Source organism: Magnolia sinica, chromosome 5, assembly GCF_029962835.1.
Source record: "Magnolia sinica isolate HGM2019 chromosome 5, MsV1, whole genome shotgun sequence".
Classification (NCBI taxonomy): domain Eukaryota; kingdom Viridiplantae; phylum Streptophyta; class Magnoliopsida; order Magnoliales; family Magnoliaceae; genus Magnolia; species Magnolia sinica.
In genome coordinates, this window is record NC_080577.1 from 67,515,770 (window position 1) to 67,659,948 (window position 144,179).

General features: G+C 40.9%; 2 long non-coding RNA genes across 2 annotated transcripts; both read left to right on the plus strand.

The window, feature by feature from the left end:
* Positions 1-39,616: 39,616 nt before the first annotated feature.
* Positions 39,617-106,987, plus strand: LOC131246108 (uncharacterized). Its single transcript, XR_009171171.1, has 3 exons — positions 39,617-39,826; positions 43,155-43,190; positions 106,786-106,987. It is a non-coding gene; the product is annotated as an uncharacterized LOC131246108 (long non-coding RNA).
* Positions 106,988-107,452: 465 nt separating this feature from the next.
* LOC131246109 (uncharacterized) lies at positions 107,453-109,718 on the plus strand. The gene is made up of 3 exons (XR_009171172.1): positions 107,453-107,487; positions 108,823-108,867; positions 109,599-109,718. It is a non-coding gene; the product is annotated as an uncharacterized LOC131246109 (long non-coding RNA).
* Positions 109,719-144,179: the final 34,461 nt, after the last annotated feature.

A 144,179-nucleotide genomic window follows, 5' to 3' on the forward strand; every position in this document is an offset into this window, starting at 1 on the left:
TCAATCCTAAGTACTCTTGTTAATGCAAGGATGAATGCAATATGCTGCATGCCCTCACGCGTACACCGTCAGCGTCTTCATCTTACGTTACGCATGACATCGCCTCAAAGTGCGCCACATCTACAAAGCACATGCAAATGCGGTGCATGGATATGATTACCAAGTTGTTATTAGTCCATTTCACACAGCAGGATTGAGAAGCTAAGATACCTTCCTCATGTCACCATCCAAACGGTGATCCATGCTAGGGTCGTCAATCCTAGACATCTCATACGATCATATGTTTAAGGTCGTAGCAAAGGGCTCGTCACCAATCAATGCACGCCTTTCATGCCTTTACTACCACAATTTGGCTCGTCACCTCCTTGCGGTATCCAGGTATGCTCGAGGTCACTACAGAGGGCTCGTCACCAATCAATGTAGGCCGACAGCACGAATATAGTGTCCCATACCACCATAATCGGCTCACGAGTTTAGTTGCTCATTGGTCACTACGGGGAGGCTCATCACCCCAGCGTAGGCCGACAGCTCGACCACAGTGTCCCATACCACCATGTCCGGCTCATGAGTCTTAGCGGATCAAGTACCATAGTTAATAGGATTTCACTGGTAAGTTCGGTACCCTAGATTCAAGCAGTAACGTCCATACATGGTGAACATACATCGGACAATCGGGTTACTTGACGAACTCGACTAGCACGAGCGCACGTTGAATTGAACGACATAGAGTGCGCAAACACTTCGTGTGGCCAAACCACTGCCGCCAACTCTAATACGGCTCGGGTTCGTCTAATACGTCCTACGTGGTGAAAGCAATCTCAACCACGAATATAGGGTCAATTACCGATCTCCTGGACTAAGGCATAGTCCCAAACATCCTACACTACTACAAATATTCATATGGAATGTAAAACAGTAATGGAACAGCAACTCAAATCATGGTACATACGCATCTGAAGAATATCAACTTAACATAAATGTAAGCATAGAAGATGCTTGAATTTAAATGACTTGGAATGTAACTGCATAAAGGAAATCATGCACATCAATAGGAGTATTGAGAATCACCTCTCAACGCCCATAATTAGTGTAATAAATTACACTTTAGATCATTCATGCATTTCTACAAACACTTAGCATACATGGAACAACGTACATGACGTATGTTGAAATACAGGCACTTAGACAATTCCTTTTACCAAGGAGTCGTCATACATGCATCTAGCATACATGACAAATAATCATGGCAAACATAAGTGCATATTTTATACGTATACGGTACTTTATAAATACACACAGAATACACAAATCTCAATATAGCACATGCATATCAGGAAAGCAATGTAAACGCAACATTTGGCATGTGAAATCTCATCCATAACAAGAATAAATCACTAACTGGGATTGAAATCCTTGAAAACCATAACCTATACACTTAAAGTCCGCAACTTAAGTGAAGAAAGAACCACCGAACTGATTTAGACGAGTTGTCTTCGTCAATGACGCTAGAATACCCTAAAATAAGGATAGAAATGAGATACAACAACTCTAAAACTAATTTAAGCTCTAACACAGGTTAGGGTTAGGTTAACTTACCCCAAAAGGAACTCAGAACCGTCAGAAGAACGATTCAAAGTGAAGGTTCAAAGATGAAGAAGAATAAGGAAGAAACCAAGATGATTCACCAACTTATCTCTCTCACTTTCTCTCTCTTTTCCACTCTCTTTCCAAGCTAGGGTTAGAGAAAATCGTATGGAAAAGAGGGCTAGGGTTTAAGGACTATAAATAGGCCTATTCTTGATGAAAATAACCCCAGGGACAAGGTATACTTAGGTTATAACCAAAGTAAGCCTTACTCGATCCAACGAAGCACTTCTGGTGGGCCTATAACTACGAAAGGTCGGACTTAAGCTCACTGACCATGGATCTAGGTCAGGCTGAGTTTTCGTACTGACCGGCTCTTCAGATCAGCCGTGGTGGACCACACTCAATTCAACGGTCACGGAATCTCGATCAGGTCCACAAGCACTAGAATATGCCTGGGCCAACTATCCTAATCAGAGGGTGAAATTGGGTCAGAATCCAACGGTCAGAATGCTTAAAATCGTCGCGTAAGCGACACGACTCAGATTTCATAAAAAGCTTAATAAATTCCAACCGTTCTCACACTCTTCACTCCGAGCTCAATCAAATCGATCCAGAACATCACATGGACTTGATTTTCGAGGTGATAGTCAAGCCCAACTCGGTGACCGCAACAGCCTAAGATCATCGCTATCGGACTTTCGACGCGCGGTTCAGGTCCGATCCAGATCTTCCAAAAATTCCCCAGAATAACTGGATTTAGCGATGGATCCCAGATTTCAGAGTAACGTAGCGCTCACTAATCTACACGTTTAGAGCCATGCAGATACAATTTAAAGTGATTGATGCGAATTTCACAAGCAATCGAGTAAAGCGCTAATTACCCCAAAACAACTACTTAAGGAAAGATTAACACAAAAATTCCAAGGTCGTTACAATCCACTCCCCTTAAAGAAAATTTCGTCCTCGAAATTCATACCTTCATATAATCCTCGAGGATCAGAGGGTAGGTCTTCCTGACCTCAGCTTCAGATTCCCAAGTAGCCTCTTCCACACCATGATGCGTCCATAGCACCTTCACAAGAGGGATAACCTTGCTACGCAATACCTGCTCCTTCCTGTCGAGAATACGCGTCGGTCGCAGTACATAAGTGGCATCCTCACTCAACTGCACTTGCTCCCAACTGATAATATGCGAAGGATCAGGAACGTACTTCTTCAGCATAGAAACATGAAATACGTTATGCACGCCCGCAAGAGGTGTGGGCAAAGCAAGGCGGTATGCTACCGCTCCCACTCGATCCAGAACTTGAAATGGACCAATAAATCTCGGCGTCAGCTTCCCCTTCTTACCGAACCGTAGAACTCCCTTCATAGGAGAGACCTTCAGAAAAACATGGTCTCCCACTACAAACTCAAGCGGTCGACGCCTCGAATCAGCATAACTCTTCTGCCTACTCTGCGCTGTCAAAAGTCGACGTCGAATGATGTCAACCTTCTCAGAAGTCACCTGCACCAACTCTGGGCCAAGCAAACTACGCTCACCAATTTCTGCCCAACAATGTGGTGCTCTGCACGGGCGACCATACAACGCCTCATAGGGAGCCATACCGATACTCGCCTGGAAACTATTATTATACGCGAACTCTGCATACTGAAGACAATCATCCCAACTGTCTTTGAAATCCAAAACACAAGCTCGCAACATATCCTCCAGGACTTGATTCACGCGCTCCGTCTGCCCATCAGTTTGCGGATGAAACGCGGTGCTGAACTTCAGTTTCACACCCATTGCTTCCTGGATACGAGTCCAGAAGATAGATGTAAAACGCGTGTCTCTATCAGACACAATTTCCAGGGGAACTCCATACAGACGCACTATCTCCTTGATATACAACCTAGCCAACTCGTCTGCAGAGTGACTCTAATCGGTAAGAAATGCGCCGACTTTGTTAATCGATCGACGATCACCCAAATAGAGTCAAATCCCTTTCTCGTCCTCGGTAACCCAGAAATAAAATCCATAGAGATGAAATCCCACTTCCATTCAGCTATGGGCATGGGCTGCAACAACCCAGGAGGTCGGCGATGCTCTGCCTTGACCTGCTGGCACGTGAGACAACGAGAAACAAATTCAGCAATCTGGACCTTCATATTGTCCCACCAATAAGACCTCTTCATATCCTGATACATCTTCGTGCTACCTAGATGCATCGCAAGTTTAGAACTATGGGCTAACTCGAGAACCTCACGTCTCAAGTCAGGGATGTCAGGAACACATAACCGGCCACGAAAACGTAGGCCCCCATCAGAACTAATACTCCAGTCGGAGTTCTCATCTGTACCAACCCGCTGCCTCATCTTCACCAAAAACTCATCATCTGCCTGAGCTGCAACGATCCTCTCGTCGATAACGGGCTGTACACGAATGTGTGCGATAACCTCATACGGCTCAACCACCGTAAGCTTCTACTCAAAATTGCGCACGAACTCCAACATATCCCACTCTGCTATCATCAGCGGAGCCGTAAACTCAATAGCCTTCTTGCGACTCAACGCATCTGCCACAAGGTTCGCCTTACCAGGATGGGAAGAAACATCGAATTTGAAGTCCTTCAATGTTTCCATCCATCTGCGCTGCCTCATATTCAAATCACGCTGCGTGAAAATATACTTAAGGCTCTTGTGGTCGCAAAAGAGCTCGAACTCCTCACCATAGAGGTAATGTCTCCAAAGCTTTAATGCGAAGATGATAGCTGCCAATTCCAGGTCGTGCGTAGGGTAATTCTCTTCGTGTTTCCTCAACTGATGCGAAGTATAAGCAATCACCCTATCCTTCTGCATAAGGACACAACCCAGACCAACGCGAGAGACGTCAGTATATATAATATACTTAACCCCTTGCTCTGGCAATACTAGCACAGGGGCGGACGTCAACTTGTCCTTCAGCTCCTGAAAAGCTAACTCCGCCTGTCACTCCAAGCAAACTTCAAATCCTTCTGTGTCAGCTGCGACAATGGTCTGGAAATCTTCAAGAAGTCCTGAATAAAGCGTCGATAATAGCCTGTAAGACCCAGAAAACTCCTCACCTCAGTAACTGAACCAGGCTGCTTCCAGTCCTGCACCGCAGCTACCTTGGCAAGGTCGACGACTATTCCTTCCTTGGACACCACATGTCCCAGGAACTTGACTTCCTCTTTCCAGAAATCACACTTCTTGAACTGTGCGAAAAGCTGATGCTCCATAAGAGTATCCAAAACCGCTCTTAAGTGCTCCTCGTGCTCTGCCCGGCTCGCCGAATAAATCAAAATGTCATCAATGAAGACAATGACGAATCAAAACAGGAATGACTGAAACACCCTGTTCATCAGATCCATGAATAGGGCCGGTGCGTTCGTCAGACCGAACGACATCACAAGGAACTCATAATGACCGAAGCTGGTCCTAAAAGCGGTCTTCTGCACGTCCCCATCCTTGACGCGCAACTGATGATACCTTGACTGCAGATCAACCTTCAAAAAGTACCGTGCCCCCTTCAACTGATCAAACAGATCATCAATCCTGGGCAAAGGGTACTTATTCTTCATAGTTACCAAATTCAGCCTGCGATAATCAATACACAATCGCAGGGAACCATCCTTCTTCTTCACAAACAAAACAGGTGCTCCCCAAGGAGACACTGGGCCGAATAAAACCCAATTCCAGCAAACCATCTATCTACTTCCTCAACTCCTCCATTTCACTCGGAGGCATACGATAGGTGGGTAAAGAAATGGGCGCCGCACCAGGCATAAGATCGATAGCAAAATCAATCTCACGCTGAGGAGGTAATCCAGGAATCGACTCAAACACATCTTCAAACTCCTGAACTACCGGCGTACTAACCAACGCCAATTCGGCCGAACTCTCCAACAGAGAAGAATAAAAATCAATACGAAGAGGGTAACTGACCTGAACTGGGAAAGTAACAATCTCGCCCTCAGGTCCATGGATCGTCACTGATCTAGCTTCACAATTAATCTCAGCTCGCATCCTCGTGAGCCAATCCATACCCATAATAACATCGTAGTGATAAAGCAGTGCGACTAGTAAATCAACACGGATCGATCCACTTCCCAGATCGACCAAACAATCCATACAACGCTTGCCCAAAGCAGAGGACATCCCCGTAGCGGTAGTAAGCGTCACTCCTTGCATAGGAACAGATCTCAAACCCAAACGCCTAACTGCCGCATAAGAAATAAGAGAAGTAGTGGACCCTGTATCCACTAGCATAGAAACGGGAATACCTTCAATATGCGCTGTCACCTCAAAGGACCTTGACACTAAGTCAGACATAGGCGCTTCAGTTGAAAGCACATGAACACGAGCCTGCTGCTGACGATTCGGCGGAGGAACCATGGGCCGCTGAGGTGGCCTGAAACCAGGAACTGCAGGTCTGAAGGATGGATGAGCTGGCGCTGATCGAAGAGGAGGAGGAGAAATAACCTGAGGCATCGGACGGCTAACCCTCTGCGGTGGAGTAAAACCACCTGCTCGCATACGGGAGAAGCAGAAACGGTCCAAGTGCCCCACCTTCCCACAATAAGAACATCTAAGATCAGCTCTCATCTGCTGTGCGGGCGGCGCTGAACGCCTAGGAGGAGAACAACTCGCGGCCTCTTGCCGAGGAAAGGTGCACCCTGAAAGTTTGGTCGCGGCGTAGGAACCATCGGTGCTCGCATGCGGGACGCTCTATCTCCGTCCTGCTCTGCTCGCAAAGACATGCTCACCAGCTCCGCATACGAAGAAATGCTAGCACAGGAAATCTTCGATCGGATCTCAGGTCTCAGTCCCTCAGAGAAACGCCGCATCCTCATCGGCTGATCACCCAGGATCAAAGGAACATACCGCCCCAACTCAGTAAACCGGTTCTCATACTCCGTAACCGACAACCCTCCCTGGCGGAGGCGAAGGAACTCACTCTCCTTCTCGTGTCGGTACGTCACCGGGAAATACTTCTCGTGGAAGCGCGCCTCAAACGCCTGCCATGACCAAATAAAATCCTCCTCGACAGTGCGAAGCACACTGTCCCACCACAGACTGGCCTCCTTCTCAAACATGAAGGTGGCAAGCTCAACCTGCTCGACCTCAGAGCAGTGCAACGGTCTCAGCATCTTAGAGATGCGGTCAATCCAATACTCGGCCTCCTCGGGTCTATGAGAACCCGCAAAAGTAGGATGTCGTAAGCCCTGGAATCGCTCGAATGTGCCGCTGGCACTGGCACTGGCACTGGCACTCCCAGATGGAGGCATAGGTGAAACAGGTGGAGTCGCCCCTACTGACTGAGCAAAGATGCCAGCCATGGAAGAGAGGAACTCCTGCTGCTGCTGCTGAATCTTCTGCTACTGCATCAACAACATCATCTGCTCAAACCTATCAACAGGTGGAGTAGATGAAGGTGCACGGCTCGGCTCAGGAACCGAGGGTGTGACTGGAGGAGCCATCGGTGTCGACCCAACACCGGCACGAGATGGACCCGCCTGCGGATCTGACTAGCTATCGCTCAAGGGAGGAACCCCAGCAAGCGACTCAATCAGAGAGAGACGGGCCGAAGTCTTCGAACCCTTAGGAGGCATCCCTACATTCAACAGAGGATGCAACCTGTCAGATTCTAAGTCACATAATCCATCCACACAACAACTCAGCACAGCACAACTCCAAAGACAAACAACATGCGTTCCATTAATCAAAATCATCGCAATACAAGTAGTGCAGCAATACATGAATCACGATTAGGAAAGCATGAAAACAACAACATCTAACACTTCAACAACCACAACAACTACAACCACCACAAACAGCTACAACAACTACCACAACTCTAACTACAAGCCAACAACGGCTACACACAGAAAGAAAACACAAACAAAGCAAAAGACGGCCACGACGACAGCTACTCGTCGGAATCGGGAGATGGAGGCGGAGCACCCTTATCCTACAAGCAACACAGGATAGACTTCAGAGTCCGAGACATCTTCTTAAACTTATGTTTAACAAGGCCTTGAAGATCAACCATCTCCTGGCGTAAAGCAGCTTACCCTTCTTCATGCCGTGTAAGACGGGCATCTCTGGCAATCTGCTCTGCACCCTGCTCTGACACCACAAGAGGAGAGCTATCACTCGAATCCTGTGCCTCATCTCCTTCCTTGTCTTGCTCTGCTTCTTCCTCAGACTCCGCACCACCTTCAGCATAACTCTCATCATCACCGCTCTCAGACTCAGCCTCACCCTCTGAGGCAAGCCGACCAGAACCAACCTCCATCAGCTTAAGAGTCCTCAAATTGATATAACGAACAGGAACTGGCTTCTCAGCTCCAAGCCTATAGCCAAACTCATGTGCAATCTTGCAAATGAGGCGGCCAAAGGGAAGCGACTCGGTCCTTCTACTCGAACGAGTGATGAGAATAATCTGGCGCAGGACGTATGTCGGCAGACACAACTTTGCTTCCTGCCCCACCTGATATAGAAAATCCACCATTAGGCGCGTACACTTGCTGCGGTTGCTCCACCTTGGGTATACATTGAACGTAAAGATGTGGTGAAGCAAACGGAAGTCGTCCGTCATGAAGGAAGCTAGAAGACTCCTATTCGGCTGCCATTCGACCAGACGACCACACAAGGATTGGGTGCGACGATCCCTCTCGCGCACACTGTCCACATTCTTCTCGCTGGCATGCACTTCACTAAGTGGCACTCTCAGGAGGCGGGATATCAAAGCAACATTGACGATACCCACACGACCGCTACCACAAGGAATCTTGAACTGCAGAGGCTCCAGCGAAGGCTCCAGAATATTGGCATAAAAGGCCTGAACAGTGCTAGCATTCGCGCGATACTCACCTTTAAACAAGGGACCCCAACTATCCCCTTCTAGGAGCTCCAACAACAAAAACTCACCAAAGAGCCGCGGGTCAACATGAGCCTCAAAAAGGACTCTACGCCCTTCATAGACTCCATGCGACAACTCCGCCAACAAGGTCCTATTGACGGGAGCTCGAGGATCAAGGTCCTGCTTCGTCTGGAACTCGCGTGCGGCGGACGTGCTAGCGGTGGCTCCTCTCGACCTCCGTGCACGGGTTGGGCGGCTCGGCCCGGCTTTATCCACGGGTGCTCTCTTCTTCCCCATCAAGGAAAGAAGGGAAGAAATGGAAAAGATGGCCGTCACAATCTCAAAGAGGGCCATGAGAAATGAGAGAAAGAGAGAAATAGGAAGATGGTGAAGCTTCCACACAACTATTAGCCAAATAGGGAAAGCAAGGGCTCAAATGAGAAGGAAAGAAGGAGAAATCAGCAATGGAAAGGAAGATTTGAAGATGGGGTGATGGGTTTGCACGAAAAATGGAGGAAGATGAAGATTTGGGAGAGATTTGAGAGGATTTGGAGAGGTTTTTGAAGAAAGTGAGAGCTTGGGAGTGGGTTTTGTGAAGGAAGTAGGTAAAAGAAAGAGATAAAAAGGGAAAATCATGGAGAGGTGGGCCACATAAGACCTAGGGACGATCGGCCCGTGTCGGCCCGGCCCGCCAAGCCCTCTGACTGGCGATCCCTCGCCGAACCGGCGATGGCATCGCCGGTCTCTGGACATATCGGCGATGCCTCGCCATTTTGGTGAGGCCCTCCTGGTCCCCCTTGGTCCAAAATGAATGGTTCCCCCCTGGGTCCCACAGAAAATGCTCCGATTGGCCCCTTGCGTAGTTTGACGCCTATCGGGTCATTCTGACAGAAATCTGATTCAAATAGCGATTTCTGGAAGGTTTAAAGGTGAAAAAAGGGAAGATAGACCATTTCAACTCCTTAATAGAGGGTCTAGGAAAGGTTTCGGGTCGCTGTGTGTGATCAGGTAAGAGTACAGACTCGATCTCGGCGAAGGTTTTCAAGGAACTTTCGCCAATAGAAGCTACGGAGCACAAACACAAAGCGATAATAGACCCGCACCCAAATACACTAAAGTGGCGACAACATGCGGTGTGTGACCATAACCCAGGTCCGGTTTAATCCAGATCATGCTCTGATACCAACTTGTAACGCCTTGAAATTCGGGGGTAGAGCATAACTCAGCTCCCGAGTTCCAAAACATCACTTATGCAACATATTTAATGAAGGATGTATGTTGACTGTATTAGTGCATAAAACATGGAATAGATTAAGCCAAAACGCAGATATGATTCAGGGATAAGTGAATAAAGCAAGCGGAAGACTTATAGTAAAATGTGTACAAGTGTAAATCCCTGAAGTACATATACAAGCCAGATCGTATGAAAGTGTTATTTAACAAAATTATAAGTACCAAATTACATCATTTAAGTTCCCAAAATAAATCCCAGAGATCCCGCGCATCAGACCAAGGCTCGCTAGAACCCGTCTGAAAACTGCATATAGGAGAACGCAGCCTCGTCGTCATCCAGCTCTCGCTCTGCCTCAGACGTCGCATCCACATCTGCAACATCAGAACCTAAGACAGAGTCTGGTGGGTGTTTAACACCGCCCCAGAAACGTGGGAGTGAGTGATCAACTCAGTGGAACAATAAGGCACTGGTTAACATGTTATCAGTTCAATCAAACAGTAATGATAAAGCAGGACAATTAAATCAATCCTAAGTACTCTTGTTAATGCAAGGATAAATGCAATATGATGCATGCCCTCACGCGTACACCCTCAGTGTCTTCATCTTACGTTATGCATGACATCGCCTCAAAGTGCGCCACATCTACAAAGCACATGCAAATGCGGTGCATGGATATGATTACCAAGTTGTTATTAGTCCATTTCACATAGCAGGATTGAGAAGCTAAGATACCTTCCTCATGTCACCATCCAAACGGTGATCCATGCTAGGGTCGTCAATCCTAGACATCTCATACGATCATATGTTTAAGGTCATAGCAAAGGGCTCGTCACCAATCAATGCACGCCTTTCATGCCTTTACTACCACAATTTGGCTCGTCACCTCCTTGCGGTATCCAGGTATGCTCGAGGTCACTACAGAGGGCTCGTCACCAATCAATGTAGGCCGACAGCACGAATATAGTGTCCCATACCACCATAATCGGCTCACGAGTTTAGTTGCTCATTGGTCACTATGGGGAGGCTCATCACCCCAGCGTAGGCCGACAGCTCGACCACGGTGTCCCATACCACCATGTCCGGCTCATGAGTCTTAGCGGATCAAGTACCATAGTTCAAGAAGGTGACTCGCACTTTGAAATCTATCCTGTGTTGCCTGCAGGATAAGGGTGCCCCTCCTCCATCATCAGATTCCGACAAGTAATTGCAGATGTAGTCATCCTTTACGCTGTTTTGTTGCTTGTTATTGTGTGTAGCTATTATAGGCGTAGTAATTTGGAAGTTGTTTTAGTTGTTGAAGCTTAAGTTGTATTAGCTCGCATGCTTTCTCTGTCGCGATCCATGTAATGCTGCACTTCTTGTATTGCGACGATTTTGTTAAATGAAATGCATGTTGTTTTGCCTAAGTTGTGATGTGAATGCTGTGTGGGTGGATTATGTGGATGTTAAATCTCACAGGTTGCACCCTCTGTTGAATATAGGGTATGCCTCCTAAGGGCTCGAAGACTTCGGCCCGTCTCTCTCCTCCCTAGGCGATAGCTAGATGGACCCCCAGTCGGGCCCGTCTCAGTTTGGTGCTGGGCCGGACTCTCAACCAGCTACTGACCTCGCTGCTGGCCCGACTCATGTGATACCACTTATAGCTCCTCCAATCACGCCTTCGGTTCCTGAGCAGAATCGTGCATCTGCGTCGACGTCTCATGCATCTCTGTCCGCTCCGCCTCCTGATAAGTTAGAGCAGATGATGCTGTTGATGCAGTAGCAGCAGATCCAACATCAGTAGCAGCACCAGTAGCAACAGCAACAGTTTTTGTCTACCATGGCTGGTATCTTTGCTCAGTCGATGGGGGCGACTCCACCTCCTTCACCTATGCTATGCTAGCGGCACATTTGAGCGATTCCAACGCTTACGACCTCCCACATTCATGGGTTCTCATAGACCCAAGGAGGTTGAATATTGGATTGACCGCATCTCTAAGATGCTAAGGCCGCTTCACTGTTCTGAGGCTGAGCAGGTCGAGCTTGCCTCCTTCATGTTTGAGGAGGCCAGTTTATAGTGGGACAGTGTTCTTTGCACAGTTGCGGAGGGTTTCGTATGGACGTGGGAGGCGTTTAAGACTCGTTTTCACGAGAAGTATTTCCCGGTCACTTACCGACACTAGAAGGAGAATAAGTTCCTTCGCCTCCGTCAGGGAGGGATGTCGGTGACAGAGTATGAGAACCGGTTTACGGAGCTGGGTAGGTATTCTCCTTTGCTTCTAGGTGATCAGCTGATGCAGATGCGGCATTTTTCTGAGGGGCTAAGGCCTGAGATCCGATCGAAGATGTGCTGTGCTAGCATCTCTTCTTATGCTGAGTTGGTGAGCTTGTCCCTGTGAGTTGAGCAGGATGGGGACAGGTTGTCCCGTATGCGAGTGGTTCCCAGACCGCGATCCGACTTTCCGACTAGACCATTTCTCGGTAAGAGGCCACGGGCAGATTCTCCTCCAAGATGTGCAGCGTCGCTGGCTCAGTTCATGCGTTCAGATGTGTGCTGTACATACTGTGGGAAAGCCGGGTATTTGGATCGTAATTGCTTCACGCGAATGCGGGATAGTGGATTTACGCCGTCACAGAGGATCAGCCGTCCGATGCCTCAGGTCATATCGACTCCTCCCTTTCAGACAGCACCGCACATCCTTCTTTCAGACCTTTCGTACCTCGAGTTAGGCCGCCTTAACGGCCTATGACACCTCAGCTCAATCATTTTCAGCAAGCTCGAGTACACTCACTTACAACTACAGCATCAGAGGCAGCACCTACGCCACCTATGGCCTTCGAGGTTACGACATATATTCAAGGTATTTAAGTCTTTTTGTTAGTGGACACTGGGTCTACTGTCTCTATAATATCGTGCGCAACAGTCAAGCGGCTAAGCTTGGAAACTAGTCCTATGGTTGGGGTGAGAATCCTTACTACCACAGGGACTTTCTTGGACGCTACCAGGATTTGTAAGGGGTGTTCGATAGACGTAGGGAGCGGGACAGCGCTCCTTAACTTGATTGTCACCCCATTACATATCTATGATGTCATTCTCGGTATGGATTAGCTCACAGAGATGAGGGCAGAGATCGGCTGCGATTGTAGAGTGGTGACAGTTTATGGACCAGAAGGCACGACCTTTACTTTTTCGGTGCAGGTCAGTTGGCCCTATCGAATTGATTGTTATGCTTTTATGCTGGAGCATGCTCATGGTCCAATGCTTGAGGACACTCCTATGGTCCAAGAGTTCTCAGATGTGTTCAGGAAGATACCTGGACTACTCCCTCAGTGCGATATTGATTTCACCATTGACTTAGTGCCTGGTGCGATGCTCATTTCACTTCCGACGTATCGTATGACTCCATGTGAGATGGGGGAACTAAGGAAACAGATCGACGATCTATTAGATACTGGTTTTATACGACCCAGTGTATCTCCATGGGGAGCGCCTGTATTGTTTGTAACGAAGAAGGATGGTTCACTGCGATTGTGTATTGATTATCGCAGATTGAACCAAGTAATGGTGAAGAATAAGTATCCTTTGCCTAGGATAGATGATCTGTTTGATCAATTGAAGGGGGCAAGGTATTTCTCGAAGATTGACCTGCAGTCAAGGTATCACTAGTTGTGCGTCAGGGATGAAGACGTGCAGAAGACGGCTTTCAGGGCCAATTTTGGACACTATGAGTTTCTCATAATGTCATTCGGCCTTACGAACGCACCGGCTGTGTTCATGGACTTGATGAACAGGGTATTTCGGCCTTTCCTTTTCCGATTCGTCATCATGTTTATTGATGACATCCTTATATACTCCAAGAGTCAGGAAGAGCATGAAGAACACCTGCGAGCAGTCATGGATACTCTGAGGAAGAATCAGCTTTTTGTGTAGTACAAGAAATGTGACTTCTGGAAAGAGGAAGTCAAGTTTCTAGGAGATGTGGTGTCTAGAGAAGGGATAACTATGGACCTTGCTAAGGTAGCTGCAGTTCAGGACCAGAAGCAGCCTGGTTCGGTTACTAAGGTGAGAAGCTTTCTGGGCCTAGCAGGCTATTATCGATGCTTCATTCGAGATTTCTCGAAGATAGCCAGATCGTTGTCTCAGTTGACACAAAAAGACTTGAAGTTCGCCTAGAATGAAAAGGCGGAAGCAGCTTTTTAGGAGCTGAAGGACAAGTTGACGTACGCCCCTGTGCTAGTATTGTCAGAGCAAGGGGTCAAGTATATGATATACAGGGACACGTCTCGGGTCGGATTGGATGGTGTTTTGATGCAGAAGGACAGGGTTATTGCATACCTGTCGCGACAGTTGAGGAAACACGAGGAAAACTACCCACGCATGACTTAGAATTAGCTGCCGTTATCTTTGCCTTGAAGATCTGGAGGCATTACCTCTACAGAGAGGAGTTTGAGCTCTTTTGTAACCACAAGAGCGTTAAGTATATATTCACTCAGCGAAATCTGAATATGGGGCAGCACTGATGGATGGAGACACTGAAAGATTTCAAGTTTGAAGTCTCTTACCATCCGGGTAAGGCAAATCTTGTGGCAGACGCATTGAGTCACAAGAAGACTATAGAGTTTGCGGCTCCGCTAATGATAGTAGAATGGGACATGATAGAGTTGTGCGAGACTTTGAGCAGAAACTCACGGTGGAAGAGCCGTATGAGGTTGTCACACACATTCGAGTATAGCCCCTCACTGATGATAGGATCATTACAGCTCAGGCAGATGATGAGTTACTGGTGAAGATGAGAGAGCGGGTTCATACAGATGAGGACTTCGAGTGGAGTGTTGGTTCAGATGGAGGCCTATAATATCGTGACCGCCTATGTGTCCTAGACGTTCCTGACTTGAGACGGGAGGTTCTCGAGTCAGCCCATAATTTAAAGCTTGCAATGCATCCAGGTAGCACAAAAATGTATCAAGACATGAGGAGATCCTACTGGTGGGACAATATGAAGGTTCACATTGCTGAGTTCGTATCTCGTTGTCTCACGTGCCAGAAGATCAAGGCAGAGCATCGCTGACCTCCTAGGCTACTTCAGCCCATGCCCATAGCTGAATGGAAGTGGAACTTCATCTCTATGGACTTTATTTCAGGGCTACCGAAAATGAGGAAGGGACATGACTCCATTTGGGTGATCGTGGACCGGTTAACGAAATCGGCTCACTCCTCCCTATTAGAGTTTCGACTCTGCAGACGAGTTGGCTAGGTTGTACATCAAGGAGATTGTACGTCTGCACGGAGTTCCCTTGGAGATCATGTCAGACCGAGACACGTGATTCACATCTATCTTCTGGACTTGTATCCAGGAAGCGATGGGTGTGAAATTGAAGTTCAGCACCGCGTTTCATCCGCAGACAGACGGGCAGACGGAACGTGTGAATCAGATTTTGGAGGACATGTTGCCAGCTTATGTTTTGGATTTCAAGGACAGTTGGGATGACTGTCTCCCTTATGCAGAGTTCACGTATAACAACAGTTTCCAAGCGAGTATCGGCATCGCTCCCTACGAGGCATTGTATGGTCACCATGTAGAGCACCGCATTGCTGGGCAGAGGTTGGTGAGCGTAGTTTGATTGGCCCAAAGTTAGTACAGGCGACTTAAGAGAAAGTCGACATTATCAGGCGCCGACTGCTGACAGCACAGAGCAGGCAGAAGAGTTATGCTGATACGAGGCGGCGACCGCTTGAGTTCGAGGTTGGAGACCATGTATTTCTTAAGGTTTTCCTCATGAAGGGAGTCCTTCAGTTTGGCCAGAAGGGAAAGCTCACGCTGAGATTTATCGGTCCATTTCAAATACTGGATCGAGTAGGAGCGGTAGCGTACTGCCTTGCTTTTCTCACACCACTTGCAGGCGTGCATAACGTATTTCATATTTCTATGCTAAAGAAATACGTTCCCGATCCTTCCCACATTATCAGATGGGAGCAGGTACAGTTGAACGAGGACGCTACATATGTACTACAACTGGCGCGTATCCTAGACAGGAAGGAGTAGGTATTGCGTAGCAAGGTCATTCCACTTGTGAAAGTGCTGTGGACGCATCACACGGAAGAAGAGGCTACTTGGGAGACAGAAGCCGAGGTTCGAAAGAACTACCCTCAGATTCTCGAGAAGTATGAAAATGTACTAATTACGAGGATGAAATTTTCCTTTAAGGGGGGTGGATTGTAACGTCTTGGAAAAATTCGTACAAAGACCTGAGTACCACCTCAGGCAGAAATCACCCAAGACCAAATCCTTTAGAAATTAAGTTAATATTAGCAGGTGCTCAACTAGAGTGCTTATGAAATTAGCACTAATCACTTTAAATTTGATCTGCAAGACTCAAAACATGCAGAATCATTGACGCTACATTACCCTAAAATTTAGAATCCATCTTTAAACCTAGTTGCTCTCGGGAGCATCTTGAAACTCCGTATCGGACCTGGACCGCGTGACGAAAGTCCGATTACCCCGAAACTATACAGTTATAGCCACACTACTGGACTTGACAACTCCTCTAGAAATCAAGTCCAAATTGTGTCTAGAAATGCATAACTTGAGCCCGGAGCGAAGAGTGTGAGAAATGTGAAAATATTTAGAAATAAAATCTAAATTTAAGTAATCTGAGTCGTGTCGCTTGCGGACCGAATATAGGGATTCAGACCGTCAGAATCTGACCCAAATACACCCTCGGATTAGGAGAAATGTCCCACACATGTCAATGTACTTGTGGCCCTGATCGAGTGACCGTGACTGCTGAACTGAAACTCGTCCGCCACGGCTGATCTGTAAATTCGATCGGTACGAAAACTCAGCCTGACCTAGATCCATATTCAAGGAGCTTAAGTCCGATCGCACGTGGAAAAGGGGCCACCAGAAGTGCTCCGTTGGACCGAAATAGACCCTATTTGGTTATAACTTAAGTATACCTTGGCCCTGGGACTAATTTCATCAATTTTTGGCCTATATAAAGACCTTAAACCCTCACTCTCAAATTCTATACGAATTTTCCAAACCTTAGCTAAGAGAGAGAGAGGAAAAGAGAGAGAAAGTGAGAGAGAAGTTGGTGAATCATCTTGGAATTCTTTCCAGTTACCCTGTGTACCAAATCCATTGCATCTGAATCGTTATTCCGGCGATTCTAATCATATTTTTGGGTAAGTCAATTAAACCCTAACCTGTTTTGGAACTTAGAATAGCTTAAGTGTTGATGTAGTTAATCTAATTCATGCCTTAAGTTACCTATTCGCCGTCGACGAAGACTTATCGTCTAAATCGAATCTGTTGCGCAATATCTGGTTAAAGGTGTGGACTAGATTCGTATAAGTTATGGTTTTCAAGGCTTTCAATGTCGGTTAATGGTTTATTATTGTTGTGGGTGAAATTTCACATGCCAAATGCAATGTTTATATTGCATTTCTGATATATATGAACTATATTGAGATTTGTGTATTTCATGTATAGGTAGAAAGTATCGTATACATATGAAATACGAGCATGTGTTTACCATGATAAATTGTCATGTGTTTGTGCTAGTTGTATGTGTATCAACTCCTTGGTGAAAGGAATTGTCTTAATGTGTACTATCACCAACATACATCATGTATGTTGGAATATGAAGTCTAAGTGTTTGTAGAAATGTCTAAATGATCAAGTGTGTAATATATTGTACTGTTTATGGGCGTTGAGAAGAGATTCTCAACTATCTTAATGATGTGTATGATTTCCTACATGCAACTTACATTCTTTGTTTACTTAACTTAGACTATGTGTGAATTCATGTTAAGTTGAAATCCATCAAATGCTCACATGCTTGTATGACTAGAATTGTTGATCCATTACTATTTTAAATTGCTGGTATGAGTATCTGTTATAATTGAATGTGTTTGGGACTATGAATAGTCCAGGAAATCGGTAACAAGCTTTGAGTTCGTGGTTGAGGTCATTTTCGCCACGTAAGACGTGTTTGACGAACCCGAATCGTATTAGGGTTGTCGGCAGTGGTTTGGCCACATGGAGTGTTTGCACACTTCATGTCATTTAACTCAATGTGCGCTCCGCTCTATACTTCATACAGAGAATAACTCAAATTCGTTGTCACATGATCAAGAGGCCAGGAACTAGCTTCCATCACATCAGATATAGTTTACTGGTCCCTGCATCTACCTCACCTATAAGCATAATGTAAAGGTTGTATTTGTGTCATGACATCGAATTGAGGGCCACTCCATTATCAAGTTATATAATCCAACCTATATCATAACTCTCATGACTAAGAAAATCTACACGTACAACCTGATTGTTCATGGTTTGAGTGTTATGGCTATGCCCATAAGCACGTGGTCATATCATTGGGTGGTCACCAATGCCACCTGACTTCATGTAGTTGGTTGGCCTTGTGTGAATTTCGCAATCATATGGTTAAACGACCACATATACTCCACAATTGCATTTGATTAGGTAGCCATACATACGTCACATGCCCACTTGATTAAGGGGCCAAACACGTATATCACATCCTCACACCACTAAAGTCTACAGATTCAGTATAATTAAACATGTTTAAGGGTTTAAACACAAGTCACATGATCCTATTACTTGGGGCCACACTCTAACCAAAGTACCAAGTGATCAAGGGCAGTCCACAGTCAGCCCATTTAAGGGATTAATCATCATTTAAAAATTACAATACCAGTTCGTCATACATTCAACACATGGAGATTACAAACTCTTGTCAAAGAGGCCCAATGGTTGGCCCAAACAAGGCTACCACTGATGGGCCCACATGGCATTCACTCAAAATGTGCCTTAACATTCTTGGGCCCACATATCAATGGAATTTACAATGGGTTCTATGTGGTGGAGCTCATAGGGCTTTCCCATGAGGTTAAGTTGTGTGTAACCCACTTAAGACTTAAGCCAGCTTTGATTTTAGAAAAAATCCTAAAATGATATGAGGAAGTGGATGGTCCGTATGGATTAAATAGATACACGATAGTGGTCTTAGGTTGGATTTAATAGTTAGGTACTTATTCTCACAGCCTTGTATTGTATATACATTTCAGGTTGGATTGACTGATCTTTGGGACAATGCCCTAAAGGGGACCCGGTACATGGGCTAGATGGGTTGAATATCTAATACATCATCAGGATGGCCCATAACAAATTTTTAGTGATGACAGTTCAATTTACATTATTTCATAATGAATGAATCATTCGATGGGCCTGATTCATAGTAACATACCATCAAAAGGGTTGATAAAATAGATAAACAGTGAGGATCTTAAATATGTATCATGTCATAGCCATGGTGGATTAAGTGGCATAACACTTACATCAAAGTGGGCAATACCACAAAAGTTGAGAGGGTTACCCTCCATTAAATATTTATAATCATTTGTTGGGCCCACAGAGATGTGGTCCATGAATCCAGCCCATCCATTATGTGTGTCCCACTTAGTTAAGGGGTCAAACCAAGTTTCAGATGCATCCAAATTTCAGGTGGACCCCAGCAAGTGTTTTATGAGCTTCGAGTTGCACTAATGATTCAAGGAGAACAAGGTTACATGGGTCCCATAATGATGTATTTATTATGTTTACACTATTCATCTATTTTTAGAGATTATTTTAAAGCATTATTTAAGGAATGAATCATATCCAAAGATTATCTGGACCATACCACAAATAGCAGTGGGGATAACAATGCACAGGGCCCACATAACGTTTATTGTCCATCCAATCTGTTCATTCAGTCATAAGTACCCGAATTAAGAGAATCAAATTTCATATTGATCCAAACTTCTGTGACCCCCAAAAAGGGTTGCAATGGTGGACGTTCAATCCCCTGCTACTTTTTGTAGCATGGATCACCTGATATTTAGATCTGTCTTATTTTCCTTCTCAAGCCTTAGGACGAGCACACCAAGTGGATGGACGGTTTGGATATAACACACACCTCATGATCATACCCACAGACATGCTGATATATATTTTTATTATTTTATTACTTTTATTTCTTTAGTTTTTGCATTATTTTAGATGGTGTGGGCCACCTGAGTTCCATGTACGGTTGATTTTTGGGGTATCCCACTTTCTTAAGGGGACCCATCAAATGCACGGTGTAGATGCTCGACATGCATCAAGGTGAGGCCTGTGGTGGGGCCCACTTCCCTCCAACGTTAGCAGCAGGGCGCTGCTTGCTGCAGCGTCATCTGGACGCTGACAGCAACAACGTCTAATGCTCTTTACATTTTTTTGTTTTCTTAAGGTTTTTCATAGGTGGGGCCCACATCGGACGATCCAGTCCATTTGCTGGGTTTTGTGGCTCGTGATGGGTCTAATGAGACCAATATTTAATATGTTTTGATGTACGAAAATATTACAGCGGGCCCTAACAGATTATTAGCATTAAAACAATCTCTTTGATGGTGTGGCCTACCAAAGATTTAGATTGGTTTCATTTTTTGGCTCAATGCCTAAAATGATCTGGGAAATTGAATGGACGGCATGGATTAAATGCATACATTATGGGTGGGGCCCATTGTGGACCCACACCACAGCCCCTTTGAACTTAAGCAGCAGGGACACTGCTTGCTGCAGCGTCCCCTGGATGCTGGCAGCAGCGTCCACTCCCCCTATATATATATATTTAAAAATTCATTTATTTATTTAAATGTGGTGTGTGTGCACGTGTGAACGGTTTGGATGGCTTATAAAATTCTGGTGGGATCCACTATTGATGGGTCCCACATGAAGCCTATGACAATTTAAGTTTTATATATTTTCTCTTACACATCCACACCATTAATCACATCATTATCATCATATCATCACCACTATTAACCATCTTTTTACATGTATTCTCTTATGAATCCATACCATTAATCACGTCATTATCATCAACATCATCTCCACCATACATAAACACAACAAAAACAAAATAAGAATGAGTAGGGTGGGTTTACTCACCTTGACGAATTAGATGGATGGTTGAGATGGATAGAAGGGATGAGATTGGTAGAGTTGATGGTCCACCAAGATCACTCTTCTCTCTCTCTCTCTCTCTCTCTCTCTCTCTCTCTCTCTCTCCCCATGTGTAGAAAATGGAGAAATGCTAAGGGATGAAGGACTATTTGTAGAGAAATTGTTAAAATGTGGTTAGATTCAATTAATGTGATCGTAGTTAGCTTAGATTAGGATTATGACAATTAATTCATGATTTGTAATTAATGGTGGGTTAAAGGAGCATGGGATGACATGGTGTGATGACATCATGCTTAAGGTGTGGCATGAAAAAGAGTTGACTTGAGGTGTACATGAGAGAGGGAAAGGTATGGGCATGTGACATGTACGTGTGTGCATGGCATGTACATGTGTGCATGACAGATGTTGTGCACAGTGTGGAATGGAGTACAAGGCGCCTTGCACACATGATATATTAATGATTCTTCACGGCGTATCTCACTAACAGAGTATTGTACAGATGCACGGGTGGTACCTACGCGATCGTAGCGATGGGGCAGTCGATATGAAATAGGTTTTGGGGTCTTGAGGTTCCGGTCAGTTGAGTATGTACTATGAACGGCCAATCCAGGTCTAGCTAAGGGCATCGATCATTGTGTACATAAGCATAGAAAGTCGTACAGAATAGACGTGATCTTGGATAATTTGTCGTTACCAAGATATACTGCTTTCCTTTGGACGAAGGCGGATTTATAAGGCTAATGACGTCAAGTCCCCAGGCAAAGAAGGGCCAAGAGGCGACTGACTGATGTAGGTCTTCTGGAGGAATGTGTATAACATCTCCATGAATTTGACATTCATGACACCGCTTCGCATAATCTATCTCATCTTTGAACATGGTAGGCCAATGTTACCCCATTCGATGTATGCGATGGAATACATTTCGGCCAGCTTGATGTGCCCCACATTCTTCAGAGTGTGCTTCTCGCAATGCCTGGCCTGCTTCTTGTTCGTCTAAGCAACATAGCAATATTCAATTGTAAGATTTTCTATACAACACTTCGCTGCATATAATGAATCTGCTTGACCTTTGCTTGATTTGTTGTCTCTGCACTAGATCTTCTGGTGAGATATTATATTTGAGATAATCTATGAAAGGCTGACGCCAATCATCTGTCGTTACCTCTAAACACGATATAGGAAGTGTTTCCACAATTTCATCGATGACCTCTGAAGATGGTAAAAATCTTCTTTGTTCTATAGTTACTTGGAGAGGGCTTCGATTTGGGCAGGACAGAGCCGCTGCCAAGCTGGCCAAAGCATCTGCTCTTACATTTTTAGATCGTGGTATATGCTTGATTTTGACATGACAGAACTGTTCTATTAATTGTTGTGCTTTTCGGTAGTATGGTAAAAGCTCTTGCTTTCTTATCTCAAATTCAGTCGTCAATTGATTTATGATTAATTTAGAGTCCCTAAAGATATGCAATGTTTTTATTTTCATTTCCCGAGCAATTTCCATTTTGATGATGAGGGCTTTGTATTCGGCCTCATTGTTTGTGCATGTAGTTCCCAATGTGAAGGAGTAAGGTAACAAATCACCTTGGGGAGTAATGAATATCAATCCTGCCCCTGCTCCTGATGCTCGAGAAGCACCATCAAAATACATCTGCCATGGGCTTTGTGACTCAGCCAACATAACTTGTTCATCTGAAAAATTATCACTGATGGTTTCACATTCTTCTACAGTGTGCATTGTAAGGAAGTCCGATACTGCTTGTCCTTTTACCGCTTTTGCTGGCTCATACGTAATAGTATATTCTAAAAGTAATAGCATCCATTTGGCTAATCTCCCAGACAACATCGGTCTTGTCATTAAAACTTTATCGGAGTTGCTCTTGAAATTAAAGTTATGTCATGGGAGAGACAATAGTGTCTCAATTTTTGTACCGCGAATTTCAGCGCCAAACATTCTTTCTCGATCGGAGAGTAGTTGCATTCCGCACCCATCAGAGTTCTGCTTAAATAATAAAGAGTGGTCTCTTTCCCAAATTCATTCACCTGTGCCAACAAAGCTCTTAAAGAATTCTCGGCTGAAGATATACAAAATCAGTGGCTTCCATTTTATTGGGGCTGTTAATACTGGCGGCTGTTTCAGCAGTTCCTTTATTGAATTAAAAGCATTCTGACAAGCTTAGTCCCATACAAACTCTGTACCTTTCTTCATCAAATGGAAAAACGGCTGACATCCTCCCTGCCAGATTTGAAATGAAACAGCAAATATATGCCAGCTTTCCTTGCAAACTTTTCAATTCTTTTAATGTCTTTGGTGGCGGCATATTTTGAATGGCTCTGACTTTCCCTGGATCTATCTCAATGCCCCTATGTCAGACAACAAAGCTAAGAAATTTACCAGAAGACACCTCAAATGCACATTTAGCTGGATTCATCTTCAGCTGTTTCTTTCTGAGTCGACGGAAAATCGATGCCAAATGCTTGCGATGCCCCTGATGATCTCCTGACCTAACTACCAAGTCATCGACATAACACTTTGAAAGTTCCCTGGTTTGTCAATTAGCATGAATATTGAGTTAGTTAGACTACAGAGCCTCATAGGAAGATCAACTCAAAGCGTCTGTCTCAACCAGATGTGTGCAAGCTCGCCACACGTAAATCTAAGCCTCACATCCCATCTCCCAAAACACCAGGTATATAAAACCCTTAAAACAAACTAGAATATCATAGGGTTTTTAAGTTAAGAAAACTTTTTCAACATTAGAAAATTCTCTAAGTTTCTTGCTTTATCGATTTTATCGATACACTTCTCGATAGAATCGACCTGTGCTGTCAATGTCCTCGATGCTTGAACGATATCATCGAAATGAGGATAAAATATGTCCAGCAAACACATATATCTCTGGATGGATTTATCAATGTATCGATATATCTATCGATATCATCGATATTTGAATCTCGAGTCCATCAAAGTTGACTCGATAATATCGATAGACAGATATCCAGTGCCCCTATTTTTACTTAAGAAAATTACATGTGCATCGATATATCGAAGTCGTTCTCAATACCATCGAAGTTCAAATCTCGATGACATCGGAGGGCTCTCGATATTATCGGTCATGGGCGCCTAGTCTTCCAGCAATTATTTCAGGATTGTTTATCTGTGATCGAGGGTCACTCGATAGAATCGATATTCAAATATTGATGATATTGGTACGGTTTCGATGGCATCGAACAGGGATAGAAATTGTCCAGCAAGCTTAAACGAAAATCCCTTGGATTTATCAATGCCTTGACACAACTATCGATATCACTGACATTTAAATTCTGATGATCTCGAAGGTCCCTCGATCATTCTTGTAAACCTAAAATATTTCAAAGTAAGTCTCTCTCATTTTCAAATGTCAAGGAATCAAACCTCGCTTCGATGGAATCGGAGTTCGAAATTCGATGACATCGATACGTGTTTCGATTCCCTCGACTAGCTGGCAATTGGTTTCAAAAGCGTATAACATTTGAGTTTGTGTCATCGAGTGGACTGTTAATGATATCGAGAGTATACGCTCGATGATATCGATCCCGTTCAGTGATATCGAACTCTGTCATAAATGTGACCGTTTTATATCCGTTGGAACATTTTGCCTATATAAAGAGAGCTTGTCTATTATTGCTGGTGGAGAAAGAAGAGAGTGCTTTTGAGTATTTTACCTTAGATCATATACCTAAAGCCCTTTCTCTCAGGGAAGTTCATCCTCCAATCCACCCTCATCATTGATATTCAATACAGTGGATTGGGGAATGAACTTCCACATTCAAGGATCCTCCAACTACTACCTTAATGGCAAATCATTAAGCTGGGATGCCTTGAATGCATAATCGGAATCACTCTATCTTCCTTATTGGAAAACATTTTATAGAGTAAGATTTTGTCTTAACCTTGACCCATCCCGAAGCCTCGTATTGGTACATCATCTGAGTTGCGGATCAAGGAAGTCGAAGATTCTTCATCAACAAGGAGGAGAACTTTGTCGACATGCTGAATGAGACTCATCCACTATTTGTAAGTTATTAGAGTCCAGAGGACGCTTGTGATCATTTTTTTTAAGGATTGGGTCTAAGGTGTTTCTCACCCTTGCAAGCCCTCGTAGGAGGCCTTCGGCGGGAGTGTACGTGGTGGGTGCGTTGTGTTGACCCTTGTTCTGTGGAGAGCATAAATAGTTAGGGTCTTGTGGAAGATCCTTGGCCAGTGTGCTTAAAAGTGGGTGCTATGTGTTGACCCTTGCTCATCAGAGCATAAACAGTGGTTCCTTGTGTGGATCCTTGGCTAGTGTGCCTAAAACCCGAGTGCTATGTGTTGACCCTTGCTCAGGGAACATAAACAGTCAACCTCAGTGTAGGTTGTAAAGGTTGAAGGTGAACCTGATTTAAAATCTTAGGTTTGAGGTGAACCTTTGTGAAACCTCCTTAGTGAAATTCGGTACACTCAACGGTTGAGTGCAGTTACTGGGAGTGGAGTAGACAAGTAGTCGAACCACTATAAAAATGACTGTGTTTGAGATTGTTATTCTTTTGATTGCATGATTTACTTTAATACTTTCATATCTGAGATCACACCTCACACACATACACAGTCATATCCATCATAAATTAGTTTGCATATTGTTCATTTCCTAAATAGTTTGTGATTGGATCCTCTACCGGGCTTGGAAGCCAGTAGAGTTACTTTTGAGTAATCCTGATAAGTACAGTCTGTTAGAATTAGTGTAATAGATTTTTAATAAATCATAAAAACTTTAAAAAGTCCTATTCACCCCCCTCTAGGACATATTGACATATTCCTACTTCAACTAAAGTGATCCTCACCGCAATTTCACACTCAACATGCTTGTGCATCATGTCTTGGAAGATATTCTACATTGCTCTCTGATATGTCGCCCCGACATTTTTGAGACCGAACGGTATAACTTTATAACAATAAATTCCCAGCGAAGTTCTAAACGTTGTTGCTTCTTCATCTTCAGGTGCCATTCTAATTTGATTATACCCTGCATAGCCATCCATGAAGGACATGATAATATATTGAGTCGTACTGTCAATCAGTAATTCAGTTATTGGGAGAGGAAAATCATCTTTCAGACAGGCCTCGTTCAGATCTCTGAAGTCAATGCACACCCTGACTTATCTGTTTTTCTTCTTCATGGGGATAATATTTGATATCCACTTAGGATATTTGACCTCCCTGATAAACCCGACTTTTATCAACTTATTTACTTCTTCTTCTATCAGGGGAACCAAGTCTGGATGAAATCGCCTTTGCACTTGTTTTACCGGCCTTTTCTCTTTAGAAATTTTTAATTAGTGCATTGCTTTGGAAGGCTCTAAACCTGGCATCTCTACATATGTCCAAGTGAAGACATCTTTATTTTCTTTGAGAATTTGAACATATTCCTCAGACTCCTATTCAGAAAGACCGGCGTTGATGAATGTGTTCCTGGACTCTTCCTCCATACCTGGGTTTATCTCTCGTAAACTGTCTATCATTGGCTGACCCCCGTCTTCCATCTTTTTTGGAGCCATTTCAGGATGCTTGACTGTTTTAGGATCCTCTTCCGATAACTGCTCGGTTGTAACCATATTCACTGATGACTCTGCCCCAATCCTTGCAAAATTTCTTTGCTTTCCTGACTGACCCAATAGGAATTTGAATTCCTCTCCCATGATTCAAGCTGGTAGGTTCTTCGTAATAAAAACCCATGTTTCTTATGATTTTCTTACTTGCCGGGCTATATTTTTTGAGATCTTGCGGTGTCAGCCTATTGCGGTACACATTATTCTTGGTCTCTTATCCTGCCTTTACTTCTATTGAGGCATAAAAATCTATTGGTTCCAAGTATTTTGTGCTACCCCTGACCTAAAATCTTCTTGGAGTGGCTAAAAATGGCTTATTTCTTTCAACATACGGCAATGGCACTGTATAATTGGACTGTAAAATTTTCAACTACTCAGGTGATAATTGAGTTAGTGGCGGTTACCCTGGTTGTCTCAATTGTTTCGGCACAATTGCTTCTATAGCCCTGAATGATTCTGCCTTCCCTATTTCTTCTTTCACCATCTTTACTTGAATGTCCTTTAGGACTTTGCTTTCATCATTCTTCCTTTCTTCTTTAGCGAACCCCTTATAATAACTGGCGTCTACAAAGAAGGACTCGACCTCTATATATGGCTTCGCATCGGCCATTATTTTATACTGTATCCCACCTTTACATTATTTGAAGCATTGATGCAAAGTAAAGGGTACAATGCTGTACTGATGTATCCATGGCCTTCCTACGAGAAGATTATATGTTGTCACTACGTTTATAATGTGGCATACGACATCAGTAGTTAGCTCTCCTATCTCTAGCATCACTGTAATTTTACCAAGTGCACATTGCCCGTCTTGATTGAAGCCTTGTATCATCATTCCACTAGGGTGTAGATCAGAATGATGATAACCTAGTTTACTCAACATCGAGAGTGGTAAGAGGTTCACCACAGACCCATTATTTATCTAATCTGCTTAACCTTCTTCCCACGGATATGGCCTTCTATCTAGCGGCCTGTTATGCTCTACATCGCAGATCAAATCATCATCAAAGAAGGAAACGACTGGTAGGTAGTTTTCTTGCTCATCGTACTCTTTGCGTTCCATCTCTGCTAGTAAGGTTTCTTTGAAATCATGATTGAACAATGCTTGGACTAAGCTCTGCCGAAATTCCTCTGCCAACTTAAGCGCATCATAGATGCTTAATCGAGCTAGTATGACCTTCAAATGACTTACTACATCATAAGTTACTTTTGTTGTTTCACTCTTATTTTCTTTCTCATCATCATCGCTCTTTCTTCTAGCAATTTCTTTTCTTATAATTCCTGCTTTCTGCTTCACAGGGCTTGTTATCTTCTTTCCTGATCGTAACGTAATCACCATTACCTTCTTTGTCGTCTTACGGTCCTCTTTCTCTTTCATTTCTTGGATCTTTTCTCGGATCGTGAGCATATTCACCGTTGCCATCGTACCTCTTTCCTCTTCATTTCCAATTACTATTTCACCCCTGTTTATCATTCGTTGTATTATACATTTCAATGTATAACAATTCTCCATCGGATGTCCCACCAGGTGATGATAGTGGCAAAAATATCTCTCTGGTTCTTGTCACATCTTCAGGGCATTTGGGTTCTGGTAATTCTATTGTACCGGCTTTTAGCAGTAGGTTCATCATAGGAACAATATCTTCCCTATCAAACAAGAACCCCTCGTAAGAATTGAGCATCTTGGGGCCTTTTTCCACTGTATCTATTTCTTGGCTGATTTGATTCTTCTTTCCATTCTGGCCTCTTATCTCTTGAGTCTCTTGTATCTTTGTTTCTCTTTTCATGATCGACGGTATTTACGACCATCCTGCTGGGTGCCCTCCTAGCTGTCTCATAGTGAAACGCTGGCATCTTCGGAGTCATCAATTTTAAAGCATGAGCCTTAGTGGGTAGGTCATGGAAAGTTCTGATATCGGCGCTGGTGAGTCCAAACGCGATTCCCGTATCCATAAAGTTCAGACACATCTTGACCTGTTCCTTTTCTTCCGGCAGCTGCCTACATGAGGCTCCCAATGTCTTCCATTTGTCTATAAACTTTTCTATTGGTTCACTTTCTTTTTGCTGCACAGAAGCCAATTCCGTAATACTAACATCAGGTTATGAATAAAAGAAGTTTGAAATAAAACCGTCCTACATTTGTTCCCAAGTACGTATTGACCTCTGGGCCAAGCTGGAATACCATCGGAATGCTTTGTTTGTCAGGGATGACCCGAACAATCGTAATCAATATTGTGGTATCATAGAAAAATTCTCCATGCTAGTGATGAAGTGCATTAAGTGTTCTTCTAGTGATCTTTTCCCATTAAACTTCTGAAAAACTGGATGTTTAAATTTGGCTGAAAATGGGATATCTTCTACCTCTCTTGGATACGGTGTTCGGTATCTGAAACGGCCAGTATTTTCACATTCTCTCTCCACTCTGACAGCTTCTTCGACGACTTGTCTCACCTCGTCTTGTGTCATGGTTCTTGCTGCTGGGACAAACCACAGTGATCCTGCCTCCTGTGGTTGAAAGTCTTCAGATTGGTTTTCTTGTCCATTCATTGTGCCCATCATTGAGGGAGATACTATCTGGGCTACATTATATGCGAGGGTTGTTAAAGCTTCTCTGAAGTTTCTACAGTCTTCCATTAGTGCCCTCTGTGCTTCTGCTATTTCATTCATACAATCTTCCGTAGTGGGTATATTTTCTTGGCTTATTCTGGCCATATTACTGTGGCTTCTCCATTTTTTGATGAAGCTATAGTTGGAGTGGGGCGGGAATATGTCGATGTGATAGGACTTACGAAGAGAGGGGAGGATGGAGCTTCATTTGACTTCTCTATGTTTCCATTACCATTGATCGATTGGGGCGATACAGACATTGGTGAACTTGCTAATAATGCCTTACCTTTCTGCTCTTTCGTCCATCTGACCCTTGGGGCGACCGAAGCCGGGAAGTCGCACGACGTTAACTGTGGAACTATTCGCCCGGGATATATTGCAGGAGGGGGGAGTTCAGGATTCCTCCTAACTGCATTACGCGTTATCGGCCCTTTAACTCTTGGAGAAGGCAGATTCATTCTGGGGCTTCTTGTGTTCCGTGCTCTTGTCCTATGAGACATCACAACAGTCCATCCCTTATCCCCTTCCAGTGATTGAGGCGAAGCAGATACCACCACAACTATTTCTTGAGTCAGGTTGCTTTTGCTTGTATGAAGTCGAGTCATGTATTCTGGGGGTTCGTTCGGTGCATATTCTATCGTGAATCCGGTTGGGGTGAAACAAAAGTTCACTCTCCTTGCAGAAATTGCTATTGGTTGTAATTTGTAGTTGGATTCAGAAACCTTCAATTATAAAACATAACTATAGTTAGCGTTTGATGAATCAAATAATCTATCTTAGAGATGAAGGGGGGGGAGGGGGGGGGGGGGATGATGTTCCCACTGAGAGTCTCCATTTTGGCATCTTTTGATGCCAAACTATGATGAAAGTTCTATAACTATCTTAATGTTAATATTAAATAAGATAAAACTCCCCAGCAGAGTCGCCATTTTGTTTCAAACAAGAAACAAATGCATTTGATTTGGGGGATTATCTTATTCAAATGTAACAGAGAAAGAGTCTATTAAGAACAATCATCATATTATTAATACTGAGTTCATTTACATCCTCGAGTGTCCCTTGTTTCCAAGATAGATTATTTAGAAAACACAAAAATTAATAAAGTTCAGATGTCCAAGTCGGATGTCAAATTCGGCAGCACTTCGACTCTTGGCTTGATCATCTCTTTTGAGAGGAATATAATGTAGATCTGATCAACTGATTTCTCTTCTCCTTGAAGCTTGGACAAAAGAAAATCCAGAGATTGATCATTTTAGCAGCATATCGATTTCTCATCATCATAGATTACAGGCAGTCTGGTTGCGCAGACCACCGTAACCGATATGGTTTGCACGAACTCGCGCAAGCCACCGACTCTTCCTCACTCCTACTTTGAGTCTTCTTTCCTACTTTGCTTCTTCTTTAAAATCTTCAATCGGTCTAAATGAAGGGGGGAGGGGATATTTATTGGCCTCTACATGTATGAAACCTCGATCTTGGTGCCATGGGACCGACCTTTCATTAATCTTGTCGGTTCATGGGAATCACTTCCTGAAATCATTTGTGCCAGCCTGTGCAACTGGTTTTTAGGTTGCGCGATCCCGCGCAACCGATATCATTTGCGCGGACCCGCGCAAACCACCCCAAAGACACTTCTTCTTCTTCTTCTTCCATTTCCTTTCTACTTTCTTACTTTTCAATCTTCCTTTGCTTTAATCCTTTTTTCTCATTTTTATGCCTCAACAAGGTTCAAGAGGGGATGTGGATTTGTCATTTGATTTACCTATTATTCAAGGTTCCACATCATCCTCTATTTCAATTGAAGGACCACTATTGTCATGAGGTTGGTCATCAACAACCACATTGACTGTTTCTTAAATTGTGAGTGTCCTCAAATTGTATACTCTATACGCACGAAGTACGACTGTTTAAAGAATATCCAAGAAAGATACTGTAAATGCTACATTATAAATCTAGCACCTAGTGCTGTCAAATTTTGTTGTGCCAAATCATTTAGAATCCGTTTCATGTATTGATGAGATATATAGATCAACTTCGTGTATTTTAAAGTTGTCCAAGTCTTCGTTGAACTTCTCTATGTATTCAAGTTGAAGAAGTGTTGTCGAAGTTCAAGATTTCAAGATCAAGTACAAGTACAAGTTCAAGGCTCAAGTTTAAGTTTAATCTTTAAGTTTAGTACTTTAAAGACTCAAGAACTCAAGTCTTTACTCAAGCTCAAGTTCAAGATTTGAAGACAAGCTTCAAGTATTTCAAGTGTATGCATTAGCAGAGCTAACGATGTTTCAATTGTTCAAACTCACAAATAAGGTATGGATGACCCTAGATTGACCATAAGTTAGGTCATATTTATTGCATATGCTATGTGGGTCATTTCATAGGTTTATAGGTCATTTCCTCGACTAGTCTTAGTCTTTGTTCGACTAGTCCAAGCTCTGGCTCGATCAGTCTAAGAGTTTTTCGACCAGTCCAAGGTTTGTTGTGAATTTTCAGAATTTTTTGTTGGACCCTCAATCAGTCGTGGAGACTGCTCGACTAGTTGAGTGAAAAGTGCTCGACCAGTCGAGTGAACAGTGCTCGACCAGTCTTGCGGGCTCGACTCAAAGTCCAACAAGGTTTTTTGGTCCCACTCGACCAGTCGAGTGCATTGCTCGACTAGTCAAGCAGGCCACTCGATCAGTCGAGCAAGCCACTCAACCAGTCGATTAACGACCTTATCTTATCGTGTCAGAATTTTAAAATTTGGTTGGTCCTTTGATCAGTCGAACCGACCCTTAGACCAGTCGAGAGAACAATATTTTCACCTATAAATAGAGGATGAATCTTAGAGTTTTTCATTCATTCCAAGCGATATCAAACCATCACTTTAAGAGATAAGTTCTTGCACTTCTTAAGCTATATTGTATTCATTTTAAATTCTCTTAAATAGCTTTTTGCATTTGACTTTGTGATCTCCATTCAACTCAATTTCATTAAAGAAGGGAATTGTGATTTTACCCTCTTTGAGATCAAAATCAAATCAAGCTAGCCCAGGCTGAATTAATCTAAAAATCATTTAGATTTAGAACCTTTCATTTAGACTGGACATTAAACCTTTCATTCTTCAGAAGGAGAATTTTTCAGATAAGTACCATTTAATCTTTGTGTATCTTTTGTGGTTTGTGAGGTTGTGCTAAAAAATCTCATTTTTAGTTTTGTCTGAGGTAATCTAGAAAATCTCAGAGTGTGGGGTTTTTGTAATTGTGTAAGCTCATCTAAAGACACAATTGTGAAGGTTTTAAGGTGAACCTTGAAAAACCTTTTTCATAGTGAAGGCCAATATCCCGTGGGTGTGGATATTAGGAGTGTAGTAGTTGTGTGGCTGTTTTTCAAATAGTTAGTGTACGCACAAATGAACCACTACAATTCCTAGAGTTGTGGTAGATGATTGAATTTGCTTATGTGTGTAAATGTTGTAATTTACTTTATGCACTTGTGGTGAATGGTGTAATTTACTTTATGCACTTGTGGTGAATGTTGTATTACTTTAGTTTATTTCCTTTGCCTCTTTATTGGTTTGAGTTTTTGATACTTACAAATGTTCTGGTAAGGTTGTCCTACCATAAGCCTTTGGTTTTTGGTGTTAGGTTGTTCTTAGAACTAAGTTTGTATCAACCTCTTAAGACTAGTACATTTGAGGTTGCTATTTACTTGTTCTATTTTATTATTTGATTGTGCTATCTATCTTTCTATTCTGCATTTATTTTTTTATTTAGCATAGTCCTATTCACCCTCCCTCTAGGATGTTTAGCTCAGCCTTTTCAAGTGGTATCAGAGCCTAATAGCTCCTTTTTATTATTTGGATTCATTTCCTGAGCTAACCGATCTGAGCTTATAAGATGTCAAATTTTGATAGCCTCTTGATTACTAGGCCTCCACCTTTTGATGGCTCTAATTACGCCTATTGGAAAGCCAGAATGAGGATCTTTTTAAGGTCCATAGATGAGTGCGTGTGGCAAGCCATAGTGACTAGATTGAACCCACCCATAACTGAAGTTCTAGGCACTAATGGAACTAAATCTGTTAAAGTTACACCTTATTTTTCATGGACCACACTTAAAAATGAGAGTAGTGCCAATATGAAAAGGCTTTAAATGCAATCACTTGTGCACTATCACTGGATGAATTCAAAAGAATTATATCTTATGATGCTGCAAAGCAAGCCTGGGACATTCTAGAAATGACACTTGAGGGTATGACTATTGTTAAGAAATCTAAACTTCAAATCCTCACCACTCGGTTTGAGGAGATACATATGGAAGAAAGTGAAACTTTCATGGACTTCTATACTAAGTTAAATGACATAGTTAACTCTATGAGGGGTCTTGGTGATAGTATCCCATAAAGTAAAGTCTATGTAAAGATATTATGCTCATTGCCTGATAGGTTCAATTCTAAAGTCAATGCCATTTAGGAACTTCGTGATACAGATAATATGAGGGTTGGAGAGCTTGTTGGTTCTTTACAAACTTACGAGTTAAATTTTACGGCTTCTAAGGGTAAATCCATAGTCCTTAAGTTTTCTAAAAATATTTTTCAAAATAATACTAGTAATTCTGATTGTGAAAATTCTGAAGATGATATAACACTATTAGCCAAGAAGTTTTATAAAATTTTCAAAAGCAAAAAGATGGTAGATTTTTAAAAACATTCTGTAAAGAAAATGACTAGATCTAAAAATTGAAAATCTATTAAAGATAGCCAATGCTTCAACTGCCATGAATACTGACATTTGAAAACAAATGTCCAAAGAGGGACAAACCTAAGAAGAAAGGTATGTTGCCCACATGGGATGAGTCATCTTGCTCTGAAGCTTCTTTTAAGTCAGATGATTCTGAACCCGAATCTACTAATGAGGTCAAGGCCTTAATGACTCTAGCCACAGTCACTTCCTCAGATAGTTGTATTTCAACTTATGATGAAAATCTAAGAAGCGACTCTGAAAATGATGATGATTCACAAGATGCCTATAATGCCATATACAGGGAAAGTTGCAAGATAGTTGTAAAACTAAAACTGCAAAAAGAAAAGTTTTTAAAGTTAAAAGAAGATTTTGATAACTTAGTTTTAGAAAAATTGCATTTTTCTGATTATTTTAAAAAAGCTAAGTGTGATTTAAATTTCAAAACATCCCAAGTTGAAAACCTTAAATCAGAAAATGAAAAACTAAAACTAAAAGTCTCTTCTCTCTTGAGTTTAAAGGATACTTGGAGGTATGCCCAGGGTGATCCTAAACTAGAAAGACTGCTAACTGGATCAAGCAAATGTGGCGATAGATCTGGTCTGGGCTACGATAAGAATACACCTCCTAAAAGTAAGTCCACTCCACATAAGTTTGTTAAAGGGGAGTCCTCTAACTCAAAAGGAAAAAGTCTGAATCAAAATAGTTTAAAAAATCTTAAAACTTTTCAGGCTATGAAACTTAAAAACAACCATATCAATTATAAAAATCAGAATCATAACCCCTTAGCTGTGAAAATTGTAGATTTACTCAAGGAGCTTCTAAAATCTAACTTGAATGGTAGAATATATAACAACTATAAGCGTAGAAAAACCAACTATGCTCCAAAACCTAAAACAGTAATGAAATGGGTCCCTAAGGTTGCTTGTCTGGTTTCCTACACCGCTTTCAAGGCTTCGAGTCAATCAAAGTGGTACCTAGACAGTGGTTATTCTAGATACATGACAGGTGACAAAGATTTGTTCACCAATCTTAAAGATATTACTGATGGATCTGTCACATTTGGTATTGGTAGTAACTGCAGAATTGTTGGCCAAGGTACGATTCAACTCTTTAATCTTCCTCTATTTGAGAATGTTTTGTTTGTAGAGGGCCTTAAGCATAATCTCTTAAGCATTTCTCAAATTTGTAATAATAAACATAACGTCAAATTCACCAACCAAGGGTGTGAGATTTCTAATGAGAATGGCTCTGTGATGTTAACTGGTCGCAGAACATCTGAGAACTGCTATATAGTCAGTGATTCAAGCTCGTCTAAGTTATCGTGTTACATGGTTTAAACCACTAAGACCGAACTATGACATAAACGCCTAGGAAATGTACACTACCGTAATCTTTATAAACTGAGCAAAGGTGAAGTAATAAGAGGTCTACCCAAGCTAAAGAAAATGGATAAAATTTGTGGCAAATGTTAGATTGGAAAAGAAACAAGGAGTGTTCATAAGAAAGTGAACTCCAATGCCACATCTAAACCCCTTGAACTCTTCCACATGGATCTCGTTGGACCTACAAGAATGGAGAGTCGAGGTGGTAAGAAATATATTATAGTAATATTAGATGATTTTACTAGGTATACATGGGTAGTTTTCATGAGAGAAAAATCTAAAACTCTCAATGAAGTGAAAAGGGTACTCAAGCATATCCAAACAGAGAAGGGAATCACATGTCTCTAAAATCCGTAGTGATCATGGTTCTAAATTTGACAATAACAGTTTTGAGAAGTTCTGTAGTGATCATGGTATATCACATGAATTTTCTATTCCTGAGACACCTCAACAGAATGGGGTTGTTGAAAGAGAAAATTGTGTGCTTCAAGAAATGACTAATGTGATGTTAAACAACATGAAACTTGCTAAAAATCTTTGGGCTAAAGCAGTGAACACGGCTTGTTATATTATTAACTGTGTTTATACTTGAAAGTCAAATAATAAGACTGCATATGAACTATGGTTCGATAAGAAGCCAATAGTCAAATACTTTTGAGTTTTTGGCAGCAAATGCTATATTCTACGTAACCGGAAAAATTTGAGAAAATTCGACACTAAAAGTGACAGGGGTATTTTCTTAGGATATACGTTAAATAGTTGAGCGTATCATATTCTCAATAAGAAGACCGGTGTAATTCAGGAATCCATTAATGTGATTACAGATGATCACCTGAATACACCTGTCTCAAGTTCAGAAGATGATGAAGTCTCTTTGCTTAATAAACCAGACTCTTCATCCAGTCTGTAAGACCCTACCCGAGTATCCATTTCGTTCCTTTAGGTCCCGGGGTCCTACCGGTCGAATCCCGACGACCTGCGACCTATGGATTGCATTTACAGTTATCCTTAAGTCCGGTCACGTAGACCCGATCCGGATCAACTTGAAACCTATGTCATTATGACCACATCGGTGCCACGGTTCTAACGCAGCGTCTCATGCATAATTTCGACATGTACATCTTGACTTATCATCCGAGCTTTTATTAGCCTTTCATCATGTGGTGGGACCCACTTAGCTAGCCTTACATGCTTTTCTAGAATGGGCCCCACCTAGCTCCCTTTTCTAGAAAGCCTACCCTACCCTTAGCCTAGGTAGTAGGCTACCTTATCTAGAAAGCTATCATGGGCCTTGGATTCTCCCCCCCATGTGCTATCATTGCACTACTCTTCCCTGGCCAAAAACTGTTGATTACATTGACATACCTCCCTCTCTCCCTTCTCTCTCCTTCCCATTCTCTCATTTCTCTCTTCTAGTGCTAGAGACGTCCCAACCTCAATACAGGAAATCCCACTTTTACCAATGAAAATTTTCTTCACTAAAAGCCAAATTTTTGTAGGTAAAAAGTTTTATCGACAAAAATTTTTGTCGGTAAATTCGTTGATAAAACACCGTCACAAAAGGCTTTTACCAACGAAAATTTTGAATCATCAGTAAATGCAAGATTTTTACCGACGAATTTTTTCGTCAGTAAAAAATAAGTAAAAAACTTTTACCAACGACTTTTTTTCGTAGGTATAAATATTTACAAAACTTTTACTGATGAATATTTTTGTTGGTAAAAAATAAGTAAAAAACTTTTACCGACGATTTTTTTCGTTGGTAAAAATATTTACAAAACTTTTACCGACGAATTTTTTCATTGGTAAAAAATAAGTACAAAACTTTTACCAACAATTTTTTTCGTCGGTAAAAATATTTACAAAACTTTTACCGATGAATTTTTTCGTTGGTAAAAAATAAGTAAAAAACCTTTACCGACTAGTTTTTTCGTAGGTAAAAATATTTAAAAACTTTTACCGACGAATTGATTCATTGGTAAAAAATTAGTAAAAAACTTTTAGAAACTTTTACCTACGAAAATTTTTATAGGTAAAAAACGTGGATGAGACTTTTACCTATAAAATATTTTGTAGGTAAAAGTCTTTTTTTTTTTTTTTCAATATTCCAGTACAAAATTCCTGATATATACCTGTTACAATATATTTCATCATATTCTTCCTGATATACACCTGTTATATAATATATTTCATCATATTCACATACACATCCATCTAAACCCAAACTATGTAAATCCATCCAAACATAAACTACATCCATCCAAACACAAATAATCTTATCCACATCACATTCATCCACACATAAATACATATAAGTTTAACATCATAAATAAAATACAAAAATTATTCATAGCCTATTTCCTGGTGGGGCTCACAAAATTCAGTGTGGTGAACACATCGCTGACTGTGGACACATACCTAGGTCCTTACTCATGCCTTCATGGTAGATTCAAAATAGTTTCAATACAAGGTCATGAGTTTAAGTACCCATTATGGCCGTAAGCGACTCTGGTGTGTGAGTGTGTGTTAAAAGAAAAAGAAATAAAGAAAATGGTGATTTATCTTTTGGGTTGAGCCTAATGGCACTTGGTGATTTCTCATCAGGTAGAAATTATTACTAGTTGTTTTTAGAAAGGTGAGATTAGGCCACTTATAATTATATTAACATGATAAAATGTTGTACGTATATTTGAGCAGACACCACAAAATAAACAATCCTATGAAAAAAATAAATGAAAAGAGAGAACATATGAGAGGTGATCCTTATCTCCTTTGATGGATTCAAGGTGCATGTGCCCTACCCAACTTCCTATAAGGAGAAGTTATATGGGTCTTGGAATAATGTTGATGACAAATCCACCTTGTCTATTAATATTATCATATTGTGTTAGGGCATGACTCTAAAAATGAGATAAATCCAAATCTCAAATGATCAATGCTATAAGAGACAGTGGAGATGAAAATAGATGCATTGTGATGCTTGAGTTTAAGTATGCTTGCCAACAAAGCAAGATTTTCTTGTTTGTTGCCATGTGATTGGGCTATACATTATTACATCAATCGGGTTCAGGTTCGGGATCGGGTTTAGGTTTGGGTTTTCAAGTTTAGGTTTAGGTTTAGGTTAGGGAGTGGATATTAGGATTAGGTGTAGGTTTAGCTTTAGGGATTTGAGAATACATTTAGGTCTTAGGTCTTAGGTTTTAGGTTTTAAGTTATAGGTTTAGGTTTTATGTTTAGGTTATAGGTTATAAGTTATAGGTTATAGGTTAAGGTTTAGGTTATAGGTTTTGGTTTAGGTTTAGGTTAAGGTTTAGGTTTAGGTTAAGGTTTAGGTTTAGGTTTAGGTTATAGGTTATAGGTTATAGCTTTAGGGAATTGAGAATAGGTTAAGGTTTAGGTTTAGGAAATCCGGTTTGGGTTAGGGATCGGGTTTAGGATTGGGTTTTCAAGTTTAGGTTTAGGTTTAGGATAGGGAGTTGAGATTAGGATTAGGTGTAGGTTTAGGTTTAGGGATTTGAGAATACATTTAGGTTTTAGGTTTAGGTGTAGGTTATAGGTTTAGGTTTAGGTTATAAGTGTAGGTTATAGGTTTAGGTTTAGGTTAGGTTATAGGTTAAGGTTTAGGGAATTGAGTTTAGGTTATAGGTTATAGGTTATATGTTATAGGTTAAGGTTTATGTTATAGGTTAAGGTTTAGGTTTAGGTTATAGGTTTAGGTTTAGGTTATAGGTTTTGGGATTTGAGAATAGGTTTAGGTTATAAGTATAGGTTTAGGTTAATGTTGTAGGTTATAAGTTTATGTTAATGTTGTAGGTTATAGGTTTAGGCTATAGGTTTAGTTTTAGGAATTTGACAATACATTTATGTTTTAGGTTTAGGTTTAGGTTTTACATTTAGGTTAAAGTTACAGGTTTAGGTTTAGGTTTAGGTTTAGGTTATAAGTGTAGGTTATAGGTTTAGGTTTAGGTTAGGTTATAGGTTATGGTTTAGGGAATTGAGTTTAGGTTATAGGTTTAGGTTATAGGTTATAGGTTATATAGGTTAAGGTTTAGGTTATAGGTTAAGGTTTAGGTTATAGGTTTATGTTAAGGTTTAGGATTAGGTTATAGGTTTTGGGATTTGAGAATAGGTTTAGGTTATAAGTATATGTCTAGGTTAATGTTGTAGGTTATAGGTTTAGGTTATAAGTTTATATTAATGTTGTAGGTTATAGGTTTAGGTTATAGGTTTAGGTTTAGGGATTTGAGAATACAATTAGGTTTTAGGTTTAGGTTTAGGTTTTATGTTTAGGTTAAGGTTACAAGTTTAGATTATAGGTTTAGGTTTAGGTTATAAGTGTAGGTTATAGGTTTAGGTTTAGGTTAGGTTATAGGTTAAGGTTTAGGGAATTGAGGATAGGTTAAGGTTTAGGTTTAGGTTTAGGAAATTGGGTTTGGGTTTGGGTTCGGGTTTAGGTTTGGGTTTTCAAGTTTAGGTTTAGGTTAAGGAGTTGAGATTAAGATTAGGTGTAGGTTTAGGTTTAGGGATTTGAGAATACATTTAGGTTTTAGGTTTTAGGTTTAGGTTTAGGTTTTAGGGTTAGGTTAAGGTTAGAGGTTTAGGTTAAGGTTATAAGTTTAGGTTATAGGTTTAGGTTTAGGTTATAGGTTATAGCTTTAGGGAATTGAGAATAGGTTAAGGTTTAGGTTTAGGAAATCGAGTTCGGGTTCGGGATCGGGTTTAGGTTTGGGTTTTCAAGTTTAGGTTTAGGTTAAGGAGTTGAGATTAGGATTAGGTGTAGGTTTAGGTTTAAGGATTTGAGAATACATTTAGGTTTTTGGTTTAGGTTAAGGTTTTAAGTTTACGTTATACGTTTAGGTTAGGTTTAGGTTTAGGTTATAGGTTATAAGTTATAGGTTATAGGTTATAGCTTTAGGGAATTGAGAATAGGTTAATGTTTAGGTTTAGGAAATCGGGTTCGGGTTCGGGATCGGGTTTAGGTTTGGGTTTTCAAGTTTAGGTTTAGGTTAAGGAGTTGAGATTAGGATTTGGTCTAGGTTTAGGTTTAAGGATTTGAGAATACATTTAAGTTTTGAGTTTAGGTTAAGGTTATAGGTTTAGGTTAGGTTTAGGTTTAGGTTATAGGTTATAGCTTTAGGGAATTGAGAATAGGTTAAGGTTTAGGTTTAGGAAATCGGGTCGGGTTTGGGATCGAGTTTAGGTTTGGGTTTTTAAGTTTAGGTTTAGGTTAAAGAGTTGAGATTAGGACTATGTGTAGGTTTTGGTTTAAGGATTTGATAATACATTTAGGTTTTAAGTTTAGGTTTAGGTTTTAGGTTATAGGTTTAGGTTTAGGTTATAAGTGTAGGTTATAGGTTTAGGTTTAGGTTAGGTTATAGTTTAAGGTTTAGGCAATTGAGTTTAGGTAATAAGTTATAGGTTAAGGTTTCGGTTTAGGTTATAGGTTTTGGGATTTGAGAATAGGTTTAAGTTATAAGTATAGGTTTAGGTTAATGTTGTAGGTTATAAGTTTATGTTAATGCTGTAGGTTATAGGTTTAGGTTTAGGGATTTGAGAATACATTTACGTTTTAGGTTTAGGTTTGGGTTTTACATTTAGGTTAAGGTTACAGGTTTAGGTTTAGGTTTATGTTAGGTTATAGGTTAAGGTTTAGGGAATTGACTCTAGGTTATTGGTTATAGGTTTAGGTTATAGGTTATAGGTTAAGGTTTAGGTTTAGGTTATAGGTTTTGGGATTTGAGAATAGGTTTAGGTTATAAGTATAGGTTTAGGTTAATGTTGTAGGTTATAGGTTTAGGTTATAAGTTTATGTTAATGTTGTAGGTTATCGGTTTAGGTTATAGGTTTAGGTTTAGGTTATAGGTTTAGGTTTAGGTTTAGGCTTAGGGATTTGAGAATACATTTAGGTTTTAGGTTTAGGTTTAGGTTTTACATTTAGGTTAAGGTTACAAGTTTAAGTTAACGGTTTAGTTTTAGGTTATAAGTGTAGGTTATAGGTTTAGGTTTAGGTTTAGGTTAGGTTATAGGTTAAGGTTTAGGGAATTGAGAATAAGTTAAGGTTTAGGTCTAGGAAATCGGGTTCGGGTTCGGGTTCAGTTTTAGGTTTGGGTTTTCAAGTTTAAGTTTAGGTTAAGGAGTTGAGATTAGGATTAGGTGTAGGTTTAGGTTTAGGGATTTGAGAATACATTTAGGTTTTAGGTTTAGGTTATAGGTTATAGGTTTTGGTTTACGTTTAGGTTATATGTTATAGCTTTACAGAATTGAGAATAGGTTAAGGTTTAGGTTTAGGAAATCGGGTTCTGGTTCGGGTTCGGGATCGGGTTTAGGTTTGGGTTTAGGTTTTAGATTATAGGTTTAGGTTATAGGTTAAGGTTTAGGTTTAGGTTTAGGTTTAGGTTATAGGTTTAGGTTAAGGTTATAGGTTTATTTTGGGTTTAGGTTATAGGTTAAGGTTTAGGTTTAGGTTTAGGTTATAGGTTATAGGTGTAAGTTTGGGTTTAGGTTATAGGTTATAGGTTTAGGTTATAGGTTTAGGTTTATGTTTATGTTTAAGTTTGGGTTATAGGTTTAGGGATTTGAGAGTAGGTTTAGGTTATAAGTTTAGGTTATAGGTTTAGGTTTAGGTTTGGGTTTAGGAATTCGGGTTCAGGTTCGGATTCGGGTTCGGGTTCGGGTTATATGTTTAGGTTAGGGTGTAGCTTTAAGTTAAGTGAATTAAGTTTAAGTTATTGGTTTAGGTTTAAGTTTTTGTTATAGGTTTAAGTTTAGGCTAAGGGTTTAGGGATTTAGTTCGGTTTCGAGATCAGGTTTAGGTTTGGGTTTTCAAGTTTAGGTTTAGGTTTAGGTTAGGGAGTTGAGATTAGGATTAGGTGTAGGTTTAGGTTTAGGGATTTGAGAATACATTTAGGTTTTAGGTTTAGGTTTAGGTTATAAGTGTAGGTTATAGGTTTAGGTTTAGGTTTGGTTATAGGTCAAGGTTTAGGGAATTGAGTTTAGGTTATAGTTTATAGGTTTAGGTTATAGGTTATAGGATATAGGTTAAGGTTTAGGTTATAGGATATAGGTTAAGGTTTAGGTTATAGGTTTAGGCTTATGTAAAGGTTTAGGTTATAGGTTTGGGATTTGAGAATATGTTTAGGTTATAAGTATTGGTTTAGGTTAATGTTGTAGGTTATAAGTTTATGTTAATGTTGTATGTTATAGGTTTAGGTTATAGGTTTAGGTTTAGGTTTAGGTTTGGGGATTTGAGAATACATTTACGTTTTAGGTTTAGGTTTAGGTTTTACGTTTAGGTTAAGGTTACATGTTTAGGTTTAGGTTTAGGTTATAAGTGTAAGTTATAGGTTTAGGTTTAGGTTTGGTTATAGGTTAAGGTTTAGGGAATTGAGTTTAGGTTATAGTTTATAGGTTTAGGTTATAGGTTATAGGATATAGGTTAAGGTTTAGGTTATAGGATATAGGTTAAGGTTTAGGTTATAGGTTAAGGTTTAGGTTTAGGTTAAGGTTTAGGTTTAGATTGTAGGTTTTGGGATTTGAGAATAGGTTTAGATTATAAGTATAGGTTTAGGTTAATGTTGTAGGTTATAGGTTTAGGTTATAAGTTTATGTTAATGTTATAGGTTATAGGTTTAGTTTTAGGTTTAAGTTTAGGGATTTGAGAATACACTTAGGTTTTAGGTTTTGGTTTAGGTTTTACTTTTAGGTTAAGGTTATAGGTTTAAGTTATAGGTTTAAGTTTAGGTTATAAGTGTAGGTTATAGGTTTAGGTTTAGGTTAGGTTATAGGTTAAGGTTTAGGGAATTGAGAATAGGTTAAGGTTTAGGTTTTGGAAATCGGGTTTAGGTTTGGGTTTTCAAGTTTAGGTTTAGGTTAAGGAGTTGAGATTAGGATTATGTGTAGATTTAGGTTTAGGGATTTGAGAATACATTTAGGTTTTAGGTTTAGGTTTAGGTTTTAGGTTATAACTTTAGGGAATTGAGAATAGTTTAAGATTTTGGTTTAGGAAATCGGGTTCGGGTTCGGGATCGGGTTTATGTTTGGGTTTTCAAGTTTAGGTTTAGCTTAAGGAGTTGAGATGTGTAGGTTTAGGTTTAAGGATTTGAGAATACATTTAGGTTTAAGGTATAGGTTTAGGTTTTAGGTTTAGGTTAAGGTTATAGGTTTAAGTTAGGTTTAGGTTTAGGTTATAGGTTATAGCTTTACGGAATTGATAATAGTTTTAGGTTTAGGAAATCGGGTTCGGGTTCAGGATCGGGTTTAGGTTTGGGTTTTCAAGTTTAGGTTTAGGTTTAGGTTAGGGAGTTAAGATTAGGATTAGGTGTAGGTTATTGGTTTTGGTTTGGGTTTTCAAGTTTAGGTTAAGGTTATAGGTTTAGGTTATAAGTGTAGGTTATAGGTTTAGGTTTAGGTTAGCTTATAGGTTAAGGTTTAGGGAATTGAGAATAGGTTAAGGTTTAGGTTTAGGAAATCGTGTTCAGGTTCGGGTTTAGGTTTGGGTTTTCAAGTTTTGGTTTAGGTTAAGGAGTTGAGATTAGGATTAGGTGTAGGTTTAGGTTTAATGATTTGAGAATACATTTAGGTTTTAGGTTTAGGTTTAGGTTATATGTTTAGGTTATAGGTTTTGGTTTAGGATTAGGTTATATGTTTAGGTTATAGGTTTAGGTTTAGGTTATAGGTTATAGCTTTAGGGAATTGAGAATAGGTTAAGGTTTAGGTTTAGGAAATTGGGTTCGGGTTCAGGATCGGGTTTAGGTTTGGGTTTTCAAGTTTTCAATCAAGTTGATATTTGTGTTATTCATTCTTCAGGTCTAGGTCTGTGTGAACTTACCAACAAGTTGGATCTTAAATAATCACCATTGTGGGTCCCAGGAAGGAATCAATGGTTGGGGGCACTGTCCCCATCATAATGTTTAGTTTTAGGTATTAGTTTTATGTGTGGGTTTAGGTTTAGGGTTATACTAGGGTCTGCTCCAACAATTTCGAGCTAATACATAAACACAGCCTATCCAAATGGCCATGCCACTCCAATGCTGTCCATAGGAATTGGATAGCTTCATCATGGTCATAACAGCGGTTCCCACCTTCTAAGGACCCCTACTCAATATTCGGATAGCTCCGACGCACATCCGGGTCTGCTCCATCAATTTCGAGTAAATACATAAACACGGCCTATCCAAATGGCTAGGCCACTCCAATGTTGTCCATGGGAAATGGACAGCTTCATCATGGTCATAACAGTGGTTCCCACCTTTCAGGGAGCCCCGTTCAACATCCGGATAGCTTCGACGCACATCCGTGTCTGCTCCATCAATTTCGAGCTAATACATTTTAAAATAACATAAAAGGTAAGTAAAGCAAGAAACATCCATATGAAGATATTGAGGGGAATTACTAGTGTATCTATATTCCTTCTATGTACTAGGTTGATTTTGAGTTGATTATGACTAACAACAATGATTTGTTGGAGTAGTGAAAATGACCATAAAAGAGGCTAGGTATAAGAGTTAAAAGTATTGTGTCAAGTGAATCAGCACCAAGCTGAGAGAACTTTGATTCCCCAGTGATGGCAGTTGCTTCCAGTAGGGCCAATTGGCTCCTGGCTATTTTACACACCTTATCCACCGAAAATCGAGATTGATTTCAGGCTAGAAATTATGTTTGTTGCTTGCTCAAGATCAACCATATGAATTTGAATAATCACTCAATTTGCGACATAGATGGATCATTGAAAAAAAAGAACTGTGAATATAGCTGCTAAACATACTTTTCTCATCCTTCACCCGTGACAAGGACACAATAATAGTTTAACAAATAAGAAGAGGAGGCAACCTAGGGAAGGGATCACATGCCTCTTCTTTTTCTTTTGAAGGTATATAATAGTAGTAGCAAATAATTTGACTTAAAGCAATAACTAAAACCATGACTGTCATAATCCTAAAAAAGAACAGTAGAATTTATAAGAAAATAGTAAACACAATCAGATATTTCCATCAATCATCTTAAGGAAAAATAATCCAGACCATAACAACAATGGTTCGATTTACTAGCTCCAGAGAAGAACCAAATGAAGATACAGTACGGGAACATGAGCACAACTCATTGGCCTGACCTGATACTCAAGGTACAGGCAAAAGAGGTGATTTTTTTTTTAATGCTACCTTATGAAAATTTTGATTAAAGAGAACTTGTTCGACTTTCCATCATCAGATTACCAATTGCTACCGGAGTGTCATAAGCAAAGGTTCATGTGTATTTGAAAAAAAATCAGAACATGAATATTATTTGACTGATTCATGTGTTATTTGGATGGATAATTCATGCCTACAGTCCAGATTGAGTACTTACTCCATTCTTGCTATTTTGATATTTGAAATCTCATGATTTGTACCATTTCATGTCCCTATTAGAAACCTATTACATATCTGAGTATGAACTCATGACTCCATTAAGTGGAGTCCTACAAACCAAGAACCATGGACAAAAATGATTGTCAGCATTTAATCAAGTTGGATGAGATATAAAATACAAAACTAATAAAATATGCCAACAGCACAACTGATAATCATTACCATGACAACCTAAAGAATAGAAAGCATTCCTAGATAGGTCATCCTAGAACAGGAGGTGAGCTATACTCACGCAAGCATGCATGCACAGGTGCATTAAGGCCATTATGTTGTTGATCACCATGAAGTTATTTGTATAGAAAACTTCTAGAATGTTGTTGGCAACAATGAGGGTCCATTCATGCTTTGGATACAGTTGCACAGGTGCACTAAGGCCATTATTTGTATATAAAAAAATTTGATACTCTGCTTGAGTGGAATGGTTGATGCATAGGCATTAAAAATGCCACCGTGGCACACATGTAACTTAGATTGAACTGTCCAAATTATGCCCCCAAATCTAGATATATAAAAATAATAGTAATAACTTACTTCAACAATGGGCTACGTACCTATTAGACAAGGTGAGTTAGACTTACCTGAATTTTATGTGTAGTAGAATCTAGATTGTGGCTTGCACCTGGTAAAAAGCTTTGATCATGCACCCATGTGAACTCCCCAGCGAAACATTATAGACCTACTCTCAAGGCTACACAATAAAATAGCTTCTTCTACTTTAACTCATATTACAAAGATGGACAGACATAAAATGAAAAAAAAGGAACAAATGAAACAGTTCCTTGGTACGTATTATACTAATTACAACTTAGACATTTTCCTTACTTCTGTTCCAATTTTCACTTAGCAACTATCAAACATAACCGCCCTATGATCATTGTAGAAACTTTGCCATTTCTTCCACACCTATTTTGAAGTAGTTGTATGCATATTTGAATGTGTTTCCAATGATATGGTTTTATGGTGCATTTGGCTCGTAACCTTGAGAAATGAAGAAAAATAGTTTGTGATTTTGGAATCTCTGCACTTAGTAGAATTTCCAACAATTGAGAAATGGGGCTCCTATGTGCTGTATTGGACAGAAAGGGCTCTTTCACATCCACATGTGCATTGTTTCACAATTTTTAGAAATTCTACAAAAAGTAGAAATACTGGTAGTCATGAATTATTTTTCTCATGGTCCTAGCCAAACGCAAGCTGAGGCTTTGGTTTCCCTGGTAATTTCTGTCACTGTCTTTTGCTTCTTTTTTTTTTGTAAAAGAAGATGGGCACTTGCCACCAGCATTGTATTGATGAAGAAGAATCTACACCATTCAGGCGGCCGGGCCATGATAGACAAAAAAGAAATCAGGCCCGACTATCATATACCCAAAATAGAAAAAACAAATAAAAGAGAGGCTGGCAATGTGCCGGGAGGGCATCAGCAGTGAATGGGGCGGTGGGGCGGCAAAGGAGGAAGAGCATCAGGAGCTGCCCGCCCAAGAGGAAGCAGGCTGGGGTGTGAGACCTGACCTGAGTTCGCATGTGTGCATGTGTGTGTGTGAGTATGCATCTCGTGTATTTTGGTCCCGCGGTCTTACCGGTTAAATTTCTGCGACCCGCGACCTTCTGATAGTAATTGCGGTCACCCTTGAGTTTGGTCACGTAGACCCGACTCGAATTGACCCAAGACCTATGCCATTGCGACCGCATCGTCGCCGCGGTTCCAGTGCCGCATCTCATGTGTAAATCCGACGTGTCCATCAAAAGTTATGGGCCGCGCATTATTTGGACCGTTGATTGCATTTTTGGTGGGACCCACCTAATTGCACATTTCCCCATGTGCACTATTCCCCATGTACGCCACCCTTTAGCCTAGCAATGATGGCTTCTTTTCTCAAGAAAACCATGATGATATTAGCTTCTCTAGGCAATGATGAGCCACCCTATCCCATGAGAAATGATTATTTTCTCTTTTCAAAAACTCATCTTTTTCTAAGAAAGTAATCATTTCAACTTTAGAAACTCTCTCATCTCCCTCTCTCTTTCTTCATTTCTCTCTTCTTCTCTTTGTAAATGCCCTCCAATGTCCTCCATTGCTGAACTTTTCCAGCCCTCTTTCCTCTTCTTTCCCCCTAGATCTAACCATCAAAGATCCATCATCACCATTGAACCTCCTTCCTTGAAGCTTAAGGAGCATGATGGTTGAAGAATCTTGAAGATCCAACAGGTGGGTGAGCATGTAGTATAGATTGCATGGTTCTTATTTTCATAGATCTTTTGTTGCTTCATATGGAGAGTGTAGGACTCACCACATCAATGGTGAAGGTCCACCACTCCTTGGATAAGGTTTTTTTTAGCATTCACTTGCATGCATGTGATCTTGATGGGGCCATTCTCCACGGACCCCATCTTGATGAGATTTCATTCTTCTTCTCTTCTCCCCTTTCTGTGGTTTGGATGTAATGATTATGTGGCCCACCTGATGTGACATGCAACCAGAATTTTTAAATTTTTGGGACATCCAGGCCCAACTGTGCTGCCTAGTTGTTGCTGCTTGATTTGGAAAGCCTTTGGGCCTGATTTTATGGATTTTCCTAGGGAGGGGCTGGGCCTGGGAGTTGTGCGACACATCAGGGTGGACCCCACCTTGTGGAATCTATGATTTATTTCTCATTTATTAATTTTTTTGGGCTGATCTAGACAGCAACATGTTGCTGTCCAGATTGCTGGAATTTTTTTTATGCTGTAATGTATGGGTTGTAGGCCTTGTTTGTGGTCTCTTTTTCCTGATTTCTTAGACTTCTCTTTGAGGTGTGGATCCCACCTAAAATTATGCTAAACCTCACCTTCAAATGTCCCTATTTGATCAACCAAAAGGGTGGGCCAAGGAGGGTGGATGGTCCAGATTTTTCTGGACTGTCCAGCCACACTGTTTGCTGGAAAATCATAAATATCAGCCTGATTTTGAAATGGTGGGCCACCTTTGTAGACCCCACCTTACTGTATACTTGTATAGGAAGGTTGGCCTTACATTTTTCCAAATTTACATAGACCTGGGCCCACTCAAATGGGGTGCTAAAGTCAGGGACAACAACATTGCTGTAGCAGGAAAATAAAAATCTGGACCTTGCTGTCCATAAATTGCATGAGTTAAATAAAATATTTTTACTATCCCAAAAATCCTAAATTTTTATAGGGAGGTTTCCCACCCATGTTAGGACCTATCCCCACAATTTCAGGGCCAAGGAATCCTATTTGGGCATCCAAAAGGGTGGGCCAACATACTGGACTGCCAGAAATTTCTGCTGTGCAGTCCAGCAGCATAGTCCCATAAAAATAATATTAAAAAAATAATTTCTAAGAAGGTGGGCCATATTTCTGGATCCCAACTTGTTTTAGACTTGATAAGAGACCTTGGGTCCAAATTTTAGAAATTTTAGAGGCCCAGAACCCACCCATTGGATGGCCCAAATTCAGGACAGTTATATTCCAGCAATATTTCACCCTGGATAGATTGTATTATTTAAATTAATTTAAATACTTATGAGTATCCTAAAATCATGAAAATTTACAGGGAGGTGGTCCACCCATGGTGGGACTCACCTAAAAATTTTTGAGGCCAATGGAACCCCGTGCACACCGCGGAAAGTGCTAGACTGGCTCACCATGTTTAGGTGTCCCGATTCACCAGATTTTCTTGATGGTCTGTTTTATTTAAATTAATTAAAATACTTTTGACCGTCCACAAATCACAAAATTTTGAGACTTCGTGGTCCACCTATGGTAGGACCATCTTGTAAATTTTTATGGCCATCAGGCCCCTGTGCTGACCGTGGTGTAGCCTGCAAACTTGCGTCAGTTTTGGGCCAGATACTCAGGCCCGTAGGACTACCCACCACGGGACGCCCCTACCTTGGGCTGTTGCTGGGCCTGTATTCCAGTGGCATGGCCCACTTCTAATGTGTGTTGTGCATTCCCCTCTTATCCGGTGGGACCCACTGTGATATGTGTGGGTCACTATGGGCTAGTAACCCATCTGAATTACATAAATTTCTGGATTCCAGCAGGCCCAGGAAGTGGGTGGGCTGGAATTCCAGTAATGGTTCCAAATTTGCTCCATAGTTGATTGTTTTAGAGCTGTTGTGGCCTACAAGATTTAAGGGAGTATTGCACACACTCCTTGCCTTATTTTCTTAGACATTTTGGGCATAATTAGTTCCTCTTAAGGCCCACCTTTGTGGTGATGTTGGGAGTTAGCTTTAACCATATTTTTGGTAGTTTATAGGCCCAATGGGCTGGAAACCTATTTCTTGAGCCCAAGATCGTGCAGGCCTGACCTTATTGTTTCACGGGCCCAACGGACCATCTACAGGCTGACCGTGTGTATTTATTAGCCGTGATGCCCTCATGAAATGCTTAATTATGGGCTAACTTGCGGGGCCCACATAAATGTATATTGTGGAGGGCCTTACTAAGTCTTTGGGCTGATGTGGCAAGGCCCACACTGTTAGTATAGGCCTTGCCCATGTGTATTCTTGGGCTTATGGGCTGTCCTCAAGTCCCCCATAATGTATGAATTGGATGACTTTTGTTTTGGGCCATTTCTTTAGGGCCCACTATGTGATATAGTATATGCATGTTTGTGTTAGCAAGTAGGCCTTGTGGACTCAGTTCTTTTGGATAGGCCCATTGATCTTGGGCCTATACTCTCCTATATATTGTGATGGGCTTAGGGGCAATGATACACAAGAAGTTGGGCCCTTGGCTGCCCACTAAACTGACCTTGTACTTAGGCCAAAAGTGAGGCCCAACTCACTTGTGTTAAATGTGAAACTTGCCCATGTAAATGAATTAATGGGCTGCCCATGAAGCCCACCACAATATGTGGAATTATGACCTTTGTGGTTGGGCCCAAACCTTACTTGAGGGCCCACTATATGGCTTATGAGTTGGGCTTGGTGTATGGCCTACTAGTCCACACATTGCTTAGGCCTTAGATCTTTCATTATATGGGTAGTGGCGAGCTACCTCTTGGAAATCAGTTGAGGTTGGATATCCTCCTGGGTGATCCTAAGGTAAGCTCATAGGTTTCTCTATGGGTGGTTAAAGGCCCACCATAGACCTTAGGCTATTTATTTAAGGCTCAATGTGCATGTATGTGGAACCTACCTTAATGCATGTTTGGTCCAGGCCATCCAAGCCTTAGATCGCCCGATTGTGGAAGCACTCTCTGCCTTGGGTTGCTGCTGGACTCACAATCCAGTAGCATGCCCACTTGATCTTTTCATGATATATATACACTCTCCATCTGGTGGGGTCCCCCAGTGAGTATAGTTGGCCTTCATGAGATTATTTCCACATACTTAACTAATTTCTGGACCTTAGCAGGCCTAGGAAGTTAAACGGGCCAAAAGTTTATCAAAGGGCCTTCGATGTACAATTTTATGGTTACAACTTTATTTGGCTGTGGGGCTCACCATATTGAGAACTTGTGTACGTGTTACATGCTTATGCTTTCTTATAATCTTTGGGCTTAATCAGTGCATTCTTTTGGGTCACTTTTAGTGATCTTATGAGGACCCCATCTTAAGATCAGAATTTTGGGACATCCAGTGAGCCCACATGGGGCAGGGACATCCCAGCTTGGCCTAACCATACATTGGGCCGACTTCCACCATTTTGATGGACTTGTGGGCTGAGGTAAGGATAGTATTGGGCCCTCGGTTGCCTACTTAAATTGCTAGTTATTGGGCTGATGTAGTGGGGCCTATTTCATCCAAACTTAAACCTATTTTTTTGAACCGTATATTGTGTACGTGGGCTGCCCACCAAGTCCAAGTTAATGCATGGATTCTATGACCATTGAGAATTGGGCCTTGGGCCTTAATTGCCCTCTTAGAGCCCATGTTGTTAAAAGTAGTATTATATCTTTTTATGGCCTATTATGAGGAATATATGTATGTGGTTAGTTTTATTTTTATCTTAAATGTAGGCCTTGAGCCTTTTATCCATATAGTTCATGGTTGATATGCCTTTTTGGGGAATGGTGGTTAAATGTCCTCATTATGGACCCCTATAGGTCCGGTTGTATTTAAGAGTGATTGAATACTTATCTTAGACAGTTGCTAGGCTCATTTCTATATTACTTAGACCCGTAGTTGTATGCTTAGTCTCGTGGGCTACCCCAGGTAAATGGGCCCCCACTAGAGGTGGGATTCCTTATGGATATTGTCTAAGTACCTAGTCTTGGTTCCTTCTTGGATAGGAGGAATGTAATTTACTTTGTATATCGCCGCATGATGCGCCTAGACCCATCTTCATGGCCCATGTGCATTATTGTATGCTTGGATGACACTGTGTGTGTGGTTATGATTGTGCCATTGGGCATTGCATGCTGTCTTCCCGATGGACGTAATATTCCCTCTTGAGCATGTTGGATGCTTAGAATTGATGCATAGTTGATTGTGTGATTCATGCATCTGGCATTGCATAATATATGAGCATTATCACCCTTGCTTCATCAGGGTTGTGGCCTCCACAGATACATCGTGGATAGCCATGTTTGGACACCGAAAATGTTACTTGAGCATACCGGGTGCATAGGATGCCCATAGGTGAAATTCCCAAAACTTTCATGGTACCAAGGATCTGCTCCAACACCGTGACTGGGTGGAATATATGACCGCACGAGGGCCTTATACCATTAGGCCGCGACTCTCACTGTCGTGTAGTCGGTTGGATAGGGGTGTGGCCTTACTCGCCTAATGTAAGAGGGCATTGCTAGGCTGGGTCTAACCAGCTTGTGAATGGGTCTGCTACTGTCAGGCCTTGCTGGTGATTGGTTGTCCACAGGCGGGTAGTGAGGTCTCTTACGCTCGTTTGACTGTGCGGGGTCTGTAGAGCGGCAATCATCCGGCAATGTAATGGACTCCGGTGATTTCCTTATGATTGGAAATATACTTGACATACAGTTTGGTTATAAGCACTAGCATTACTTGCATCGCATTAGTATTGGTTATGTAAGCCCCTTCATGCATTGCCTTGGTATGGCATCCAATACTCATTGCATCATATTCATGATAAGCCTTGGTAAGGCTAGTGATATTCTCATTGAGCATGTTTCCTTCCTGTATCTCCTATTATTCTTCTATGCACTATCATCACACACTTACACCACCCTCTAAGCTTCTACCACTGAAGCTTTAGATTTAACTCGTTCTTTGGACATTGCCCTAAAATGATTTCTCCAAATGGATGGAAGGTGTGGATACAAAACATACATAATGGTGGGGCCTAAAAATGAGAGGTATATAAATCTCAGGTGGACCACACCACATGAAAGCAATAGTGATTGGATATCCATCATTAAAATCCTCCTAAGGCCCACTTTACTGTTTATTTGACATCCAATCTATTTATTAGGTCATACAGGCCCCAACAGAGCTCTTTGTTGCCCAGCTCCTGTGGCCTGACCTCAGCCAACCTGATGCCAGACTTGACCTTGGACCCACTTTGATTTATATATTGTATATCCATAAGGTCCATTTGTTTTGCCAACTCATTGTAGGATATGAGCCCAAAAATGAATCATATTCAAATCTTAAGTAGACTACAACATAAAAAACAATGGTAATTGAACACCCACCGTTTAAAAACTTTATGGGCCCACCTTAGTGCCCACTGTAATATTTATTTTTATTCGACCTATTGATTGGGTTAGACATACCCGAACAATAGTGATTGGTTATCCCAAAAATGAGAAGTATATAAATCGATATCTCAGGTGCACCACACCACATGAAAACAATAGTGATTGGATATCCATCATTAAAATCCTCATAAGGCCCACTATACAGTTTATTTGACATCCAATATGTTGATTAGGTCATACATGGCCAGATGAAGGGGAAAAACAAAAATAAGCTTGATCCAAAACTTTTATGGCCCCAAAATGTTTTTTAATGGTTGACGCTCTTTCAATACTATTTCCTGGAATGCGGTCCACTTAAGATTTGGATATATCTCATTTTTGGTCTCATACCGTAAGATGATCTTTAAAAATAGATAAACGACATGGATTAAACACATACATCATGGTAGGGCTCACAGACCACCAACCACCAGCCATTGGATGGTGTCAAGGGGAGTAGTCAATCCGTTCCCCTTATTTGTGGTGTGATCCATTTAATCTTTGGATATGATTCATTTTTTGGATAATTCTCTAAAATTATCTCAAAAAATGGATGAATGGTGTGGGTTGATCCCAAATTTTTGGTAAATCCAAAACTCAAGTGTACCAAGCCACGCGAAACAGTGTGGAATTATGATTTCCACCTTTGATACCTTCCTTGGGCCCACAGTAATGTTTATTTGACATCCAACATGTTCATACTATTAAAAAGATATAAATGAAGAGATATCTCATAACCTAAAGAGGACACATCAAATCCACGGTGTTGATGTTCAACACACATCATGATTGGCCCCACAAAACTTACTAACATAAATTCTTAGGTTCTCACAAGGTCAGTAAGTTGGGTCACAATTTCGATAAGAATATTTGGCCCATTTTACATGTCTAGTCCATTCACTTTATTTTACTAATCATTACCCTCAATTTGACTAGTTACTCGCCCCGATCATGCTACATATGAGAAAGATATTGGGCAAACAAGATTGATCAACAATTTGAGTGAATTTTGATTTAAACATCTGAAGTTATTTACTCTTCAATCTGGACTGATCAGATTGTCCAAAAATATTTAAAGGTTGTTCATAATATCAAAAATATATGAATGAATAGAAAACACAAACATCACCTTGATCCAAAACTTCTATGGCCTTCAAGCAATTTTAAATGGTAGAGGTTCAATCACACTATTTCCTGTGGTGTGGTCCACTTGAGCTTTGGATATGCTTCCTTTTCGTTCTTTAGACCTCAAATTATCTATTAACATGGATGAATGGAGTGGATAAAATAAATAAATAATGGTGGACCCCACAGAGTTTACTCTGGTAAGGGTAACGAGTAACTCACCTAAACGTAGTGGAGAAGGGTTTCCTTAAAACATTCATAATCATATATTGGGCCTGCCTAAATGTGATTCACATATCCAACCCACTCATTATGTGTGTCCCACTTGGATGAGGGGTCAGACCAAGTTTTACCCGCATCTAAAACTCATGTGAGCCCCACTAAGTGCTTTTATATTTTTTAGGATGTCTTCATATAGTTTTTGATGGTATGGCCCACTTAAGTTTCATATACAGATGATTTTTGAGATATCTCATAACCTAAAGGGGACACATCAAATCCACGGTGTTGATGTTTGACACCCATCATGACGGGGCCCACAAAACTTACTAACATCAATTCTTAGGTTCTCATGAGGTCAGTAAGTTGGGTCACAATTTTGATCAGAATATTTGGCCCATTTTACATATTTGGTCCATTCACTCTATTTTACTGATCAATACTTTCAATTTGACTAGTTACTCACCTCAATTAGGCTACATATGAGAAAGATATTAGGCATAAAAGATTAATCAACATTTTCAGTGAAATTTGATTTAAACATCTGAAGTTATTTACTCTTCAATCTGAACTTATTAGATTATCCAAAAATGATTAAAGGTTCAATTAGTGGATGTGACTAATAATTTAGTAATTTTATTTTTCATAGATAAATTTCAATTTCCATTTAAAAATAACATTTTTTTTCAAAATGTATATTTTTTTACTCTTCTAACAAAATATCATTTTTATTATAAAATATTTCAAAAAAAATTAAAATACAAACATGTGATATTCTTTTCAATATTATTTTTCATGTGATATTATAAATATTCTTATAAAATATGAGAAATTTTTTTTCTCATATTTTAATTTTTTCTCAAAAAATTCAAAATGCCAATTTTTTTCTTCAAAAACATTATTTTGTTCTCAAAATTTTTCTCAAACATGTGATATTCTTTTCAATATTTTTTTTCATGTGATATTACAAATCATTTAAATATTACCTTCTAATTATATATATAAAAAATTTCCAATCATATGGTATAAAAATTAAATATATATACAAACTTACTACCTTTACCATTACCGACGGTTTTCATTTGTCGAAAAAACTCTTACCACGAAACTTTTCAAAGGCAGCGGGAAAATTTTCTAAGTTAAAATTATATCGTTATTCCCGACGAAAAATCATAAGTTTTACCGATGAAATTTTTCGTCAGTAAAAACATTATTCCCGACGGCTTTGGTCCGTCGGTAAAAATCTTACCGCGAAACTTTTCATTGAAGCGGGAAAATTTCCTTAGTTTAAACTATATCATTATTTCCAACGAAAATTTTTGTCGGTAAAAACATTATTCCCGACGGTTTTCGTTCGTCGGTAAAACTCAGGGCGAAAATTTTGTAAGTGAAAACCATAACACTTTTATTGACGACACAATTCGTCAGTAAAATCATTATTCTTGATGGTTTTAGTTCGTCGGTAAAACGTAGAGCGAAAATTTTGTAAGTATAAAACATAACACCTTTACTGACGATAATTTTCACTAGTAAAAACATTATTCGTAACGGTTTTAGTTCGTCGGTAAAACTCAAGGCGAAAATTTTCTAAGTTTACTTTCACTGACAAAAATTTTTGTCAGTAAAACCATTATTCCCGACGGTTTTATTCCATTGGTAAAACTTAGGACGTATTTTTTTTAAGTGGAAAACATAATACATTTACCTACAAAACAGTTTTCGTTCATCGGTAAAATGCATGGCGAAAGTTTTTTAAATGAAAAACATAACACTTACTGACGAAACTATTCGTCGGTAAAACCATTATTCCCGACGGTTGTAGTTTGGCGGTAAAACTTAGGGAAAAAAATTTCTAAGTTTACTTTTACCATCGAAAAGTTTCATCGGTAAAACCATTATTCCCAATGATTTTAGTTTGTTAGTAAAACTCAGGGGCAAATTTATTTAAGTGGAAAACATAATACTTACACTGACAAAAATTTTCATCGGTTAAAACATTATTCCCGACAGTTTTTGTTCGTCGGTAAAACTCAGAGCGAAAATTTTCCAGTTGTACTTTTACTGACAAAAATTTTCATCGGTAAAACCATTATTCCTGATGGTTTTAGTTTGTCGGTAAAACTCAGGGCAAAAATTTGTAAGTGAAAAACATAACACTTTTACCAATGAAAATTTTCGTCGGTAAAAGTGGTTTGGTGCTTTTTAGCGACGAAACTTTTCGTCGGTAAAAGTCTTACCGCGAAATTTTCGAAATAGCATGAAAATTTTCCATCTTAAAAATTTAAATAGTTTTACCGATGAAAATTTTCGTTGGTAAAAACATTATTAGCGATGAAAAAAAATTTCGTCAGTAAAAGTTCAGTTTTACCGACGAAAAAAAATTTCGTCAGTAAAAATGTAGTTTTACCAACGAAATTTTGTTCATCGGCAAAAATGTCATCGGTAAAAGTGTTATTTCTTGTAGTGCCTCTCCCTCATTCCAGCAACTCTCCTCCCTATCTCTCCCTCAATCCAACCTTCTAACCTCCATCTCCACCATCTAAACATCTTCCCTTGAAGCCTAGGCAATAGTCTTGGCGTTTTGAAGCTTTCCTTGGAGGTGGGTGCTCCATCGAGATCCTTCTCTCCTCCTTTCCTTCTCTTTCTCACATGAATGGAAGCATGTAGGACCCACCAATCCATGGTGGAGGTCCTACATGACTCCTAGGATCAAGGCCATGGGCCTAGATGCATGCATTTCATCTTCCATGGTGGGCCATTCTCCATGGACCCACCATGAGGCATTTCTTTTAGATCTAACCTATCATAGGTCATTCAAACCTTTGCATGCAATGGTAGGGAAGGTATCCCTACCTCAACACCTCTTTTCAATTGAACATAGCTTGCATGTATGCTATAAATGTATTGCATGGTGTGGATTGAAGGTGGAAGGTTCATTAGTGGTGGAACCTTCCACCAATGGCTGGATCTCTCTTCCTTTCTCTCCTTTTCTCTCTTTTTTCTTTCCATTGTTTCTGGAGATATTGTGGCCCACTGAGATGGTCAGCAACATCTCAAATCCATCAAGGAGATGGGACGTCCAGGCCCACCATGACATGCATGGCTTGGGTGGCCTCCAAACATGGTTTTTTCTTGAGGCTTTTGATGTACTAATGGATTTAAAATGTTGATGACCCATCTAGGTCGACCCCACTTGATGTATTAGGGTATAAAACCCTTTGGATAATTTATATGGACCGAAATATGGACAACATATGTTGCTGTCCAGATTTCAGGCCCATCTAGAGCATGATTTTGAACTAATGTTTGGGACAGTTTATATGCCTCTTTTTCCCAAATTTCTTTAGGGATTTTCTAGAGTGTGGACCCCACTTTGATGCCCATGATTGAGGCCCATGGGGTGGGCCAAAGTAGGCTAACTGTCCAGAAATTTGTGGACAATTAGCAACATTGCATGTTAGAAATGAGCACTTTCACCTTGATTTTTGGAGTAAGTGGGCCACCCCAGTGGATCCCACTTACTGTCCATACATGGGACCAAACTTCCCACCTATTTTCCAGAGGTTTGGACAAGCTTAGGCCCACCCCATGTGGTGCCAAACATGGGGACACCGGTATTTTCTGCACCAACAGATTTTTGGATGTATTGCTCCCCATATTCTTTTAAAATGCTTAACATGTGTTATAAAATTTAAAATTTATTCCTATGGTGGCCCATCCTTGCTGGGACCCACCTAGGTTGAATTTAGGCCAATTGGGCCATTGGAATTTTGGGGCAAGTGGCTGGACCAGCCACCTTGCTGGACATCCCAGGTGGTTGACATCCAGCAAGGTTGGCCGTCCCACCCTTGTGAGGCCCACCATGATGTAGTATTTCATCCATGTGTCCATCCACCTAGTGGCCCACTTGGATGTGGCCCACCTTAGTGTGGAACGTCCAAGGTGTGGTCCACATTGAGCTTGGGAGTGGGCTGGGCATCCAGGCCCATGGACCGCCCACCCCCTATGTGGGACGCCCAATGATGGGTTGCTGGACTTCTGGTCCAGCAATATGGTCCACCTAATTTATGTGTTTTATATATGCTCCCTATGTGGTGGGACCCCTTTTACATGGTGCTGGACCATCTGGACTTATGTCCCAATTAGAGTTTATTTTTACTGGGCTCTACAGGCCTAGAATGGCTGGTGGACTAAAAATCCAGCAAGGTATCTATAAATGTACATTATTTTGTGGTTGGAGTTTAAGGGTGTGGGCCCACCATATTGTGAGGATTTTGTAGGGATAATTCATGCCTTTACTCCCTTAATTTTGGGCTTAATTAATACATCATTGAGGCCCACTTTGGTTGGGCTATATGGGCACTTATATGTAACCATATTTTTGGACTCCTAGTAGGCCCAAATGGGCTAAAAATTTCTAGATAGGCCCAGTGGATTCTTGGGCTGTATTCTCCATGATATTGTGTTGGGCTAGTGGGCTACCCTTGGTTGCCACCAAATCAACTAAATTCTTGGGCTAGGTTGTAAGGCCCAACTTACTTATCTTGAATATGATTCTCACCCATGTGTTGGAGTAATGGGATGCCCACTAGGCCCACCACAATGTATGGACTTGGTGGCCCTTATGTTTGGGCCCTAACCTTCCTTATGGGCCCATATTATTGCATGTGGATTGGGCTATATATTGCCCCTATTAGACCTATGAATTGTGTGTAGCCTTGGGCCACTTTATTGAGGCCCAACATTTGATGTATCTATATGTACATAGCTGCCCATCTCTTTCTTATGGTGATGCTCAGGCCACGGGCCTTGATCCTTGGTAGATTATTATTGGGCCGCCTTCAGGGGACAATGGTGGTTGAATGCCCACATTGGTGTACCCCTCTAGGCCCTTGTTAGGCCCATTCTTGCTTCTATGGGTGGTTAAAGGTCCAACATAGACCATTGCTAGGCCCATTCTTATTATTTAGGCCTATGCCATTATCTATCTAGTCTCATGGGCTACTCTAGGCTATTGACCACCCACTAAAGGTTGTATTCCTTATGAAAATTTATCTATGTACCTAGGCCCTACTTGGTTAGGAGGAGAGTACAACATCATCGCATGACATACTTATTTATCTTCATGACCCATTCCCACATGCATCATGTGTGTGCTTGGTTGAGATTATGATTGGTTTGGTTATGCCATTGGGCAGGATATTATGGTATTCCCTGAGGGATGGAGTTGCCCCTCTTGAGCACATTGGATGCTCGGGATTGATGCATGACTGATTGTGTGATTCATGCATCTGGCATTGTATAGCACGTGGATATTCGCCCTTGCTTCATCAGGGCCGTAGCCTCCACAAGTATATCATGGATGACTCGATTTGGATACCAGAAATGTTACTTAAGCATTTAGGGCACTTAGGATATCCTTGGGTGAAAGCCCCTAAACCTTCATGGTACCAGGAGACGCTTTAACGCCGAGACCGAGTGAAAAATATGAGCGCTGAGTGCCTTACACCATTAGGCCGCGACTCCCACTGTAGCGTGGTAGGTTGAGATGGGGTGTGGCCTTACCTGCCTAAGTGAGGGGACAATAGCTAGGCTGAGTTTGACTAGCTCGTGAATGGGTCTGCTACCATCAAGCCTTGTTGGTGATTGGCTGTCCACATGCCGATAGTGAGTTCTCTTCCACTCGTTAGACTGTGCAGCTAGGAGAGCGACAGTCGGCTGGCAGTATATTTGACCCTGGTAGTTTTTCTAGAGTGGAACTGTATGGATATGTGGACTGGATATGAGGACTAGCATGATCGCATTTGAATTATGCATATGACATTGGCTATGTAGGCCTCTTGTGCATCGCCTTGGTATGGTGGCCAGTACTCATATGTTGCATCATATAGCCTTGTGATGGCTTACTGCATTCATGCTTGGTATAGCATACCCTCAGTATGGCTGGTGGAATTGATGATATTCATGGTTCATGCCGTATTCCACATTCTCTGATATTGCTTTCTCGGCATTAGTATTACACACACTTACATTGCCTTCTAAGCTTTCTATAAGCTTATGCACGATTGATGCGTGCAAGAGATTCTAGGCAGCAGCCGTAGCTGAGGAGGAGCGTTGAAGCATGTCGAGGACCTTTTAGAGATTTCCCTTTTTCAGTTCTTATAATTCTTTTTTGAGCTTATACCTTGTATCAAAGGTTTAATTCCTAGTGGATCTTGTAATGTGTTCCTATGGTTATTTTCAGTGGTTACTATGTCATGATCTTGGGTATGCTCTTATGGATTGGACTTATGTTATAGAAATCCTCCTTGTAGGATTCGAGGATCAGAAGCTGGTGAATGGGTGTCGAGAGTTGAGAATGGGGTACTACGGAGGATGTCAGCGCTGGAATTAGATATCGGGATTCTTGTGAGTTCCGGTCACCAAATCTGGGGCGTGACACAGTCAAAATGATACTGAACTACGGTTAGTTAAAGTCCATCCAACTAATCAAATTCTTGGGAACCTTTTTATTGGTGTGCGCACTCGTAGACAATTAGAAAACATTTGTAATTATGTGTGCTTTACATCCCAGATTGAACTGGTCAACGTAAAAGAAGCACTTGCTGATGAAAACTGGATAGTGGCTATGCAAGATGAACTTAATCAATTCATAAGGAATGATGCATGATACTTAGTTGCTAGACCTAATGATAAACATATTATTGGAACTAAATGGATCTTTAAAAATAAGTTTGATGAATTAGGTAACATTATAAGAAACAAGGCTAGACTGGTTATATAAGGGTACACTCAGATAAAAGGCATCGATTATGATGAAACCTTTGCCCCAGTAGCTCATCTTGAATCTATCAGACTGTTCATATCCATTGCTTGTTACAAAAATTTCAAAATCTATCAAATGGATGTCAAAAGTGCTTTCTTGAACGGTGATCTACATGAGGAAGTATATGTAGAACAACTTACTAGTTTTGAAGACCCTAAACATACTGATAATGTTTATCGCTTGAAAAAAGAACTCTATGGATTAAAACAAGTTCCCAGGGCATGGTGCGAGAAATTGACTAAGTTTCTATTGCGTCATAACTTTGTAATGTGGAGTGTTGATAAGACACTGTTTGTAAAGAAACACAAAGATTACATACTGATAGTACAGATATATGTTGATGACATTATATATGGATCTACTTGTTCTAACATTTCTGTTGAGTTTGCATATTTGATGACGTCCAAGTTTGAAATGAGCATGGTTGGAGAACTAAATTATTTTTTAGGACTGTAAGTGAAACAGCTTGAAGACGGGATCTTTATTTCTTAAACCAAGTATGCTCTAAACTTGGTGGAAAAGTTTGGATTCGAGAGCAGTAAAATTTCGATACTCCTATGAGTACAACACTTAAGCTCTCTAAGGATTCAACAGGTTAAAGTGTAGATCCTAAGTTGTATCACAATATGATAGGTAGTTTATTATATTTAATTGTGAGCCAACCTGATATTGCATTTAGCGTAGGAATCTGTGCTAGATATCAATCTGACCCTAAAGAATCCCACTTGATTGTTGTTAAGCGTATTTTGAGATATGTCACAAGTACGACCAATCTTGGTCTTTGGTATCCCCATTATACTAATGTTCAATTAGCCGGTTATACGGATGCTGATTGGGCTGGTAATATTGATGATCGCAAGTCTACCAGTGGTGGATGGTTTTATGTCGGGAATTGTCTAGTTTCGTGGCGTAGTAAGAAACAGAGTTTCATATCGCTTTTCACAGCTGAGGCTAAGTATATTGTAGCCGGTAATGCATGCACTCAACTTTTGTGGATGAAGAGGATGTTAAATGATTACAGATTTGCACAAGATTCTATGGTTCTGTATTGCGATAATTCTAGCGCAATCAACATTTCTAAAAATCTAATCTAACATTCACGAACTAAGCATATTGACATTAGATATCATTATATTCATGATCGGGAATTTTGTGAGCCCAATTTTTGAGTTTGGGGCGTGACAGAAGTTGGTATCAGAGCATAACTTGGGAATAAATCAGGACAACATCACATATCTAATATGAGCTTAGGACAATTAGATCCCGAGTGCATAACACCCCGATTTAGTTCCCTAATGTGCGTGCATTTGAGAGATTCTCAAGGTTGATTTGCATCCGTGCTCTTTCTTATAGGACATTCCGCCCAGGAGAGTGACCCGAGCGACTCCCGCTCTACCACCTAAGGCTCCCGTTCTACCACCTACGACTCCTACTCCACCACCAGAGATCCCTACTTCTAAGCCTGAGGATGCAGTTCCTCTACCTGAGATCAGTGCGGATCCGACCATACCCGTGAGTGTCTCCTAGTTACAATAGATGTTGCAGGCTGTGACGACCGCCCTTCAAGGATAGGGCAGGTACCCTATTGTTTCGCTAGCACAGGTAGATCAGGAGGGCACGAGCACCCTTCTTCGAGAGTTCAGACAGCTCAATCCCCCGTGTTGCTAGGGCGAGCCAGATCCGATAGTAGCCGAGAGATGGTGCTCCGAGGTGGAGAAGATTTTTGATATGATGGCATGTACGACCCAACAACAAGTCTGATTAGCAATATTTCTTCTCCAGGGTGAGGCTGCACTGGTGGACTGCCATTACTCGTGTTGCAAGGCCTGATTTCGTATGTATATGGGAGAATTTCGCAGACTGATTCGAGCAATAGTACTTCCTCGACCACATTCGTCGGTAGCGAACATTAAAGTTTGAGACCTTGGTGTAGGGAGACATGTTTATGGCACAGTACGGGGCTCATTTTGTGGCGCTACCGAGGTTCGTGCCATATTTGGTTGATGATGAGGGGCGGAAGGCCCGCTGTTTCAAGAACGGCTTGCGTTACGGTCTTTGAGGCTGTGTTATTGGGTATGAGCTCCTGACTTTTCAGGTAGTAGTACGAAGGGTTCAGATTTATGAGACTGAGTGGGCCAGCATACAAAGTGACCATGATCAGAGGAGAGACTGGAAAAGGAAGGCCCCCACCGGTAGCTCCCATCAGCAGCAGCATCGTTAGCAGTGGAGGCACACAGGCCACCCAGCCGCCACTGCACCAGTAGCACCAGTGGTAGCTTCGACACCACCTCAGAGGCAGTTTCTCGGTGTCTGTTTTGGATGCGGCAAGATAGGACACCGTAGGTGGGAGTGTCCCTGACCGCAGTAGTAGCAGTTGAGAACACTACAGCTCCACAACAGTAGTTGAGAGCACCACAGCAGCTTTCGCAGCAACAGCGATAACAGATCTCACCACCAAGGCCCCCTCAGCAGTAGCATCAACAACAGCCACCGAGACCTCAGCAACAGAGATAGCAGTTTTGACCACCTCAGCGACAGTAGTAGAAGCAACACCCTAAGAGGGCACAAGAACCTCCCCAGTCATATCAGGCTAGGTTCTACGTGGCTCAGCAGGATCAATAGTCATCTGGAGGAGTTGTGAAGAGTATTCTTCCTATCTTTGCATGTATCGCACATATACTGTTTGATTTCGGTGCATCGCATTCATTCATGTCCAAGAATTTTTATCATTTGACTGGATTGCCGACAGAGTCTGCTAGTAAGGGGTTGACCGTATCGACGCCCTTGGGGAAGACTACAGTGTTGGGCCATTACTATTCATCTTGCCCCGTGTTGGTGGGAGAGATTTTCTTGCCTGTCGACTTGTTTGTGCTGCCGCTGTTAGATTTTGATGTTATCCTGGGCATGGATTGTCTTGCAGAGTACCATGCCATCTTAGACTGCTCCATGAGGACAGTTACGTTCTGTATACCAGGCTTGCCGCAGTTCCAATTCATTGCTGAGCCCAGAGGAGAGCCGTTGTCTTGTTTGATGTCTTACATAGTTGAGGAGCTTGTTGCCTTGTGTATCGATCAGTTGCCAGTGGTCTACAATTTTCCTGATGTGTTTCAAGAGATTCCGGGATTACCGTCGTGCTAGCATATTGAGTTCCAGATTTATCTCTTGCCCGGTACCGTGCCTATTTCGAAGGCCCCGTATCGTATAACACTGATGGAGTTGAGGGAGCTGCAACGACAGTTGGATGAGTTGTGTGAGTTGGGATTCATTCATCTGAGCAGTTCGCCTTGGGGAGCACCGGTACTCTTCGTTAGGAAGAAGGATGGCTCGTTGAGGCTTTGCGTGGATTACTGCGAGCTCAACTGGGTCACGATAAAGAATAAGTATCAACTTCTGAGGATCGACGACTTATTTGATCAACTATAGGGTGCACAGTTCTTTTCGAAGATTGACCTACGTTCCGATTATCATCAGATTTAGGTCCTAGAGGAGAACATCCTGAGGACGGCTTTAAGGATGCGTTATGGTCATTTTGAGCTTCAGGTCATGTCCTTCGGACTGACTAATGCGCCTGCAGTATTCATGCAGTTGATGAACGAGGTCTTCCTCCTTATCTCAATCAATTTGTTATAGTATTCATCACCGACATTCTAATATATTCGAGGACTCGTGAGGAGCATGCGTAACATCCGAAAATTGCATTGTAGACCCTTCGTGCCTACCAGCTGTATGCGAAGCTGGAGAAGTGCGAGTTTTACCAGGAGGAGGTAAAGTTCTCGGTCACGTGGTGACGATGGAGGGTGTCACAGTGGATCCCTCGAAGGTTGAGGCAGTGCGTCAGTGGGACCAGCCCACTAGCGCGTTCGAGATCCGTAGTTTCCTTGGTTTGACGGGCTATTATCGGTGTTTCATTGAGGGCTTCTCCCGTATCGCAGCCCCGTTGATCAGGTTGACTCGGAAGGGTGCAAAGTTTGTTTGGAGAGACGCTTGTGAGTGAGCATTAATGGAGCTGAAGGATCGCCTCACGTCCGCTCTTATCCTCACTCTTCCCTTTGGGAGTGATGGATTTGTTGTATTCACCGATGCTTCGCATATTATCTTGGGTACTGTCGTATTACAGCACAGGAGACCAGTGGCTTATGCGTCTAGCCAACTCAAGGTCCATGAGATGAACTACCTCACACACGATTTGGAGCTGGTAGTAGTTGTCTTGCACTGAAGGTATGGAGGCACTATCTCTATGGGGTTAGGTTCGAGCTCTTATTCAACCATAAGAGCTTGAAGTACCTATTCTCTCAATCCGAGCTGAACATGAGGTAAAGGTGTTAGATGGAGTTCATGAAGGATATGATTTTGATCTCCAATACCACCCAGGTAAGGCAAACATGGTGGCGGATGCCCTTAGCCATAGCCACGAGGCCTAATGGCACATATGATGATTTAGGAGTGGAGAATGCTCGAGGATATAGCAGAGTATGACTTCAAGTTTGGTCTGCAATCTTCTATCGTTCAGTTATCGAGCCTCTTGATTCAACCCTCTCTTATTGCAAGGGTGATCGAGGCTCAGTAGATAGACGAGTCATTATAGGGTTACCGAGCAGAGATCACATTCAAAAGCAGGCAAATTAGTAGATTGGTTCAGATGGTGGACTTTGCTTCAGAGGCCGATTATGTGTCCCGGATATTCCTGAGTTACGCAGAGATCTTATGGCCAAGACACATCGATCGTGATTTTCTATCCACCCTGGATCGATGAAGATGTATCGAGACATGAGGTGACAATATTTTTGGACGATGATGAAGCGCTAGATCGCCAGTTTTGTGGCCGAGTGTGACACATGTTAGCGTGTCAAGGCCGATCATCAGAGACCCCCTGGTCCATTACAGTCGTTGAGCATCCTGTCGTGGAAGTGGGAGCACGTGTCAAAGGGTTTCATTATAGGCTTGCAAAGGACTCAGTGCGGTCATGACGCCATCTGGGTTGTTGTGGATCATCTGATGAAGTCGGCACAGTTTCTTACGATTCGTACGATTTGGTCTATAGACCGGCTTGCGAGGTTATTCATCAAGGAGATTGTGAGACTACATGACATTCCAGTTTGATTATTTTTTATCGAGACCCGAGGTTCACATTTCAGTTTTGGGGGAGCTTTTAGAGAGCGATGGGGTCTATTTTGCAGCTCAGCACTGCGTATCATCCACAGACTGATGGCCAGATTAAGAGGGTCAACTAGATCCTTGAGGATATGCTTTGGGCCTGCCTGATTGACTTCGGGGGTAGCTGAGATGAGTATCTGCGATTGATTGAGTTCGCCTACAACAACAGCTATCAGGCGACCAATGACATCACTCCTTTTGAGGCATTGTATGGCAGACCGTGAAGATATCCGAGTTGTTGGACCGAGGTCGGAGAGCGGCGTCTCCTAAGTCCGGAGCTTGTGCAGCAGATGTTAGAGGCTATCGATATCATCAGGTAGAGGATGCGGACAACTCAGAGCCGACAGAAGAGTTTTGCTAATCATCGGCATCGTCCCTTGGAGTTCTCTGTTGGGGACAGAGTGTATCTTAATGTCTTGCCCATGAAGGGCGTGGTTCGATTTGGAGCGAAGGGCAACATTGCCCCGAGATTTATAGGACCTTTCAAGATCACTGGGCACATTAGCACTGTGGCTTATCAGCTTGCCTTACCATCTCAGTTGTTTGGTATCCACAACTTTTTTCATGTCTCTATGCTAAGGAAGTGTGGGTCAGATATCGTTCCTATTATTGATTGGCAGCCGCCGGAGGTTCGTGAGGACACTTCTTACATTAAGCAGCCAGTTCGTATCCTTGATCGGAATGAGCAGGTCCTCTGCACTAAGGTCATACCCTTTATGAAGGTGCAGTGAGGTCACCATTCTATTGATGAGGCATCTTGGGAGCGCGATGCCGAGATTCGAGAGAGCTATCCCCATCTCTTAGATGATTGATTATATGTTGTATCTTATATGCTGTCTCCGATTTTATATGATGATGCTATGTTTCCTCTTCTTTATGAGTTATGTCTAGTTGTGATGATTGTGTAAATTTCGAGGACAAATTTTTATTTGAAAAGGAGAGTTGTAAGACCTGTATCCTAGACCGTTCCATTCCGTAGGCTTCCGTGGTCCTTCCGATCAAATTTCGGCAACCCTCGACCTATAATCAGCATTTCCGTCAATCATAAGTTATAGCCCGTAGATCTAAGTCGGCTCAACTTGAAACTTGTATCCTAAGAAACGCGCCGTCGCTGCAGTTCCAACACCGCGACTCGCGCACCGATCCGATACCTAGGCCAGGAGATGTGGGCCCGCGTTCATTTCGAGGAAAACACCGCCCGTGCAAATTTCGAGAGAATCTCTACAACTTATCCAATCAATCAATCAAGTCAAGTACACATCCTATCACAAGTACAAGCAACCATCCCTCTCTTACACAACCTTACCCAAAGTCAACTCTCTCTCTCCCTCTCTCCACCCATCCCTCTCTCACCCAAATTTCAACCAAGCCCATCCCTCTTCTTACACACCCATCCCTCTCTCCTTACATCACTCCTCTCTATCTCATTTCTCTCTCATTCTATGCAACTCCCAAGAGAGAGCACCCAATGTCCAAGCTTCCCAAGCAACCCAAGTGTGGCCCACTTTCCTACCCAAATCTCCCATCTTAGTAGTCCAATCTTCATCATCCTCCATCAAGATCGAAGCCAAGGAGTCTAGGAGTTCAAGGAGCTAAAGAATGAGTGCAATAGGTGGGTGATCCACTGTTGATTTCCATTTAAGGGCCCACTTATGATGGGACCCACTTTGATGTATGTGTTATGATCAAAGAGGGGCCCATAGTGGCGGGGTCCCTCCACTTCACTGATCTCTCTCTCTCTCTCTCTCTCTCTAGACATATGGCCCACCTGATGGTGTGGTGTCCGCACCGTCCACAAGGCTCGATGGGACCCACCAGACATATATGTTCTATCCACGCTGTCCAGTGTTTTATCGACAGTGGGGACCCCTGTTGATGTATGCACTCTATATCCATGCCGTGTGTCCGTCCATGGGACGTGGACCCCACTGATGTTTGTATTCCATCCATGCCATCCATCACTTGGACCCAATACACGTGTGACATCCATGGGCCACTTGATGTATGTATTTTATCCAGCCGTCCATCACTGGACGTTGGACACTACTGACCTGCAGAATAAAAACAAAAAAAATATAAAATAAAATAATAGTATATAATATAATATATATGTATATGTATATCATGGGTGGGCCACACCACGTGGACCCACATGATATATGCATTTCATCCACTCCATCCATGGCCAGGGATTGAAATAGATTCAAATCTCTGGTGGGCCACCACATGGACCTCACCATGATGTATATTATATCTACACCGTCCAGTTGCTGGATAGTACTGTGTAGGCCAACCTTATATGTATGTGTTTCATCTGCACCATACATCTGGATGGTGCCTTATACAGCCCCACCATGATGCATGTTGTATCTGCACTGTCCGTGTAGTGGCCCACCTTGATGTTCATGTTTATCATACCGTCCATCCATCTGTGGAAACCCACCGTGATGTATGTTTTGTATTCCACACCGTCCATCTGGACAAGCATGACCCACATGATGAATGTGTTTCATCCAAACCGTCCATCCACCAGCTGAATAGCTGTTGGATTGACAGCAACAAGTTTTATGGCTTCCTTTGATGGATGTGTTCCATCCAAATCGTTCATCCATTTGGCAAGCTCATCTTAAGGTTTGGGACAAAAGTGAAGTAGATTTAATGATCAGGTGGACCACACCGTAGAAAACAGTGTGGAGTGAACGTCCATCATTGAAACCCTTTTTGGGTCACGGAAGTTTGGATCAATATGAAATTTATTTTTCCTCTTAATCCAGGTCTTTATGACCTTATGATTAGGTTGGACGGAAAATAAAATGGTGGGCCCCACAAATTTAAATGGTGAAAATCTTTCCACTGTTATTTGTGGAATGGTCCAGATGATCTCTCGATATGATATGATTCATTTTTTTGGTAATGCTCTAAATGATCCCTAAAAATAGAAGAATGGTGTAGATGATGAGGCCCACATAATGCGGCCCATTTGATGTATATTGGCCCATTGGTGTGGCCCATATAATGCGGCCCATTTGATGTATATTGGCCCATTGGTGTGGCCCATTTGATGTATATTGGCCCATTAGTACGGCCCATATAATGCAGCCCATTTGTTGTATATTGGCCCATTGGTGTGGCCCGTGGATGCGGCCCGCTTAGTGTGTGTGAGGCCCATTGGTTCGGCCCATGTGATGTGGCCCACTTAATGTATATAAGGCTCATTTAGATGTATTTGCATCCCATGGGTTGAGGCCCAATGTAATGTATATGAGGACCATGAGTGAGGCCCGATGAGGCGTATGTGAGGCCTTTATGTGGGGTTGAATGTGTTGTATGTGAGGCCCATTGCGATGTGAGATTCCACCATGAAGTATGTAATGATGTTTATGGCGGCCATGCCTTAGGAGCAATGATGGTTTGACATCCACATTGTAAGAGCAATGATGGTTAAATGTCCGCATTGTAACTCTCCCTAGGGCCCATTGTTAAGCCCATACCTGTAGTCTATAGGCCATCTAGGCCCATCTTCGTTATGAATAGAGTCCATCACCATATAACATGCTTAGTATAGCTCCATGATTCATGCTCATACGCATCATATGTATGCTAGATATGAGGAGTGACTGATCATAGCTTATGCCTTCAGGCAGATTGTTTATAGGCCCCCTGACAGGCGAAGTTTCTCCACATGAGCACACGGTACGCGTAGGATTGCTACATAATTGATAGTGTGATTCATGCATTTTGCATTTGTATGACATGATTACTGTACGCCCTAGCGACGTCAGGGCTGTGGCCTCCACAGGCATATCGTGGATGCAAGATCAGACACCGAAAATACTGTTACTAGCATCGGGGCACCATAGATATTCCTGGATGAAAATTCCTAAACCTAATGGTACCAGAGGATGACTCCAACGTCAAGATCGAGTGGATACATGAGTGCACGAGGGTCGTATACCAGTAGGCCGCGTCTCCCACTATGTCATGGTTGGTTGGAAAGGGGTGTGACCTTACCTGCCTGAGTGAGAGGGCAATATCTAGGTTGAGTTTGACTAGCCTGACCATCCTAGCCGTTCTTCAACTTCTAGAAGCTTCATCTGAAGAGATCCGGGACGTCGGCTCTAGGGTTAATAGGAATCTCGTAGCTAAACGTGAAAATCCTGAGAAATTACCTAGATTTTGGGTCGGCACAAACCGCCTTCGTGCGGTTAATCCCGTTTACTCCATGACATTCCATCACCGTTGAGAGAGACCCACAAGCCTGATGAGCACCATTTGGACCATCTGAGCGTCCCAGATTAGAGAATCAACCATCCCCCTTGAAGACACCATTGTTAGCCGACCATCTTCCCCAAACCGACTGTGGGACCCATTTTCTGTAATGGAAACTATCCCTAAAATCCAAACCATCCATCTCGTAGCCCATCCCCTCAAACGTCCATCAGAGATTAAATCTAAGACCCATACACCAGATCTAAGACATTGAGGGATTCCGATGCCAAAACACTCTCGGCTAAATCATGTTATTTCCATGCCAATCTTTGTGATTAGTTGTGGATATTTTCAGAAACGGAACAGCTATAAATAGCCTTGCATTAGGGAAAATTTCAAGGGAAAGAAAAAGTGATAGAATAGAGAAAGAGAGGGGGAGCGCCACTGATGCGAGTTGCATGCACGGTAGCAACTCGACTCAGTTGGGTTGATGGTTGCTGTGAAGAAGATCGAGAGGGAAGTAGGAGATAGTGAGAAGGGAAGTAGAAAGAAGGAGAAAGAGAGAGGGAGAGAGAGTAAGAGAAGTAGGAAATGTCAGCCTCTGGAATAAGTTTCTAGCAGGCCAGTTGAAACTCCTTAGTTCCACTAAAGGTTCTATTGCTCGTAGCTCAAATCCCTAGCCAACTCATGTAACCATAATCGAAATCCATCCCTGTCTAAAATTCATATCAAACTAGTAAATACCTAACCCAAAATCTCTGCTATCTCGGCTGACTGTATTCACTGTCACCTCAACTCGGTCACGAGTTAAGTGACTCAGTTACATTTCTAGATGAAAAATCCAGATTGGAACCCATGGCTATGATCAGCCTATTGTGCACAGTGACCAGCACCACAATTCGATCTCCCATGAGTTCACCCAGTCATTCACTGCTACCCAAAGGAACCTGGTTGGGTGAGCTAGGCTAAGTCAGTGACTCGGGTTCAATTTTGGGAGGAAAACCCCAACTCAGCTGGGGCTGGGTTGTGGTTCACCCAATTTAGCTTGAGCCTGGACATGAGTGTTACAGGTTTGCTCATTTGGGGACTGACCTGACCATTTTTCCCAGCCAGGTCAACTCAGTACTCCCTATCAGGCTGACTCAATTAGTTTTTTCGGCTGAGTCAAGTTGACTCCAGCCAGTTGCAAATAATTTTGAGGAGCATTGGGACCAATAGACCCATGATGTAACCTTGTGGCTAACGAACCCTTGAAATAGACTCAACTAGTTACTAGTTGTGAACTCCAACTGAGTCAACTCAGTCACAACTCACCATTACCTTGTTAACATCTATTCATTTACTGACTGAAACCACCTATCTGGAAGGAAACTTTTTCCTTCAACAAAGTCCCAACAAGATCCCTACATTAGGACATTCCAAATCGGAAAGTAGAGCAACCACAATAGGTGAGGGATATCCCACATGGCTTCATCAGTTTGTTGAATTCTAAGATAGTTGGATAAAGATATTTTAATTGTGCAAATAGTTGCGTTCCTTTAATTTTTAATTGGCATGAATAATCATGCGGAAATATCCTAAAATTGTGTTACTCTAATCCACCTCATGAGAGTTATAATACATTCATTATGCCACATTTGAAATTACTTAAATACATGTATATTTCTACTAGTTGCGTTAAATTTAAGAATCTTGCTCCCATTCTAATGTTAAGTTTGCTACCTGGATTAGAATTGTTATAATTTGATACTAATGAAGTTTTAGAATAACAACAATAGTAAGTAGCCCTTAGTTTCCCATATGATGAGATAAACACGAGTTAGTATATTAAATTCCATTACTCAAGCCCCATAGTTGATAACTATGTAGTTGGAATTTAGCATTACATTCTCTATGATATATTAGTAGTGGCTTGATTTTGGACATAGTCCTACTAGTAATGATAAGGGTTATGATATTTAATTTCATCCTATTTTACAAACTGAAGTTATGTATGGAACTCTATCTTCCATGAGAAATGTTGAATGGACTTGTTAACAATTTAATATGCTTGAAATGTAATAATTGTGGGCCTTCCTTTGGACCTTGGGAAAGTAAATGAATTTATATTGAGCTCATATTTGAATTCTAGATATCCTATTAGAGGACTACAAGTCTTGATCATGCTTATGAGAGTAATCTTGTTAATCCTATGGAATGTGCATGAGCATCATGGTACATGACATTCATGCATGACATATGAGCTTTTCTGAGTGCTCGATGTAAGTCACACTCTGATTGAATTCCTGAAAGCTCTAGCACTTTAGTTAAACTCATAGAGCATGTGCATTTGTGCCACTTTGGGCACTCTTTCTTTACATGAGGCTTTTTCGGGATTAGACCTTCTTCGGGCGTATCGCATGTAGTTTTTCTGGAGATATCCTTGGGCACACTCACTTACATGGCTTGTTCCAGGTAGATAATCTACCGCGGGCGATCTGCATCCCGAGTGGCTAGTTCTCCTTAGGTGTACCTTTGAGTATTTTTTCGGGTGACTAGTTCGCCTTGGGCGACCCTTTATTTTGACAGCTGGATGTGCATCCCTAGATCTGTGACTTGTACATACATTCATACACCCATACATTCATTTATAATTTCATGATTTGTCTCCTTGTAATTTGAATATGTTGATTTAAACTGTTCTGGAATGATATGATATGCATGAATCCTTGAGGGAAGTACCCACTGAGTTTTCACTCACACAATCGTGCGGTTGCACCATATAGACACAGGTATGATGAACAGGTGGAGACCCCTAAGACGGGATTCCAAGGACGGCTAAGGTATGTGAATGTTGTTGAGCCGTTGGAGCTCAACTTATATTTTGGGATTTACTTGTTTTCAAATCTTAGACTTTTAGTTTTGTTGAGTTGTAATAACAATTCCCCTGCTGAGGGATTCCATGTTGCTTTCATTTTACTTGTATTAAATTGCCTTGTTATTACTCTTAATATTTATGGTTTATGCAATAGTTATCTTACTTAATGATTTTGAGATTTCCCATTAATTAGATACATGTTAGTCCATTTTATAACGTAAAACTCGGGTTCTCAATAAGGAGCAACTGTCACGCCCCGAACTCGGAAACCGGGCTCACAAAATTCCCGATCGCCGAATCCGACGCCGACAGCCTCCGTAGAACCCCATTCTCGGACCCCTGGCACCCATTCACCAGGTTCCGATCCTGGGAGACTACAAGGAGGGTTTCAAATCATCAGTCTGATTCATAATGAGCATAACAAAAGCATAACCCACAAACAATAACCACAGGAACACCACCACAAAATCAACTATGATCAAAAACATTTTGAGTACAATGCGACTGAAAGGGAAAATACAATGTAACAAAAGAAACAAAACTCCAGAAGCTCGGCTGCATGCTCCAACTACAGCGAGACTATGGCTGCGACTGCGTCCTGGCGTCACCTGCACGCATCAATCGTGCATAAGCTTATAGAAAGCTTAGAGGGAGGTGTAAGTATGTGCGCAATATAAGCGTGCTCAAAATGCAAGGTCAGAGTAATGCGGAATCATGGTGATGAGCACATGAATGCAATCAGCCGTACTAAGGCTATGCGGTGCAAGATATGAATGCTATCGGCCATAACACAGCCATGCGATGCGAGATGCAACTCAAGCATGCCAATCCTCATCATGTATCAGTACAGTTCTCATTCTGGATAATCACCGGGGTTCAATACACTCCAAATGGCACTGTCGCTCTCCTATCCACACAGTCCAAGTGAGCGTAAGAAACCTCACTATCCGCCTAGCCAATAGTCTGCCAATACATATCCGGCACGTCGATAGCGGACCCATTCGCGAGCTGGTCAAACTCAGCCTAGTATTGCCCCCTACCCTCGGGCGAGTAAGGCCACAATCCTTTCCAACCGACTACGACACAGTGGGAGACGCGACCTCCTGGTATTCGGCCCTCATGCGCTCATATATCCACTCGGTCTTGACATTGGAGTCATCCTCTGGTACCATCGGGTTTAGGGATTTTCACCCAGGGACGTCTATGGCGCCCGTATGCTAGAACCAAATATTTCCGGTTTCCAATCCTGCCATCCATGATGTGTCTGTGGAGGCCATGGCCCTGATGTGGCTAGGGCATATAGTAACTACAATCACACAAATGCAAGTGCATGAATCACACTATCAGTCATGCAACAACCCTGTATATACCATGCACTTATATGAGGTGACTCCGCCTATCAGGGAGCCCATAAACAGTCTATCCAAAGGTATATGCTATGATCAGTCACTCCTCACATCAGGCATACATATGGTGCGAATGATCATGAATCATGGATCTATACTAAACATGTATAAAGAGATGGGCTCTAGGTATAATGGAGATGGCCCTAGACGGCCTACTTACCATAATTATGGGCCTATCAGTGGGCCTTAGGGAGAGTTATAATGCGGACATTTAACCAACATTATCCATTCAATGTGGACATCAAACCAACATTGCTCCCAAGGGATGGCCTTCCATGAATTACACATTGTAATAGGCCTTTTGTACATCTAATTGGGCCTTGACCCAAGGACCCAAATACATCAAATGGGCTACATAACATGAGCCCCATATCTATATCAAGGTGGGCCTCAATGGGCCTCATAATATGGGCCTAATACAAATTGAGGTGGGCCTCAACAAGGACCACTAATGCATGAAGATGGGCCTCCATAATGGGCCTTAAATTATCTCCAAAACAGTTGGACAGTGGGATGAAACACATACATTATGATGGAGCCCACACTAATAGAGGGTGTGGTTTACAATACTTACATAAGTGGGGCCCACCAAAATGCTCATTTTCCACCCAGCCTAAGGCCCAATATGATGTTTATTTTCCACCCAACTTAAGGCCCATTATAATGTTTATTTTCCAACCAACTGTGCATAGGGTCATGTGGACCAGGGTAGAGCCCACTGTAGTTTTTAGTTATCATCCAATCTATCCATAAGGTCACGTGGGCCTGGATAGGGCCCACTGCAATATTTATTTTCCATCCAAAATGGGCCCACTGCTATATTTATCTTTCACCCAACCTGTTGATAGGGTGGTGTGGACCAAGGGCCCACTGGGATGTTTAGGTGCACCCAACCCGTTCACAGGGCCATGCAGCCAGGGAGGGGCCCACCGTAAAAATTTATTTGCCATCCAACCTACGTGGGTAGGGAGCCCACCGTGAGGCTGGCAGGGAGCCCACCGTGATGTTCGTTTAACGTCCAACCTGTTTATAAGGTTACCAGAACCTGGGGTGGATGTGGGGCCCACCGAAATGTGGTTCACAAATCCAGCCCATCCATTATGTGGGTCCCACTTATCTGTCCGTTCATACTAATTTTCAGCTGCATCCAAAATTCATGTGGGCCCCACCAGCTGGTTTTATATGTTTAGCATGTCTTTACATGATTTTAAATGGTATGGCCTACCTGAGTTCCGTATATGGCTGATTTTTGGGATGGACGGCTGGTCCGTGGGGACCCAGCAAATGCACGGTGCTGATGGTCTAAACACATCAAGGTGGGGCCCAAAGCTGGGGCCTTGAGCCCAGCTCGTCCGTCTGTCAGGCAGCCCAGCGCAGGCGCTGCCTGCGCGTTCTGCTTTTTTTTTTTGAAAAGGTTTTTCTGCGGTTTTTCCTAGGCGGGGCTCGCTTCAGTAAGATCCACACTAGCTATTAGTCCTTGTGGCTCGATACAAACCCATAGAGTTCAATATTGGGCTGTTTCAGATATACAGGAGCATCAGGGAGTAAATCAAAGGTAGGAAACTTGTTCGCCATGCTATGGCCCACCAAAAGTTCAGATTGAGATCATTTTTCGGCTCAACGCCTAAAATGATCTGGGAAATAGGATGGTTGGCTTGGATTACATAAAAACATCAAGGTGGGGCCTGCATGAGTGGCCCACCTCTCCCTTCTCTTTTTTTTTATTAAAGTACACACCCATTGCCAGTGCACACACTTCACTTGCCAACGTCCAGCGTCCCCTGGACGCTGGACGACATGCCTAAACACATTGCTATGGTGGGTCCCACATAGATGTGGCCCACCATCATATATGCATATAATATATATTATATTATATATATATATATATATTATATAAAATGTAACATATAAATATATATATATTTTAAAAAAATGCATTGGGCCATCCAAACAATGGATGGTGTGGATCATCACCTGAAATAGAGTGGGCCATACCGTTTGATGTAGATGAACGGGGTAGATGTAACACATATTGGTGGGATCCACACCATTACAAAGGAAGAGAGAGATAGAGAGAGATATACGGTGAGATAGAGGGACCCCGCCACTATGGGTCCTCTTGATTAAATCACATACATCCAAATGGGTCCCACCAACAAGTGGGCCCTAAAATTTAAAATAATGGAAAATCACCCACCTTATCTTCCTTCTTCTTGGTCCCTTAGACTCCAATGCTCCTTAGCTTCAACTTTGATGGAGGTTGATGGACTTTTGATGGTGGGGATGAGAGATGAGAGGGTGTAGATGGAGGATGGAAGGTGGGCCACACTTGAGAGGGAGAGGAAGCTTGGACGTTTGAGGCTTGGGGTTGCTTGGAGATTTTGAGAAATGAGGGAGAGAAAGAGGATATGAATGGGTGAGGTGAGGTGATGGAGTGATGGGTTGGGTTGAAAAATTGTAAAAGGTGTATGGTTGTTGTTGAAATTTGGAAAAGAGGAGTGGTGAGGTGGAAAGAAGGTGGACTTTTGAAAAAAAAAGGGAATGGGTTGATGTACTTGAGGTATGGTTGCATTTATGGTTGATTGATGAGACTAATTGTAGAGATTCCCTCGAAATCCGCAACGCGCAGTGTTTTTTCGGAATAAACGCAGATCGACATCTTCTTGCCTGGGTATCGGTTCGGTGTGCAAGTCACGGCGTTGGAACTGCGGCGACGACGCGATCGCCAAGACATAAGTTTCGGATCGAGCCGACGTCGGTGTGCGGGACCTGGCTTAGGATCGTGCGCAAACGCCGGATACGGTGCGAAGGTTGCCGGAATTTGACCGAAAGGACCGCGGAAGCTAACGGAACAGTACGGATTAGGACACGGGTCTTACAGCTCTCCCCTCCAAATAAAAATTTTGTCCTCGAAATTTAAACAATCATCACAAGAAAACATAAATCATAATAGAAGAGGAAGCAGGGCATATAAATATCAGAGACAACATACAACATACAACATACAATCAATCATCAAAGAGATGAGGATAGCGCTCTCGAATCTCAGCCTCGCGCTCCCAAGATGCTTCATCCACAGAATGGTGACCCCACTGAACCTTCACCAAGGGAATGACCTTAGTTCGGAGAACCTGCTCCTTCCGATCAAGGATACGTACTGGCTGCTCAATATAAGAAGCGTCCTCACGAACCTCTAACGGCTGCCAATCGATAACAGGAACTATATCTGACCCACACTTCCTCAACATAGAGACGTGGAAAACGTTGTGGACGCCAGACAACTGAGATGGTAAGGCAAGCTGATAGGCCACAGTGCCAATGCGTTCAGTGATCTCGAAAGGTCCTATGAATCTCGGGGTAAGCTTGCCCTTCGCTCCAAATCTAACTACGCCCTTCATGGGCGAGACCTTGAGATACACATGGTCCCCTACATCAAACTCCAAGGGACGACGCTGGCGATCAGCAACACTCTTCTGCCGGCTCTGAGCTGTGCGCATCCTCTGCCTGATGATATCAATAACCTCTGATGTCTCCTACACAAGCTCAGGACCCAGGAGACGCCGCTCTCCAACCTCGGTCCAACAACTCGGAGATCTGCACGGTCTGCCATATAATGCCTCAAAAGGAGCCATGCCAATGGTCGCCTGATAGCTATTGTTGTATGCGAACTCAGCCAATCGCAGATGTTCATCCCAGCTACCACCGAAGTCAATCACGCAGGCCCGAAGCATATCCTCAAGGATCTGGTTGACCCTTTCGGTCTGGCCATCGGTCTGCGGATGATACGCGGTACTGAACTGCAAATCAGTGCCCATAGCTCTCTGAAAACTCCTCCAAAACTGAGACGTAAACCTCGGGTCTCGGTCAGAAACGATCGAGACTGGAACGCCGTGCAGTCTCACAATCTCCTCAATGAATAGCCTCGCAAGCCGGTCTAAAGGCCAAGTCGCACGAATCGCAAGAAAATGTGCCAACTTCGTCAGACGATCCACGACAACTTAGATGGCGTCATGACCGCACTGAGTCCTCGGTAAACCCATAATAAAATCTGTAGATACGTGCTCCCACTTCCACGTCGGGACACTCAACGGCTGCAATAGACCAGGGGGGTCTCTGATGATCGGCCTTGACACGCTGGCATGTGTCACACTCGGCCACAAAACTGGCAATCTGGCACTTCATCCCTGCCCAAAAATACTGTTTCCTCATATCACGGTACATCTTCGTCGAGCCAGGGTGGATGGAAAACTGCAATCGATGTGCCTCGGTCATAAGATCTCTACGCAACTCAGGAATATCCGGGACATACAATCGGCCTCTGAAGCGAAGTCCACCATCAACACCAATCTGCCAATCTGTCTGACTCTCAGATGCCGCCTCTGCTCGGTAATCCTGTAACGACTCATCTGTCTGCTGAGCCTCGATCACCCTAGCAACAAGAGAGGGTTGAATCGACAGGCTCGATAACTGAACGATAGAAGACTGCAGACCAAAATCAAAGTCGTACTCTGCTATGTGCCACCAGGCCTCACGGCTGACGGCTAAGGGCATCCGCCACCACATTTGCCTTGCTGGGTGGTACTGGAGGTCAAAATCATAATCCTTCAGAAGCTCCATTCAGCGTCTCTGTCTCATGTTCAGCTCAGACTAAGAAAATAGATACTTCAAGCTCTTGTGGTCAGAGAAGAGCTCGAACCTAACCCCATAGAGATAGTGTCTCCACACCTTCAGTGCGAAGACGACTGCTGCCAGCTCCAAATCGTGCGTGGGGTAGTTCAGCTCATGAACCTTGAGCTGACGAGATGCAAATGCTACAGGTTTGCCGTGCTGCATCAGGACAGCACCCAATCCAATATGCGAAGCATCAGTAAATACCACGAATCCATCACTCCCAAAGGGAAGAGTGAGGACAGGAGCGGAAGTCAGGCGGTCCTTCAGCTCCATAAATGCTCGCTCACAGGCGTCACTCCAAATAAACTCTACGCCCTTCCGAGTCAACCTGGTCAACGGGGCTGCAATACGGGAGAAGCCCTCAATGAAACGTCGATAATATCCTGCTAAACCAAGGAAACTGCGGATCTCAGACGCAGTCGTGGGTTGACCCCACTGACGCACTGCCTCAACCTTCGAGAGGTCCACTGCGACACCCTCCCTCGTCACCACGTGACCGAGGAGTCTCACCTCCTCCTGCCAGAACTCACACTTCTCCAGCTTCGCATATAGCTGGTGGGCACGAAGGGTCTGCAAGGCGATCTCTAGATGCTGCATATGGTCCTCACGGGTCCTCGAATATATCAGAATGTCGTCGATGAAGACCACAACAAACTGATCGAGATATGGATGAAAGACCTCGTTCATCAACTACATGAAGACCGCGGGTGCATTGGTCAGTCCAAAGGACATGACCTGAAACTCAAAATGACCATAGCGCGTCCTGAAGGCTGTCTTCGGGATGTCCTCCTCTCGGACACGAATCTGATGATAACCAGAACGCAGGTCAATCTTCGAAAAGAACTGTGCACCCTGCAGCTGATCAAATAAATCGTCTATCCTCGGGAGCGGGTACTTGTTCTTAATTGTGACCCGGTTAAGCTCGCGGTAATCCACCCAGAGCCTTAACGAGCTATCCTTCTTCCTAACGAAGAGTACCGGCGCTCCCCACGGAGAACTGCTCGGACGAATAAATCCCAACTCACGCAACTCGTCCAACTGACGCTGCAGCTCATGCAACTCCATCGGTGCCATACGGTACGGGGCCTTCGAGATAGGGGCGGTACCGGGCACAAGGTCGATCTGGAACTCAATATGACGGCGCGGAGGCAATCCTGGAATCTCCTGGAACACGTAGGGGAAGTCGCAGACCACCGGCAATCGATCAATACATAAGGCAATAGGCTCCTCGACTGCGCAGGACATCAAGCAAGATAACGGCTCTCCTCGGGGCTCTGCAACGAACTGAAACTGCGGCAAGCCTGGTATGCAGAATGTGACCGTTCTTGGCTCTTTATAGGTTAACACTCAGGTTTTTGAAAAATGGGTCATATATTCGGGTCCTGCAATTGAGAGGCATTATAGATATCCCCAACCAAAATGGGGCAAGATGAACAAAATTAGACCAACACTATAGTCTTCCCCAAGGGCATCGATATCGACAAACCCTCATGAGCATACTCTAACAGCAAATTGGTCGATCGACAGAAATCTTCGATCACAAAGGAATGCGATGCACTAAAATCAAACAATACACGTGCTATGCATTCAAAAACAGGGAGGGTACCCTCGACGACCCCTCCTGATGACTAAGGGTCTTTCTGGGCGGTGTAAAATATGACTTGAGCTGGCTAGGGAGGTGTCTGTTCCCTTTCTGGTCTCTGTTGTTGTTGTTGTTACTGCCACTATGGCGGCCTATACTACTGCCTTGGCTATTGCTGGGGCATTGGCGGCTGAGGTGGCTGCGACCACTATTGATACAATGGAGGCCGCTGTGGTGCTCTCGGCTACTGCTACTGAGGGTGGTGTGATCCTCTCGACTGCTGCAGATGAGGGCGAGGGCACTTAGACAAGCGATGCCCTGTCCCACCACATCCAAAACAAGTCCCTGTAAATGGCTGCTGGGGTGGCGCTGGAGGTGCTGCTTGGGCTGCTGGTGCTCTAGCAGGTGGGTGGCTCCTATACCTCTGTGGTCGTCGCTGCTGCTGGGAGCTGCTGGAGGGGGTCTGCCTCTTCTGACCCCTCCTCTGATCTCTGTCAGCCTGCGCGCCAGCCCACTCTGTCTCGTAGATCTGGGCCCTCCTCACTACAGCCTGAAAGGTCGGAAGCTCGTGCCCAATCACACGGCCTCGAAGACCGTAACGTAAGCCGCTCTCGAAACGGCGGGCCTTCCGCCCCTCATCATCAACCATATAAGGCGCAAACCTCGATAGCGCTACGAAACGAGCCGCGTACTGTGCCACGGTCATATTCCCCTGCACTAGAGTCTCGAACTTCAGTGCCCTCTGGCGTCGAATATGGTCAGGGAAATACTGCTCCTCGAATCGATCTATAAAATCATCCCATGTCCAGACGTAGTCAGGCCCTGCGACGCGGGTAACTGAGGTCCACCAGTGCTCGGCCTCGCCCTGAAAAAGAAACACTGCCAACCGAACTCGCTGCTCGGTCGTACATGACATGGTATCAAAAATCTTCTCCACATCGGAGCGCCACCTCTCAGCTGTTGTCGGATCTGGGTCACCCTGGAAACGTGGAGGATCAAACTGTCGGAACTCTCGAAGTAGGGCACTCGCGGCTCCTGCTCTGCCTGGGCCGGTGAAATAACCGGGTGTCTGCTCTGCCCCTGGAGTGCGGCCGTCACAGCCTGCAGCATCTGCTGTAACTGGGAAGCACTCACGGATATGGTCGAATCCGCACCGGTCTCTGGTGGAGGTGCAACATCCTCAGGATGGGCGGTATGAATCTCTGGTAGAGGAGCGACATCCTCAGGCTGGGCAGTAGGAATCTCTGGTGGCGGAGCAGGTGTCGTAGGTGGTAATACGGGAGCCGCAGGTGGTGAAGCCGGGGTCTCAGGTGGTGGTGCGGGAGCCGATCGGGTCACTCTCCTGCGCGCCATGTCCTACAGGAAAGAGCGAAGGTGCCTATCAACTTAAAGGCTCGCGAAGGCACACACATTAAGGGTCTGTAATGAAAGATCGCTAGGCTATCCGAACTTAGGACTTAAATCATTCATAGTAGACATGTAATGTTGTTCTTGGTTATTCCCGAGTTATGCTCTGATACCAACTTCTGTCACGCCCCAAACTCGGAAACCGGGCTCACAAAATTCCCGATCGCCGAATCCGGCGCCGACAGCCTCCGTAGAACCCCATTCTCAGACCCCCGGCACCCATTCACCAGGTTCCGATCCTGGGAGACTACAAGGAGGGTTTCAAATCATCAGTCTGATTCATAATGAGCATAACAAAAGCATAACCCACAAACAATAACCACAGGAACACCACCACAAAATCCACTATGATCAAAAACATTTTGAGTACAATGCGACTGAAAGGGAAAATACAATGTAACAAAAGAAACAAAACTCCAGAAGCTCGGCTGCACGCTCCAACTACAGCGAGACTATGGCTGCGACTGCGTCCTGGCGTCACCTGCACGCATCAATCATGCATAAGCTTATAGAAAGCTTAGAGGGAGGTGTAAGTATGTGTGCAATATAAGCGTGCTCAAAATGCAAGGTCAGAGTAATGCGGAATCATGGTGATGAGCACATGAATGCAATCAGCCGTACTAAGGCTATGCGGTGCAAGATATGAATGCTATCGACCATAACACAGCCATGCGATGCGAGATGCAACTCAAGCATGCCAATCCTCATCATGTATCAGTACAGTTCTCATTCTGGATAATCACTGGGGTTCAATACACTCCAAATGGTACTGTCGCTCCCCTAGCCACATCAGGGCCATGGCCTCCACAGACACATCGTGGATGGCAGGATTGGAAACCGAAAATATTTGGTTCTAGCATACGGGCGCCATAGACGTCCCTGGGTGAAAATCTCTAAACCCGATGGTACCAGAGGATGACTCCAATGTCGAGACCGAGTGGATATATGAGCGCATGAGGGCCGAATACCAGGAGGCTACGTCTCCCACTGTGTCGTGGTCGGTTGGAAAGGAGTGTGGCCTTACTCGCCCGAGGGTAGGGGGCAATACTAGGCTAAGTTTGACCAGCTCGCGAATGGGTCCGCTATCGACGTGCCGGATAGGTATTGGCAGACTATTGGCTAGGCGGATAGTGAGGTTTCTTACGCTCACTTGGACTGTGCGGCTAGGAGAGCGACAGTGCCATTTGGAGTGTATTGAACCTCGGTGATTATCCATAATGAGAACTGTACTGATACATGATGAGGATTGGCATGCTTGAGTTGCATCTCGCATCGCATGGCTGTGTTATGGCCGATAGCATTCATATCTTGCACCGCATAGCCTTAGTACGGCTGATTGCATTCATGTGCTCATCACCATGATTCCGCATTACTCTGACCTTGCATTTTGAGTACGCTTATATTGCGCACATACTTACACCTCCCTCTAAGCTTTCTATAAGCTTATGCACGATTGATGCATGCAGGTGACGCCAGGACGTAGTCGCAGCCATAGTCTCGCTGTAGTTGGAGCATGCAGCCGAGCTTCTGGAGTTTTGTTTCTTTTGTTTCTGGAGTTTTGTTTCTTTTGTTACATTGTATTTTCCCTTTCAGTCGCATTGTACTCAAAATGTTTTTGATCATAGTGGATTTTGTGGTAGTGTTCCTGTGGTTATTGTTTGTGGGTTATGCTTTTGTTATGCTCATTATGAATCAGACTAATGATTTGAAACCCTTCTTGTAGTCTCCCAGGATCGGAACCTGGTGAATGGGTGCCGGGGGTCCGAGAATGGGGTTCTACGGAGGCTGTCGGCGCCGGATTCGGCGATCGGGAATTTTGTGAGCCCTGTTTCCGAGTTCGGGACGTGACAGCAACTATCCTCAGGTTTTGAGAACCAGGGTGTTATAAGATGGTATTATAGAGAGAGTTTAGACAATCCTTGCCTATGGGAAAGAATCTTATATCAACCTTGAATGACTTAAGTTAGGGTGATGGAATTAGATGTTGGAACTTTAGTAAATCTCCCCTAGACTTAAGGAAATCTCGAGAACGTAGAAAACAAAACTTAAGTCCCATTTGAAATTATTTAACCACTTGGATGCATGTGGAGCTCCCTTAGAATTAGGAAAGTTGGAGAATGTAGATATCCAAACTTAGGTTCCCTTGGGAATTGATAAGATAGCAATTTGAGTTTACTTAGAAGTCCATTAGAGTTAAGGAAAATTGTGAAAATAGAGATGCAAAATTTTAAACTCCTTTGAAAATTTTAGATTTAGTTATTTAAACTTAAAAACCAAATTTAGGTTCCCAGTACTGAACCTCGTAAACACATTAGGTTTCATAGATGTATACTCACTCATGTCAACATCCTTATTTCAACTACACCTAGCTGTAAACACCTTGTTCTTTAACTATCCAATATTTCTATCCATAATAACATTACTAGTTTGATGGCCCTCCTATAAAATTTAACTTTCAATTCGAGTAGGTACACCGATTTCATGTTGCGCCACAATTTGAATTCTATTATATCATCTTTCGTAAACATAATGAACTGACAATATTGTTATTTGAATAGTCATAATCTTTGACTTATGAAACTATAATTATTAAGCGTGAGCTGTTAATTTCATTTCATGAGGAGCATTCACTTGATTTTAACTAATTAGTTGATGATTCATTTCAGTCTAAGTATTATTTTATATACCATCTAAAGTAGGGATCACGGTGCATGTTTTAGACTACACATGACATGTTACAATTTCTAATGCCTATATATTATTCACCGCTAGACTATTAAAGGTGTCTCTTTTATTATGCATGCAGTTAAATTTTGATTTTCTACTATCCTTTAGGACATCGATTGAGGCTTGCAAAGTGAATGTTGAGATCATCGGTTTGTAGACATGCATATGCATCTTGGGTAGAATACATGTACAGTGGATCATCTAATAATGTTAACAGACACCACAAGAAGGATGGAATTAAATGACTAAATTGTGAAACCAGTCACTAATAATTCAAAAATAGTATTCTAAAAGAAAAAAAGTCTCCACATAGGCAGACACTTGTTTCTTGAGATATGATCATTAAATATTTTCATTTTTACAATTGTCCAATGAATGTCCACCCCATCTAGTTGTCTGAACATAGAAATTAAACTTTAGGCCCCGTAGGAAAGTTCAAGTTTGGTTGTTTAAATGCAAAAATTAAATTTAGGTTCCCATTGCGAACTACTAGTTGTCTGAACTCAGAAACCAAAGACTAGGTCCCCTTAGAAAATTTTTAGAAAAGCCATTTGAATTTATTTAGGACTCCCTTAGAATTTAGGAAAATTTTGGACATAGAGACGTAAAATTTCAGACTCCTTTGAAACCTCTAGATTTAGTTATTTGAATCTTAGAAGCTAAATTTATGTACCATGTGTGAACAAATAAACGTTGTGATGCACAGGAGATTAAATGAGAACATTCCTTGAACCTAACTTCTAAATAAAATCTTTAGCGATATAAAATTAAATTTTATCATTGTTATCATTATTTTCCTTAGTCGGAATCAATATTACCACAACACTCATCAAGTGAAACGAATTTAGGCATTTTAGGAAATTCTTCACCACCATAAACATGTTTCACCTAACTCAAATACTCCCTAAACTTGAAGAATCGTACTGCGAATCACAATCCGAACTCTCCCAATATGTATCTTTAGTTAGAGGCAACATTCCTTATAAATTCCAGCACCTAGAATCGACTAAAGGAGAAATTATAGAGTTCTGGGTAAACTTTTAACCCTGGACTGAGCATATTAGGACTAGATTTGAAAACCTAGGTGAAATTAGAAAATCTTTGAACTCGAATTTCCATGTAGAAACTTGAATACTGACATTTCAAATAATACATTAGGTGATCAGAATGCGTAGTAAAAAGGTGTTGGTCATTAAGGACTGTTCCACCTAGATTCCAAACACTCTTATTATGAAAATAGAATATATCATGATATTCCCAAGTGTCTAGGATAATCAGGATCACGAACTGATGGAATCATATTTTAAGCAAAGCATATGTGATTTGATCCAAATTTTAATCCTAGAAAACCTCAATGATCTCAATGTCTTGATTAAGCAAAAGATCGAGATTTACTAGGATTGGAAGATGATACTAGCAATTCCACTATTCTGCGTAAGTAGAGGATCAATGTGTCAGGCTCAAACCTATTACAACCATCTGTTCCTAATGGCTTGAACATTAAAAACTGAAAAAATTGTATTATACTTTAGACAGTGGGAAACTATCATTAGAAGTTAAAATAATAATAATAATAATAATAATAATAAATTAACAAAAGGATATAATATTACTATTAGTTGTCACTTGCATGAACTTATGCCCCTAATAAATGCTAGGGAAATTTCAGATGTAGTAGGCATTGAAATATATCCCTGGTTTTACAAAGTACTAAAACAAGTTCTAAATTATTATTTTTTTTGAAACCATATACATTAGGCTTGGTCGGTTTAGAGACTTAAGAGCTATAGTAGATTTAGATTTATCCTATCAAGAATACATGATGTAAATTTTGCATTTCTACAGATGATAGATAGATGCACAACCTAGACGATTTTATTACTTGTAATAATGCTATCTAGTGTAAGCATTACAGAATCTCGAGGATGAGATTTTCTTTAAAGGGGATAGATTGTAACACCTAGTACTTTTCAGTACTCGAGTGTTACCCTGAAGACTTAAATTAGTAAAAACAGAAGTTGAACTAAATTGAATGTTCACCTAGACCTAAGTCTAATATCATGGTAAGTAATCTCCATCCATTGGTCAAGCTATCCATCCATTACTCTTCCATCGTGAATTATCAAACCATCAAATCCACCATCCATTAGTCGGTGATGTCTGATCGAATAAAATCCCCACCCTAATGTAACAAATGGGCTGTTTAATCCCATATTAACCATTAAATTTCGTATAATTAATCTTAAATCCTAAATCATCGAGAAATTTGTTTTATGAAACGATTCAACCATAGGAGTTTCACGAGTTGTGGGTTAACCATAAATTTAGTGATCATGACCATCTAGCTCTAAACTTAACAGTTAAAAACTCGTCCAGATAGACTTTAAAACCCCTGGGACCATTAATAGTCAAATAAAGCCAATCCGACCATTAGATTAATAGAAATTAATATAAAAGGACCAAAACTCCTTGATATGGCCTGCTTGAGTTTTTGATTTTACTCATCTTGGGTCGTATACCATTTCAGGGACTGGTAAACCCATTGGACGAAGTAGATTTCTCAAAACATCTGGGCCCAACACTTAAGGGTGCGTGTGCACAAGCTGTGCACAACGGCAGTGCACCGGACCATGAAACCCGGTCAAACTTGCTCTGACCTGTTGAAATCCCAGAAAAATGGGATTTCTACCCATTTTTTCCTACCCAATCCGGTTTCAAATAGAACCGTCTGTTTGAATGATGCAGCAGATGTGTTTTCGAATATGAGAACTCGATCTAGACCGTTCATCTGATTGGTGGGGTCCAATCGACCCTAACCACGTATAAAACCGTAATTAAAAACCACTTACACTGGCCCCATCAGTGACTGATTAAGACGATACTGAAAAGGCTGAGCTATTAAGTCCTAGAGGGGGGGTGGGGGGTGAATAGGACTATGCCAAATTAAAAATTAACAGTGGAATTTAATCAAAATATAAATATTGATAGCAATAAACAATCTTAAAATGCTGAAAATAAATATAACTTCAAATGTACGAGTATTGAGAGATTGATACAGATGTTGTTTTGAGGACAACCTTACACCAAAAACCAAAGGTTTATGGTAGGACAACCTGATTCCTAGAAAGGTCTGTGTATCAAAAACTCAAACTGATACAGAGGAATAAAGAAATAAATCGTAAGAAATGAAATCTAAGCTATGACAACATTCCCATAGTTGCATAAAAGAAATTGCAACATTCTCCACAAATGCAAAAAGGGAAATTACAACCATCCACAAAAAGAAATAAACAATCAAACCACAAGACCATAAATTATAGTGGTTCGCTTGTGTGTACACTAACTGTTTAGAAAAACAACCACACAACTACTCCACTCCTAATATCCTCACACAATAGATATTAGTGTTCACTATGAAAATAGGTTTTTCAAGGTTCACCTAAAACCCTCACAATTGTGTCTTTCAAGTGGGCTTACACAATTCAAAAACCACACACTGAGTTTTCTGGATCACCTCAAACAAACCAAAATAGAGAGATTTTTCTGGCATAATCTCAATGAAACCAAAAGATAGAAATTTACAACAATGTAAAATACCTGGATATTCTCCTTTAGATGCAGCCCAAAAGAACTAAATCGGAGTAGAAGTTCAATGTCCACACCCTAAGGGTGCATGTGCATAAGCTCTAAAATTCGTGCTCTATTTATAGTTATAGAAATCGTATTCTGGACTGGTCCTATGGTCAGCACGACTAGTCGTAGGACCAACAGATTTTTAAAATTTTGAGCGCGATAGGATAAAGCCGTTCCACGACTGGTTGTAGGCTTTGTTCGATCGGTCGAATGACCTCCACGAATGGTCAAGTATTGTCCACGACTGGTCGTGTGGAACCTAATTTAGTTGCTAGACTTTGAGTCAAGGCTGCAGGACTGGTCCAGCACGAGTCAAGCACTGTTCATACGACCGGTCGAGCAGTCTCCAGGACTAGTCGAGGCTTAACAAAAAATTCAGAAAATTTGTAACAACCTTAGGACTGGTCGAGGAATTTCTTGGACTGGTCAAACCAGTGTTAGGACTAGTTGAACAAAGTCCAAGACTAGTCGAGAAACAGTCAATGCACTTATAAAGTGATCTAATTGAATTATGTATTCAAAATGACCTACCCCATGGTCAATCTAGGGTCATTCATACCTTAAACATGATGTATGAACATTGAAACTTCTTTTCCTTCCGTTGAAAGTTGATCTTTGAAGTTCACGAAGCTTAAGATCTTTACACATGATGAAGCTTGATCTTGAGACCTTTTGAGGCTTCAACTTGAAGTATATTGAAACTTGAACTTATAACCTTTGAACTTAAAACATCTTCAAACTTGAGCTTGAGGTTCAAAGTAAAGAACTTTATCTAGTAAAGAACTTTGTCTTGACTTGAAGCTTGACCTTGAATTTACACTTGATGTTGTATTCGAACATGACCAAGTAAGCTTGCATTTCTTGAAGTAAAAAATCTTTATTCTTGATAGATGTATTGTCTTGAATATGTAGATAAACTGGATAAGATACAGATTCAAAAAGGTTTTGGCACTACAAAATTTGACAATTATAGGAGCTAGAAACCATAACACTTACAATCTCCCCCTTTATCAAATTTGTGATAAAACATTCTTCATAATAACATAAACATTATACGCATAAAAAATCATGCATCAGTTATCAATATAAACCCGTCAACCTGGTTAAAGAATCATGTACCAGTTATAAACAGGTCGTAAAAATTCACATCATACTCCCCCTTACTTACTCCTCCCCCTTACATAAAGAAGGTTATATGTCTACATGTTCACAATTGACATGCCTATATCATTATCATAAACACCATACTCAAGCATGAAAACATGACAAAATTCTCCCCCTTTTTGTCACAATATGACAAAGAAAGAAATCAATACATGAAATAGGACATAAAACATAAGGAAGAATAAGTCAAGAAATATTAACTTTATAAGCAAGTAATGTTCAAGCATAATCTACCAACGTCAACAGAGTTCAACCAAAGTCAATCCCACAAACCAAAAGAAAATGAAGTATCATAAGAGTTATTACAAGCCAAATTAGAAAACACTAATTAGAACCCGAAGAAGGAGTAGGTATGGTAGGATCAAGTTTATGAAGTCCATTGTTTAGGTGCCTAAGATATTTACTCATATATTTGAATTGCAAATCATGGGACACATTCATATTCTCTACCTTCTTCTCAAGTAAGCGCAACCGTGCATCAAAGTCAGAAGGCTGATAGTCAGGATCATCTGCCGAATCAGACTTGATCTCATCAAAAATATCATCCATGTTTATGTCATCTGGAGGTAAATCACCTTCTTCTTCATTCATTGCAGCAGCTCCTCCAACACTCACATTGACTTGGCCCGCGACCAACCTTAGATTCATTTTGTTTATATTGGAGTTGTTGAATATTAGGTGTTGAATGGGAGCCTTTGCAACAGGCATAACCACTAATAAATGGGTGGCTAATACAGTTATCAGATAAGCAAAAGGGATATCATTGTGGTCAGGATGGAGATGAAATTGAATGATACAATGACAGATTAAAGAAGGAAGACATACATTAGTTCTAGAAACAATTGCATGAAGAATCCGAACCATGAAAGTAGTGAGTTCGATTTTGTTACCAAAACGAGGATACACATTGGAAATGAATATCCTATGAAGGACTCTTTATCTGGGTAACAAATTCTTTGAAGCAAGTGCATTTCCATTAGTACTTCATTGTGCATCTATATTGCACAAATCTCTAGTAAGCATAAGTTTTTCTAATTCAGATAGTTTAGCTACTAAAGTGCTAATGGGAATACCTTCATCATTGACAGGTATGTCCATTAGACCAGAGATCAAATGCCGATTAATTTCAACTGGACCTTCTCTAGTCGCAATAATAAATGTTAGATTTTTAGTGGAATAATTAGAAATATATGCATACATAGCTTGCGTAATGGACCAGTATGTTGGCCCACTCCAATGTAGAATGTTATCCCATCCTACAGATTGGAGAAGAGGAAGGATTTCAAATGGAGCAAGATGTTCAACATGAATAGGTCGTTCAACTATTACATTGCGTAACCTTATATCCCGCACATAGAAGGGATCATTTTCGAGTGACCGAAGGTGGCGCCTTGTAATAGGTGTCGATCTAGATGTTGAAGGACCATGAGAACTTTTCTTTTTCCCTCTACCTTCCATTTGTAACTAGGAAATCAAGGAACTAAGTGGTTACAAAAGAAGTAGAATGGGTTTTCTCAAGATCAAATTTTGGAGAAGAAAACCCCAAAAACCTTAAGGAAACAAGAAATAAATCACACCTAAGATGAAAAAGGAGTGATAATAACTGGAATCTACAAGGAAAATGTAAATAAAGCACTAACCTTGAAGAACAAAGTGATGGGTTCGACCGGTCGACCTAGGACCCATTGGAGAAGAAGCCCAAAATGAAGAAAAAGGGATTTTTCCCCCAAATAAAGGTCAAACCTACGTTACACGGCTGGTTGAGTACAAGCTCGACCGGTCATGCCATGACTGGTCGAGCATGTACTCAACTGGTCGTGTACAGCCAAAAATGAGCAATTTTCATATGATTTGAAAATTTAAACATAAAATAATAAATATATATACATTATGATACTTAAATGCATGAATAATCAATTCAAATTGCACATACCAAGATCAAATTTTAATTTTAGAAACTTGCTTTTGTCAAGCGGTTCTGTGAATATGTCAGCAAGTTGAGTCTCGGTTGGTATGTATTCCAAGGAAATTATCTTTTCTTCCACTAATTCATGAATGTAGTGATATCTAATGTCAATGTGCTTGGTTCGTGAATGCTGGATTGGATTTTTAGATATATTAATTACACTAGAATTATCACAATATAAAACCATAGAATCCTGTGTAATTCTGTAGTCGCTTAACATTCTTTTCATCCATACAAGTTGAGTACATGCATTACCTACTGCAATATATTCAACCTCAGTAGTTAAGAGAGATACGGAACTTTGTTTCCTACTTTGCCAAGAAACTAAACAATACCCAACATAGAAACAACCACCATTGGTTGATTTCCTATCATCAATGTTACCAGCCCAATCAGCATCGGTGTAACCAGCTAATTGAACACTAGTATCATGTGGATACGAAAGACCCAAATTTGCAGAGCTTGCGACATATCGCATAATTTGCTTAACAGTAGTTAAATGTGAATCTTTAGGATCAAATTGATATCTAGTGCAAATTCTTACACTAAATGCAATATCAGGTCTACTTGTAATTAAATAAAGCAAACTTCCAATCATACTTTAATATAGTTTAGGATTCACACTCTTACCTGTAGATTCCTTTGAGAGTTTCAAAGTAGTACTCATAGGAGTATTAAAATTTTTTCCATTCTCAAATCTGAACTTTTTAACTAAGTTCAGAGCATATTTGGTTTGAGAAATAAAGAAATCATCAGGTTGCTGTTTAACTTGCAACCCTAGGAAATAATTCAATTCCCCAACCATGCTCATTTCGAACTCAGATTTCATGAGATCTGCATACTCAACAGTCATGTTAGCATAGGTAGATCCATAAATTATATCATCAACATAAATTTGCACTATTAAAATGTGGTCATTATGTTTCTTAACAAATAAAGTTTTATCAACACTTCCCATTAGAAAATTATGACTCTATAAAAACTTAGTCAATTTTTCATACTATGCCCTGGGAGCTTGTTTCAAACTGTACAGAGCCTTTTTTAGGCTATAGACATGATCAACATTCTTAGGGTCTTCAAAACTCGTTGGTTGTTCAATATACAATTCTTCTTACAAATCGCCATTTAAGAAAGCACTCTTTCCATCTATTTGGTATATTTTGAACTTTCTAAAGCATGCAATAGATATAAATAATTTGATTGATTCAAGACGAGCTACTAGGGCAAAGGTCTCATCATAATTGATGCCTTCAATTTAAGTGTACCCTTGTACAACTAGCCTAGCCTTTTTCTAATGATATTACCAAGTTCATCAGACTTATTTTTGAAAATCCATTTAGTTCCAATAATGTGTTTATCTTTAGGTCTTGAAACTAAATACCAAACATTATTTCTAACAAATTGATTAAGCTCTTCTTGCATCGCAACTATCCAGTTTTTTTCAGTAAGAGCTTCTTTTACGTTAGCCGGTATCTGAGATGTAAAGCACACGTAATTAAACATATCTTTTAGTTGTCTATGAGTGCATACACCAGTGAGAGGGTTTCTAAGAATCTGATTAGTTGGATGGTCTTTAACAGTCCTCAGTTCAGAGTTATTTTAACTTGATGAAGTATCTGGTTTATCAATTAGAAGTACTTCATCATTTTCTGAACTTGAAATAGGTGTATTCAAGTGATCGTCAATAACCACATTAATAGACTCTTGAATAACACCGGTCCTCTTATTAAGAACCCGATAAGCTCTACTATTCAGAGCATACCCTAAAAATATTCCTTCATCACTTTTGGTGTCAAACTTACTAGATTTTCTCAGTCATGTAAAATATAGCACTTGCTGCCAAAAACTCAAAAGTATTTGACAGTAGGCTTCTTATCAAACCACATTTCATAAGCCATTTTACAATTTGATTTTCTAGTATAAACATGGTTAATTATATAACACGCAGTATTTATGGCTTCGGCCCAAAGATTTTTAGGGAGCTTCATACTATTTAACATTACATTTGCCATTTCTTGAAGCATTCTATTTTTTTTTCTACTATACCATTTTGTTATGGAGTTTTGGGCATAGAGAATTCATGTGATATTCCCTGATCACTGCAAAACTTCTCAAAATCGCTATTCTCAAATTCTGATCCATGATCGTTATGGATCTTATAGACTTGAGACTCTTTTTCAGTTTGGATACGTCTAAGTACCCTTTTGACTTCATCGAGAGTTTCTAATTTTTCTTTTAAGAAGACTACCTAAGTATATCTGGTAAAGTCATCAGCAATTAGCAGTATGTACTTCTTACCACCTCGACTCTCCATTCTAATTGGTCCAATAAGATCCATGTGGAGGAGTTTGAGCAGTTTAGATGCGGCATTGTAGTCCACTTTTTTGTGAGAGCTCCTAGTTTGCTTGCCAATCTGGCATTCACCACATATTTTATCTATTTTCTATATTTTGGGTAAGCCTCTTACTAACTCTCTTTTGCTCAATCTATACAAGTTGTAGTAGTGTACATGTCCGAGGCGTTTATGCCATAACTCAGTCTCACCGGTATGGACCATGTAACACGATAGATTAGATGAGCTAGAATCACTTACTATGTAGCAGTTTTCAGAAGTTTTACGACTAGTTAATATTACAGAACCATGTTTATTTAAAATTTTACACCCTAGGTTGGTAAATTTTACGCTATGATTCTTATCGCATATTTAAGAAATGCTTAATAAGTTGTGTTTTAACCCTTTTATATATAAAACATTCTTAAATAAAGGGAGGTTAAAAAGTTGGACCGTACCTTGGCCAACAATCCTGTAGTTGCTACCATCACTGAATGTGATTGAACCATCAGTCATGTCTTTAAGATTGGTAACAGACCTTTGTCACCTGTCATGTGTTTGGAGCAACACTGTCTAGGTACCACTTTGAATGGCTTGAAGCTTTGAAAGTGGTGTGGGTAACCAAGCAGGTAACCTTAGGAACCCATTTCATTACAATCTTGGGTTTAGGAGTATAGTTGGTCTTTTTATTTTTGTAGTTGATATAAGACTGATATATTAAGTTAGATTTTAATAGCTCCTTAAGTAAATCAACAATTTTCTTAGCTAAAGGATTACAATTCTGATTTTTATAGTTGATATGGTTGCTTTTAGGTTTTAAGGATTGAAAAGTTTTAGCATTTTTAGGATAATTTTGATTTAGACTTTTCTCTTTTCAGTTTGAAGACTCTCCTTTCACAAACTTAGGAGTATTCTTATTTTTGGAAGGAATACTTTTGTTGTAGCCCAATCCAGATCGGTCGCTACATTTTTAGGATTTGGATAATAGTTTTTCTAACTTAGGATCACCTTGGGCATACTTCCATGTGTCCTTTAAACTCAAAAGTGAAGAGATTTTAAGTTTTAGCTTTTCGTTTTCAGATTTTAAGTTTTCAACTTGGGAGTTTTTCAAATCTAAGTCACACTTAGTTTTTTCAAAATAATCTAAAATGTGAGATTTTTCTAAAACAAGAGAATCAAATTTTTCTTTAAGTTTTGAAAACTTTTCTTTCTGAAGTTTAAGTTTAATAACAATTTTACTACTTTCCTTGTAAAGGGCATTATAAGCATCTTGAAGATCTTCTTCATTTCATGATCACTATTCAGATTTTCTTCACTAGTTGAATCATCATGATCTGAAAAAGTGAACTTGGCTAGAGTCATAAGGGCTTTGACTTCATTACCCGACTCGGTTTCAGAATCTTCTGATTCAGAAGAGGCTTCAGAGCCAGAAGATTCATCCCAAGTAGCCAACATACCTTTCTTTTTAGGATTGCCCTTTTTAGGACACTTGGTTGCTAGATGCCCATATTCATAGCAGTTGTAACATTAGCTATCTTTTAAAGATTTCTAGGTTTTAGATTTTGATCTTTTCTTTTCATTAGGTTTTTGAAAATTAACCCTCTTTTTACTTTAAAAAATTTTATAAAACTTTTTAGCTAAAAGGGCCATATCATCTTCAGAATTTTCTAAATTAGAATTATTATTTTCTTGAGAAATACATTTAGAAGATTTAAGGGCGATAGATTTACCTTTAGGAGCTTTAAAAGTTAACTTATGGGTTTGTAAAGAACCAACTAATTCTTCTACCCTCATATTATCCATATCACGAAGTTCCTGGATCGCGGTCACCTTTGAATTGAACCGTTTAGGGAGTGAGCGTAACATCTTTACATAGACTTTACTTTCTGAGATTTTATCACTGAGACCCCACATAGAGTTGACAATGTCGTTCAATCTAGTATAAAAGTCTATGAAAGTTTTACTTTCCTCCATACGTATTTCCTCAAATTTGGTTGTGAGGATTTGGACTTTAGATTTCTTGACGGTTGTTGTTCCCTCATGTGTCATGTCTAAAATATCCCAGGCTTGCTTTGTAGTATCACAGGATATACTTCTCTTGAATTCATCTGGTGATAGTGTGCAAGTTATGGCATTTAAAGCCTTTGCATTAGCACTACTCTCATTTTTCTGAAGAGTGGTCCAAGAAAAATAAGGTGTGACTTTCATAGATTTGGATTCATCGATACCAGTTACTTCAGTAGTAGGAGGGGTCCATTCAGTCACTATGCCTTGCCACACGCTCTCATCCATGGATTTTAAGAAAATCCTCATTCTGGCTTTCTAATAGGCATAATTGGAGCCATCAAATGGTGGAGGCTTAGTGACTGAAAGGCTATCAAAATTTGACATCTCAAATAGCTCAGATCGAGTAGCTCAGGAAATAAATAAAAAAAGAATAATTAAAAGCGAGCTATTAGGCTTTGACACCACTTGAAAAGGCCAAGCTATTAAGTCCTAGAGAGGGGGGGTGAATAGGATTATGCCAAATTAAAAATTAACAGTGGAATTTAATCAAAATATAAATACTAATAGCAATAAGCAATCTCATAATGCTGAAAATAAATACAACCTCAAATGTACGAGTATTGAGAGATTGATACAGATGTTGTTCCAAGGACAACCTTACACCAAAAACCAAAGGTTTATGGTAAAACAACCTGATTCATAGAAAGGTCTGTGTATTAAAAACTCAAACTGATACAGCGGAATAAAGAAATAAATAGCAAGAAATGAAATCTAAGCTATTACAACATTTCCACACTTGCATAGAAGAAATTACAACATTCTCCACAAATGCAAAAAGGGAAATTACAACCATTCACAAAAAGAAATAAATAATCAAACCACAAGACCAGAAATTATAGTGGTTCGCTTGTCTATACACCAACTGTTTAGAAAAACAACCATACAACTACTCCACTCCTAATATCCTCACACAATAGATATTAGCGTTCACTATGAAAATAGGTTTTTCAAGGTTCACCTAAAACCCTCACAATTGTGCCTTTCAAGTAGGCTTACACAATTCAAAAACCCCACACTCTGAGTTTTCTGGATCACCTCAGACAAACCAAAATAGAGAGATTTTTCTAGCACAATCTCAATGAAACCAAAAGATAGAAATTTACAACAATGTAAAATACCTGGATATTCTCCTTTAGATGCAGCCCGGAAGAACCAAATCAGAGTAGAAGGTCAATGTAGAAGTTCAATGTCCATACTCACTTATGAAATGGTTCTAGGTTCTAAATTGATTTTAAATTAAATCAAGTTGGGCTAGCTCTATTTGATTTTGATTCCAAGAAAAGGGCAAGTCTCAATCCCTTCTTCAAATATGATTGGAATAAAGAATACAAAATCAAATATAATAAAGCTAAATTAAGATAACATTAAATGAGCACAATATAGTTTAAAAAGATGAGTAACTTATCTCTCAGAGTGGCGTATTGATTTAGCTTGAATTGAATATGGAACTTAAAATTCATGCTCTATTTATAGTTGCAGAAATCGCATTTTTGACTAGTCCTATGGTTGGAATGACTGGTCATAGGACCAACAAATTTTTAAAATTTTGAGCGCGATAGGATAGGCTCTGCTCAACCGGTCGAGTGACCTCCACGACTGATCGTGTGGAACCCGATTTAGTTGTTGGACTTTGAGTCGAGGCTGTAGGACTGGTCGAGCACAAGTCGAGCACTGTTCATACGATTGGTCGAGTAGTCTCCAGGACTGGTCGAGGCTTAACAAAAAATTCTGAAAATTTTTAACAACTTTAGGACTGGTCGAGGAATTTCTTAGACTGGTCAAGCCAGTGATAGGACTAGTCGAACAAAGTCTAAGACTAGTCGAGAAACAGTCAATGCACTTGTAAAGTGATCTAAATGAATTAGGTATTCAAAATGACTTACCCTATGGTCAATCTAGGGTCATTCATACCTTAAACATGATGTATGAACATTGAAACTTCTTTTCCTTCTGTTGAAAGTTGATCTTTGAAGTTTACAAAGCTTGAGATCTTTATACATGATGAAGCTTGATCTTGAGACCTTTTGAGGCCTCAACTTGAAGCATATTGAAACTTGAACTTGTAACCTTTGAACTTAAAACATCTTGAAACTTGAGCTTGAGGTTCAAAGTAAAGAACCTTATCTAGTAAAGAACTTTGTCTTGACTTGAAGCTTGACCTTGAATTCGCACTTGATGTTGTATTCGAAGATGACCAAGTAAACTTGCATTTCTTGAAGTAAAAATCTTTGTTCTTGAGAGATGCATTGTCTTGAATATGTAGATGCGCTGGATAAGACACAGATTCAAAAGGTTTTGGCACTACAAAATTTGACAATTATAGGAGTTAGAAACCATAGCACTTACAGATACAAACAGAGATCACTGATGGGGAGAGTACACCCACGTCCGTTGCTCCTCTCGCAGATCTAACTGTTGGGAATCATTGGATGGATGCCACGTACGCTGAAAAATCCCACTCAACCTTACTGCTTTCCAGAAATGTACCCCTACACGTCGGAAAGCGAAAAGAATCTTTCTGCTTATAACAAATACCATCCCAGCCGTTCTTCATCTTCCGGAAGCTTCATCTGAAGAGATCCGAGATGTCGGCTCTAGGGTTGCTAGGAATCTCATAGCTAAACGTGAAAATCCTGAGAAATTATCAAGATTTTGGGTCGGCGCAAACCACCTTCATGCACTTAATCCCATTTACTCCATGGCATTCCATCACCGTTGAGAGGGACCCACAAGCCTAATGAGCACCATTTGGACCATCTAAGCATCCTGGATCAGAGAATTAACCGTCCCCCTCGAAGACACCATTGTCAGCCGACCATCTTCCCCAAACTGACTGTGGGACCTATTTTCTGTAATAGAAACTATCCCTCAAATCCAAGCCATCCATCTCGTAGCCCATCCCATCAAACGTCTATCAGAGATTAAATGTAAGACCCATACACCAGATCTAAGACATTGAGGGATTCCGATGCCAAAACACTCTCAGCAAAATCATGTTATCTCCACGCTAATCTTTGTGATTAGATGTGGATATTTTTAGAAACGGAACGGCTATAAATAGGCTTGCATTAGGGTGAATTCCAAGGGAAAGAAAAAGAGATAGAATAGAGAAAGAGAGGGGGATCGCCGCTGGTGCGAGTTGCATGCACTGTAGCAACTCGACTTAGTTGGGTTGATGGTTGTTGTGAAGAAGATCGAGAGGGAAGCAGGAGATAGTGAGAAGGGAAGTAGAAAGAAGGAGAAAGAGAGAGGGATAGAGAGCTAGAGAAGTAGGAAACGTCAGCCTCTGGAACGAGTTTCCAGCAGGCCAATTAAAACTCCTTAGTTCCACTGAAGGTTCTGTTGCTCGTAGCTCAAATCCCCAGCCAACTCAGGTAACAACAATCGAAATCCATCCCTGTGTAAAATTCATATCAAACTAGTAAATACCCAACCCAAACTCTCTGCTATCTTGGCTGACTGTATTCACTGTCACCTCAACTTAGTCATGAGTTGAGTGACTCAGTTACATTTCTGGATGAAAACTCTAGATTGGAACCCATGGCTATGATCGGCCTACTATGCACAGTGACCAGCACCACAATCCAATCTCCCATGAGTTCACCTAGTCATTCGCTGCTAGCCAAAGGAACCCGGTTAGGTGAGCTAGGGCTGTGTCAGTGACTTAGGTTCAGTTTTGGGAGAAAAACCTAGACTCAGCTGGGCCTGGGTTGCCGTTCGCCCAGTTAAGCTTGAGCCCAACCATGAGTATTATAGGTTTGCTCATTTGGGGACTGACCCGACCATTTTCCCAGCTGGGTCAACTCAGTACTCCCTATCAGGCTGACTTAATTAGTTTTTCCGGATGAGTCAAGCTGACTCCAACCAGTTGCAAATAATTTTGAGGAGCATTGGGACCAATAGGCCCATGATGTAACCCTGTGGCTAATGAACCCTTAAAACAGACTCAACTAGTTACTAGTTAAGAACTCCAACTGAGTCAACTCAGTCACAACTCACTATTACCTTGTTAACATCTATTCAGGGACTGACTAAAACCACCTATCTGGAAGGACACTTTTTCCTTCAACAAAGTCCCAACAAGATCCCTACATTAGGACATTCCAAATTGGCAAGTAGAGCAACCACCACAGGGTGAGGGATATCCCACATGGCTTCATCATTTTGTTCAATTCTAAGATAGTTGGATAAAGATATTTTAATTGTGCAAATAGTAGTTATGTTCCTTTAATTTTTAATTGGCATAAATAATCATGTGGGAATATCCTTAAATTGTGTTACTCTAATCCACCTCATGAGAGTTATAATACATTCATTATGCCACATTTGAAATTACTTAACTACATGTATACTTCTACTAGTTGTGTTAAATTTAAGATTCTTGCTGCCATTCTAATGTTAAGTTTGCTACCTAGATTAGAATTTTTATAATTTGATACTAATGAAGTTTTAGAATAACAGCAATAGTAAGTAGCCCTTAGTTTCCCATATGATGAGATAAACATGAGTTAATATATTAAATTCCATTACTCAAGCCCCACAGTTGATAACTATGTAGTTGGAATTTAGCATTACATTCTCTATGGTATTTTAGTAGTGGCTTGATTTTGGACATAGTCCTACTAGTAATGATAAGGGTTATGATATTCCATTTCATCCTATTTTACAAACTAAAGTTATGTATGGAACAATATGTTTCATGAGAAATGTTGAATAGACTTGTCAACAATTTAATATGCTTGAAATGTAATAATTGTGGGTCTTCCTTTAGACCTTGGGGAAGTAAATGAATTTATATTGAGGTCATATTTGAATGCTAGATATCCTATTAAAGGACTACAAGTCTTGATCATGCTTATGAGAGTAATCTTGTTAATCCTATGGAATGTGCATGAGCATCATGGTACATGACATTCACGTATGACATATGAGCTTTTCTGAGTGCTCGATGTAAGTCACACTCTGATTGAATTCCTAAAGGCTCTAGCACTTTAGTTAAACTCATAGAGCATGTGCATTTGTGCCACTTTGGGCACTCTTTCTTTATATGAGGCTTTTCTGGATTAGACCCTCCTCGGGCGTACCCCGCGTATTTTTCCAAGAGATATCCTTGGGCGTACTCACTTACATGACTTTTTCTGGGTAGATAATCTACTACGGGCGGTCTGCATGGTTTTTTTCGGGTGGCTAGTTCTCCTTAGGCGTACCTATGAGTATTTTTTCGGGTGACTAGTTCACCTTGGGCGACCCTTTATTTTGACAGCTGGATGTGAATCCCCAAATTTGTGACTTGTACATACATTCATACCTTATACATTCATTTTTAATTTTATAATTTGTCTCCTTGTAATTTGAATATGTTGATTTAAACTGTTCTGGAATGATATGATATGCATGAATCCTTGCGGGAAGTTCCCACTGATTTTTCGCTCACCCAATTGTGCAGTTGCACGAAATAGACACAGCTATGATGAACAGGTGGAGACCCCTATGAAGGGATTCCAAGGACGGCTGCGGTGGAGTTTGGCGAGGAAGAACTCTATGTGAATGTTGTTGAGCCGTTGGAGCTCAACTGATATTTTGGGATTTACTTGTTTTCAATCTTAGACTTTAAGTTTTGTTGAGTTGTAATAACAATTCCCCTGCTGAGGGATTCTATGTTGCTTTCATTTTACTTTTGTTAAACTGCCTTGTTATTACTCTCAATATTCTTGGTTTATGCAATAGTTATCTTACTTAATGATTTTGAGATTTGCCATTAATTAGATACATGTTAGTCCATTTTATAACATAATACTCGAGTTCTTAATGAGGAGCGACTATCCTCGGGTTTTGAGAACTAGGGTGTTACACCCACAGTCGTCTTCTGGAGTAGTTGAGGGTATTCTTCCTATCTCTACTTGTATTGCCTGTGTGCTATTTGATTCTGGCGCATCTCATTCATTCATGGTCGAGGAGTTCTACCGATTAACCAGTATTCCATTAGAGTGTGCACTGAGGCCTTATCCATTTTGACTCCCTTGGGGAAGTCCACGGTTTTGAGTCGCCTCACTACAAGAAAGAGGGTTTTTAGCGATGAAACTTTTAGCGACGAAATTTAATTTTATTGCTAAAAGTCACTTTTAGCAACGAAAATTTATTTCGTCGCTAAAAGTTTAATTTTAGCGACGAAACTTTTCGTAGCTAAAAATCATGGATGAGACTTTTAGCGACGAAAATTTTCGTCGCTCCGCACATTTTTCCAACATATTCTAATGGATTACTTTTAGTGATGAAAATTTTCGTAGCTAAAAATCGTGTATGAGAGTTTTAGCGACGAAAATTTTCTTCGCTAAAGGCTCCAAACATTTTTTGACGATTACTTTTAGCTACGAAAATTTTCGTTGCTAAAAATCATGTATGAGACTTTTAGCGACGAAAATATTCATCGCTAAAGGTTCCAAACATTTTTTTAAAATTTTCATAGCTAAAAATGTTGTATGAGACTTTTATTGACGAAAATTTTCGTCGCTAAAGGCTCCAAACATTCGAATGGATTACTTTTAGCTACGAACATTTTCGTAGCTAAAAAAACGTGGATTAGACTATTAGCTAAAGGCTCCAAAATATTTTTAGCTACAAAAATTTTCGTCGCTAAGGGCTCCAAACAGTTTTGAATTTTCGTCGCTAAGGGCTCCAAACATTTTATCGAAAAATTCGGATGGATTACTTTTAGCTACTAAAATTTTCGTAGCTAAAAATCGTGTCGCTAAAAAACGTTAATGTGACTTTTACCTATGAAATATTTTGTAGCTAAAAGTCTCTTTAAAAAAAAAAAAAATTCCATCTCAAATTTCCTGATATACACCTGTTAGAATATAATTCATCATATTCTTCCTGATATACACCTGTTATATAATATATTTCATCATATTCACATTCACATTCACATCCATCTAAACCCAAACTACGTAAAATCATCCATACATAAACTACATTCATCCAAACATAAACTGCATCCATCCAAACACAAACAATCTTATGGAAAAAAACAAATGAAAAGAGAGAGAACATATGAGAGGTAATCGAAACAAATGAAAAAAAAACAACCTTAACCTAAACCTAAACCTATAACCTACACTTATAGGTTTAGGTTTTAGATTTAGATTATGGTTAGGTTATAGGTTATAAGTTTAGGTTATAGGTTATGGGTTATGGGTTATAGGTTATAGGTTATAGGTTATAAGTTAAGGTTTAGGTTATAGGTTTTGGTTTAGGTTAAGGTTTAGGTTTAGGTTTAGGTTATAGGTTATAGGTTATAGCTTTAGGGAATTGAGAATGGGTTAAGAAATCAGGTTCTAGTTCGGGTTCAGTATCGGGTTTAGGTTGGTTATAGGTTTAGGTTTAGATTTAGGTTTATGTTTAGGTTATAGGTTATATGTTATAGCTTTAGGAAATTGAGAATAGGTTAAGGTTTAGGTTTAAGAAATCAGGTTCTGGTTTGGGTTCGGTATCGAGTTTAGGTTTCGGTTTTCAAGTTTATATTTAGGTTTAGGTTAGGGAGTTGAGATTATGATTGTAGGTTTAAGTTTAGGGATTTGATATTACATTTAGGTTTTAGGTTTAGGTTATAGGTTTAGGTTTAGGTTATAAGTGTAGGTTATAGGTTTAGGTTTAAGTTGGGTTATAGGTTAAGGTTTAGGGAATTAAGAATAGGTTAAGGTTTAGGTTTAGGAAATCAGGTTCGGGTTCAGGTTTGGGTTTAGGTTTGGGGTTTCAAGTTTAGGTTTAGGTTAAAGAGTTGAGATTAGGATTAGGTGTAGGTGTAGGTTTAGGGATTTGAGAATACATTTAGGTTATAGGTTTAGGTTTAAGTTAGGTTACAGGTTTTAGCTTTAGGGAATTGAGAATAAGTTAAGGTCTAGGTTTAGGAAATCGGGTTCGGGTTCGGGATTGGGTATAGGTTTGGGTTTTCAAGTTTAGGTTTAGGTTTAGGTTAGGGAGTTGAGATTAGGATTAGGTGTAGGTTTAGGTTTGGGGATTTAAGAATACATTTAGGTTTTAGGTTTAGGTTTAGGTTTTAGGTTTAGGTTAAGGTTATAGGTTTAGGTTATAGGTTATAGCTTTAGGGAATTGAGAGTAGGTTAAGGTTTTGGTTTAGGTTTAGAAAATCGGATTCGGGTTCGGGATTGGCTTTAGGTTTGGGTTTTCAAGTTTAGGTTTAGGTTAGGGAGTTGAGATTAGGATTAGGTGTAGGTTTAGGTTTAGGGATTTGATAATACATTTAGGTTTTAGGTTTAGGTTTAGGTTTACGTTTAGGTTTTAGTTTATAGGTTTAGGTTATAGGTTTAGGTTTTGGTTTTAGGTTTAGGTTAAGGTTATAAGTTTAGGTTCTAGGTTATAGGTTATAGGTTAAGGTTTAGGTTAAGGTTATAGGTTTTGGTTTAGGTATAGGTTTAGGTTTTAGGTTTAGATTAAGGTTATAGGTTTAGGTTAGGTTTAGGTTTAGGTTATTGGTTATAGCTTTAGGGAATTGAGAATAAGTTAAGGTTTAGGTTTACGAAATCGGGTTCGGGTTTAGGTTTGGGTTTTCAAGTTTAGGTTTATGTTTAGGTTAGGGAGTTGAGATTAGGATTAGGTGTAGGTTTACATTTAGAGATTTGAGAATACATATAGGCATTAGGTTTTGTTTTAGGTTTTAGTTTATAGGTTTAGGTTTAGGTTTAGGTTTTAGGTTTAGGTTAAGGTTAGGTTATAGGTTATAAGTTTAGGTTACAGGTTATAGGTTATAAGTTAAGGTTTAGGTTATAGGTTTTGGTTTAGGTTAATATTATAGGTTTTGGTTTAGGTTTTAGGTTTAGATTAAGGTTATAGGTTTAGGTTTAGGTTATAGGTTATAGCTTTATTGAATTGAGAATAGGGCAAGGTTTAGGTTTAGGAAATCGGGTTCGGGTTCAGGATAGGGTTTAGGCTTGGGTTTTCAAGTTTAGGTTTAGGTTTAGGTTATGGAGTTGAGATTAGGATTAGGTGTAGGTTTAGGTTTAGGGATTTGAGAATACATTTAGGTTTTAGGTATAGGTTTAGGTTATAGGTTATAGGTTTAGGTTTATGTTTTAGGTTTAGGTTAAGGTTAGGTTATAGGTTATAAGTTTTGGTTATATGTTATAGGTTATAGGTTTTGGTTAAGGTTTAGGTTTAGGTTTAGGTTATAGCTTTAGGGAATTGAGAATAGGCTAAGGTTTAGGTTTAGGAAATCGGGTTCGGGTTCGGGATCGGGTTTAGGTTTGGGTTTTCAAGTTTAGGTTTAGGTTTAGGTTAGGGAGTTGAGATTGGGACTAGGTGTAGGTTTAGGTCTAGGGATTTGAGAATACATTTAGGTTTTAGGTTTAGGTTATGGTTTAGGTTGTAGGTTTAGGTTTTGGTTTTAGCTTTAGGTTAAGGTTATAAGTTTAGGTTATAGGTTAAGGTTTAAGTTATAGGTTTTGTTTAGGTTAAGGTGATAGGTTTTGGTTTAGGTTATAGGTTTAGGTTTAAGTTTTAGTTTATAGGTTTAGGTTATAGGTTTAGGTTTTGGTTTTAGGTTTAGGTTATAGGTTATAGTTTATAGGTTATAGGTTAAGGTTTAGGTTATAGGTTTTGGTTTAGGTTAATGTTATAAGTTTTGATTTAGGTTAAGGTTTGGTTTTGGTTATAGGTTTAGGTTTTGGTTTAGGTTAGGTTAAGGTTATAGGTTTAGGTTATAGGTTTAGGTTATAGGTTAAGGTTATAGGTTTTGGTTAGGTTTATGTTTAGGTTATAGGTTATAGATTTAGGTTTAGGAAATCGGGTTTGGGTTCGGATTCGGGTTCGGGATCGGTATTGGGTTTAGGTTTGGGTTTTCAAGTTTAGGTTTAGGTTTAGGTTAGGGAGTTGAGATTAGGATTTGGTATAGGTTTAGGTTTAGGGATTTGAGAATAGGTGAAGGTTTAAGTTTAGGAAATCGGTTTCGGGTTTGGGATCTGGTTTAGGCTTGGGTTTTCAAGTTTAGGTTTAGGTTTAGGTTAGGGAGTTGAGATTGGGATTAGGTGTAGGTTTAGGTTTAGGGATTTGAGAATACATTTAGGTTTTAGGTTTAGGTTTAGGTTTAGGTTTTAGCTTATAAGTTTAGGTTATAGGTTTAGGTTTTGGTTTTAGGTTTAGGTTAAGGTTATAGGTTATAGGTTAAGGTTTAGGTTATAGGTTTTGGTTTAGGTTAAGGTTATAGGTTTTGGTTTAGGTTATACGTTTAGGTATTGGTTTTAGGTTTAGGTTAAGGTTATAAGTTTAGGTTATAGGTTAAGGTTTAGGTTATATCTTTTGGTTTAGGTTAAGGTTATAGGTTTTGGTTTAGGTTAAGGTTATAGGTTTAGGTTAAGTTTAGGTTTAGGTTATAGGTTATAGGTTATAGCTTTGGGAATTGAGAATAGGTTAAGGTTTAGGTTTAGGAAATCGGGTTCGGGTTCGGGATCGGGTTTAGGTTTGGGTTTTCAAGTTTAGGTTTAGGTTTAATTTAGGGAGTTGAGATTAGGATTAGGTGTAGGTTTAAGTTTAAGGATTTCAGAATACATTTAGGTTTTAGGTTTTCGTTTATAAGCTTAGGTTATAGGTTTTAGGTTTAGGTTAAAGTTTAGGTTTTAGGTTTAGGTTTAGGTTTAGGTTTAGGTTTACGTTTTAGGCTTTAGGTTTAGGTTTAGGTTTAGGTTTTAGGTTATAGGTTTAGGTTATAGGTCATAGGTTAAGGTTTAGGTTATAGGTTAACATTTAGGTTATAGGTTTTGGTTAAGGTTTATGTTTAGGTTATAGGTTATAGGTTATAGCTTTAGGGAATTGAGAATAGGTTAAGGTTTAGGTTTAGGAAATTGGGTTCGGGTTCAGGATCGGGTTTAGGTTTGGGTTTTCAAGTTTAGGTTTAGGTTTAGGTTAAGGAGTTGAGATTAGGATTAGGTGTAGGCTTAGGTTTAGGGATTTGAGAAAACATTTAGGTTTTATGTTTAGGTTAAGGTTTAGGTTTTAATTTATAGGTTTAGGTTATAGGTTTAGGTTTTGGTTTTAGGTTTAGGTTATGGGTTATAGGTTATGCGTTATAAGTTTTGGTTTAGGTTAAGGTTATAGGTTTTGGTTTAGGTTTAGGTTTAGGTTTTAGGTTTAGGTTAAGGTTATAGATTTAAGTTATAGGTTTTCATTAGGTTTAGGTTTAGGTTATAGGTTATGGTTATAGGTTTTATACCTTTAAGGAATTGAGAATAGGTTAAGGTTTAGTTTATAGCTTTAGGTTTAACTTAAGGTTAGGTTAGGTTATAGGTTATAAGTTTAGGTTACAGGTTATAGGTTGTAAGTTAAGGTTTAGGTTATAGGTTTTGGTTTAGGTTAGCGTTATAGGTTTTGCTTTAGGTGTAGGTTTAGGTTTAGGTTTTAGGTTTAAGTTAAGGTTATAGGCTTAGGTTAGGTTTAGGTTTAGGTTTAGGTTATAGGTTATAGCTTTAGGGAATTGAGAATAGGTCAAGGTTTAGGTTTAGAAAATTGGGTTCGGTTTAGGTTTGGATTTTCAAGTTTAGGTTTAGGTTAGGGAGTTGAGATTAAGATTAGGTGTAGGTTTAGGTTTAGGGATTTGAGAATACATTTAGGTTTTAAGTTTATGGTTTAGTTTATAGGTTTAGTTTATAGGTTTAGGTTTAGCTTAAGGTTAGGTTATAAGTTAGGTTATAGGTTATAGGATATAGGTTAAGGTTTAGGTTATAGGTTTAGGTTATAGGTTTAGGTTAGGTTTAGGTTATAGGTTTAGGTTAGGTTTAGGTTATAGGTCATAGCTTTAGGGAATTGAGAATAGGTCAAGGTTTGGGTTTAGGAAATCAGGTTTGGGTTCGGGATCGGGTTTAGGTTTGGGTTTTCAAGTTTAGGTTTAGGTTTAGGTTAGGGAGTTGAGATTAGGATTCTGTGTAGGTTTAAGTTTAGGAATTTTAGAATACATTTAGGTTTTAGGTTTAGGTTTAGGGATTTGAGAATAGGTTTAGGTTATAGGTTTAGGTTTAGGCTTTATGTTTAGGTTAAGGTAAGGTTATAGGTTATAAGTTTCAGTTATAGGTTATAAGTTATAGGTTAAGGTTTAGGTTATAGGTTTTGGTTTAGGTTTAGGTTTAGGTTTAGGTAATAGGTTATATGTTATAGGTTATAGCTTTAGGGAATTGAGAATAGGTTAAGGTTTAGGTTTAGGAAATCGGGTTCGAGTTCGGGATCGGGTTTAGGCTTGGGTTTTCAAGTTTAGGTTTCGGTTTAGGTTAGAGAGTTGAGATTAGGACTAGGTGTAGGTTTAGGTTTAGGGATTTGAGAATAGGTTAAGGTTTAGGTTTAGGTTTTAGCTTATAGGTTTAGGTTTTGGTTTTAGGTTTAGGTTTAGGTTAAGGTTATAAGTTTAGGTTATAGGTTATAGGTTAAGGTTTAGGTTATAGGTTTTGGTTTAGGTTAAGGTTATAGGTTTGGTTTAGGTTAAGGTTTAGGTTTTGGTTTAGGTTAAGGTTTAGGTTTTGGGTTTATGTTAAGGTTATAGGTTTAGGTTTATAGGTTAAGGTTAGGTTTAGGTTTAGGTTATAGGTTATAGGTTATAGCTTTGGGAATTGAGAATAGGTTAAAGTTTATGTTTAGGAAATCGGGTTCAGGTTCGGGATCGGGTTTAGGTCTGGGTTTTTAAGTTTAGGTTTAGGTTTAGGTTAGGGAGATGAGATTAGGATTTGGTGTAGGTTTAGCTTTAGGGAATTGAGAATAGGCTAAGGTTTAGGTTTTGGAAATCGGGTTCAGGTTCGAGATTAGGTTTAGGCTTGGGTTTCATGTTTAGGTTTAGGTTTAGGTTTAGGTTAGGGAGTTGAGATTAGGATTTGTAGGTCTAGATTTAGGGATTTGAGAATAGGTTAAGGTTTAGGTTTAGGAAATCGGGTTCGGGTTTGGGTTTAGGCTTGGGTTTTCAAGTTTAGGTTTAGGTTTAGGTTAGGGAGTTGAGATTGGGATTAGGTGTAGGTTTAGGTTTAGGGATTTGAGAATACATTTAGGTTTTAGGATTATGTTTAGGTTTTAGCTTATAGGTTTAGGTTACAGGTTTAGGTTTTAGTTTTAAGTTTAGGTTAAGGTTATAAGTTTAGGTTATAGGTTATAGGTTATAGGTTATAAGTTAAGGTTTAGGTTATAGGTTTTGGTTTAGGTTAAGGTTATAGGTTTTGGTTTAGGTTATAGGTTTAGGTTTAGATTTAGGTTTAGGTTTAGGTTTTAGTTTATAGGTTTAGGTTATAGGTTTAGGTTTAGGTTATATGTTTAGGTTAAGGTTATAAGTTTAGGTTATAGGTTATAGGTTATAGGTTAAGGTTTAGGTTATAGGTTTTGGTTTAGGTTAAGGTTATAGGTTTTGGTTTAGGTTAATGTTTAGGTTTTGGGTTTAGGTTAAGGTTATAGGTTAAGGTTAAGGTTATAGGTTTAGGTTAGGTTTAGGTTTAGGTTTAGGTTTAGGTTATAGGTTATAGCTTTGGAAATTGAGAATAGGTTAAGGTTTAGGTTTAGGAAATCGGGTTCGGGTTCGGGATCGGGTTTAGGTTTGGGTTTTCAAGTTTAGGTTTTGGTTTAGGTTAGGGAGTTGAGATTAGGATTAGGTATAGGTTTAGGTTTAGGGATTTGAGAATACATTAGGTTTAGGTTTAGGTTATAGGTTATAGGTTTAGGTTTATGTTTTGGTTAAGGTATAGGTTTAGGTTATAAGCTATAGGTTTAGGGAATTGAGAATAGGTTAAGGTTAAGGTTTAAGAAATCGGGTTCGGGTTCGGGATCGGGTTTAGGTTTGGGTTTTCAATTTTAAGTTTAGGTTTAGGTTACGTAGTTAAGATTCGGATTAGGTGTAAGTTTAAGTTTAGGGATTTCAGAATACATTTAGGTTTTAGGTTTAGGTTTAAGGATTTGAGAATAAGTTTAGGTTATACGTTTTGCTTTAGGTTTAGGGATTTGAGAATAGGTTTAGGTTTAGGTCAAGGTTATATATTAAGGTTAATGTTATAGGTTTAGGTTTAGGTTTAGGTTATGTTTACAGGTTTAGGTTTAGGTTAGGTTATAGGTTTTTGGTTATGGTTTAGATTATAGTTATAGGTTTTGGGATTTGAGAGTAGGTTTAGGTTAGGTTATAGGTTAAGGTTTAGGGAATTGAGTTTAGGTTATAGGTTCAAGTTATAGGTTGTAGGTTATAGGTTTATGTTATGGTTTAGGTTATAGGTTCTGGGATTTGAGAATAGGTTTAGGTTATAAGTATAGGTTTAGGTTAGGTTGTAGGTTAAAGTTTAGGGAATTGAGTTTAGGTTATGGGCTTAGGTTATAGTTTATAGGTTTAGGTTATAGGTTTAGGTTGTAGTTATAGGTTTTGGGATTTGAGAATAGGTTTAGGTTATAGGTTAAGGGTGTAGTCCCTGCAAATACGGATATAAACAAGGCTTGCTCTAATTGTCTAGGTCCTTCCAATGCTGTCCATAGGAAATGGACAACTCCATCATAGTCATAACAGCGGTTCCCATCTTCTAGGGACCCCCGCTCAACATCTGGATAGCTCCGACGGACATCTGGGTCTACTCCATTAATTTCAAGCAAATACAGATATAAACACGGCCTGCTCCAATTAGCCAGGCCCCTCCAATGCTGTCCATATGAAACAAACAGCTTCATCATGGTCATAACAGCGGTTCCCACCTTCCAGGGACCCCCGCTCATTCGGATAGCTCCGACGCACATCCGGGTCTTCTCCATTAATTTCAAGCAAATACATAAACACGGCCTTTGCATGAGTGAGATAAGACAACGTTACCTTTGCATAGGTATTCAACTTACACTATGCGGTGGAGAAGGAACAGTTGAACATTTTGAATTACCAAATGCTAACTTAATCTCCACTTCTTCCATATCATAGACACCTCATTCTTTTCATTCATGCAAGCATTGATTGAGCTCTTCTCTGTTGCTAGCACATGTATGGATGCTCCCACAACTTAATAAGATTGCAAGAATGAATTAATTAAACACAGTACTGAAAAGAATAAATTTTCTAAGCCCATACACACTTCAATCCCTTTACCAACCACTTGCAAACACATTTGAGATCTAACGTTAACATAGGATGGGCCACATGCTTTGTATATTCAGGCATGATAAATTACCATACAGACTCAACAATTGAAATGATTGAGTCGCACAAATCATTGCACTCCATCCTAATCAAATTCCTCTTAGGAATTTCATCAAACACACCATGTGCACGCCCAATCTCTTCATCCCTTGTACTGTCCTAGTACATTAGTCTCGTATAAAACAATCATCATGAGAAAATTGAATAATATAAGAATCATCAATGCATCTTTTAAATGAAAAATACTTACAGTTTGTCCACAAATCAAAAGTTCAAAAGTAGAGATTGACTAGTATATCCAAAATGAGTTCATTTAAACCTCTTTTTTTTTTCCAAAGGAAAGGAAAAAATAATAAGAATTTATACATCAAACTGTTTTTCTTTATCAAAATTCACTAGTGGAATCTATACATTCTTCTTCTTGCAACTCATCAATCTCAACATCTTCATTTCAGACACTCAAACTAAATATGGTGGCCATCAGATATAAATGCTAAAGAATCTTTAGATCAAATGCATTACTAATCCAATCCTATGTATTACAAAATGCAGTATTTTGGTGTAATACAAGCTAAGCTTCATCAGTGAAAATAGAAACATGTAAACTAGATATGGATGTCCATCTAGGTGTAAGGCATGGCTACCAGATGTAAAACATGGAGACTCATGCAGGCATCTAGGTTAAGGTTTCGGGATTTGAGAATACATTTAGGTTTAGGTTTGGGTTATAGGTTAAGGTTTAGGTTAAGGTTGTAAGTTTAGGTTAAGGTTGTAAGTATAGGTTATAGGTTAAGGTTAAGGTTTAGGTTTTGGCTATAAGTATAGGTTTTGGGATTTGAGAATAGGTTAAGGTTAAGGTTATAAGTTTAGGTTAAGGTTATAGGTTATAGGTTTAGGTTAAGGTTTAGGTTTAGGTTTAGGTTATAGGTTATACGTATAGGTTTACGTTTAGGTTAAGGTCTAGGTTTAGGTTATAGGTGTAGGTTTTGGGATTTGAGAATAGGTTTAGGTTAAGGTTATAAGTTTAGGTTATAGGTTTAGGTTAAGGTTTAGGTTTAGGTTTAGGTTCAGGTTTAGGTTTAGGTTTAGGTTATAGGTTATAAGTACAGGATTATGTGAACGAGATAGAGAAGGGTATATGATGTTTGGAATGATAACCATACAATTCACAGCCAAACAAAAAAGAAAAATATAACTATTAAAATGCAGTTCTGGCTTTTCTATTTAAGCAGCACAAGGAATAACAATAATACCTCTGCATGGTATATGGACCCTCTGGTAGGCGTTTCCCTTCCTTCATGCAATTCTCAAACCGAAGATGGTTAACTATTTTTGTTCCCAAATCCTTAGCCAGACTATATTTCCTGAGAAAGTAACTCATCAATCTCATCACTCAAACCGGTACTATAATTGATTCCTTCATTTCAATTACCTATAAATGTGTCATCGATTTAGACATTGTCCCGACATAACTAGCACCGGTTTGATTGATGAGCTTGATGAGTTTGAACTTCTCTAATCCATGGTAGCTGCTGCTGTAGCAATAACAAATTCCATGCCTTGAAGAGGTATCTTTTTATCACTAAAATAACAAGAAAATGTACAAGGGATAAGCTTCATCAGAAATAAATTATTGTTGCTTCTGCTTTGTAGAAACCTAAAGTTCAAAATATTAGGAGTCATGCAAATATGGCGGCCATTGTGGAACAGCAAAGTGCAAAAGTTATGATAATGGATGATTCAAAATAGTAATAATAAGTTAAAAACCATGACTATACATGCAAATATCTTGGCTTTGGTTTAGGTTTAGGTTATAGGTTATAGGTTTTGGTTTAGGTTAAGTTTATAGGTTTTGGTTTTGGTTTAGGTCTAGGTTTTAGGTTTAGGTTAAGGTTATAGGTTTAAGTTATAGGTTTTGGTTTAGGGTTAGGTTATAGGTTTTGGTTTAGGTTAAGGTTATAGGTTTTGGTTTTGGTTTAGGCTTAGGTTTTAGGTTAAGGTTATAGGTTTAAGTTATAGGTTTAGGGTAGGTTTAGGTTATAGGTTATAGGTTATAGGTTATAGGTTGTAGCTTTAAGGAATTGAGAATTGGTTAAGGTTTAGGTTTAGGACATCGGGTTGGGGTTCGGGATTAGGTTTAGGTTTAGGTTTAGGTTAGGGAGTTGAGATTGGGATTAGGAGTAGGTTTAGGTTTAGGGATATGAGAATACATTTAGGTTTTAGGTTTAAGTTTAGGTTTTAGCTTATAGGTTTAGGTTATAGGTTTAGGTTTTGGTTTCAAGTTTAGGTTAAGGTTATAAGTTATAGGTTATAGGTTATAAGTTAAGGTTTAGGTTTAGGTTTTGGTTTAGGTTAAGGTTATAGGTTTTGGTTTAGGTTATAGGTTTAGGTTTAGGTTTAGGTTTAGGTTATAGGTTTAGGTTTTGGTTTTAGGTTTAGGTTAAGGTTATAAGTTTAGGTTATAGATCAGAATGAAAATATCGAAAGAATCAAAAGTGAAAACCCAATCAAATCAATAGATCCAGGAAAGTTTATTCAATTAAGAATCCAATGCTAACCATCTCAACAAAATTCAAGTAAAAACAAACTAAAAATGAAAGAAATTCCAACCACTATTCAAATCACATATGTAAATCTGAAGAGAAATATCTTGAAATGGATCTAAGATTGAAGAAATTCCAACCACTATTCAAATCACATATGCTCAAGAAGACTACACCACATAAATAGTGAGGATTGATTGCCTACTGCTTAAAACTGCTTGACATCATCAAGCTAATATTTATATTTTTCCCTTCATTCACTTCTATGTGACCTTATCATATTTCATAATCTATCATCCAAAAAACAAAAAGCATGTCGTTCTAGTTCAAAAATAGAAATTTCATCCTATCTACATGTCATGTTCATTGCCAAGATATATATCTATATATATATATATATCTATATATATATATATATATATATATATATATAGATATATTTCATCCATTTTTCCAGCTCACCCTATAGTTGTAAAAAAAAATCTTCTACCATTTTTCCTGCTTCATAATCTCACAATTCCTACAAACTTTAGGCTTGAAAATGGTTATTTACTACTAGTTTCTGCATTGACTACCACACCCACTTCCTACTATTTTTACCAGCTAAGGTTCAGCTTGAGTGATTAAGACCCCAATTCCATCATGATGTATCTAATTTATATCCACAATGTCCATCCATTTTTCTAGCTCAGTTCATAGCATGAGCCAAAAGATGAGCCAAATCCAAATCTTAACTGACAATTTGAATCCAAGGTCATATTTCAATCATCCAAGCTGCTCATATAACGGACCTGTTTGTAGCTGTGGGATTATTTATTTATTTTTTTAAAATCATTTACAATGGGATTGATAACTTGTTAATCATTTAAATCATTTTGTTTTGGTTATGGACTCCAACAATTTGAATCATATATGATACCACTTTTATAAAAACATAAATGGACAATCCAGCCTACAATCCCACGCCACAAGAATCAGTGAAAATGACAATATTCACTCTTTAGAAACATTTCCAGGACCCACAGTGAAGTTTGCTTATCATCCAAACCATTCATATTATCACAAAGACATGAATAAAAGAAAAACACGCATATCGGCTTGATCTAAGACTTCTAGGGCCCACAGGAAGTTTTTCAACGGTAGAGGATCATTTCACACTGCTACCTGTGGTGTGGTCCACTTGAGCTTTGAATATGATTCATTTTTGGGCTTAAGCCATAAAATTATCTTGTAAAATGGATGGACAGGGATGATAAAATACATAAATCAAGGTGGACCCCATAGAGATTACTCAGTACACAATACGATTCCCATCCAAAACTCCTATGGCCCGCAGGAAGTTCTCATTGGTGGGGATTCAATCTCCATTGTTTCCTGTAGTGCAATGGGCTTCATTTTCAGGGCCATTACCTAAAATGGGCTGGAAAAACAGAGATGGCATGGATATACAACACATACATCAAGGTGGGCCGCATGAAATAGTGGAGATAGAAATGCCGACCTAAATCCCCAAATCCCTAATTCCTTGAATCCCCAAATCATTTCAATCGGTATTGAGATTGACAGAGATTGAGAGAGAGAGACAGAGATACCTATTGGAGTTGGAGCCCCGATCACGATCCACCGAGAGAGACAGAGAGAGAGGATGTACGAGAGAGAGAGAGAGAGAGAGAGCACCGAGAGAGATAGAGAGAGACAAAGAGACAGAGAGAGAGAGAGATAGAGGGGTTGCAAGAGAGACTGAGAGGACGGGGTGGAGAGATCAGAGAGAGATAGAGAGCGAGAGGAGGGGGAGGGTGCGAGAGAGAGAGAGAGAGTTCTCAGCTCTCTCACGGGCGCGGGCACGGTTTATTCCCAGGTTGAGTAGCGAGTTGGCTACTGAAGTGACGTCGCCAAGTTATGTGGGCCCACTATGATGTATGTGTTGTATCCACACCGTCCATCCATTTTGAGATATTATTTTAGGGCATGATTCAGAGAATGAGGTAGATGAGAAGATATAGTGGACCTCACCACAAAAAACATTGGGGAAAGTGATTCCCACCATTGAAACTATCCTAAGGATGGCCATAATTTTTTTTGAAATCCAACCTGTTCAAAAGTTAAGAAAGACATAAAATAAGGTAAAACACAAATATAATCTTGATTTAAAACTTTCATAGCCTTTAGAAGTTTTTAACGGTGGGTGTCACTGTCCCCACCGTTTTTTGTGTTGGGTCCACTGGAGCTTTGGATTTATCTTTCGATATTCTCCTAAAATGATCTCTCCGAGGAGATGGAAGGTGTGGATATAAAAAATACATCATAGTGGGGCCTAAAAATGATAGGTATATAAATATCAGGTGGACCACACCACATGAAAACCTTAACCTTGGATATCCATCATTAATATTTCATAGATACTTTAAAAATCTTATTCATTTAATGGCCCATGGTCTTATCAAAGACGAGCGGATTCCGTTAGGTATCTGTGAGTTCTGACTATGATTGTGGGGCCCACCTTGATGTATGTACATGTTGTCTATATGTTTTGCCAGCTTATTTTAAGTTTATGAGCTTAAAAATAAAGTAGATTCAAATCTTAAGTAGACCATGCCATATGAAACTCTCACTATTAAAAACTTTCCAAGGTTCACTGAAATGTTCATTTGCCACTTAACATGATGATAAGGTTAATGCAAAACTTTCGTGGACCATAGGAAATAATTTTTAATGGTCCATCATCATTGTTCACGTGATGCGGTTCACTTCAGATTTTTGGATCTATTTCATTCATGGACCCATAACTTAATATAAGCTGGCAAAATAGATTAACAGGCTTCAACATACAATAGATGCATCAAGATGGCTCCAAGTCATGGCCTAAAGGAAGTACGTGTTATGTAGACTTGATCGAATCGGCTACCATCAAGACATGCTGTTTGCAGCTAGTAAAACACCCCAACTCTGTAAGGCCCACAGAGCATGTGCTATCCACTCCAATCATTAGGTCCTCATGTTCACTACCCCCCAAAACTAGTATGATCCAAAATTCAGGTCTCGATGAGGCCCACCTGATGAACAGATTGGATGTGGTGTTCTTGATGGACACTGGTGTAGCACAAAAACATGGTGGACCATGGAGCTTTGATGTATGATGAGAATTGTTAAGGATTTAGAAACTGGTTCTGTCAGTCATGCATGGCAACTACGAATGATTCCATTTTCATTCAGGGATTCATTTTCTGCTATACCTCATTGTTGAGTCTCTCTCCTACAGGGGTTGGGTACAAGTACAGCTAACAATTTGATGTGTCTAGAACTTCTACAGGGAGTTACAAAACAGATTGGCAGGACGATGCATGAACTAGCTGCAAAAGTTGACGAGTATGCTCGTGGAATGATCAGTGGGTTTGGTTCAACCCTGTTTGAGGAGCTCATGGGAACTCCCCATGAGGTCGAGCTGTGTTGGCCCCACCATGATGTGTGTCAGACATCAACACCATGCATTTGATGGGTCCCCTTTAAATTATGGGATATCCCAAAAAATCAACCATGCACTTGGTGGGGCCCCACCTGAAATTTGGATGCATCTGAAACTTGGTATGACCCCTCATCCAAGGGGCACACACATAATGGATGCGCTGGATTTGTGAACCACATCTATGTGGGCCCCAAAAATAATTATGAATGTTTTAATGGAGGGTAACCCCTCTAAACTTTTATATGTGGTCTGGCCCACCATGGGATGGTGCATTTGACTGATGGGGTAGATGTTTTACATGCATCATGGTGGGGCCCACAGAGCCATACCAAACCCCGATCGAAATTTAGGGCATGAGCCAAAAAAATGAGCCAGATTTAAAGTTCAAGTGGACCACGTCACAGGAAAAAGGGAATCATGATGAATGTGTTATATCCAAGTGGGTCTCGTCATGATGAATGTGTTATATTGGAGAGATAATTTCACAGTAGGATCCAAATAATGAGGCAGATCAAAATCTTTAGTAAACCCCACCACAGAAACAGTGGAGAGAGTGAGGCCCACCATTGAAACCTTCCTAAGGTCACCGTGATGTTTATTTGAGATCTAACTTGTTCATGAGTTAAAATAGATATTAAATAAGGTAAAATACAAATATCAGCTTGATCTAAAACTTTTATGGCGCTTAGAAAGTGTTAATGGTGGACGTCACTCTCTCCACTGTTTTCTGTGATGGGGTGACTTGATCTTTGGATTGACTCATTCTTTAGCTGATACCCTAAAATGGTCTGTCCAAATGAATGGACGGTTTGGATACAAAACATACATAATGAAGGGACCCACAGAATTTGGTGATCATGTCAGGCTCCCTGGGGCCCACCTTGATGTATATGTTGTATGTCCATCCAGTTTGGGTTTTTTTTTTTTTTTCAGCTCATTATAGGGCATGATCTTTAGAATGAATAAATAAGATTGAAGCATAAGTGGACCACCTCACATGAAAAAGTGCTCATTAACCATTAAAAACTTATGGTAGGCCACAAAATTTTGAATCAAGCCTATATATCTGTTTCCCCTTCCAGGTTTATGTGACCATATCAACAGTTTGATTGTAAATAAACATTAAAGTAGCCCACAGGCAGTTTTTAATGGCGGGCATTCAATGTCTTCAATCAAGCTAATATTTGGGTTGGATTTCAAGGTTCAAAGGCATATATATAGATCTCAACCCATTTAATGTTGGACCCAAACTAAAAAAAAGATTCAGAGAGCTATAAAAGTCTTGGATGAAGCTGATATTTGATTTTTTTCTTCATCCATTGTCACGCCCCAGACTCGGTAACCGGACTCACAAGGAACCCGATGGCCGGTTCTGGCCGCAACAGCCTCCGTAGTACCCCATTCTCGGCTCCTGAGGTAGGTTCCGATCCTGGGATCCTACAAGGAGGATTTTCATAACAATATAATCACTTCCAATGCGAGCATACTCAAGATCACAGCAAGTACATCTGAGAATAACAAAGGTAAACATCACAAAATTCACTAAAAATTTAAACTTTTACAATCATCCAAAAGGTCCAAAAGGACATACATGAGAATAAAAGGAAAAGAGAGAGAAATCAGCAACACTGGAGTCCTCACTGCTCAACTCTACTCCATGCTCTGCTGCTACGGCACCTACCTAGAGTCTCCTGCACGTATCAATCGTGCATAAGCTTATAGAAGCTTAGAGGGTGGTGTAAGTGTGTGACAATGGTGCACAGAAGAATAGTAGGAGGTATAAGGAGAGAAGCATAATCAATGAACATATCACTAGTCTTACCAAGGCTTACCATGAATGCGATGCAATAAGTAATGAGTGCCATACCAAGGCAATGTATGAAAGGGGGGCTTGTATAGCTAATGCTAATGCGATGCAAGTAATGTCAGTGCTCATATCCAAACCATATGTCAAGTACGTTTCCAATCATAAGAAAAATCATCGGGGTCCATTACACTGCTGAATGATTGTCGCTCTGCAGACCCCGCACAGTCAAACGAGCGTAAGAGACCTTACTACCCGCTTGTGGACAACCAATCACCAACAAGGCCTCAAGGTAGCGAACCCATTTACGAGCTGGTCAGACTCAGCCTAGCAATGCCTCCTCACACCAGGCAGGTAAGGCCACATCCCTATCCAACCGACTACACGACAGTGGGAGTCACGGTTTAACGGTATAAGGCCCTCGTGCGCTCATGTATTCCACCCGGTCACGGCGTTGGAGCAGATCCTTGGTAACATAAAAGTTTTAAAAATCTCACCCATGGGCATCCTATACACCCGGTATGCTCTAGTAATATTTCCAGTGTCCACACATGCGGTCATCCACAAATGTCCCTATGGAGGCAAGGCCCTGATGAAGCAATGGCAATATCATTATGAAATGCGATGCCAATGCATAAGTCGCACACATAGATCATGCACAAGTTTCAGGCACTCAATGTGCATAAGGGGAGAAACTCCATCCCTTAATGACCATTATACAATGCAATCAATTCATACAGATGATGCATATGGGTCGCAATGATGTAAGTGTGCTACCTGTGGAATATGGAATCATCCGTCCCAAGGAGGGTTAAGATCTAGGCACATAGACAAGTATTCTAAGAAGAAGAGAAGTCCTCTAGTGGGAGCCCAGTACTTTGGGATGACCCACAAACTAAGAGAGTCAAAATCCTAAGGAGGAACTAGCCAGGCCCAAGGTGGGCCTTTAACCACCTATAAGGGCCTCTATGGGCCTACCTTAGGGCCACCAAGGAGGACATCCAACCTCAACTGGGTCCCAAAAGGTAGCCTGCTATGTATGCAAAGAAAGGTCCAAGGCACAATCAATCCATGGCCTAGTGGGCCATACACTAAGCCCAAAACAAAGGCAACCTGGTGGGCCCTTAAGAAAGGTTAGGGCCCAACCATAAGGGTCATAGGTTCACTCATCGTGGTGGGCATAATGGGCAGCCCATTATCCCAACATATGAAAAATTCTTAAATTTTTAACACAAGTAAGTTGGGCCTCACATCTCGGCCCAAGTATGGATTTATTATAGTGGGCAAACAAGGGCCCAACTACTTGAGTATTTGGCCCATAAGGCCCATCACAATGACATGGTAAATATAGGACCCAAGGGTTCAATGGGCCTATCAAAAGTTCCAGCCCACCCAAGGCTATAAGGCCCTTACTTAACTAAGAGACTAGCCCAAGAAGAATCCTACTTGGGATGGGCCTTTAATCATACACTAATTAAGCTCAAAAAAAAATAAAATTAAGATGATAAGATACTGACATAAATCCTCCTCAAATCTAGTGGGCCATATTGCCCCAAAGAACATCTATAGGCAACGATTATTGGGCTCAATGCCAAATTCCAGCCCACCCAAATTTCTGGGTTGGTTGGAGTTCAGCATTAGAAGTATTTCTTAGTATAATTAATTTTGAATGGCTCACACACATCACTGTGGGCCCCACCAGATGAGAGAGGATATACAATACATATATGAAATGGGCCAGACTGTTAGAATGCAAGCCCAACAGTAGCCTAAGAGCAGGGATGTCCCATGTGTAGGCAGTCCTATGGGCCTGGGGTATATGGCCCAAAAATCCACCTAATGTGTTCTAATTGAATAAAAAGGGGCAAGTATGATCAATCCCCTAAGGACCCTACATGGATGGGTGGTGGGACATTCAACACATCGAGGTGGGCCCACGAAGCAAGCTAGATGCCCCAGCCTGGGCGTCCCTGCCTAGCAGACCACTTCCAGCCACACCACGGGCAACTCAAATGTATTTTGGATCTGAAATTTTACAGAGTGATACTTCCATAGGTGACCTACACCCCCACAAAATTTCAAGATTTTTGGACACTTAGAAATATTTTAATTTATTTAAATAAAATAGACTGTCCAGAAAATCGGACTGACCTGGACGTCCCAACGTGGTGGGCCAGTCCGGCCCTTGCCATGGTGTACACAGAGGTCCATTGGCCCTGAAATTTTGTAAGTGGGTCCTAGAATGGGTGGAACATATCTCCACAAAATTTCAGAATTTTTAGACATATATAAATATTTTAATTTATTTAAAGAAATCAATCTGTCCTAAAAATCGGACTGATCTGGACACCGTATTGTAATGGGCCAGTCCAGCCACCACCATGGTGTGTACAGGTGTCCATTGGCCCAAAAATTTTGTAGGTGGGTCCTACCATAAGTGAACCACCTCTCTGTAAAATTTTATGATTTTTGGATACTCATAAATATTTTAATTAAATTAAGAATTTCAATCTGTCCAGGAAGGGATGTTGCTGTCCATGCATTGTTTACCCAATAAGGTGGGCCCAACCTTCATCCAAGAGGGGAAAAATGGAGGTTTAGTATTTTCTTCATAAAATAAAGTAAGGTGGGGTCCATAAAAGTGGCCCATCCTTCAGAGAAACCAAGCTGAAGTGTATGTTTTCCCTCCATACATGTGGGTTGGACAGCCCAACAAGGTGGACCGCCCACCCCTATGGGCCTCCTTTTTGGGTACCATATCATGGACCATCTGAGGTATGACCCATCACACCTCATGGTGGGGTCCACACCTTCTCATTACACTCCATACTTATAAAGAAAATAATGACAATCATGATCCAAAAATCCATGCCAAAGATTGAACATGACAATCCATGCAACAGTCCAAGTTTTGGACAGCAATACATGGCTGGACACATCAGCCTATATCTCAATAATCCCAGCCATAAAAAGGGTGTGTGGCCTTCCTCAGTGGGCCCCACATAAGTCCAAATCACATACTAGAACTAGGACACTTGCATGCATTTGATTAAGGTGTCCGATGATCATGGAGTTAGGTGATAAGAGCATCCCACCTTGCTGGATTTTTATTTTTATTTATTTTGGGACATCCAAGGCCCACTATAAATGGGCCACACACACACTATCATCCATACATCAGAGAAAAGAGAAGAAGGAAAGAGAGTAATCCGGCCATGGGGGTAGGGCCCCGCCACTAGTGGGCCCTCCCAATAGTGAATCATACCCATACAACTACATTGATTTTACATGCAACATAAAATCACTACATGCATGATATATAATTGTTATGGATGGTTGGGATGCCATCCCAACATGATCCTTAGGGTCTAGATGACCTTAAGATGGAGTGGATTATAAAATACATCATGATGAGGTCCATGGAGAATGGCCCCATCATGGATCATGACATGCATGTAGGATGGGCCAAAGGGCCACATCCATGGGATCAAATGGGATCCCCACCATGGATTGGTGGGTCCCATATGATCCATCTAGAAAGAAAAAAAGATCAAAGGGTAGAAAATAAGATCAACAATTATAATCACCCACCTTGAATCTTCAAGCTACCACCAACACTAGGTACTCCAAGCTCCAAGCTTAAAGGTTCAATGGTCAAGATGAGTTTGTGATGGCTAGATGGAGGAAGAAAGGAAGGGAAAGTTGCTGGAAATTGGGAGTGGGAGGGCTGGAAATTCTTCCATGAAAGAGGAAAATGAGAGAATGAAGGAGGAGAGAGAGGAAGGGAAGGTTGTAGGGGAGTCATCATTACTCTCCCTCCTTGGTTAGAGAAAGAAATCATGACCTATGGTGATACAAACAATGCTTGCTAGGGTAGGTTAGGTGTGGGTAGTGTTTAGGATGGGTAGTGTTTATTCCATGGGAATTGTAGTGTGTGTGGGTGGTGTGCATGGGAACTTGTGCCTGAGAGTGGTCCATATGCTTTTGTACAAAAAGTGGGCCACATGATGAAATGCTCACAACTTTTGATCTATAAGTCAGATGAATGCACAAGACGCGTCGTTGGAATCGCAACGACGATGCGGTCACAATGGTATAGGTCTCAACTCGATCCGAGTTGGGTCTTCATGACTGGGCTCACGGATGACCGCAAACACTATCCAAGGGTCACGGGTCGCCGGGATTCGACCGGTAGGACCGCGGGATCAAGATGGACGGAATGCATACTCACACACACACATGCACACATGCGAACTCGGGTCGGGTCTCACAACCCTCCCCACCAACAAAGAAATTTCGTCCTCGAAATTAAACAATCTTAGACAAAATAAAAGACAAAACACCACCATCATATAGCAATCATCATATAAGGAAGGTAATACAAACAATCATATATCAATCAATCATCAAACAAATGGGGATAACACTCTCTAATTTCGGCCTCACGTTCCCAAGACGCCTCGGCCTCTGAATGATGACCCCATTGCACCTTCACTAAGGGAATGACCTTGGTCCTGAGGACCTGCTCCTTCCGATCAAGGATACGAATCGGCTGCTCAATATAAGAAGCATCCTCACGGACCTCAAGTGGCTGCCAATCAATCACAGGAATAGTGTCCGACCCACATCTCCGCAACATAGAAACATGAAACACATCGTGGATTGCAGACAACTCAGGAGGTAAGGCAAGCCTATAGGCCACAGCGCCCACGCGCTCAGTAATCTCAAAAGGTCCGATGAATCTCGGGGCAAGCTTGCCCTTCACACCAAAGCGAACCACGCCCTTCATAGGCGAGACCTTGAGATACACCATGTCCCCGACTGCGAACTCGAGGGGTCGACGCCGACGATCAGCAAAACTCTTCTGCCGGCTCTGGGCTGTGCGCATCCTCTGCCTGATAACATCAATAACCTCTGACGTCTGCAGCACAAGCTCGGGACCTAAGAGACGACGCTCTCCAACCTCGGTCCAACAACTAGGAGATCTGCACGGTCTGCCATAAAGTGCTTCAAAAGGAGCCATGCCGATAGTCGCCTGATAGCTGTTATTGTATGCGAACTCGGCGAGGCGCATATGCTCGTCCCAACTGCCCGCAACGTTGATCACACAAGCCCTGAGCATATCCTCAAGGATCTGGTTGACCCTTTCGGTCTGTCCATCTGTCTGCGGATGATAAGCGGTGCTGAGATGCAAAGTGACCCCCAATGCCTGTTGAAAACTCCTCCAAAACTGAGACGTAAATCTGGAGTCGTCTGAAACGATCGAAAGTGGGATGCCGTGCGGTCTCACTATCTCCTCAATGAATATCCTCGCTAACCGGTCCATAGACCGGGAAGCACGTACCTGAATGAAATGAGCCGACTTCGTCGACGATCGACGATAACCCGGATGGTATCGTGACGCGCTAAGTCCTCGGTAAACTGCGATGAAGTCCATCGATACATGCTCCCACTTCCACTCTGGAACGCTCAACGGCTGCAAGGGACCAGGGGGTCTCTGATGATCGGCCTTGACACGTTGGCATGTGTCACACTCGGCCACAAAACTCGCAATCTGGCGTTTCATCCCCTGCCAGAAGTACTGCCTCCTCATATCACGATACATCTTCGTGGAGCCCGGGTGGATAGTAAGTCTCGATCGGTGTGCCTCGGTCATCAAATCATGACGCAACTCTGGCACATCTGGGACACACAACCGGCCTCTAAAGCGTAATCCACCATCGGAACCAATCTGCCAGTTTGACTGCTCCACGGATGTGGCTTCTGCTCGATACTCCTGAAGTGACTCGTCCGTCTGCTGAGCCTCGATCACCCTAGCCACTAAAGAGGGTTGAATCGACAAGCTCGAAAGCTGAACAATGGAAGACTGCAGACCGAACTCAAAGTCAAACTCTGATACATCCTCGAGCATCTGCCACTCACGCACCACCAGGCCTCGTGGCTGACGGCTGAGCGCGTCCGCCACCACATTTGCCTTGCCCGGGTGGTACTGAAGGTCAAAATCATAATCTTTCAGCAACTCCATCCATCGCCTCTGCCGCAGGTTCAACTCAGACTGTGAAAATAGATACTTCAAGCTCTTATGATCCGTAAAGAGCTCGAACCTGACCCCGTATAGATAATGCCTCCACACCTTCAGTGCGAAGACAACTGCTGCGAGCTCCAAATCATGAGTGGGGTAGTTCAGCTCATGGACCTTGAGCTGGCGCGAGGCATACGCCACTGGCTTCCCATGCTGCATCAGTACAGCACCCAAGCCAACTCTGGAGGCATCAGTAAAAACAACAAAACCCTCACTCCCATCAGGAATAGTGAGAACATGAGCGGACGTAAGGCGGTCCTTCAACTCCGCAAATGCCTTCTCGCAGACGTCATTCCAGATGAACTTGACGCCCTTTCGCGTCAACCGGGTCAGCGGTGCTGTAATACGGGAGAAACCCTCGATAAACCGTCGGTAATATCTCGCTAGACCAAGGAAGCTGTGAATCTCGGACGCGTTTGTGGGCTGGCCCTACTGACGCACTGCATCAACCTTCGAGGGGTCCACAGCGACATCCTCCCTCATTACCACATGACTGAGGAACTTCATCTCCTCCTGCTAAAACTCACATTTCTCCAACTTCGCATACATCTAGTGGGCATGGAGGGTCTCAAGCACAATCCGCAGGTACTCAGCATGGTCCTCACAGGTCCTCGAATATATAAGAATATCATCAATGAATACCACCACGAACTGATCAAGGAACGCCCGAAAAAACTCGTTCATCAGCTGCATAAATACGACGAGTGCGTTAGTCAGTCCAAATGACATGACCAGGAACTCGAAGTGACCATAGCGTGTCCAGAAAGCTATCTTCGGAATGCCCTCCTCTCGGACCAGAATTTGATGGTAATCGGAACACAAGTCTATCTTGGAAAAAACTGTACACCCTGCAACTGATCGAACAAGTCATCAATAGGGGAAGCGGGTACCGGTTCTTGATGGTGACTCTGTTGAGCTCACGATAATCTACACAAAGTCGCAACGAACCATCCTTCTTCTTCACAAACAATACCAGGGCTCCCTAAGCGAACTGCTGGGATGAATGAAACCTAACTCCCAGAGCTCATCCAACTGCTCCTGCAGCTCCCTCAACTCCAATGGTGTCATCCGGTAGGGGGCCTTCGAGATGGGCATAGTATCGGGCACCAAATCAATCTGAAACTCCATCGGTCAACATAGAGGCAAACTCGAGATCTCCTGAAACACATCTGGGTATTCACAAACAACTGGCAGCTACTCAATACTCTCTGCCACAGAATCCTCAATGACTAAAGTCAAGAAACTAAATAACGGCTCCCCTCTGGGCTCGACGACAAACTGGAATACTGGCAAGCCTGGAATATGAAACGTAACTGTCCTCGTAGCACAGTCTAAGATGGCACCATACTTTGTAAGCCAGTCCATACCCAGAATAATATCAAAACCCGACATCGGCATCACGAACAGATCGGAAGGAAGGAACATCTCGCCCATTAACACCGGGCAAGAAGGGCAGCGGCGGGTCAATACCACAGACTTTCCCATGGGAGTCAAAATGGCTAAGGCCTCGGACACGGACTCTGATGGAATACCGGTCGATCAGGAAAACTGCTCGGCCACAAAAGAATGGGAGGCACCAGAATCAAATAAAACATGAGCAATACAGGTAGAAACAAGAAGAATGCCGTCAACGACTCCACCGGTCGATGACTGCGGGTCCTGGCTGACGCTCGTGCGAGAATAAGCGGCCCGAGGTAGGGAAGCAACCGGAAGACGAGGGTTGAGTCCGTACTGCGGCTGCGATACATCTTGGACCCGAGGGACCGGACATGCGGATATCCCCTCTGCTGGTCTTGCGCCTGTCTCTCTCTTCTTGTCTTTGCTTCTTCTCGCTCGCGAGGAGGTCTGCTGGCCTCTGCTGCGAGGAGGAGCCACTAGGAGCGGCGGGTGGAAGCTGAGCTCTGCTGCTGCCGAGGAGGACGAGGAGGAGGCAACTGCGGTCTCTGCTGCTGAATGGGGAGAGGACACTCACGCCTCCGATGCCCGACTGTCCACAGTCGAAGCATACACCAGAAAAGGGGCCGGAAGATGAAGCGGCTAACGGTGCTGATGATGATAAAGAAGCTACTAACTAAACCGCGGACTGCTGAAATCCGGATCTGCCCCGCCTCCTCTGCTGACGAAGCTCCCTGCAGCGCCGGGCTGGCGCCCTCCTCTACCGGTCTCCACCGGAACCCTGCTCTCACGACCTCTAGGTCATAGCCCAGTCCTCCTCATAAACCAGTGCCCTGATGAATGACCTGGTCAAACGTCTCTAAACAATGCCCTACCACACGATTGCGAAGGGCAGGACGCAAACCAGCCACAAACGACGAGCCCTCATCTTCTCATCGGTGAGATGAGGAGCAAATCTAGATAAGGCTAAGAAACGGGCCTCATACTGAGATACGTCATATCACCCTGTACTAGGGTCTCAAACTCGATCGCTCGCTGGATCTTGAACCTGCTCGAGGAAGAACTCTGGTCGAAACGGACCACGAACTCCTCCCATGTCCAAGCAACCGAGGCCCGACCATCCTAGATACGGATGACCACCAGTGACGGGCCTCACCTCGAAGAAGATATGTCGCAAGGGATACTCTCGACCCGCAGGACACCGAATAGTGTCAAAAATCCTCGCAACCTCGGTGCGCCAAGCCTCGGCGGCAGAAGGGTCGGGGTCACCACTAAACCTCGGGGATCATGTTGTCGGAACTCTCGAGCTATCGCACTAGCACGCGGTAAGTCAGACTCCCAGAAACCTCGGCAGTAGTGGCCTGCAATGCGGTGGCAACAAGCTGCATCAACTGCTGGAAATGCTCGGCTCCTATAGGTACTGTCGGAAAGGCAGGGGCGGCACTCGCCTCAGGTGGAGGCACGGGGGCGGCCGGCGGAGCAGGAGCCTCAGTAACTGGAATAACAGGCTGAGTAGGGGGAATAGGTGGGGGAACCGGAGTAACTGGAGGTATGGGCGCTACGGGCTCAATTGGAGGAACAGGCCGGATCGGGACCTCAGGAATCGGATCCTCAACAACGGGAGCCGGATGTGCTCGAGTAGAAGGGGTAACTCGGGCACCTCGTCCACGTGCACCACGACCACGGGTGCCACGACCACGGGAGCCACGTCCACGCGGCATCGTCTACAAAATAATGACGACTCAAGGAATCAAGACAATTACAGGCTCAATACGGAGCGAAATGAAGGATCTCGGGACACTACTTGTCCCATGTTCTTAGCAGACCTGCGATGTAATCCTTAGTCTTTCCAGAATTACCTGCTATGGTCTGATACCAACTCTTGTCATGCCCCAGACTCGGTAACCGGACTCACAAGGAACCCGATGGCCGGTTCTGGCCGCAACAGCCTCCGTAGTACCCCATTCTCGGCTCCTGAGGTAGGTTCCGATCCTGGGATCCTACAAGGAGGATTTTCATAACAATATAATCACTTCCAATGCGAGCATACTCAAGATCACAGCAAGTACATCTGAGAATAACAAAGGCAAACATCACAAAATTCACTAAAAATTTGAACTTTTACAATCATCCAAAAGGTCCAAAAGGACATACATGAGAATAAAAGGAAAAGAGAGAGAAATCAGCAACACTGGAGTCCTTGGACTCAACTCAACTCTACACTCTGCTGCTACGATGCCTGCCTAGAGTCTCTTGCACGCATCAATCGTGCATAAGCTTATAGAAGCTTAGAGGGTGGGGTAAGTGTGTGATAATGGTGTACAGAAGAATAGTAGGAGGTATAAGGAGAGAAGCATAATCAATGAACATATCACTAGTCTTACCAAGGCTTACCATGAATGCGATGCAATAAGTAATGAGTGCCATACCAAGGCAATGTATGAAAGGGGGGGGCTTGTACAGCCAATGCTAATGCGATGTAAGTGATGTCAATGCTCATATCCAAACCATAAGTCAAGTACATTTTCAATCATAAGGAAATCACCGGGGTCCATTACACTCCAAACTAGATTGCTCTACAGACCCGGACAGTCAAACGAGCGTAAGAGACCTCACTACTAGTCTGTGGACAACTAATCACCAACAAGGCCTGAAGGTAGCGGACCCATTTACGAGCTGGTCAGACTCAGCCTAGCAATGCCTCCTCACACCAGGCAGGTAAGGCCACACCCCTATCCAACCGACTACATGACAGTGGGAGTCGCGGCCTAATGGTATAAGGCCCTCGTGCGCTCATGTATTCCACCCAGTCACGGCGTTGGAGCAGATCCTTGGTACCATGGAAGTTTTGGGAATCTCACCCATGGGCATCCTACGCACCCAGTATGCTCAAGTAATATTTCCGGTGTCCACACATGCGGCCATCCACAAATGTCCCTGTGGAGGCAAGGCCCTGATGAAGCAAGGGCGGTATCCTCATGAAATGCGATGCCAATGCATGAGTCGCACACACAGATCATGCACAAGTTTCAGGCACTCAATGTGCAAAAGGGGAGAAACTCCATCCCTGAATGACCACTATACAATGCAATCAATTCATACAGATGATGCATATGGGTCGCAATGATGTAAGTGTGCTACCTGAGGAATATGAAATCGTCTGTCCCAAGGAGGGTCAAGATCTAGGCACATCGACAGGTATTCTAAGAAGAAGAGAAGTCCTCTAGTGGGAGCCCAGTACTTTGGGATGACCCACAAACTAAGAGAGTCAAAATCCTAAGGAGGAACAGTCCTAGCCAGGCCCAAGGTGGGCCTTTAACCACCTATAAGGGCCTCTATGGGCCTACCTTAGGGCCACCAAGGAGGACATCCAACCTCAACTGGGTCCCAAAAGGTAGCCTACTATATATGTAAAGAAAGGTCCAAGGCACAATCAACCCATGGCCTAGTGGGCCATACACTAAGCCCAAAAATAAAGGCAACCTGGTGGGCCCTTAAGCAAGGTTAGGGCCCAACCATAAGGGTCATAGGTTCATTCATTGTAGTAGGCCTAATGGGCAGCCCATCATCCCAACATATGGGAAATTCTTAAATTTTTAACACATGTAAGTTGGGCCTCACATCTCGGCCCAAGTATGGATTTATTATAGTGGGCAAACAAGGGCCCAACTACTTGAGTATTTGGCCCATAAGGCCCATCACAATGACATGGTAAATATAGGACCCAAGGGTTCAATGGGCCTATCAAAAGTTCCAGCCCACCCAAGGCTATAAGGCCCTTACTTAACTAAGAGACTAGCCCAAGAAGAATCCTACTTGGGATGGGCCTTTAATCATACACTAATTAAGCTCAAAAAAAATAAAATTAAGATGATAAGATACTGACATAAATCCTCCTCAAATCTAGTGGGCCATATTGCCCCAAAGAACATCTATAGGCAACAGTTATTGGGCTCAATGCCAAATTCCAGCCCACCCAAATTTCTGGGTTGGTTGGAGTTCAGCATTAGAAGTATTTCTTAGTATAATTAATTTTGAATGGCTCACACACATCACTGTGGGCCCCACCAGATGAGAGAGGATATACAATACATATATGAAATGGGCCAGACTGTTAGAATGCAAGCCCAACAGTAGCCTAAGGCAGGGATGTCCCATGTGTAGGCAGTCCTATGGGCCTGGGGTATATGGCCCAAAAATCCACCTAATGTGTTCTAATTGAATAAAAATGGGGCAAGTATGATCAATCCCCTAAGGACCCTACATGGATGGGTGGTGGGACATTCAACACATCGAGGTGGGCCCACGAAGCAGGCTAGATGCCCCAGCCTGGGCGTCCCTGCCTAGCAGACCACTTCCAGCCACACCACGGGCAACTCAAATGTATTTTGGATCTGAAATTTTACAGAGTGATACTTCCATAGGTGACCTACACCCCCACAAAATTTCAAGATTTTTGGACACTTAGAAATATTTTAATTTATTTAAATAAAATAGACTGTCCAGAAAATCGGACTGACCTGGACGTCCCAACGTGGTGGGCCAGTCCGGCCCTTGCCATGGTGTACACAGAGGTCCATTGGCCCTGAAATTTTGTAAGTGGGTCCTAGAATGGGTGGAACATATCTCCACAAAATTTCAGAATTTTTAGACATATATAAATATTTTAATTTATTTAAAGAAATCAATCTGTCCTAAAAATCGGACTGATCTGGACACCGTATTGTAATGGGCCAGTCCAGCCACCACCATGGTGTGTACAGGTGTCCATTGCCCCAAAATTTTGTAGGTGGGTCCTACCATAAGTGAACCACCTCTCTGTAAAATTTTATGATTTTTGGATACTCATAAATATTTTAATTAAATTAAGAATTTCAATCTGTCCAGGAAGGGATGTTGCTGTCCATGCATTGTTTACCCAATAAGGTGGGCCCAACCTTCATCCAAGAGGGGAAAAATGGAGGTTTAGTATTTTCTTCATAAAATAAAGTAAGGTGGGGTCCATAAAAGTAGCCCATCCTTCAGAGAAACCAAGCTGAAGTGTATGTTTTCCCTCCATACATGTGGGTTGGACAGCCCAACAAGGTGGACCGCCCACCCCTATGGGCCTCCTTTTTGGGTACCATATCATGGACCATCTGAGGTATGACCCATCACACCTCATGGTGGGGTCCACACCTTCTCATTACACTCCATACTTATAAAGAAAATAATGACAATCATGATCCAAAAATCCATGCCAAAGATTGAACATGACAATCCATGCAACAGTCCAAGTTTTTGGACAGCAATACATGGCTGGACACATCAGCCTATATCTCAATAATCCCAGCCATAAAAAGGGTGTGTGGCCTTCCTCAGTGGGCCCCACATAAGTCCAAGTCACATACTAGAACTAGGACACTTGCATGCATTTGATTAAGGTGTCCGATGATCATGGAGTTAGGTGATAAGAGCATCCCACCTTGCTGGATTTTTATTTTTATTTATTTTGGGACATCCAAGGCCCACTATAAATGGGCCACACACACACTATCATCCATACATCAGAGAAAAGAGAAGAAGGAAAGAGAGTAATCCGGCCATGGGGGTAGGGCCCCGCCACTAGTGGGCCCTCCCAATAGTGAATCATACCCATACAACTACATTGATTTTACATGCAACATAAAATCACTACATGCATGATATATAATTGTTATGGATGGTTGGGATGCCATCCCAACATGATCCTTAGGGTCTAGATGACCTTAAGATGGAGTGGATTATAAAATACATCATGATGAAGTCCATGGAGAATGGCCCCATCATGGATCATGGCATGCATGTAGGATGGGCCAAAGGGCCACATCCATGGGATCAAATGGGATCCCCACCATGGATTGGTGGGTCCCATATGATCCATCTAGAAAGAAAAAAAAGATCAAAGGGTAGAAAATAAGATCAACAATTATAATCACCCACCTTGAATCTTCAAGCTACCACCAACACTAGGTACTCCAAGCTCCAAGCTTAAAGGTTCAATGGTCAAGATGAGTTTGTGATGGCTAGATGGAGGAAGAAAGGAAGGGAAAGTTGCTGGAAATTGGGAGTGGGAGGGCTGGAAATTCTTCCATGAAAGAGGAAAATGAGAGAATGAAGGAGGAGAGAGAGGAAGGGAAGGTTGTAGGGGAGTCATCATTACTCTCCCTCCTTGGTTAGAGAAAGAAATCATGACCTATGGTGATACAAACAATGCTTGCTAGGGTAGGTTAGGTGTGGGTAGTGTTTAGGATGGGTAGTGTTTATTCCATGGGAATTGTAGTGTGTGTGGGTGGTGTGCATGGGAACTTGTGCCTGAGAGTGGTCCATATGCTTTTGTACAAAAAGTGGGCCACATGATGAAATGCTCACAACTTTTGATCTATAAGTCAGATGAATGCACAAGACGCGTCGTTGGAATCACAACGACGATGCGGTCACAATGGTATAGGTCTCAACTCGATCCGAGTTGGGTCTTCATGACTGGGCTCACAGATGACCGCAAACACTATCCAAGGGTCACGGGTCGCCGGGATTCGACCGGTAGGACCGCGGGATCAAGATGGACGGAATGCATACTCACACACACACATGCACACATGCGAACTCGGGTCGGGTCTCACATCCATGTCTTTTTTAAAACTTATTAACATATTAGATATCAACTAAACATCATAGTGGCCCTAGGAAAGTCGCAACGGTGGGTGTCACTGTCCCCACTGTTTTCGGTGGTGGGGCCACTTGAGATTTGGATACGACTCGTTCTTTTGATCATCCCATAAAATGATCTCTCCAAATGAATGGACAGTGTTGATACAATATATACATCATGGTGGGGCACATGGATCTGACTTCTTTTTAGGATCAACGATTAAAATAATTCATTAAAATGAATGGACGAAGTGGATAAATAACATACATCACGGTGGACCCCTCAAGAGTTAAAAACGGAAATTGGATTGCGTACTAAGTTACTCGGTACACTCTTATCGTACTGAGTAAACTTTATTGCTCCCACCATGAATGTATCTAGTCTATCCACGCCGTCCATCTATTTTTCCATCTTATTTTAGGGGCTGAGACAAAAATTTAAGCATACCCAAAGATCAAGTGGACCATACCACAGGAAACGGTTGGAATAATGATTTCCACCGTTGAAACCTTTATAGGGTCCACAGTGATGTTTATTTCTCATCCAACCTGTTCATCAGATCACAAAAAGATGGATGAAGGGAAATCACAAATACAAGCTTGATCTAAAACTTCTGTGGCCCACAAGAAATTTTCAATGGTAGATGTTCAATTCACACTGTTTCCTGTGGTGTGGTCCAATTGAGGTTTGGATATACTTCATTTTTTGGGTCAAGCCCTAAAATTACCAGGTAAAATGGATGGACAGAGTGGATAAAATACATAAATCAAGGTGGACCCCACGGAGTTTACTCAGTACAATGAGGGTACTGAGTTACTCAGTACGCAATCCGCTTCCTAAAACCCTATCCCTCCTAAAATGAAAATTCAAAACCGCCCCTCCCAAAACCCAAATCCCACGCCTACCCCTCTCCCAAACCCTCTCTCTCGCGCGCCCGGCCAATGGTTTTCTAACCTCTCTCCCACAAGCAAATGCGCCTGGCCCTCTGTTTCCCAACAACTCTCTCTCTCTCTCTCTCTCTCTCTCTCTCGGTAGGGTTTTGAAATCCCAACACTCGAAAGAAGAAGAAGAAGAAGAAGGAGAGGAAATCCTGCGAACCATCTACGATCTCTATCTCCTCAAAACAACGGGTAGTCTCTCTCTCTCTCTATGCCGATTTATGAATTTGGGGATTTAGTAATTTATGGATTTTTGATTTGATGTGGACCCTCATTTAGGGATTTGGGGATTTTAGGGCTTACAGATTTGAATCTGGACCCCGAATTTGGGTTTTTTCTGATTTTACAAATTAAGGATTCTACAAATTAGGGATTTAACAAATTATGGATATTAGGCCTTAGAGATTTGAATGTGGACCCCGAATTTAGCTTTTGATCTATTTCAATATATATATATATATATATATATATATATATAAGATTAAAAAAAACTCAAATTTAATGTTTCAAATATGAGATGCCATATAGTTCATGGAGAGGGGGCTGCCAAACAGCCTCTCCATCAACTATATGAAATACCAAACAGCCTATATTCTAGATTTCAGAATTTCCTGATTTGAGTCTTCATTTTTGTTATTTTTTATTTCCATTTTAGATTTAGAATCTCTTAATTGGTTGTTCAGTTAGTTTCCTATTTTAGTAGAAATTGTATCAATCTATTTATGTTCTTATCATAGCATAAGTAGTCTAAAAATAGTAAATTCTAGATTAACAATGTCTCTTGTATCGCTATCTTTGGTATTTGACTATCTAAAGACCTCTAAGGCATATGTAGGGAGGGAGTTGATGAATTTTGGAAACTAAATGGAAATTTTTATTTTCTCTTATGATGGGAATTGTTAATCTTTTATTGAGATGCCATTAGAACTGTTGGTAAGATTCCATTAGAACCGTTTGTGAGATGCCATTGGATTGGTTTAGTGATTGTACTTATCCATTATTTTTAATTTTCCTATATCTATGTGTGCATTCGTGAAGAACTCTTAGCTTCATGTCTATCATGGAAAGGTTCAAGATTTAGCCCAATTTCCATTTCATCACCACGGTGTATGACTAATGGGCTTTATGTATATTTTTCTGTCAAAGATCCATTCTCTATGTAACTAAAACAAGAAAAAGAAAAGAAGAGAACAAAAAAGCTCTATTCCCTATGTATTCGATGCTCAATTGAAATTGCTTCTTTTATAACCTAGGACTAGAAAGCTTGAAGGATGGGCTTCCAATGGGCCCTTTAGGCTTGTTATGTTCAGTGTTAAGATTTCATTAGGAAAAGATGAAATGACCTAAAAAAAAAGGACCAAATCTATAGGCAAAGATGATGAGAAATGACTTGAAATGCAAGTCCTGGGCCTACTTGTAATAATCCTTCCTTTGATCGATGAAAACTTAGAAAAAAAAAAAGAATAGTCCTTTTCGAAAACTGAGTACTCCTTGCTTTTCTAAAGGAAACTATCTTATGACTTTGATTTGTTGCAAAATGATAAATTTTTTTCCTCCTTCCATGATAGACCATGAACCCATGATCAGAGCTCAATGCTTAAGTTATAATGGAACTTTTATGGGTTTATCCTTTAGACCACATATGGAAGTAATTTAGGCAATATTTAGAATCCATGAAATTGAATTAGGCCCATTAAATGCAACTTACAGTTTGACATGTGTAAGAGCTCTCCATCTGTATTTGAAATTGAATCTTGAGTTGCAATTAGGTGGCAATAGTTGTTTACCAATGGAGTATGCCTTGTCTGGCTTTCTTTGTCTAGAGAGTGTTAGTGTAAAGTGTGTGTGTTAAGTGACTCTTTTACTATACTCGTTTACAAATTATATGATATACAGGTACATACTAGTTGTTTCTGTCTTCTCTTTCTAGTTGAATAGACTATCAGACTGCTGGAAATCCTCCATGATTCAGCCAATATGAGAACTATACTCGTTTATTTATCTTTCTAGTTAGGTCAAGAGGACCTGCTAGTAGGAGTCTTGCCTTGCTGTGTATTTTTTTCATGATTTCTTGGATGTACTTAAGTAGTTATGTGTGCTCAAAAACTACATTAAATAAAAGGGACAGGACATTGATTGAGAAAGAGGGAACAATCCCCAATATAAGTAACCAATTTTGATACCCATTTTTCTAGAATGTCAGAATTCTCATCACCTTCTCTAACAATATGAAAATAACAAGATGCTTCCTCTAAATCTATGTCCTGGAAAAAAGAAACCCTCCATGATTCAGCTTCCATGCAAGTTGCTATTTGATCACATTTTAAGAACTTTCTTAGACAATTTGATACCATTATGTTTTTTAAGGTTTCAAGTTTATATGACATTGTTTCCAACACTGGCATATGTCTGCTTTCAAGTTAGTTGGATTCGGGCAGACAAGACCATGCACACATATCCTCTATACAAGTGTAAAATGATGTTGTGTTTGACAGACATAGTTTCAATTGTTTGAATAATGCTTATAATGCTTAAATCAGTCCACTTGGACATGTGTTTACAATGCTTGAATCAGTCCACTTGAACATGTGTTTACGATGATTAAATCAGTCCACTGGAACATGTGTTTATGATGCTTAAATCAATCAACTCGGATGTGTGGAAATGGTGCCAAGATATTCGGCAAGAACATGTGTTTATGATGCTTAAATAAATCGACCTGGATGTGTGGTAATGATGTTAAGATCAGCCCCCTAGAACATTTGCTTATGATGCTTAAATTAATCCACTTGAACATTTATGAATGATGCTTGACTTTGAACATTTATGAATGATGCTTGACTTAGTTCACTTGAACATGTGTGAATGATGCTCAACTTGGTTCACTTGAAAATGTGCGAATGATGCTTGACTTGGTTCACTTGAACATGTGTGAATAATACTTGACTTGGTTCACTTGAGCATGGGTTTATGGTGCCTATGTTGTAATTTATAGATTTGTAAGTTAGATAATTAGTTACTCGTTTGAGGATTTCTATGGGGCCATACATAGATATGGTGTGTTTTTGGTGGCATAGAAATCACTCAAATTGTCCCATTTTGGATAGTTCAATGTTAGATGGATAGTATGCTTTCATATAATCTATTTAAATGTTCATGCCTGATCCGTGGTCCATCTCCTCGTTTCTCTCTAGATATGTTTCTTCCGTTCCGTATCCAATGCCAAATATCTTTACATTGTTTTAGATATTTGGCATCAGAATTTAATGTAAGATCAACTTATCTGGAGAGGCATGGGGAGATGTTGCCGGATTTTCGGCATGGACGTTTAAGTGGGAATATGAAAGTATTACAATCTATCTAACCTTAGATGAGTAACTAATTTAGGATTTAATTGTATTATCTCAAAATTGATGGAGTAGACCCGGATGTGCGTCGGAGCTATCTGGATGTTGAGCGGGGGTCTCTGAAAGGTGGGAACCGCTGTTATGACCATGATGAAGCTGTCCATTTCCTATGGACAACATTGGAGGGGCCTGACCAATTGGAGCAGGCTGTATTGATATCTGTATTTGCTTGAAATTGATGGAGCAGACCGGGATGTGCGTCAGAGCTATTCTGATGTTAAATGGGGGTCCCTAGAAGATGGGAACCGCTGTTATGACCATGATAAAGCTGTCCATTCCTATGGACAACATTGGAGGGGCCTGGCCAATTGGAGCAGGCTATGTTTATATCTATATTTGCATGAAATTAATGGAGTAGACCCGGATGTACGTTGAAGCTATCCGGACGTTGAGCAGGGGTCCATGGAAGATGGGAAGCACTGTTATGACTATGATGAAGCTATCCATTTCCTATGGACAGCATTGGAAGGGCCTGGCCAATTGGAGCAGGCTGTGTTTATATCTATATTTGCAGGGACCACACCCTTAACCTGTAACCTAAACCTATTCTCAAATCCCAAAACCTATAACTACAACTAAAACCTGTAACCTAAACCTATAAACTAAAACCTAAGCCTATAACCTAAACTCAATTCCCTAAAGTTTAACCTACAACCTAACCTAAACCTATACAAATAACCTAAACCTATTCTCAAATCCCAAAACCTATAACCTAAACCATAACCTAAACCTATAACCTATAACCTATAACCTGAACCTATAACCTAAACTCAATTCCCTAAACCTTAACCTAAAACCTAACCTAAACCTATAACCGAACCCAATTTCCTAAACCTAAACCTTGACTTATTCTCAATGCCCTAAAGCTATATAACCTATAACCTAAACCTAAACCTATAACCCTAACCTAAACCTAAAACCTAAACCTAAACCTAAAGCTAAACCTATAGCCTTAACCTAAACCAAAACCTATAACCTATAACCTGTAAGCTAAACTTATAACCTATAACCTAACTGAAACCTATACTTATAACCTAAACCTATTCTCAAATCCCAAAACCTATAACTATAACCTAAACCTTAACTAAAAACCTATAACCTAACCTAAACCTAAACCTATAAACTAAACCTAAACCTAAACCTATAACCTTAACCTTAACATATAACCTTAACCTAAACTTAAAACTATAACCTAAACCTAGTCTCAAATCCCTAAACCTAAACCTAAACCTACAACCTAAACCTATTCTCAAATCCCTAAACCTAAACCTAAACCTACACCTAATCCTAATCTCAACTCCTTAGCCTAAACCTAAACCTAAACTTGAAAACCCAAACCTAAACCCGATCCCGAACCCGAACCCGATTTCCTAAACCCAAACCTTGACCTATTCTCAATTCCCTAAAGCTATAACCTATAACCTAAACCTAAACCTATAACCCTAACCTAAACCTAAAACCTAAACCTAAAGCTAAAGCTAAACTTATAGCCTTAACCTAAACCAAAACCTATAACCTAAACCTTAACCTATAACCTATAACCTGTAACCTAAACTTATAACCTATAACCTAACCGAAAACTATACTTATAACCTAAACCTATTCTCAAATCCCAAAACCTATAACTATAACCTAAACCTTAACCAAAAACGTATTACCTAACCTAAACCTAAACCTATAACCTTAACCTTAACATATAACCTTAACCTAAACCTAAACCTATAACCTAAACCTATTCTCAAATCCCTAAACCTAAACCTAAACCTAAAACCTAAACCTATTCTCAAATCCCTAAACCTAAACTTAAACCTAAACCTATTCTCAAATCCCTAAACCTAAACCTACACCTAATCCTAATCTCAACTCCCTAGCCTAAACCTAAACCTAAACTTGAAAACCCAAACCTAAACCCGATCTCGAACCCGAACCTGATTTCCTAAACCTAAACCTTAACCTATTCTCAATTCCCTAAAGCTATAACCTATAACCTCAACCTAAACCTATAACCCTAACCTAAACCTAAAACCTAAACCTAAAGCTAAAGCTAAACCTATAGCCTTAACCTAAACCAAAACCTATAACCTAAACCTTAACCGATAACCTATAACCTGTAACCTTAACTTATAACGTATAACCTAATCAAAATCCATACTTATAACCTAAACCTATTCTCAAATCCCAAAACCTATAACTATAAGCTAAACCTTAACCAAAAACCTATAACCTAACCTAAACCTAAACCTATAAACTTTACCTAAACCTAAACCTATAACCTTAACCTTAACTTATAACCTTAACCTAAACCTAAACCTATAACCTAAACCTATTCTCAAATTCTTAAACCTAAACCTAAAACTATTCTCAAATCCCTAAACCTTAATGTACTCTCAAATCCCTAAACCTAAACCTACACCTAATCCTAATCAACTCCCTAGCCTAAACCTAAACCTGAACTTGAAAACCCAAACCTAAACCCGATCCCAAACCCGAACCCGATTTCCTAAACCTAAACCTTGACCTATTCTCAATTCCCTAAGGCTATAACCTATAACCTCAACCTAAACCTATAACCCTAACCTAAACCTAAAACCTAAACCTAATGCTAAAGCTAAACCTATAGCCTTAACCTAAACCAAAACCTATAACCTAAACCTTAACCTATAACTTATAACCTGTAACCTAAACCTATAACCTATAACCTAACCGAAATCCATACTTATAACCTAAACCTATTCTCAAATCCCAAAACCTATAACTATAACCTAAACCTTAACCAAAAAACCTATAACCTAACCTAAACCTAAACCTATAAACTTTACCTAAACCTAAACCTATAACCTTAACCTTAACTTATAACCTTAATCTAAACCTAAACCTATTCTCAAATCCCTAAACCTAAACCTAAACCTATTCTCAAATCCCTAAACCTTAATGTACTCTCAAATCCCTAAACCTAAACCTACACCTAATCCTAATCTCAACTCCTTAGCTTAAACCTAAACCTAAACTTGAAAACCCAAACCTAAACCCGAACCCGATTTCCTAAACCTAAACCTTGACTATTCCTAATTCCCTAAAGCTATAACCTATAACCTAAACCTAAACCTATAACCCTAACCTAAACCTAAACCTAAACCTATAGCCTTAACCTAAACCGAAACCTATAACCTAAACCTTAACCTATAACCTATAACCTGTAACCTAAACTTACCTAAACCTATTCTCAAATCCCAAAACCTATAACTATAACCTAAACCTTAACCAAAAACCTATAACCTAACCTAAACCTAAACCTATTCTCAAATCCCTAAACCTAAACCTAAAGCTAAAACCTAAACCTAAACCTAAAACCTAAACCTATTCTCAAATCCCTAAACCTAAACCTAAACCTATAACCTAAACCTATTCTCAAATCCCTAAACCTAAACCTAAACCTTAATGTACTCTCAAATCCCTAAACCTAAACCTACACCTAATCCTAATCTCAACTCCCTAGCCTAAACCTAAACCTAAACTTGAAAACCCAAACCTAAACCCGATCCCGAACCCGAACCCGATTTCCTAAACCTAAACCTTCACCTATTCTCAATTCCCTAAAGCTATAACCTATAACCTAAACCTAAACCTATAACCCTAACCTAAACCTAAAACCTAAACCTAAACCTAAAGCTAAACCTATAGCCTTAACCTAAACCAAAACCTATAACCTAAACATTAACCTATAACCTATAACCTGTAACCTAAACTTACCTAAACCTATACTTATAACCTAAACCTATTCTCAAATCCCAAAACCTATAACTATAACCTAAACTTTAACCAAAAACCTATAACCTAACCTAAACCTAAACCTATAACCTAAACCTATTCTTAAATCCCTAAACCTAAACCTAAACCTATAACCTAAACCTATTCTCAAATCCCTAAACTTAAACCTAAACCTAAACCTTAATGTACTCTCAAATCCTTAAACCTAAACCTACACCTAATCCTAATCTCAACTCCCTAACCTAAACCTAAACCTAAACTTGAAAACCCAAACCTAAACCCGATCCTGAACCTGAACCTGATTTCCTAAACCTAAACCTTGACCTATTCTCAATTCCCTAAAGCTATAATCTATAACCTAAACCTAAACCTATAACCCTAACCTAAACTTAAAACCTAAACCTAAACCTAAAGCTAAACCTATAGCCTTAACCTAATCAAAGCCTATAAGCTAAACCTTAACCTAGAACCTGTAACCTGTAACCTAAACTTATAACTTGTAACCTAACCTAAACCTATACTTATAACCTAAACCTATTCTCAAATCCCAAAACCTATAATTATAACCTAAACCTTAACCAAAAACCTATAACCTAACCTAAACCTAAACCTATAACCTAAACCTATTCTCAAATCCCTAAACCTAAACCTAAACCTATTCTCAAATCCCTAAACCTAAACCTAAACCTTAATGTATTCTCAAATCCCTAAACCTAAACCTACACCTAATCCTAATCTCAACTCCCTAACCTAAACCTAAACTTAAACTTGAAAACCCAATCATAAACCCGATCCCGAACCTGAACCCGATTTCCTATACTTATAATGTTAACCTAAACTATAACCTTAACCTATACCCTGTACTTATAACCTTAACCTAAACTTATAACCTTAACCTAAATCTATTCTCAAATCCTAAGACCTAAACTTATAACCTAAACCTAAACCTTAACTTATAACCTTAACCTAAACTTATAAGCTTAACCTAAACCTATAACCTATAACCAATAATCTATAACCTAAACTCAAATCCCTAAACCTAAACCTACACCTAATCCTAATCTCAACTCCAATTCCCTAAACTTAAACCTAAACCTATACCTAGTCTCTATTCCCTAAACCTAAACATATAACCTAAACCTATAACCTAGCCTAATCTTAAAGCTATTTCCGTAAACTGACTTTAGTCCTTTTGTCACGCCCCAAATCTGGAAATCGGATTCACAGGAATCCCGATCGCCAAATCCGGTGCCGACAGCCTCCGTAGTATCCCATTCTAGGCTCCTAGTGTCCAAACGCTAGATTTTCGATCCTGGGATCCTACAAGGAGGATTTTTCCAACGTATATTTAACTCATAATAAGCATAACCATAAGATTACTCAATTCACAAAGGCAACATTATCATCACATATCCACTAATATAATCATTTGAATACAATGCAAAAAGGAAATACATAAATTGAAAATTAAGCTCCAGAAGGTCGCTGCACGCTCCAAGCTCAACACTGCTGCAACCTAACATCACCTGCACGCATCTATCGTGCATAAACTTATCGAAAGCTTAGAGGGTGGTGTAAGTGTGTGCATAAGGTTAAGTGCCAAGTAAGCAATATCAGAGTAATCAGAGTAAGCAGAAAATATTGATAAACCCATAATCATACCATATCAGAAACACTAGCAAGATCATAAATCATACGAAATCAGAGAAATGCAAAAACATACTGATAGGCCCATAAATACCATCAGTCTTATCCAGGCTATGCGACACAGAAATATAATAAAAATAATATCATTATAGATGAAGCGATGTAGATCAACTATGCAATGCGGAGACAACAAGTCAAATATCAGATGTCGCTGATGCAATGCAATATACAAATCCTGATGAGTCTATGAATACTGTCAATTGTATCTAGGTCATATAAATGCATAAACATAGTAACCCGAAATGCCATATGCATTGGATGTAATGCGATATGTGGTGCGAATGGAATGACCATGCTGGAGTGTGAAGTCGGGATGATAGTACGTAGTATTGTAGGTCACGGGATCCATTACAAGGGACTTCTATCCAAACCAGTCCCATACCTAAATTTGGATAGTCAGACTTAATGTGGTAAACTCCTGATCTCAGGTTAGTCGCGCGCCCAACTAAAATCTTGGTCATGCGAATGTACAAGTAACAAATGGTTACGCACCATCAGCCCGAGTGGATAGTGAATGAATGAATGAATGAGTATGCAATGCCTGCTCAATAAGTCCACATATCAGTACGGTTCCTCTTTGGGAAATCAACGGGGTCTATTACACTCCAAACTAGATTGCCGCCCCATCGCGCACAACAAGTTGAGTGGAAGAGACCTCACTATCCGCCTGCTAATATTGGGCCCGGCTCGTCGATAGTGGACCCATTCCTCGAGCTGGTCAGACTCAGCCTAGCATTACCCCCTCCTCTCGGACAGGTAAGGCCGTACCCCCTTCCAACCGACCACGACACAGTGGGAGACGTGGCCTAACAGTATACGGCCCTCA